A 144,179-nucleotide genomic window follows, 5' to 3' on the forward strand; every position below is an offset into this window, starting at 1 on the left:
ACGATTTCCTCACAACAAGTTGAGTTCGACGGGGAACAAACCCTTGTTGGTCGCTTTTGAATATAATCACGATCGGTCGTTGCGTTAAGCCATATTAGCTTGGTTGGTTAATTCGCTATACAGCGTTTGCAAGAGCCATAATGTAGGCAATTATGTATGATGTGTATAAGGTGAAACCAAACGATTGAATCGAGAAAGGCATCGTCACCGCTAGGAGGATTAATCTGGGGTTTTCATAACTATTCATGGGGCCCTCCTTAGCCGTGCGGTAAGACGCGCGGCTACAAACCAAGACCATGCTGAGGGTGGCTGGGTTCGATTCTTGGAACCTAGACGATTTTCGGATTGGAAATTGTCCCGACTTCCCTGGGCATAAAAGTATCATCGTGTTAGCCTCATGATATACGAATGCAAAAATGGTAACCTAGCTTAGAAACCTCGCAGTTAATAACTGTGGATGTGCTTAATGAATATAAGCTGCGAGGCGGCTCTGCCCCAGTGTGGGGATGTAATGCCAAAAAGAAGAAGAAGAAGAAGATAACTATTCATCCTTGCATTCCCCCATGGGAGCTATGTGTATTTTCCCTTTAAAAATATATGGAACTAATCAATTGTTCGTTAGCAGCATGAGTCAAAATTCTACTTTATAATCGTTATTGTCATTCTGTCGATGGAAATTCATTTCTTTATCTATTCAAAAATCAGTTGACTGTTCAACTTTCAGTTCAACTAGTCGAACTTTCAATTTTTCAAAGGTTTGATTGGTGCGAGTAGTGGTGCCCCAACTCTATCATTGCTAGTATAAATACATTGTAACCCACCTAGTAAGAAAAAGTTTCTTTTTTAAACAGTAACTGCTCACACCCATCGTCACCTGCCTCTACATTTTGCTCCCACTATTATCCACAGCTGACGATGCTCTCCCAGTATCTCAGTGGTAGGTAGGTGGTATCTGCTGCTGGATGACGTTTACTGCATACATCTTGCCGAACCAAAAACTGGCAGACCGTGGAAGTTCATCCTCCCGTGGCCAACCTTTGGCTTCCGTCTGCCTTAAATAGCTAATAAAAGTCTGAGAAACAGCAATAAAGCCAAAGTGAGAAAATTAAACTGTGTTACCAGTCTATTAATTTGTGCCCAGCTGCGACACCTCAGCAGACACTCGTGGGCTGGAGGAGGACCAACGCCGCTGAACTGGGTTAAGTGGGGTGACATTTGCCACTTAAGGTGTTGCATTATTTATCGACCACGCAGCAGATTGCAGAACGTTAGCTGGTAAAGTTTGTAGCTCCGAGAACATGGTACACTGCATATATATGCAGATGTGCTTTTTTTTGTACATCTTCGAAGTACATTTCAGGCAGCATCAGTTTGGATATGAAATGAAAACTTAGGCCGGAGTTGTGAATCATGTATCGTTCTCACGTACTATTTGATGTTACAATTTTGTCGTCTAGACAGGCCTACACAAATGAAATGTACAGCTTAATGCTTCTAGACTGTGTGGGTTGGGTGATCGCAACTTTGCAATTTGTTGCCTGTAAAATTTTGTTTTACACTTATAGAGCTGCCTTATAGCTAAATAACTTTCAGTCTTGTCTTCAATCATCTTATTTGAATTCATAAAAGTGTAACATAATATGTACAGTTTTGCTCACATTTACATCACACAGACCCTATTCGATTTTAGCAACATACGATTTTGATATCAAAACCATTCAATTTTGGAATCAAGTCATTCGATTTTGGCAACGAAACGTTTCTGTTTTGGCACCAAATGTGTCTTTTTTTAAAAATTATTATAAACTAGCGAAAAATACCCAGCTTTGCCTGGGTGTTTTTCTTCTTCTTCATTGGCATTAAATCCCCCACTGGGACATTGCCGCCTCGCAGCTTTGTGTTCATTAGGCAACTTCCACAGTTATTAACTGTGAGGTTTCTAAGCCAAGTTAGGGGCGATTCAAATATGACGTCCACTACTTTTTGGAATTTCTAGACCCCCCCTCTGTCGCGCTTTTTTGTATACCTAGTACATCTACTGTCACAAAATCTTAGAACCCTCCCCCCTAAAACCTGTGACATCATTTTTGAACGACCCCTTTACATTTCTGCAATCGTATATCATGATGAGGCTAACACGATGATACTTGTATGCCCAGGGAAGTTTCAATTTCCAATTCGAAAAGTCTAGACCGGCACCGGGAATCGAACCCAGCCACCCGTGTTTGTGTTGCAAATGTCATATACTGAACTATTTGCAGCACCGCGCTTTAGAGCAATTTCCGTGTTATTGTTTTGTTTCCTTCAATCACTGACCTAAAGTTGTATTCTACTGTTTTTTTACCTTTCCCCGTTAAATTAACCAACTTTTTGTACATACAAACCTTATGGATCCCAAGACGAATCGATTGGGGTAAAAATTTGCAAATCGGTTAACCCGTTCGTGAGTTAAATCGTCAAGAAGGCAACCTAAACTAATTTTTATTTTTATAGATAGATGCGTAAATCTTATAATCCGCTTAAAAACCTTTTTGTTAAGAAAATATTTTCAGCTTTTATGCCTTGACAGATACGTATTTCGACCTTAACAGTAAGGTCGTCTTCAGTGTCTCGTACTTGACTCGACTCAGTCGTAAGATACACTGAAAACGACCATACTGTTAAGGTCGAAATACGTATCTGTCAACGTACAATCAAGTGGGGGAATTAAATGGGATAGTACAAACTCGTCTTATGACAAGTTGAAAACCTATTTTCTAGACCGGATCGGGAATCGAACCCAGCCATTATCAGCATGGTTTGCTTTGTAGGCGCGCATCTTACCAATCTGTATACCTGCTGCTGCTGAGCTGATTCGGGAGGCTGCAACCCATGATGATTTTTTTTTCAATTAGTCCCAAGTGCGGGGGGAACCGGTTCTAATGATGGATTTTAACTTGTTTTATACAGCTGTGCGAACAAAATTTGGTCCAAATATGAAATGAGCAAGAACAAAGCGTTTTATCAAACCCCATCGGTGGGGGCCGCCTATCCGAATCAATTTTTTTCCAACTTGTATACAAGTGCGATAGTTTTGTTCCCATGACTTGTTATTATTCGAAGAGGTTTTTGCCTTTCTTTTATCATTGTTCGTTATCTATTGAGAGCGATTTCTGCAAACCCTGCCAGGTTCGATTCCACCGCGTGCAGCCAGCGTGCTCTCGGCCTTCCACGAAGTCGCCGGCCCCTATCTGGTTCTCTGTTGAATAATGTTTTCGCTATTCTTTCTTCCGAAATTTGCACTAAGTGACCAGCTCACTGAAGTCTGCCGTATTTTATACGATTCACATTATTTTCTTTTGTCATAAGACGAGTTTGTTAATTCCACCACTTGATTGTACCTTGACAGATACGTTTTTCGACCTCAACAGAAAGGCCGTACAGTGACTCGTACTTGACTCGCATCTGAGTCTGAGTCTGAATCTGAGCCTATCCTCACCGTCTCCCTCTTCAGTGGGACAAAAGCTACTACAGTAATATCCCGATTTTATCACCCCCCTGGTGAATTTTGGGGTGATAAAACAGGGTATGTGACAAAATTGGAAAAAAAATATTTTCATTTTTTTTAATTCATTCTACGAATATGAATAATTTTATGCCTTGGAAAGGCCAAATGCGTGAACGGCACCCATTATTTCTTGTCGAAATTGCTTACAGAATATTTCCCAGGTACTCAGAAGTCGTTCGTAATAAACTACAGGCGGTGAAAGTTATTTCATGAAAATCAATGTTGTTTTTGGTATTATTTACGAAAATAAAAAGAATGACAATTTTTTTTAGGGTGACAAAATCGGGTCGAAAACGTGACAAAATCGGGACGTGATAAAATCGGGTCAAAAACGTGATAAAATCGGGGGTAGACAAAATCGGGGGTAGACAAAATCGGGGAGTGACAAAATCGGGTCAACACTGTACTTCTCTGCGATCGAGTCCAAAAAGCCCAGGAGCATATACGACCGTGTGATGATAGTGCCGTTCATCTGCACGCCAGATCTCCTAATAGCGCCCTCGAGTGCCATGTTGAACAATAAATTCGAAAATGCATCACCCTGCACTATCTGTCTAAGGGCACAAACGAGGTCGACCCTTCGTCTGCAATGCGAATACTTGATTTCGAGCCATCCAGTGTTGCACGTATCAGTCTAATCAGTTTCGCACGAAAACCATATTCAGACATTACCCAGCAAACACAAGATCGAATATCATAGCGAATAAGTGTACAAAGTGGAGGCCATATACGTGCACTTTGCATGCAGTCAAATGGAGAAATGCGCCTATATCGCCTCCACCTTGTACACTTATTCGCTAGCATATGCGACTTTGTGTTGGCTGGGTATCTGAAACAGCTCATTTCTTTTCACTGAATCGTACGCTGCTTTGAAACCACTGAACAGATGGTGAGTCTGCAAGTTGTACTCCCGGTATTTATCAAGGATCATCCGCAGGCTAAACAGCTGAACCGTAGTTGATCGACCCTCACAAAAACCCGCCTGATATTCGCCGACGAAGGTCTCATCAAGCGGTCTCAGTCTGTTAAACAGGAAGCGCGACAGGATTTTGTACGTCGAGTTCAGAAGGGTGATCCCTCTGTAATTGGCACACTCTAGTATGTGCCCTTTCTTATAGTGGCGGTATGAAATTCATCAGCAACCAAACATCATCAACGAAAGATCATCGATTCAAATTAAATTCAATCGCCCAAGGTCCAACCCCAGGTTGGCAACCCAATTGCTCAGGGTGAGCGGTGTAAAGCTCGCCAACAACCCTATCCAAGTTATCAGCATCGACAAAGAAAAACCAGTCAAGCATTCAAGACATCGATTCAACCCAATTGCTCATCGTAGCGGCGTGAAGCTCATCAGCACCCGATGTTACATGGGAAACCATCATAAAACCAACAGAACTGCAGTCTTACGTCATCATCAAGATCAAGATCGGATCAACCCGTTCCACATCGAAGTTCATCATAAATTGCTTGGAAGGCTGACGCATCTTTTACCTATACTATTTATCTTTCAAAAGAAATTTCAGGCAAATTTCCTGAAATTCAACTTTGATTTTTCGTACGGGAGATTCTTTATTTTTCATGAGATATTATTCTGAAATTCCGTGACAAATTTTTCAAACATATTCTTGAATACGAGATACTCTGCTAAGTTTCTGAAGGAATGTATGCTAAATTTCCGCTATATACTCTCCTAAATTTCCACCAATATTTCTGTTAAAATGTAGACAGATAACTGAAGAGAATTTGTGGAACAGAGGCAATAAAGATTTTGAACAGCGGCGCGCCGATGGTAAAACTGTCGACTGAGGCGTGATGCGTATCTCGACAGATTCGCGTGTTTTTGTGTGGCAGCGAAATAGCACTTGTTGATTACTATATGCAGCGAATATCCAATAACTCGTAAACCATCTAAGTAGGTTTAATGCGAACCAGAACTGACAGCCACATCATTAGCAATCAAAGCAATCGGGAAATGTATCGTTAGTCACGCGTAGTGAACCATCAGTGGCATAAGGTATTTCAGAGGCTCCCGCTTGCCTACATCTAGAATAAACTCCACATTTGGCGATTCTGCTGGATTAAAAAAAAACTACCCTTAGAATCTGCCTTTTTGTTGTCTATCTAATGTGGAAGTGACGTGTTCGCAAAAAAAATGGTGTCAATGGTGAGTACATATTCAAGACTGTGCGTTGAATTTTGAACCGGACCGCATCGGCATATCTGGAATCGCCGGAAAATTCCATAGCCGTTAAAACTGTGAGTCGATGAAAGAGTGAGAAGTTTACATTTTTTTTTTCAATTTAACCTGTTTGTATTGCGAACAAATCCTTGCGATGTACCCCACTGCTTGGTTTGATTTATTTCTACATCTCAATCACGTTGTTATGCTTTAGGTGTTAAGATGCGTTGAAAAGGGCCACTAATAATAATTGGGTTGTTTGTTACAGTTTCAATATTTGTCCACTAGATAAGCTTAGATTTGAACGGCGTTTTGAATCCATATCATGCAACGAAATCGACAGAATTAATGCTTCGACTAACCCTCAAAATTGCTTTTCCAGATGAACGTTTCAGCCTGAACGTTTTTCGGTACCTGTTACGATAATGAACTGATTCGGGGGCTACAACCCAAGATAAATTTCTTTTATTAAGCCCCAATTGCGGGGGGCACCTGTTCTGATTATTCTTTTCAACTTGTTTTACACAGCTGTGCGAAAAAAAATATGGTCCCCAACATGAAATGGGCGAGAACAACGCGTTTTATCAAACCCCATCGGTGGGGGCCGCCCATCCGGATCAGTTTTTTATTTTCAACTTGTATACAAGTGCGATAGTTTTGTTTTCATGGTTTGTTATGATTCGAAGAGGTTTTAACCTCTTTCATCGTTGTTCGTTATCTATTGAGAGCGATTTCTGCAATCCTTGGTCGCGGATCAGCACAACCCCTCTTAATTCTTCCTGGTAATGGTATCAATTTTGATACCAGTATTAACAAAATGCAAAATCTTTAATGTGTAGGTTCAATTAAAGTGCTCAGTGCGACTTAGTGTTGCTGATGTTCGTAAAGAGCGCGAGTGGTGCTCGCATAAAAAAAAAGCTCAGTACGTCTTAGTATGGTTTATTTTTTTTAATGAGCGCGAGTGGTGCTCGCATAAAGTGCTTAGTGCGACTTAGTGTCGCTGATGATCGTAAAGAGCGCGAGTGGTGCTCGCATAAAAAAGCTCAGTACGACTTAGTATGGTTTATTTTTTGAATGAGCGCGAGTGGTGCTCGCATAAAGTGCTCAGTGCGACTTAGTGTTGCTGATGTTCGTAAAGAGCGCGAGTGGTGCTCGCATAAAAAAAAAGCTCAGTACGACTTAGTATGGTTTATTTTTTGAATGAGCGCGAGTGGTGCTCGCATAAAGTGCTCAGTGCGACTTAGTGTTGCTGATGTTCGTAAAGAGCGCGACTTAGTATGGTTTATTTTTTTTTAATGAGCGCGAGTGGTGCTCGCATAAAGTGCTTAGTGCGACTTAGTGTCGCTGATGATCGTAAAGAGCGCGAGTGGTGCTCGCATAAAAAAAAAGCTCAGTACGTCTTAGTATGGTTTATTTTTTGAATGAGCGCGAGTGGTGCTCGCATAAAGTGCTTAGTGCGACTTAGTGTCGCTGATGATCGTAAAGAGCGCGAGTGGTGCTCGCATAAAAAAGCTCAGTACGACTTAGTATGGTTTATTTTTTGAATGAGCGCGAGTGGTGCTCGCATAAAGTGTTCAGTGCGACTTAGTGTTGCTGATGTTCGTAAAGAGCGCGAGTGGTGCTCGCATAAAAAAAAAGCTCAGTACGACTTAGTATGGTATATTTTTTTTAATGAGCGCGAGTGGTGCTCGCATAAAGTGCTTAGTGCGACTTAGTGTCGCTGATGATCGTAAAGAGCGCGAGTGGTGCTCGCATAAAAAAGCTCAGTACGACATAGTATGGTTTATTTTTTGAATGAGCGCGAGTGGTGCTCGCATAAAGTGCTCAGTGCGACTTAGTGTTGCTGATGTTCGTAAAGAGCGCGAGTGGTGCTCGCATAAAAAAAAAGCTCAGTACGTCTTAGTATGGTTAGTATGCATAATTTTTTGAATGAGCGCGAGTGGTGCTCGCATAAAGTGCTCAGTGCGACTTAGTGTTGCTGATGTTCGTAAAGAGCGCGACTTAGTATGGTTTATTTTTTTGAATGAGCGCGAGTGGTGCTCGCATAAAGTGCTCAGTGCAACTTAGTGTTGCTGATGATCGTAAACAGCGCGAGTGGTGCTCGCATAAAAAAAGCTCAGTACGACTTAGTATGGTTTATTTTTTGAATGAGCGCGAAAAGAGGTCAGTGCGACTTAGTATTGTTAATAATTTTTGTATGAGCGCGAGTGGTGCTCGTATAATGTGCTTAGTGCGAATGAGTGTTGTGTGTATTTATATAAGGGCGAGTGGTGTTCGCATAAAGTGTTCAGTGCAATTATGAAGTAAGTATAGAATTACATTTAGTGCAGTAAGACACGGTCAGTTGTATTGTAGCAAAAATGGCGCTTGAGATACTTACAACACAGTAGTTGTGAAATGTGATCCTTCCAGGATTTCGAATCGCTAGCGAACCTAGCGGTGGAAGTCAAGCTGCACTACACATCGCGCATAAGACAGAGCAGCATCGCATGCTTTGTTGTCTCTTTCTTTCGCCTTGGATATACAGGAGTGCCGTTTGTTGAGGGTTGATAAACAAAGAGCCTACTTTGAAATTTGCAGTTCGTTCTATGATACCTATCTGTTTTGTGCTTTAATTGCATTATGTACAGTGGCAGATTACTGCTGATGTAGCTAATCGTTTCAATCAACATAATTTTGCATATATAATGGTGTGTTTGAACAACTAATCCATGTACCTATTCCAAACTTTAGCAAGAGAACAGTCTTAAAGAAAATTTAAATGAACAGGTCGAGTTGAGAATGGAGATGTAAACGATATTGCTGTTTGGCCTATATTTCACATATTTACGGTATCTAGTCAGTTGAAGCATCGTACTTGGATATCTCAGAATTCAGATTCGGAAACTAACAGAAAAGACATTAGAATATAATAATTTATTTCAATAAGACCTAACTGGTCAGTTGGAAGTACACAATACAAATAAATAAAATAAATTTAAAAAAAACACAGTCGAAAAGTCACCAGATTCCCAAGTCACATTTTGATTGATATGTGCGTGTCATGATATTTTGACAAGTTTAATTCTACTTCGTCTCATTGTAGTTATGATATGGTGTCAAATATAGTTAGGAACACAAACTTTTTACTTTCGAAGTATTTGTGTTTTTTTTATCAAAAATACCTGAAAAGGGGGGAAATGTGTGGCAGCGAAATAGCACTTGTTGATTACTATATGCAGCGAATATCCAATAACTCGTAAACCATCTAAGTAGGTTTAATGCGAACCAGAACTGACAGCCACATCATTAGCAATCAAAGCAATCGGAAAATGTATCGTTAGTCACGCGTAGTGACCCATCAGTGGCATAAGGTATTTCAGAGGCTCCCGCTTGCCTACATCTAGAATAAACTCCACAGTTTTGGTCACTGTAAGGCCACCTTTGGTGCCTCGTATTTGATTCTAATTTTCATGCAATTAATCTTCAAAAGTTTTGAAAAGAATGTATCAATTGAGTCTATCGGATGTATCTCGTAGACGTGTAATATTATTAGCGACGATGCAATGTTTATGAGGTGTTAAATCAACCGGATATTTCCTAATAAAGTTGGAGTTATTCACAAGATATACTGATATAGATAACTGAATGTTTAAAGAATTGTTACGGCCAAATTTGAAATGTCCGGTTTTCGAATCAAAAGTTTCCGGAGTTTGAAGCATCCGGTACCCTGCGTCCGGATCTCGAACCAGCAATATCTGTCATCGATTTAAAATAATTTATCAATGTAAAATGTAATTTTAAATACACTACAGCATATTTCATGAATTTATCTTGATAGAGAGTGAAATTAGTTTGTGCCAACATGCAAAATTCTGTCTGATCTCAAATTTTAGCAGGGCTTACGTGTCCAGACTTCGAGTCAAAACGGTATAACCATTGTTGTCCGTAAAAACTAATTAATCATAATGCGTCAAAAAATTACATTTCCAACAGTTAGTTTTTAAAATTTGAAAAATGCATGGATCTCCATACTGGAGCTGATCTTGAAACATTGTTTTTTTTTCTTGTTTTTATTTATCATATTGTAAAAAATACAAAAGACAATGTTTTTTTTAATATGAATGTTGAAACTTCAGCTTAATTTTTTTTTTTGGTGCTCTTTTTACAGACTCTTCTATAACCCTACAACCTTGTCATACAAGATTTTTCTTTATCTGGAATGGTTTTGAAGTTCTGATTATTATAATAAATTGTTCGAAAAAAACATTTAACCTTACTTGCCCCGCATCGGCCTGAGTGAAGGAAAAAAATCAAATCGCTGCCATTTCGTCATTTCTTGTCGTATTGGCCTGGTCACTGTTCTACTAGTACGGATCCCAGAATTCAGAAGACATATTGAGACTTGTGATGTGGTCCTCCTATCCGGAGTTATTCCAGCGGGTCACTGGGTCAGATGCAGTAAATTTGACCACAACTTCCTTTTTTGGCTCTACCAAATAAGTCCAACAAAATGTTTTTATTTTCGTCTCTATTCATATCATTTTGGTAGATTTGTATATATATAATTCATATACAAATACATAAACAAAAATCATGGTGACACCTGTTCCAGAAATGGCCAATAACAGGGTTTTATCGAACTGACCCTTTGGGAACCGGCCGAAAAATTGTCAGCTCAATATGTTTACACCATGCTAGCAATATGGGTATCAAACTTCAAAATTTTGCAAGACTAGTAAAAATGACATTCAGACATTGACCACACTGGGTCAGTTCCGAAGCCCTTGGGGAAGCCTCCGGGGGCACCAAAATCGGCCATTTTCAAAATATCACAAACTACGGCAATATGGGTATCAATCTTCTGCATTTTGCAAGACGACTGGAATTATGACATCCAGATATGATATTGGGTACCCTGGTGTGATTCCCATATTTCCCTAGTTTCTGATTTTTTTTGGAAATGGCCGATTTTGATGGCTCAGAATCTAGATGTCAACGTTTTTCTTCTACATATTGCAAAATGCAGATCTTTATGAATCCACCCATATTGTTATATTTCTCGATATTGGTGCTTCCGGAGGCTTCCCCAAGAGCCTCGTAACTTACCCCAGGACGGCTAATATCTCCAGAATCATATCCAGATACCATAATTTTTCTTATCTTTCAAAATTCTGAAGCTGGATACCAAAATTGCCATAGTTTGTGATATTCGATTTTGGTGTCCCCGGAGGCTTCCCCAAGGGCCTTGAAACTGGCTCCAGAGTGGTCAATATCATATCTGAATGTCATAATTCCACTTGTCTTGCAAAATCTGAAGATTGATACCCATATTGTCATAGTTTGTGATATGGGCCGATTTAGTGCTTCTGGCGGCTACCCCAAGGGCTCGGAACATGCCCCAGGGTGGCCAATATCTCCAGAATCATATCTAGAAGTCATAATTCCACTCGTCTTGCAAAGTGCTGAAGATTGTTACCCATATTGTCATAGTTTGTGAATTAAAAAAAAGGCCTCTTTTGGTGCCCCGGAGGATTCCCCAAGGGTCTCGAAACTGGTTTCAGGGAGGCCAATATCATATCTGAATGTCATAATTCCACTTGTCTTGCAAACTGCTGAAGAGGACGCTTCCCCAAGGGCCTCGAGACTGGTCCAATGTGGTCAATATCTACAGAATAATAACTGGATGTCATAATTTTACTAGTCTTGCCAAATATTTGACACTTCAATTCTTTTTTACTATCAGATGCAGAAAACAAAACCAGTGACAACCTTAGACAACCAGACACAGCATTTGATGAAAAAATCACAGACAACAGACGTTGAAAATTTTGATTTTTTTTAATGCATGAATTAATGAACCGTTTATATAAAAAAAAAAAACATTTGCCACGGACGCTACTGCGTCCACAAATAAACAAATCCCGTCCATGTCAATACCAAAGTGTTCGGTTGGCTAGAAAGGGTTTTTGAACGGACCCTCGTCCTTACAGGAGAGTATTAATTATTATTGTGGAGCTTTTGTTTCCCGGAGCCTAGTTCCTCCAGCTTGGGACTTAGGAACGGCTTTTTCTGGGATAGAGCAAGGATTGTCAAGCTCAACAGCTCACAATATTAAATCTTTCATGGGCATTTTTTGTTTCCCTTTGGTATTTGTAGATTTTTGATCTAAAATGCAGATTTATTATCATATATGATTAAAAATGATCATTTACCGTGAACTGCAGGAACAAAAAAATCATGAATTGATCGTAAAGTAAACATTAAATTCATGGCTACTAGATTAGATCTATAAAAATGTACATATCATCTCTCATAGTTGAATCACCCCTTCCCTGATTTATGGCTAGCGTAAAAACCTGGTACCTAAAACTAATCTGAACAGTTTTGAAATTCTTCAGTTTGTGGTCATACAATTATTCACATTCTTTAAATTGTGATTCTCAATGGCATTCAAGGGAAAAAAATCTCCTCTAATCAATTAAGCATCTTGTGTTCTGTCAGTAATCTATTGCTAAATGTTCAGAAGAACTTTGCTTGTTAAAATTCTGTGGATAATCGCTGAAAATGCCAGCACAATAATACTCAACATTTCAAGACAAAATTTTCAAAACGACTTATCTGCTTTTGTAAACAAAAATTCAAACGACGATTTGACGAATCTGATAGCTCTCCCACGCAAACCAACGCCATCAACAGGTAGCGGAATCCTTCCCCTACCTATTGATGGTGTTGGTTTGCGTGGGTGAGCTATCAGATTCGTCCAATCGTCGTTTGAATTTTTGTTTACAAAAGCAGATAAGTCGTTTTGAAAATTTTGTCTTGATTTGTTCACTGCTGATTTTATAATTAGTTGAAGCTAAAATCTTCCCATTATAAAGATGGTGTTAATAATAAATAAATAGAAGATCTATATAGATTCTATAATGAGACTCGAAAATGTTCCATCTGGAGTTAATAAAGTAATCTGTCTTGTTAACAAAGTGAAAGAACATGTCGTATTTGCCTCGACTCACAAATATTTCTTCTAATAGACTTTAGTGTGCAAAATTCTAACATATATAATATTCTTAAAAACAAAAATTTGATCGATGTCCTCCTTTTTTAACTAAATATCCTTCTTTTTCGCTACGATTCGGGTGAATTGTCCTCCTTTAGAACAAAAATTATATGGGCACCCTACTTTTGAAAGGTACTGACCTTAAGGACAATCCCCGCGGAATCCAAAGCTAAAAGCAAAAGCGTTCTCATGGGCTCCCCATTCATAACGGAAGCCACTCACAAATGTCAACATTGCGACGCAGCAAAGTTGAAATAATAAAAATTACAGTTGTGCGTTTCTTCCGTATTAAATGTTATGCCCTTGAAAATGCGAGTACATTTAGTTTTGAGGATGAGGATTGTCCTGAAACCAGCGGGTTTTTTCTGGTCAACTGAAAACATGTGTCATGTTTTATTCAAATCAATGATACTCGAGTTTGACGCAGGAACTATTTGGCGTGGAAACGGGTAATTTGCAAAACAGACACAGCAAATAATTTTGAAAACTCAACGATCTGTAAAATTGCAGCTGATCCCATCAAACGAATTAACATTCAATATGCAATTAAATTTGACTGAACACAGTTGAAATTTATTTGGATTTTGAAGAACAGCTAGATTGATTGAATTTTACGTTTATTTGCATGCTCCAATATGTGCATTAAAATACATTTAAAATCACAACATATTTTTATCTGTGCAACTGTCGATCAAGCCTATTTTCAAATTTCAATAGAGAAAAATTTATACGTTTTCTATTGCGAACAATTCCAACACATGTTTCTTTGAATTGTGTACACAACACATACATACAGTGGTCAATTTGTAGAGCAGAGTCGATAAGCCTAAATATAACACTGTGGGTTTTTGGACCTTCTTTAAAAAGTTCGATCTTGTAGTGTGTGTACGAGAGAGGAAACCCGTAATTCGGTATAGCCTAATAACACGGTGGCTGCGTTCGATTCCCGGTCCGCTCTAGGAAAATTTCGGGTTGGAAATTTTCTCGACTTCCCTGGGCACATAAATATCATCATGATATACGAATGCAAAAATGGTAACTTGGCTTAGAAATCTTGCGGTTAATAACTGTAGAAGTGCTGAATGAACAGTGGGGTGGCGATATCTCAGTGTGGGGATTCAAGGTTTCAATGCCAATAATAAGAACAAATAAAAAATAAAAGTGCTTTTGGGTCAAGTGTTCAACATTGAAAGGCTTTCCGATTGTGTTGTGTAAAATGAATGTGATATTTATTTAAAGAAAAACACGTCACTTACTGCTTAAAACTCTTCGTCATATTTTCACTCGCTTTTCCACCAACCATATTTGATGTTCGACGTTTATTGCATCAATTTATACTTCAAAGTTGGGTAGTTTATTACAATAAATTTAGTTATCGGTGTGTTGTGTTATCTGCGTAATACATATTTTGATAGTCCACTCCACTGTTAGAATATTTTGTTTGAGCTAAAGTAACATACCCTGCTTCATTCTGCCAACTTACTTTCTTCTCCTGTTTGCCACTCAAGTTTCCACTGTTCCCAGTTTGGACAAGTAACTAAAAATCTGAGCTAGGAAGGAAGGACCTAGTTTGATATGCGGTTTCTATGACTTTCCTTTCTTTAGGATGCAAGGTTTGATTACTATTCGATCTGGCTAGGCTCTTGTCGTAACAATTCGCTGCAATTTACCAAATATAATCTACTCATTCCGTTACTTGGAGATGAATAATCAAGAGCTTGCATTGGTAAGTATAACAAGTGAACTAAGTAGCGTTTACTGTAGGCCTTCCTATGAAGTTTAGCCTTCCTACAAAATGTCCTACAAGTGAGCATTGCACCTAGTCACAGCGATCGTCAGTTCAACGCAGATTAGAACCGACTTCTACTGCCACCTGGCTATAAGCTTGGAGTAGTTTAGTAAATATTCAATTTAACTGCTATTCGTAACAAATTAAGGATTGTGCTGTCACAATATTCATCTGTTTTATTCGTTCTGTTTTACTCAATGTATAAGTAACCGATGAGAATTATGAGTTAAGTGTTTTGAAAACATTTTCGATTTTGCGAGTTTCTTTGATGCTTAAAACTGTATCTAATAATATAATCGTATAAAATATCCCTTCCCAATTCACCGAAAAAATATTCAACTTACATCTGTCGATTCGATATCACTCTGATTAACGAGCTTGCGAATGTGCTCCTACTACTGTTGCTGTTGTTGTTAGTACTTGCGTCTATTTTGATACTACCTACGGTGTTGCCAGCCTTGGAGGATGCTGCCAACGATGCTGGTCTATCAGGAATTCGGATTTTGAGCTGCTTCTTACGCGTCGGTGGAGGTTTCGTTGGTGCGTGTGGGATGTCTGGAAGGTTGCAGGTTTCCTTAAGATAGTTGTAAACGGTACCAACCCTATCCAGTAGCCGTTTGGTGTAACGATGAGCCGTACGGTCCACTACTGAAGGCGACTTGATACAATCATCGCCGCCAAACTCGCAGACCTTAAATTTGATAACACCAGTAATGATAATAAAAGCAATTCGGTTATTCGCAAACCAAACGACATACCCTATAATGGTGCAGTATGGCTGCATCTGCTGGCACGTTGAGCGATCCCCGACCGGGGCAAAACTCCCAAACAAAGTGATTTCCAGCTTCGATGACGGCTTCCGGTTTGCAGATGTACTTCGAGCGTTGCTTCTGCGGATGCAGCTTCGACCGCCGTCTGGTCTTTCGCTGCGTCGTTAGGGCTGCTCGCAGGTCTGCCTCGGATGCACCGTCATCGAACGTGGAAGGATCGTCCGCAAATTGGAGATAGAAAAATGCATTTTGGAAAGAGTAAGCTCCCGTGTTTCTGTTGTTTATTCGCTTTGAAAGCCAACTGAAAGTAAAGACAAAGAGATTATTGAGAGTAAGCCTAAGTATATGAAGCGACTAAAAAATACTTACTTTATGAGATCAATCAATGTGTCGTTATGATGTGGTATGATAAATTCGTCTAAGTCAATGAGTGCAACATGTGAGTATCTAAAATAATTACATGTTGAGCTTCCAAATTACAGCCAACCCATTCACCCAAGTACCTGTACATGCTCCGATAAAGGCAATCGTTCAACGATGCAAATAACCCTTCGGTGCGAATCTCCTTCTGGGAACGCATTCTCAAATTCCACGGCAAAATATTTACAGTGATTTTCGGTTTCTGGTACGAAGTATTGTCGTTCAGCTTCGTAGGATCCATCTCTTGGGGTACGTCGTTGCTTTCGGATGGGCCGACGATCGTCGGACCTTTACTTGGAGCAAATGGGGTTATCAATGGTGGAAGGTTCCCATTTACATAATGCTGCAAAATGCAGCTTGCCTTGGGTCCAATGGTATGGTTGTAGAAGGTGAAGTGAGTTACCCCTAAAAGGCTGTTTAATTCCAGGAACTCCAGCATGTAGAGAGCCTGTTAATAAAAAGGTTTTAATCACAATTTGTTTAGTCAGAAGAAATCACATAACGGTACCAACATTAATTTTTACCGCCACTAAAGGAACAGTGTACCCATTAGTGGTGCAAACAATATTTGGTAGTTGTTGATGTTAAATGACACAAGGCCAAACCAAACAAAACCAAATCGACCACGTTCTAATCGACCGTAGTTCTAAACTTACCGTAGTGCGAATATTGAATCCGACCACTACCTCGTATACCTACCAGTATACCTGCGCTCAAAACTATCGACGGTGTACAATACGTGTAGAAGTCGGACGCCGCGGCTTAACATTGGGCGGCTACAAGACGGTAGACTAGCCCAAGGATACGCACAGCAGCTGGAAGTGGCACTCCCAACGGAAGAGCAGCTAGGCGAAGCGTCTCTTGAAAATGGCTGGAAAGATATTCGATCCGCCAATGGTAGCACCGCAACCGCTGCACTTGGCACGGTGCCCCGGATCAGAGAAACGACTGGTATGACGGCGAATGTGAGCAGTTAGTGGAAGAGAATCAGCATGGGCGAGATTGCTGCAACACCGCACGAGGGCGAACGAGGCACGATATAAACGGGTGCGGAACAGACATAACTCGATTTTCCAGAGGAAAAAGTGTCAGCAGAAAGAACACGACCGAACGTGAGGTTGTCCAAAGGTGGCTGCAGCACTACGAAGAACACCTGAATAGCGATGTGGCAGACGAAGATGGCGGTGTGGTGCTAGACCTGGGAGAACGCGCGCAAGACATAATTTTACCGGCTCCGGATCTCCAGGAAATCCAGGAGGAAATTGGCCGGCTGAAGAACAACAAAGCCCCTGGGGTTGACCAACTACCAGGAGAGCTGTTTAAACACGATGGAGAGTACTGGCTAGAGCGCTGCGAGACACTGCATTTAGGAGGAGGAAGCTTTGCCGCAGGAGTGGATGGAAGGTGTCGTGTGTCGCATCTACAAAAAGCGCGATAGGCTGGATTGTAGCTACTACCGGGCAATCACATTGCTGAACGCCGCCTACAAGGTACTCTCCCAAATTTTATGCCGTCGACTAGCACCAATTGCAAGGGAGTTCGTTGGGCAGTACCAGGCGGGTTTTATGGGCGAACGCTCCACAATACAATCGATCGAACGCGAACACGGATTTAAGGATAAACTGACACGGCTGATCAAAGCGACGAGGGATCGGGTGATGTGCGTAGTTCAAGTTTCAGGGGCATTCTCGAGCCCCTTAGAAACGCGCAGAGGGTTACGGCAAGGTGATGGTCTTTCGTGTCTAATACGAAGAGCAGGGATTCACACGAGTAGTAAAATTTTCAATAAGTCCGTCCAGCTATTTGGCCGACGTCCAGCCGACGACATTGATATTATGGCACGTAACATTGAGAAGATGGAGGAAGCCTACATCACACTTAAGAGGGAAGCTAAGCGGATCGGACTAGTAACCAACACGTCGAAGACGAAGTACATGATAGGAAGGGGTTCAAGAGAAGACAATGTGAGCCACCCACCTCGAGTTTGCATCGGTGGTGACGAAATCGAGGTGCTAGAAGAATTTGTGTACTTGAGCTCACTGGTGATTGCTGAAAATGATACCAGCAGAGAAATTTGGAGACGCATCGTGGCTGGAAATTATTAAACCGGTAGTCCTCTACGGACACGAGACCTGGACGATGCTCGTGGTGGACCAACGCGCATTTGGAGTTTTCGAAAGGAAAGTGCTGCGTACCATCTATGGTGGGGTGCAGATGGCGGACGGTACGTGGAGGAGGCGAATGAGCCACGAGTTGCATCAGCTGTTGGGAGAACCATCCATCGTTCACACCGCGAAAATCGGACGACTACGGTGGGCCAGGCACATAGCCAGAATGTCGGACAGTAGCCCGGTGAAAATGGATCTCGACAACGATCCGACGGGAACAAGAAGGCGAGGTGCGCAGCGGGCAAGGTGGATCGATCAGGTGGAAGATGACATGCGGACCCTCCGTAGACTGCGTGGTTGGCGACGTGTAGCCATGGACCGAGCCGAATGGAGAAGACTCTTATATACCGCACAGGCCACTTCGGCCTTACTTTAAATGACATCAAACTCTTTCTTAGCAAATTTATTAGTTTATCTATTGGCCAAGATTTTTAAATTTTTAAAAAATAGTTTCTTTCGTGGATCTATCAATACCTCCACTATTGGTACCGTTACCCTAGTCGTGAGAAACTTGACTACCAATTTACAAGGCAGACAAAATAACATCCGATTACCGAAAACATTGCATGAATTCGAAAGAGTTCAGTCCGAGATGAACGCAGGATTACTCAATACGGTTTGACTAAGACATATTGTTGGCGTAGCACCAACTTAGAATTCGGAAGTCGGGACTTCCGAATCGAACTTTGTTCCGAAGTTTTATCTATAAAATTGATTGATGCGTTGTTTAGCGCATCTTTAGGCGCATCCAGCGCACTACTTCCGTAGTTGGGTAAGTTGCCTGTAACTGCCTTAAAATTCATCTTCGGTATAAAAAGCGTACTAACTTAGTTCCGGATAGACAATAATATAACAAAATATGTCCAAAAATCAACAGCTTTGCTTTGATTTACGTTGATGTTTATGTACTATTTTTGACGTAAACTACGTCTAAGGGGATGGCTTGGATACAGGGTGTAAAATGAAAAATTCAAATTTGAGGACCGTCATGAAATCATGTAAGATTTTGAATGTTAAGGTGATTATAGAATGAAGCCCGTGGTGAATTTCAAATTCACCACACGTTTATTTACATACATTTCCAAAAGCCCAAATCTGGCGTAATAATTTTCGTACAGTGCCGAAACTCAATTTGTGATTGTTCAGCATAACTAAGCAAACGATCTACCATTATTTCAGCCCCATACACGTTACGTATCATTCATCTCGTGCTCTTGAAAAAAATATTGGAAAAGCACGTGGTTTACAAAATGGCCGATTTCTGGGTTCATTCTATAATCACCTTAATAACTCATTCATCTTTCGATGGATTTATGAGATTTTTTATATCAATCGGCTTGGAAACTCTCCACCAATTTACCAGTAGTATTATTGAAACTTTTGATTATCAACGTTAAACTAGGGTATCGAACCATTTTGTCAGCACCTTTTATTCCCGTGCGCAACGTCTCATTTCGGCCATCGTCGGATGCGGTTGGCTTTTGGGCTCTGATTTTTGTGCTTTGTTTCGCACCAGTTTGGCACAAAAAGTATAACAATAGAGCCGGAGCAGTGACCGCGGTCAAAACAAATGCATAATGTGTAAGGGGCCCCATACACGCTCCGACATGTTGTGCAACTTTGACTCCGCTTCCAGTAAATTTGGTTCGGTCGGAGTAAAGTTGGACCGTCTGTGGAAAAGTTGTAAGACCGTTGGACAGTGCAACTTGCCTACAGACGGTCCGAATTTACGCCACCCGCTTGCTCGTTGTTGAAGCGGAGATTTTGCCAAGGGTCCTAGGCTCGTATTCCTCCACCAGTGATGGCTCGCTGCTCTGACTACCAGTGGACAAAGGCACCCGCACGCCCGTAGCCAGAGCAGAGCTTCTTCTCGAGGTCCAGGGCCGATTCGTATTAACCCACACCTGTCGAAAAATCGCCAAATTTTGGTACTCAGCAGTATGCACTCCGAGCAACACACATATTGCACATCGATCGCAGTAGCTTATACCTATTATATATACCTATTATACCTATTAATATGACCGGATTCAGTCACAATATGGTTACTGCAACTAGATTTGCTCAACTTGTGCTGCTTGGGACTTCATGGCCATGTAACGCTACTGATGCATAGATGATTCATCAGTCGTTAGGACGAAAGACATTGGGGGCAGCAAGGACTGTGTCCATAGGGCTTGACGATCCCTCCCCAGGCCATCACTGAGTTGTGGTGCCTGAGCGGGCTCAATAAGCCGCCTATCAAAACAACCATTACAAACGACATAGAATATAATACGACTCGATACAATTGGTAACGACCTAGGCGACGAATAAAGGATCACGATAAGAAGCTTGGAACATTAAGGTCACTCCTGACGGAATCCAAGTTAAAAGTGCTCGCGTTTTCGGGGGCACACCACTCGATTCAGAGGCGGCGCACAACTGTCATTTTTGTTGATTTAGCTTTGCTGCGTCGCAGCATGCGTGAAATAATAAGAATGACAGTTGTGCGTTGCTTCCGTATCGAGTGGTGTGCCCCCGAAAACGCGAGCAGTTTTAAACTTTGATTCCGTCAGGAGTGACCTTAAACTGCAAGTCGCTAGTCTGCATACCGTATCAAACGATAACGGCCAACGATGCATAAACTTTGCAGCCTCCCGTGGAATGGTAGGCCGAAGAACTTTCTTCCTCCGCAAGAGTATTCACAAGGCTACACAGAAATCACCTAATCAAGAAACGGAAAACCAAATCGACCACGTTCTAATCGTCGGTAAATTCTTCTCCGACATCCGTCCGCACTTAACGCAGTGCGAATATCGAATCCAACCACTACCTCGTTGCAGTATGTCTGCGCTCAAAACTCTCGACGGTGTACAACAAGCGTCGGAGTCGTCCGCGCGGCTACAAGACGGTAGACTAACCCAAGACTACGCGCAGCAGCTGGAAGTAGCACTCCAACGGAATAGCAACTAGGCGCAGATGACTGGAGAGATATTGGGGTTGACCAACTTCCAGGAGAGCTATTTAAACACGGTGGAGACGCACTGGCTAGAGTGATGCACTGGGTCATTACCAAGATTTGGGAAGGGGAAGTTTTGCCGCAGGAGTGGATGGAAGGTGTCGGGTAATAAGCTGGATTGTAGCAACAACCGCGCAATCACATTGCTGAACGCCGCCTACAAGTGTTACATTCATAATTCAAGAGTTAATACATTAGCAACGGGTGAATTTAATAAGCATATTCAGTAGGGTAAAACGACCTATTATGGAGGGGTTAAGCACCGTATCAAAACAAAATTGATTACAAAAATTCTTCAAAAATTACCTGTTGGTCGATTTCCACATTGTAGTAGTTGAATAGGATGCTCGTTAACTATAGTTTCGTAAATATTACTTGATTGTGCTGAACTTATGTTGTTTTGTTTTTATCACAATAAAAACAAACTACCGCAATAATAGGACGCAGTTGCCTATCGTTGCGATATTTTTTGAAGGTCAGTCCTATTGTTGCGGTATTGCATGTAATTCTTATGGAGAGCGATACCGCAACAATAGGACCTTAGCACTACCGCAATAATAGGCTCAAGGGATTCAAATTTTTAACGAAAAATGTTGATTTTTCATCATTTTGAACGGAATTTTGTCAAACAAAAGCTGTTCTAGTCGTTAACTCGAAGAGTTTTACCGTACCCGCAATTGTTTTCAATGGTATTATATCCAGAATGGATCACTTTAACACTACCGCAACATTAGGGCATACCACAACGATAGGACGTTTCACCCTATTAGTGCGTTATACTAAAAGCGGCTCTTGCCAATGAACAACAAGCAAGAATTTTCCTGCAATATGTACGATCGTTTCCGCTGAACGGCTATCTACATCAAATCTGAACATCGATAGGAGCTCAAACAGAACCGTAGTGATCGTCATTGCATGTAGACGTGTTGATGTCTGCCGTGCTCGTAGTGTCGTGAATCCAGCGGAGCACATTTCGGCAAAAAGCAGTGATCTGTTAAAATACAGGTAATTCAATCGTGCGCACTTAAATAGTGCTAAAATAGTGAATGCTGAACTAAAAACGAACATTTTCTCAGACGGTCTTGCAAGGTCGAACTACTGCAAGTCGGGTTGCATGTTAATGATAACTGCATCAGGGTGTTTAGACTGATACACGAATCGAAGCACCGCAGACATTGCCAATCCAGCGGGATACACGAGTGAATGTCAAAGGTATGACCTAGGAATGGGCGATACCGATACGATATATCGGGAATCGATATTTTCGCTCCGATTAATCGATATTTTGAATCGATTTTTTTATGTTCGATATTTGACCGTATCGATTTTTTATTGCTGATATCGGATTTTGATTTTTTCAAAGTAAAAATATAGCACATTAGGCACAATCTGTTAAAAACAGCGAAACCTTGATGTGTGATTCGATGATCTGAAATGGGAAATCTAAGTTCCATTTTTTTTTTGCTTGTGCCTTTAATTTTTCGTGCGTATCGATATATCGGAATATCGATGTTTCAACGCCGATATTTTTCGGCATCGATATTTCGATAATAAAAACATCGATTCGGCAGTATCGATATTTTTCCGAAAAACGCCCATCCTTCTATGATAATAGAAGTGCGTAAGCACCAATCCTGAACACTGCTGACGAAATGCTAATCATGTTGTGCTTTCAAGGCCTTTTTGTTTCACCCAATTTCGTCTCATATCAACAGCTGTTGATCGGAGCCGACCGAGAACGCGAAGCCTCCTGCGGCTGCTATACGAGCCACACGAGCAAGATCGCAACAGGAGGTGTCGTGTGTGCGTAATTCGACGGGCAAGCGCAGCGACTCCATCAGAGCCGTACAAAGGGCCTATTGTGAGTACGCTTGAAGGTGCCAGATTTAAGAACTATTAAAAGAATAGACTAGCGATAGGGAAGGCTAGGGCACTCTAGGCAAAATGCTAAATAAATACCTGTTGTTGATGTATTTGAACGCGATTTTTTTTTTTGGAAAATCTGGTATTGTTAGTTTATGCTAGCCGGATAAGCCGAAAGCAAGGTACTCTCCCAAATTATATGCCGCTGAATAGTAATATTTCAGTAACATGATTTCTACTGCTGTGCATGTACATGCTGTCATACTGCACGGTGTAAAAAAAATGGATTATTATCGAAGTTTCATGTACCTCTGATTTTTTTTTCACAGAAAGTTAGGCAAGGTCATTAGAAATGATGTACGGGGTATTTTAAAATATTTCATCGGCGATTTTTTGAAAAAAGTGATTTTTATTATTTTTTTCTCTAATATACCGTACAAAAAGTTAATTGATAACCCAATAAAGGATCAATCGTTGTAATTAATCCTCAAAATTGAAAATGTACACGTTTGTAGACTTTTTTGAGTAGAAAATCTATCTTGAAATAGATCTAAATATTTGAAAAATATCAATTTCTGTAATTCAAGCCTTCCTAAACTATGTTTTTATTATTTTTTTTATTTTTGCGTTATTTTCATTTTTTTAGCAATTATCATCTTTTTCCAGCCCAAATATGGTTCTCTATTGAATGTTGTTACCACATATCTTTCATCCGACATTCGTACTATGAGACCAGCCTATTGTCAGTCTGCCATAATTTAAAGGGTTCATATTTTCCTCTAGATGCAGTGTCTCATCATTTGTGGGGTACATACCATGTACAATAACCTTACCCAATATTGTTCGCAGCACATTTTGCTTGAAAGCCCTAAAATCTTACTGGCCTGCTTCTTATAATTACCACGCTTCATGTCCGAAATAGGCTATTGGATGGAGTTATACAGAGCAAACTCCATTTCCGGTTGCATGTTACGGAAGCTATATTGTTGCTACAAGCACAACTGTCTCACATTTGATTGATTCCATATTTGTGTGGGTCATTCATACTTTTATGAGCAGTAATCTGATACGTTTAAACCTTTCTTGCACCCAAGTAATAATTATGATTGTATAATGAAGATAGCGATTTACTCTTTATGTGTGCTATGAAACCGTTATACTTAAGTAGCTACAACAATGTTACTAGGGATCATTATCCTATTTCACAAGCATTCCAATGTGAACTATTTCTTCAACGCTTCCAATCATCTCCTGTACATCCTCTTATTTTTATTTCTTTCCGTAACAATGTACTTCATACTGGTAGTGTGAGTGGATATGTCCTTTCTCACCATCTCTATCTTCAGTGAGACAAAAATCTCCACCACTACTCTGCGATCGTTTCATAAGGAGCTTAATTTCATCTGCAAAACCTAGGAGCATATGCATAAGCTCTACCAAGATTAAGTACATTGTTTATGCTAAGAAAGTAAGGGGATATGTTTGAAGATGTATAAACAAAATTAACCTTTGAAATGCTGACAAACACTAACAATGTTGTAAACACTGGCAATGACGTTTCCTATGATGAATGTCTGCTTTAAATAGGGTTACCTCCGGCGTACATAACCAGTTTTAAGACTAAGTTAGGTCTCGTACAATACAGGTGAAGAAAAATAATCCAGATGGAAACGAAATTCGCTTTTTATGATTTCTCAATTCTCCGGGTGAGCAATTACGGATAAGAAACGTTTAAAGCAGCCTTTCAGATTTTTCTAGCGAACGATGCAGCGTGCAATACTCGGTGAGAGGCCAAAAAAAGATATGTGGCTCATACGCATGAATTACAAGGAAAATCCATCATCAAAGGAGAAAACATTCTGAATATCATAAAATACGGCGCACTCCAATGTCAGAAGATAGAATTACATAACCAATATTCATCAGAGAACAATATAGATGCCAGAGATAGATTATTGTTTCAGCAAAGATTTCAAAAGATAAAAAATAAAACTAAAAAACTTGAGGAACGCTTAAACCTTAAAAATGTTTTTCAATATTTTATACCCGTGTCAAGATAGGTTAACTATAGGGATACGAGAAAGGCGAAAAGGCTTCAAATGTGTACATAATCAATTTTGAGGGGTAAATTACAATGACTGATCCAATATTGGGTTATCAATTGACTTTTTGTACGGTATATTAGAGAAGAAAACAATAAAAATTACTTTTTTTTTTAATCGCCGATGAAATATTTTAAAACACCCCGTACCTCATTTCTAATGACCTTGCCTAACTTTCTGTGAAAAAAAAATCAGAGGTACATGAAACTTCGATAATAATCCATTTTTTTACACCGTGTATACTGAAATGTTGTTCCAAGAGTAGCACTGGAAGGCCAGAGAAGGAAATGCAAAATCTAATCAACTCGTACAACTTACAGAAAGTAGCTATCCACCTGAATTAGTTTCCATGCTGTAGTATTATTTGGGCTACGAAATGGTTAGTTGACATCCGGGAAGGAGCACCTAACATAGCTCTGGTCCTTTCAAGTTCCAATACTCACGCTTTCACGGGTCTTCCGATGACAATTGACTGCCAGCTAAGGGTTGCGTACTTAGCTAATAGTGTAGCCTGGGCACTGTTGTCCTTTTGATATCAGACAGAGTGAGAGGGTGCGTCCTGTGGGGTCTGCCTAGAATGTGGTAGGGTTCGACAGAGGGCTCTGTTGAACTTCTATAAAAAGCTGCATGTGTCCCCAAGCAGGCCATATCAAAGCGACCGTGTGCCGGTCAAAGCGCACTAGCCTAGTCCTGGTGTTGGGTGGGACTTTAAACAAAATTGACCCGACTGATCAAGCGTCTGTTCACCAAGGAGGTGCGGCTCCAACAGCGTCTGTTCTGGCATCCAGCGACTGAGTCTGAAATGCTATTCCCCGGAAGCTATACCTAAGATAGCAGCCCCATCCCGGTGGATAGGGAACCATGGGCCAACAACCTACTGTTCCCGAAACATCAATATGTTCGAGAATCCGATAATGAAAGAATGCGGACTGATTTCACGGCGACGACTCTTAGCGCGAAACAACGGACACGAACATGGAACGTTTTAACCCTAGCCCAGCGGGGTAAATTGGCACAACTTGCCAATGAGGCACGCCGCAAGAAGCTTGAGATCCTGGGACTGAGTGAAGTCCGTTGGCCAAACTTTGGAGAACACACAAACGCCGTTGGGACAAGTTCTGCTATACTCTGGTTTACGAGGTGAACACGCTCCCCGGCATCGCGGAGTTGGCTTCTTACTGAGCGCTCAGGCACACTCTGTGCTTATGAAGTGGGCACCTTTAAGTGATAGGATAATCGTTGCCAGATTTAGAACACGGGTCCGAAACCTTACTATAATCCAATGTTATGCGCCAACCGATGCTGCCGACCTACAAAACAAAGAGAACTTCTACAGTCAATGCCGTCGTAGATACAAATTCCGAAGGGTGATATCAAGATCTGTTTGGGCGACTTCAATGCGAAGATTGGATCCGACAACTCGAACCATGAGCGCATTATGGGACGCCATGGTCTCGGAGAAATGAGCGAAAACGGAGAGCTGTTCGCAGAATTCTGTGGTAATAACGACATGGTGATCGGGGGTCATCGACCGGTTCACAAGGTCACGTGGGTCTCCCGTGACGGCTTTACAGAAAATCAAATCGACCACATCTGCATCAGCCGAAAATGGAAACGGAGCCTTCTTGATGTACGGAATAAACGTAGTGCCAATATCGCGTCTGATAATCACCTCCTCATCGGCGAAATACGCCTGCGCATTGCGCGGATTCGTCGGCAGAAGGAGAGAGTTGGACGACGGTTCAACACACACCGAATGGACAATGCCACGGTGAAACGGTCCTTTGCTCCGGGAGGTGGCAGCGTGGAAGACCAATGGACCGCCACCAAGAATGCCTTCATCGCCACCAACTCGAGCAATCTGGGCGAACTGCGCACCCAGAGAAAACAATGGATCATCGATGAGACCTGGAGGAAGATAGAGGAGCGAAGAGAAGCCAAAGCCGCGATAGAGCGATCAAAAACCAGAGGAGCCAAAGTCTTAGCCCGTCAACGATACTCGGCTCTTGAGAAGGAAGTAAAACTCTCATGTCGATGGGACAAGCGAGCGTGGGCAGACGCTCTGGCCGACGAAGGAGAGAGAGCCGCCGCAACCAGGGAACATTCGCCTCCTCTACGATATCTCACGACGCTTACGCGGGGCGAAGATGAATGCAACGATGCCTGTGAAAAACGCGAATGATCAGTTATTACCGACCCAACTGACCAGCTGAAACGCTGGTTCGAGCACTTCGAACAGCTTTTTCAAGTGCCAGCCAGGCCACCACCACCTCGGCATGATCTGCTTAGGATCCGACGTACAACACGCGTCAATACCGAAGCTCCATCACTGCAAGAGATTCAAATAGCCATCCAAAGCATGAAATCGAATAAAGCCCCAGGGGTCGATCGCATATCAGCCGAGATGCTCAAAGCTGACCCCATGACATCCGCTCAACTACTGCATCGTTTATTTCGTAATATCTGGGACACCGCAACTTTCCCGGTCGACTGGATGCAAGATATCTTTGTGAAGGTATTCAAAAAGGATGACCTGACTGTATGTGATAATTAATTATATTTTGCAATGTTCTTTTAAAATGGGAGGATAACAAAAATTAGCTTTGGGTGAAATTGTGACTAAAATACGATGCAAAACGCCTTTTTACTAAATTTGAAAACGAAGGACACAAAAAAGGTTCCAACATTTTAACAGCTAGCAGATTCCATAAGCAAAAGAATGCTTTAAACTACGGTCAAACAATTTCGGTTAGACTTAAATGTTTAAGATAATGAGAAGAATACGATCTATGATCGCTTTGGTCTTATGGGCTTTAACGCCTTGGTTCTACTGGCTCACCTGGTCATAGTTAAAATGCAACGGCTTCACGCATACTCCAATACTATTGGGGATGTTACTAAATGTGCGGTTATTAAAATCTGGATCCTAAAATTAAAAAAAAGAACATAATTACATTCCAAATTATAAAAATGAACCGTTACTCATAAATTACATTATCATTGTTTCTCAGCAGTAGCACGTTACCGGGTGGAGATTTGATTTTGCTAACTACACTGACCGAGTACGGCACCTCTGAGAAAGGACCTCGTATTGGACAAAGTATAAAGCAAGCACTGTACTTCAAATTCCAATTCTCTCGAATAATCTGTAAAAGATATTTGACCATTGATCTCTAAAAAGTAGCTGTAGATCATTGCATATTCTTACCTTCACCCTCGCCATCACGGAAGCAGATCGATATCGGGTAGTGTTCGAACCGGTCTGATACCAAAAGCGGCACCACACCTTCTCCGGTCCGCGCGTTTTTGTGGCTCCAATAATTCGCACCAATTTTCCGTCCCTCCGGTCGTAGTACGCCGAAAAGACGAAAAACTTGTACCGGGTCCCGTTGACGATCTCCCAGGAGCCATCGGTTGGACGCATGTCGGCCGGATATTGAGGAAGACTTTGCTCCGTTTTCGAAGGGAGCATCTGTCCCCACGGTATCACCGGGGGATTGCGCTGCTCGGCTGGATCTAATTGTACGTTCATGCCAATAGACAGTTTTGAGTCTATGATATTGGTTTCAATGAGGGTGGGTGCAATTTCAAAGGAAAGTACTAATTAGGAACTATAGCTAGCAAACCTACGGAGGAGAGGATACTCTCACATGCAGCAAATATGGAGGGAAATATATACACACTTAGATATGGATTATCGTTTGCTACATAACCAATTGAAATCAATTTCAATGATATCAAATGTGAATTGCATGCCTATGATTAATAGTTTGATCGTACCTTTTTGACTTTTCATTATGTTTTTAATAGCGGCGCTACCATACTTTGTTTCGCGAACGAATATACCGGTATCATCAAGATAATCGTCCTATAAATAGTTGAAACAAATGAAATTTTAATAAACAATTGTGAAATCGACCCTAATTTTATGCAACAAACCTTCACATCATCGTAATCGGGAACGGATTCCCCAAAACGTCCTCCACTACTGCCATGTCGAACGATGACTCCCCCGCCTCGACCTCGATCATCAATCATCAGCACCTAAAAAAAATGTTTCAAATTAGTCGGTTGCAGCATGAGCATTGGTGCGCAAATGGAAAATATGCTTATGACAGTACAGCATTCGAGGTCCATGTATGAATGTGCACAATTTGCGATAACATGTTTTTGCAACGCCGGCAAATTTTCATTTCCACAGACATATCGATGCACTCGTTCAGTCAAATCAACCGGGAACTGGAAGGTTACCACACACGAATGCGAGGGTAACAACATTAATCAACTCTGCACTACACATTCCAGATGAGCATGGCGGTATTCGGAATTTGAGAATTGAAAAAAGTGTGGCAGAGGAGGTGGAGTAAACCGCTTATGTAAACGAAGAACTTTTTAAACTTAATTGAAAAATTCGTTTTGAATATTGAACGCAGGTACATTCCGACAAGTTTTTAGCGTGATTTTTTTTTCAATCTCTCCCAAAAACGGGAGGGTTATGTTTTACGATTGTTCCATAGTCATATAAATTCATGTAAGTTTATTGTGTTGAATAACAAGATAAAATCTAAAATTTAGTGAAATTTGTGGGAGATTCCGAAATTTAATATCAAAGTAAAGTTTGTCATGTACAGTATTTCTGTGAGGTGAACTCGACTGATGTTGCAACTTGAACCCTTCCATTAAAAAAGTATTTCCAGCTGTTTTAACGAGAACCGAAAACCATAATCGACTGTTATTGGGTAAGATATGAGACAGTAATCAGTATCTATCAATTAATTTCCTAATAACCCTCCTTAATTCGGCGTACAAAATTATGTCCCGTATTCTGTTCAACAGATTGAGACCGCTTGAAGAGTCCTTCGTCGGCGAATACCAAGCAGGTTTTCGTGAGGGCCGATCAACGACGGATCAAATGTTTACCCTGAGACAAATCCTTGATAAATTCCGGGAGTACAACTTGCAGACACATCATCTGTTTATTGATTTCAAGGCGGCGTACGATTCAGTGAAACGGAATGAATTATAGCAAATTATGCTTGAACATGGTTTTCCGGCGAAACTGATACGGCTGATTCGTATAACGTTGGACCGATCGAAATCAAGTGTAAGGGTTGCGGATGAAATATCGACGTCATTTGTTACCTTAGATGGATTAAAGCAGGGTGATGCACTCTCGAACCTACTGTTCAATATAGCGCTCGAGGGAGCGATTAGGAGAGCTGGTGTGCAAAGAAGCGGTACCATTATCACAAAATCGCATATGTTCCTGGGATTTGCGGACGATATCGATATTATCGGAATTGATCGCCGTGCCGTGGAAGAGGCTTTTGCGCCTTTTAAGAGGGAGACAGCGAGGATTGGACTCACGATCAATACCAGCAAAACGAAGTACATGGTCGCTGGCAATCACCCACGTTGATTAGTGGTGGTGGTAGCGAAATAGTGCTGGATGGTGAAAAATTTGAAGTGGTAGAAGAATTTGTGTATCTTGGAACATTAGTGACGTGCGATAATGATGTTACCCGCGAGGTGAAAAGGCGTATTGCAGCTGCAAATAGGGCTTATTACGGACTTCGTAACCAGCTTAAGTCCCGTAGTCTGCAAACGAAAACAAAACTCGCGCTGTATACTACTCTGATTCTTCCGGTGGCTTTATACGGCCATGAGACATGGACGTTAAAGGAGGCTGATCGGAGAGCTCTCGGAGTGTTTGAGCGTAAGGTGCTGCGGACAATACTCGGCGGTAAACAAGAGAACGGTATCTGGCGGCGTCGCATGAATCACGAATTGTACCAGGTGTATAAAGGGCTGGATATTATTAAGCTTATACAACACGGCAGACTACGGTGGGCTGGTCACGTTGTTCGTATGCCGAAAGAACGACAAGCGAAGATAATATTTAGTAGAGAACCCGGAAGAGGCCGCAGGCTTCGTGGAAGGCCGCGTACACGATGGCTTTTTGCAGTTGAAGAGGACCTGAGGGCGCTCAATGTTCAGGGCGACTGGAAGCGATTGGCCCAGGATCGAGTCCAGTGGAGAAGGATACTCCATTCGGCGTAGGTTCATCGAAGAGCTGTAGCCCATCAAGTATCAAGTAAGTAAGTATCAATTAATTTCACATTCAATCGGTGTTGTTCATTGCTGATGCAAAACCAATCAATTAATTTGATATCATGTGAAAACTGAATTATGTGTTATCAAGACTATTCTAGGACTTAAATTCATTTGATTAAAACTACAAATAACACATTTATAAAGCAATCAGATGCCATATTTTCTCATACTTGAGTCGACTTAAGTTGAATCGAGACACTGAAGACGACCTTACAGTTGAGGTCGAAATAGGTATCTGTAAAGATTACAATGTGGTGAAATTAATTGTAATATTAGTTAACTCGTCTTATGATAGGTGAAATTTCGACTTATTCTTTGATTATGCATTTTGTACCCCATGCTTCTATTTACCCCGGTTTATTATTTCCCATATGAATTTATACACAAAATGGACAATATGAAAACAATACAGATGGACGTTAGAGAAAAAAAGAAAAACAAGGTATTTCCCAATCAAAATATTTCACCACAGCAGCAACACATCAAATAAATCAAGCTTTCAACATGGTTACATGGTCAACGCAATTCCTTTGGGGCTATCCTGAAACCATGTGATTTTTTGGAAGGAGCGAAGGTTTGCTGTATAACAAGATAATGGATCGACATGTACCCCTGAGGCTCTGTCAATGCTGAACCCAACATAAACTCCAATATCGCATCATTATGACGTTAAAATACAACATTTACAGATACTCAAAAGGGAAGTTAGTTAGAAAAGAGATGGAAGCCACGGTGCCCCGGTGGACCGTTATTATAAAATAAAAATGTCCATCAAAACCTAGTACAGGGCTCTATTCCTATGGTAATTCTGCACCTCAGGATCAATTTTTAAAAAAATTCCTAGGAGGAATCTCGAGAAATCTTGATTTGAAGTTTTTAGTTAAGAAATTTCAAAAGAATCCGTATAAGAATCCAAAAATATCACCAAAAACCCTGATTAATCCACCTAGATAGATGTCCTTCAATTCTTCTTGAACCTGCCGGTCGGAAGTAACCACCAGCTTTACAGGGTTGCTGTCCGGCATTCTTGAAATATGCCCTGCCCATCGTACCCTTCCAGCTTTAGCTACCTTCTGGGTACTGGGTTCGCCGTAGAGCTGGGCGAGCTCTTGTTTCATCCTTCGCCGCCACACTCCATTCTCTTGCACAACGCCAAAGATGGCCCTAAGTACGCGTTGCCGTTATTAGAACTATAAATATTTACAACTGACTTATCTTACCAAACTGACTTAAGTATGTTTTTGTATGGCTAACTTGCTCGAGTTTAGTATAAGTGTTGCTTTCAATGTTTAATAGAATGAAAGGTAAAAATTAATTTTAATTTAGTGTTTATGTTCATAATGGAGAGAAGTAAGACCAGAGTTCGTGTAGAATAATAGTAGTTAGAAGCTTTTATACTCGATCGCAGCACTTATTAACCGATCTTTGCTGCCAAATCTCGTCAAAGTTCTAATCAACAGACTAGAAAAAGCATGTTTGATATGTAAGCCAAAACCTGTTCCGGTACCTCTACAGAACTCTGAAACATGATAATTCAAGATATGATACTTTGACGTGAATGGAAGCTGCGGCTTTTTCCAGCTGCTAGCAAAGCCATCAATTGCTTCCTCAAAACCATGCTCGAGTTTCAAAGAGCTGTATCTTGCGTACATTTTTTTGAAATCATTCAGAACCTGCTGATTGAAATATTAATTAGAAAATTGTTAATATAGTAATGACGTAATCCGAAAGATCGGGATTCTAGTGAACTCTATGCAATTTGTTGATGCCTCATCTGTACTTGGTTCACCCATAAATTTACTCAACATGGCGCTTCTCGAGCAACTTTGAATTGGATTAACAATTCCGAACTAGATGTGTAGTGACAGAGATAAGCAAAGGTTCATTTTGTTTCTTTATTAAAGTGTTTTTAAAAGTTCAAAAATTGAATATTTCTTCGTCGTAACCGAAACCCCAAAAGAATATGCACAAAGCTTATAATTTTTTTTCTTTCTCTTGTGCATTTTACCTGATGTTTTCCTTGGTTCTCGAGATCTCATTCTATATGCCGAGCTCACTCTTGAAAATGGTAGCTTTTCCTTACCGCCATCTTTGGAGTCATTACCAGTCCGATGATCCTTTGGCGGGGAAATATCAGAATATGATAAAGCTCCGTCAATTCAATTGTTACAGCATCTGACGAAGATCTAACCTGTTATATAATGCTAAACAACTACACTACTTTAAACAAAGCTATTGGTTTTTTTTATCATTTTTTTCCATACTCTAATCTTTACTTCTGATGCTCGAATACATTTGTGAATACAATAGAGAAAATACATACTTTAATCTGAATGGCATTCAACAAAGAATCTGCAGCCTGCACGTGAATTAATGAATGGTTCTGAACGAGAGGTAGCATTCTTGAAGATAAACGGCTTCAAGCCATACAAAAAGTCAGTTTGGTGAGCTTAATCAGTTGTAAAAATTTATAATTGTAATAAAGGCAACAAATGCAAACTGGTTGAAAACAACTTGGACCACTTTTTGGACGGCTTTGAAGGTATTTTGGGGATATTATTGAATTAAAATATAGATTCTTTTGAAATTTCTTAATTAAAAACTTCAAATCAAGATTTCTCAAGATTCCTTCTAGGGAATTTTTAAAAAATTGGTCCATAGGTGCAGAACTACCACACGAATCGAGCCCCTTGGTTTTGATGGACATTTTTATTTTATAATAACAGTCTACCGGGGCACCGTGGGAAGACAAAAAAACGAAAAAAATGAAGTATGTTGCGGAAAAAAGAAGAATGAAGTAAAAATAACAGCGAAAGACGAACGAAAGAAACAGGAAAGAGAAAAGGAAATCAAGAAGAGGAGAGGAGTGAGGAGGAGGGATTCAGAAGGTACAAGAAAGAAGGAAACAGATAAAAGGAAAAAGGAAGAAGAAAGAAAATAAAAAGGAATTAGGAAACAGGAAGAAAGGAGAAAAAAGAGAAAAAAGTTAGAAAAAGGAAGAGGAAAGAAAGAAGAGAAAAATCGAGAAATAAAAGAGGAAAGAAGTGAAAGTTTTTTTAATGCTCAGCACTGTCTTTTATGAACATATTTGCTTGTAGATAAGGCAAAACTTTCCATACACTGGCCAAATATGTACATGATCTGAATGAAGGAACCATATCCTCATTTGTCTTATCATAAAAAACGTATGCTTTAAAAGAGAAAATTAGGGCAAGAGAGGATGCTTTACAACGGAACGGGTTAATACTTCAAAAGTAGGGATTATATTCGGCCCTAGGGGGCACCTCGTACAAAAATGCGTAATGGCGGACGTATTACAATTCCAATCAAAACTCATTGATACAGTTTTGATACAAAAATTTATATTGCACATATTATGCAATGGGATCAATAAATCCCAATTGAATTCTGCCATCCACAACCAACACAATGTACGAAAGGCTGCGGAACAAAAGATCGAACGTGCAAAACATCGAATAAATAAAACAATTTTTTTTCACTAATGCTCGGTTGCTTCGTTGCAAGAGGATTAGAAGCATCCTTCTACGCATCTCGGAAGCCTTCTTCCAAGCAGTTTGGAGGCCTCCCTAGCAGCACACATATTCCATACAGGTTACTGCAACTCATATGTGACCAGATTTAGTCGCAATCAAGTTGCTGCAACCAGATTTGCCTGACTTGTGCTGCTCGGGCTCCTTTCAAGAGGCTTGGAAGCCTCCTCCTTTCAAGTGAATAGGTTGCCTCCTTTCAAGTGAATAGGTTGCCTCCTTTCAAGAGGCTCGGAAGCCTCCTTTCAAGAGGCACGGAAGCCTCCTTTCAAGAGGCTCGGAAGCCTCCTTTCAAGAGGCTCAGGAAGCCTCCTTTCAAGAGGCTCAGGAAGCCTCCTTTCAAGAGGCTCAGAAGCCTCCTTTCAAGAGGCTCTGGAAGCCTCCTTTCAAGAGGCTCGGAAGCCTCCTTTCAAGAGGCTGGAAGCCTCCTTTCAAGAGGCAGGAAGCCTCCTTTCAAGAGGCTCAGAGCCTCCTTTCAAGAGGCCTGGAAGCCTCCTTTCAAGAGGCCTGGAAGCCTCCTTTCAAGAGGCCTGGAAGCCTCCTTTCAAGAGGCTCGGAAGCCTCCTTTCAAGAGGCTCGGAAGCCTCCTTTCAAGAGGCCTGGAAGCCTCCTTTCAAGAGGCCTGGAAGCCTCCTTTCAAGAGGCCTGGAAGCCTCCTTTCAAGAGGCTCGGAAGCCTCCTTTCAAGAGGCCTGGAAGCCTCCTTTCAAGAGGCTCGGAAGCCTCCTTTCAAGAGGCTCGGAAGCCTCCTTTCAAGAGGCTCGGAAGCCTCCTTTCAAGAGGCTCTGAAGCCTCCTTTCAAGAGGCTCTGAAGCCTCCTTTCAAGAAACTCAGAAGCTTCCTTCCAAGAGGCTCAGAAGCCTCCTTCCAAGGGTATCAAAAGCCTCCTTTCAAGAGGCTCAGAAGCCTCCTTTCAAGAGGCTCAGAAGCCTCCTTTCAAGAGGCTCAGAAGCCTCCTCTCAAGAGGCTCAGAAGCCTCCTTTCAAGAGGCTCAGAAGTCCCCTTTCAAGAGGCTCAGAAGCCTCCTTTCAAGAGGCTCAGAAGCCTCCTTTCAAGAGGCTCAGAAGCCTCCTTTCAAGAGGCTCAGAAACCTCCTTTCAAGAGGCTTAGAAGCCTCCTTTCAAGAGGCTCAGAAGCCTCCTTTCAAGAGGCTCAGAAGCCTCCTTTCAAGAGACTCAGAAGCCTCCTTTCAAGAGGCTCAGAAGCCTCCTTTCAAGAGGCTCAGAAGCCTCCTTTCAAGAGGCTCAGAAGCCTCCTTTCAAGAGACTCAGAAGCCTCCTTTCAAGAGGTTCAGAAGCCTCCTTTGAAGAGACTCAGAAGCTTCCTTCCAAGAGGCTCAGAAGCCTCCTTTCAAGAGGCTTAGAAGCCTCCTTCCAAGGGTCTCAAAAGCCTCTTTTCAAGAGGCTCAGAAGCCTCCTTTCAAGAGACTCAGAAGCCTCCTTTCAAGAGGCTCAGAAGCCTCCTTTCAAGAGGCTCAGAAGCCTCCTTTCAAGGGACTCAGAAGCCTCCTTTCAAGGGACTCAGAAGCCTCCTTTCAAGGGACTCAGAAGCTTCCTTCCAAGAGGCTCAGAAGCCTCCTCCCAAGAGGCTCAGAAGCCTCCTTTCCAGAGGCTCAGAAGCCTTCTTTCAAGAGGCTCAGAAGCCTCTTTTCAAGAGGCTCAGAAGCCTCCTTTCAAGAGGCTCAGAAACCTCCTTTCAAGAGGCTCAGAAGCCGCCTTTCAAGAGGCTAAGAAGCCTCCTTTCATGAGGCTCAGAAGCCTCCTTTCAAGGGACTCAGAAGCTTCCTTTCAAGAGGCTCAGAAGCCTCCTTTCTAGAGGCTCAGCAGCCTCCTCCCAAGAGGCTCAGAAGCCGCCTTTCAAGAGGCTCAGAAGCCGCCTTTCAAGAGGCTCAGAAGCCTCCTTTCAAGAGGCTCAGAAGCCTCCTTTCATGAGGCTCAGAAGCCTCCTTTCTGAGGCTCAGAAGCCTCCTTTCAAGAGGCTCAGAAGCCTCCTTTCAAGAGGTTCAGAAGCCTCCTTCCAAGAGGATCAGAAGCCTCCTTCCAAGAGGATCAGAAGCCTCCTTCCAAGAGGATCAGAAGCATTCTTTCAAGAGGCTCAAAGGTCTTCTTTCAAGAGGCTCAGAAGCCTCCTTTCAAGAGACTCAGAAGCCTCCTTTCAAGAGGCTCAGAAGCCTCCTTTTAAAGAGGCTCAGAAGCCTCCTGTCAAGAGGCTCAGAAGCTTCCTTCCAAGAGGCTCAGAAGCCTCCTTTCAAGAGGCTCAGAAGCCTCCTTTCAAGAGGCTCAGAAGCCTCCCTTCAAGGGACTCAGAAGCCTCCTTTCAAGGGACTCAGAAGCTTCCTTCCAAGAGGCTCAGAAGCCTCCTCCCAAGAGGCTCAGAAGCCTCCTTTCCAGAGGCTCAGAAGCCTTCTTTCAAGAGGCTCAGAAGCCTCTTTTCAAGAGGCTCAGAAGCCTCCTTTCAAGAGGCTCAGAAACCTCCTTTCAAGAGGCTCAGAAGCCGCCTTTCAAGAGGCTAAGAAGCCTCCTTTCATGAGGCTAAGAAGCCTCCTTTCATGAGGCTCAGAAGCCTTTTTTCAAGGGACTCAGAAGCTTCCTTTCAAGAGGCTCAGAAGCCTCCTTTCTAGAGGCTCAGCAGCCTCCTCCCAAGAGGCTCAGAAGCCTCCTGTCCAGAGGCTCAGAAGCCTCCTTTCAAGAGGCTCAGAAGCCTCCTTTCAAGAGGCTCAGAAGCCTCCTTTCAAGAGGCTCAAAAGCCTCCTTCCAAGAGGCTCAGAAGCCTCCTTTCAAGAGGCTCAGAAGCCTCCTTTCAAGAGGCTCAGAAGCCTCCTTCCAAGAGGCTCAGAAGCCTCCTTTCAAGAGGCTCAGAAGCCTCCTTTCAAGAGGCTCAGAAGCCGCCTTTCAAGAGGCTCAGAAGCCGCCTTTCAAGAGGCTCAGAAGCCTCCTTTCAAGAGGCTCAGAAGCCTCCTTTCATGAGGCTCAAAAGCCTCCTTTCAAGAGGCTCAGAAGCCTCCTTTCAAGAGGCTCAGAAGCCTCCTTTCAAGAGGTTCAGAAGCCTCCTTCCAAGAGGATCAGAAGCCTCCTTCCAAGAGGATCAGAAGCCTCCTTCCAAGAGGATCAGAAGCCTCCTTTCAAGAGGCTCAAAAGTCTTCTTTCAAGAGGCTCAGAAGCATCCTTTAAAGAGGCTCAGAAGCCTCCTTTCAAGAGGCTCAGAAGCCTCTTTTCTAGAGGCTCAGAAGCCTCCGTTCAAGTGGCTCAGAAGCCTCCTATCAAGAGGCTCAGCAGCTTCCTCTCAAGAGGCTCAGAAGCCTCCTTTCAAGAGACTCAGAAGCCTCCTTTCTAGAGGCACAGAAGCTTCCTTTTAAGAGGCTCAGAAGCCTCCTTTCAAGAGGCTCAAAAGCCTCCTTCTAAGAGGCTCAGAAGCCTCCTTTCAAGAGGCTCAGAAGCCTCCTTTCAAGAGGCTCAGAAGCCTCCTTCCAAGAGGCTCAGAAGCCTCCTTTCAAGAGGCTCAGAAGCCTCCTTTCAAGAGGCTCAGAAGCCTCCTTTCAAGAGGCTCAGAAGCCGCCTTTCAAGAGGCTCAGAAGCCTCCTTTCAAGAGGCTCAGAAGCCTCCTTCCAAGAGGCTCGGAAAGCTCCTTTCAAGAGGCTCGGAAGCCTCCTTTCAAGAGACACAAAAGCATCCTTTCAAGAGACACAAAAGCATCTTTTCAAGAGGCTCAAAAGCCTCCTTTCGGGAAGCTCAAAAGCCTTCTTTTCTATAGGCTCAAAAGCCTCCATTTCTAGAGGCTCAAAAGCCTCCTTTCAAGAGGCTCGGAAGCCTTCTTTCAAAATCCTTTCATGAGGCTCGGAAGCCTTTTTTCAATAGGCTCGGAAGCCCCCTTGCAAGAGGCTCAGAAGCCTCCTTTCAAGAGGCTCGGAAGAGCAAGCCTCTTTTCAAGAGGTTCGGAAGCCTCCTTTCAAGTGGATAGGTTGCCTTCTTTCAAGAGGTTCGGAATTCGTCTGTCAAGAGGCTTGGAAGCGTCCTTTTAAGATGCAAAGGAAGACTCCTTTTAAGAGGGTCGAAAACCGCCTTCAAGAGGCTCGGAAGCCTCTCTACAAGAGGCTCAAAAGCCTCTAATCGAGAGGCGCGGAAGCCTACTTTAAAGGGATTCAAATGCTTAAAGGAGCTTCTTTTCAAAGGGCTCGGAATTATTCTTTCAAGAGGATTGGAAGCCTAATTTCGAGAGGGGGTACCTCAATTAATGCAAAAGTTCTAAGGGGTACCTCTCAAGAAAAAGGTTGAGAACCGCTGTCCTAGTTGAAGGCGAGATAATGTGTCATATGCGTCTCGTAATAATTTACAATTTTTCAAGGGATCTGGATTTAAAAATCTCCGTAAACCGATACGTCTATCGCTTAATAGTGTATCTTTCTTAGCAGCAGGAACTATGTCCAAGGTCTTGACGATCTCTCCTCAGGTCATTGTGATTTGTGTGGTTTGCCAATGTAGAGGACAAACCACACAAAAAGAAAGAGACAGAAGGTTTGTGCAAGCCTAATAAACCGCCTATAAAACCTATCTGCGATGAATTACATCCCCGCAAAGCTAGAGCACCACCAACGAGCTGGAAACCGGTTTCATAGTGCTAGGCGTTTCTTCAGCTATAGCGTAATCAGCATGCACTGCCATCACCAAGGACGACTCGACGACGAGGAAGAAGCGTTCTGTACCCAACTGGAGCAGACAATGGATGCCCATTGCGGCACGTCAAAATCGTCATCGGCGTTATACCATTCGGGTAGGAAAGGAGGAAATGTACAGACCGGTGATCGAATCGGACAGTCTGCATACTGTATCGAATGACAACGACCAACGCTGCATAAACTTGGCAGCCTCCCGCGGAAGCACTTTCTTCTTCCACAAGAATATCCACAAAAACACATGGAGATCACCTAACCAAGACACGGAAAACCAAATCGACCACGTTCTAACCGACGGTAAATTTTTCTCAGACATCACGAACGTTCACACTTACCGCAGTGCGAGTATTGAATCCTACCAATACCTCGTTGCAGTATGCCTGTGCTCAAAACTCTCAAAGGTGTTCGAAGTCGAAGTTTAGTTCGAAGGCAACTACAAAACGGTAGACTAGTCCATGGCTACGACCAGCAGCTGAAAATGGCACCAGGCATTGAAAGCATGAGTGAAGCGGACGAGTATTGATCTAATTCAATCATAGCATTCTACGCCAGTGAGTGAACAGCCTTGCTCAGATGGATGCAAAACAACGGTTATGAGCGACCATTGCTGCGTAAACAACGAGCAACAGAGTTCGCTAATCCAAACTTGGTATGGTATCCATGGAAGCTACGACTTGAGCATTCGTTTTACGCTTACTCTACTAGAATAAAACGATTGTACGACAATTCCCCGAAAACCAATTCCCCGAATGCAATTTTCCCGAATGAAATTTCCCCGAATAACATTTCCCCGAACGTAACATTTCCCCGAATGTAACAATTCCCCGAATACAACACTTCCCCGAATGCAACATTTCCCCGAATTGTTTTCATAGTGCAGATAAAATTAAAACTGAAAAAGAAATAGGGTAATTCGCCAAATGTTGAACGGCTAATTTCTTCGCCTATTGTTGAACGCACGTGCATTTCTTATGGGCGTTCAACAATAGGCAAGAATTTTAGCCGTTCAACATTTGGCGGTTTCCCCTATGCGTCGTTTTACATAAAGTCGCATCATTGGCTTTTGACATAATTTTGAGCTGCAACAAAAGTGAGGATCGCGGGACAATTTGCTTAAAAATTGTAAAAAAAAATTAAGATTGTTGGTCATTGGGCCGAAGACCAAAGTGAGAAGTGAGAAATAAATAGTGAGTAGTGAAGAGTGAGAAGTGAGAAGAACGTAATGAAAAGTGAGAAATGACAGATGAGTATGAGAAGTGAGAAATTAGAAGTGACATATGGGATGTGAAAAGTAAGATGTGAGAAGTGAAAGTAAGATGAAGAAGTGAGTAGTGGGAAGTGAGAAGTGAGGCATGAGAAGTGAGAAGCGAAAAGTAAGAAATGAGAAGGAAGTACACAGTAAGAAGTGAAAAGTTTGGAGTAAGAAGTGAGAAGTGAAAAATATGATGCGAGAAGTGTGAGTGAGGAGCGAGAGAGGGCGAAATACGAAGTGAGATGTAGGAAGAGAGAATGGAAAAATGAGGAAGGAGGATAGAGATAAAGGAAGAAAATTAATCCGTTTTCCGGTATAAGGCGAAGGAAAGGGATAATGCTTTTTTTATTGATAATCGCTTCGCCCGGTTTTAGGGGAAGACGAGTTGTAATGCCTTTTTAAAATGAACACGTTTGCCCGATATAAGACAATGAGGGTAGATGGACCCTTCTTCAATTGAACACGTTTGCCTGGAGATATTAATTACCATGTGATTTTTCTTTGAATTATTTAGGATTTTTTAAAACATGTTGCATAAACTTTGGTGGCAAATTGAAGTCACACGATCAAAATTACAAGCGAAAAAACGTGTAAACACAGAATCCTGCGTAAAAGCAAGATTTTTCGAAATGTCCATGGGAAATGCTTCGTTAATTTCACGGCAATTTCTTCGAAAGTTGTAATATTTGTAATATTTAACAAATGGTTGACTTGGATTGACAGACATACATTATTCATACAGTCTATCGAACCAAACAAAAAATGTAGCTAAATAAGCGATCAATAAAATGCCCTTACGGCTATCACCAGCACTTTAAAAATTCCTCATCGTCAACGAATGAAATATCAGTATGCAAATTCAGTAGATATGCAAAACATTGCGAGCCAACACCCGGATAACAATCCGATTGTGGAGGCGGTGCTGAAGTGGCATCGGCATAATGAAATGTAAATCAACGGTGTTGTTCGATGGAAAACGGTTTTTTACCAACCCAATGAAAAATGGACATTTTCCATAGAAAATTGAAAATTCAAAAAAGGGCTACACATGAATTGGAATGAAAGCTGTATATCAAAGTTATCACAGTAGACAATCGCTAATTAGGGTTTATTTCGTTTGAGTGCTTTTTTATTGCTTATTAAAAAGCTGCAATTTATCAAAATGATATGTCAAAAGCGCTTGAACGTTACAATTTCTCGTTTAGTGCGTCCAATAAATTTTGTCGCGTAAAGTATTCATTTGTTCAATGCATAAAATTAACAACATTAACGCTTGCAATACTTTTATTTCACTTCAAAGATTAACATGAAATTCACCTGAATCTCAACAGCAGAACTGCTCGGTCATCATTCCTCAGATTGTCCGTGTTTTATCATTGTTCAACTGACAAAATTAAAAAAATATCATCAATGATGCTGACTTTCAACGAAAAATTGACAAATTTTATAATAGATATCCAAATCATCTGTTTGATATAATGTAAAAAATGTAACATCACATCATTTACTCGGGAGTACATCATATTTTGTACAAAATATTATCTGCAAGCTGGGTCAGGAACGATTTAGTAATAATCAATTACTCTTACACGATGAAAACACTTTACGTGACGTATGTGTATGATGACCCAATCAAGAAGTCGACTCGAATTCGAATTATTACAAAAACAGTTTCTAATTTTTACTCTGAGAAAGATAGGTTGGTCAACTTTACCATTCCCCTCATGTAAATCTCGGTGCAGACTAGCTGATGTTGAAACACTTGAGAAAAGAAAAGTCAAAGGCTGTGGAAATGACACTGGTCAGCAGTAAATAAAGTATGCGGGATGTTCATATGCTGCATTTGTAGTTCACGGCCTTAGAAATCGACTGGTGACTGCCACAAGATGATTGATTCGGAAAATTCCAAAATTATTTGGCCGCAAAATAGGTGTGGTTTCGTCGATCGTGAATTGTCCTAAGCGTTTACATTGAAGCCATTTATGTAATTTTTATCCATACATCCCTGCAAGGTTCAAATACAAGAAATGTAAGCTTTTTGTACAGATACTGTACAAAAATAATACAAAACTGTAAGATTTCTATACAATGGTTGCATTAAAATCTCTCTCTCTGAAAAAAGTTTTATACAATTTCTGTGAGGTGTTTATGCAGAATTGTATTAAAATCAGCCATCCGTTTATTTTGTGTATAAGTTAGTACTAAGTTGTTTGGACAACCTGATATTTGTATACCTACAAAAGTGTTTTCCAGAGGAACATGAGCTTTTCATAGGGCTTGGTAAGTGGGGATATTAATCCAAAACAACTTAGCGTTCTATATGTAAAGCACACAACTTTTGTGAACTCTTTGAGAGTTTTGCCTTAACTATTATATTATTCATTATTCGGGGCCCTCCTTAGCCGTGCGGTAAGACGCGCGGCTACAAAGCAAGGTCATGCTGAGGGTGGCTGGGTTCGATTCCCGGTGCCGGTCTAGGCAATTTTCGGATTGGAAATTGTCTCGACTTCCCTGGGCATAAAAGTATCATCGTGTTAGCCTCATGATATACGAATGCAAAAATGGTAGCTTGGCTTAGAAACCTCGCAGTTAATAACTGTGGAAGTGCTTAATGAACACTAAGCTGCGAGGCGGCTCTGTCCCAATGTGGGGATGTAATGCCAATAAGAAGAAGAAGAAGAAGAAGATTATATTATTCATGGTTTGAAGATGTTCAAATAGAGACGAATGGCGCATTTTTGGTTCAAAAACTCCTTGTGATTAAATAATTGATAAGTATGGCCTCATTACTAGCCTCATTACGATAGCCAACTAGTACAAAACTTTTGATCAGGTCTAGGAAAGTACATAATTATTGTACAAACATGTCAACATTTGTATAACAACTTGTATTAAACCTGAAGCTAATTGCATGTTGGGAAGTACGTGTTGGTACGTCGCGAATATACAAATATAAACCATTTATAAAACACATGAAGTTTCTGCTTTCTTTTTCTGTATCATATCACTAATTCTTATTTTTTCATGGAATATTTGTTCTATTCATTTACATAATATAAATATTTCTTGAAAGAAAACAGAAAATATATTTTTCATGGGCAATTTATTTTGCTGTCTACCGAAGCGGCGAAAACATCGCCGCTCTTTTCACGCTATTCAGTGAACTTTTCCTTCTATTTGCTGGACATTCGCAGTTCTTCTTTATTTGTTTGCAAAACATTTCAGTCGATTTGTCGGCAACCATGGTCGATGATTTTATTTGATCAACAGGTGTTTTTTCCTTCAAGGCAGTAATCGTTCAGAATAAATCAATTTTTTCATTACTTTTTAGAAGGTTATTATTGACATTTATCAACATATCTTTGCATTACAATTCAATAATGTAATTGCAGTCCGAATCTATTAATTTCGAATATAAATGATTAAACTCAATGAAATACTTGAGGTTAAAATTGTGCGGCTTCAATACTTGACATTTTATAAAGCCTTTACGCAATTACTAATTGAAAGCTTTCTAAGATCCACGTGATACATTCAATGGAAGCACTCCACCCGATAATTCAACCCCAATTGATCGCCCATATACGCACAAACCTTGAAGCACCGTCCTCAAGGTAAACCCCATAACGCACTCACCTCGGTTAGGATAATCAGTCCAAAAATAGCAAAAAATGCTATCACAATCAGGAAGCTCATGCCGGCCCGTTCCCGGGCGCCCCAGGAGGTCTTTTTAGCGCGTTTGCTTCGAGATGACATGGAGCCCCCCGTTAGTTTCGATGGGGGGCTCCCACCGCCGTACATAATATGATTCTATCGGCTGGGAGTGGAAACGTGTTGGTACCGCACTTGACGCAAGACGGCACACCGCCGCCGCCACAGTTGAGCCCCACCGGGGGCTTGACTTGCTGTGTTGGGACGTGACCTGGAGCGGAAAGGGGTTGGGGGTACTTTTCTGGTGCGTGTGGGCAAGCTTGATGGCTTTCTCGGAAACTTTTGGGAGGGTCTATTGCGAAACGGAGGTGTATGTGCTGGATATGTCTCCTCGTGGATCCTCTTATCGTTGAAGAGTGTCGATGCTAATGGTTTCCCATGACCGTATCAGAAACGACGACGGCAGCTGTTGCGCTATCATTTCGTTGTGCTGTTGCCTTGTTGCCTGTTGTAGTGAAGAGAACGGATATAAAAGGATTAATCATTTGCATAAAATATTGGCGAAACTAATAAAGCTTGGTATAGTAATATGGTACCACTGATGGAAAAATCGATTATTTAATTATTCTGGCGAATTTTCCTAAAGCGTATTTTAATAATAAAGCACAAGAACTTGTAAAGTATTTTATCAAAACCACACAAATGGATTGCAAAATCGAAGAAGAACTTTAATTTCAATAAAAGCTAATAATTTGCCGGAATTTCGTTTCAGTTCTGAAATATATTTCGTAAGCTTCAACATCCAATGCACATCTTTCACGTTTGTTTGTTTTGTAATTTACAAGGATGTTGTCTATATGGCAAACATGAAACGGTGTCTGAACAATACCCACTTCAAACAAGAGCCAACCTAAGTCGGGCTGAAAATGAACGAACGGCAAGGCATCAGAAGACAGGCGATGAACAAAAATGCGACCAGCAGACTTTACTCAAAGATAGAAGCATAACTGAAACATTACTGCTAATGAAAGTCTTGCCTATTTTGGACTGCAAACTCTTGTTAACATGTTCTAATGATATACGGAAGTACTCAATACAAGAGAGATTAGATTCAGTACATATGGACGTTACTCCCCAGCAAAGACAAATTCTCATATGATAGCGAATAGATGTATAAAATATGAGATATGTGGATCTATGTTTGCCCAATCAGTTAAGACACAGTATTACTAAGATGAAGGTGGCGGATTCGATCCACGATCGACTTATCTGAACATACTGATTGGCAATAAAAGCTGTCAGTAAATAACTTTAAAAGTCCATCGTGATCACAAACTTGAGAGTCAGGTTAGAAAATAAAAGAAAATTCCTTTGAGCATCAAATATGATAATAGCTTACACTGAAATAAATGCTGAAATTATTTTAACTATGAAATAGTTCTTAAAATAACTATTTCAGTATTTTGTTGAAATAATTTCAGGGGTTGGGCAGATTGATCGGGACAGGCTAAATTTTATCGTAATTCAAATGACCATAACTCTGTGAAAAATCAACCAATTTCTTTGGTTCTTACAGTGTTCAACTGGAAAATTAATCATGTTTTGGGAAACTGTTCCAAATCCATGTTCAGACCGCTGGACACCGGAGAAAATCCGGATTATTTGAGGGCATGTCAAAAATGCTATATTTTGAGCGCTTGTATTTTTTGCTTTGTTGTTTATATTTTTTACATAAACTAGAGGTCTTCCTGAGTTGATTGATATATTGATGTCACAGATCGGACAACAAAAACCTGAGATATATCCGTTTCCGTAAAATCCGTGAAACCGGTTCCACCCATTGTCGCATGCACGATATTGTTCTAGTAGGCAGCGTTCTTGCACCAAGTGATATCCTGTAGTTCTGAGCAAATATTTTTATCACAATTCTCGCTTAATTTTTCAACAGGACCTAAGTAACATTTTTTCATGAATTAATTTGAATACTGCAATCAATAGCTTTCATGGTGTTTTGTTGATTGCGCTATTCAAATTAATTTATGTACACACTTAAAATAAATCGCAGATTTCTGTGAAATTTCACCGAAATCTCAACAGCAGAACTGTTCGGTAAAAATTTTACAGATTTTTTGGAAGTTTTGACAGTTGAACAAAGGAAAATACCGCAGAAAATCGGTGAAATAATTACCGAACAAATCTGCTGTTGAGATTTCGGTGAATTTAAGAAAAATTCACCGAAATCTGTGAAATGATTTAAGTGTGTAAAAAATGTTACTAAGATCCTTTTTAAAAGTTAAGCAGTAGAGAGTCAAAAGTGGCAGTAGAGGTGTGTGCCGGTCCGAAAATCGTCGGTGACGACGACGCACAATGGTCGGATTTGTCAAATTTTACGAAATAATTCGATAACTCAAAAACCATCATTGCTACAGTTTTTTTACAAGAAAATTATCTACAAGAAAATATCTATTTTTGGTGTAAGTTGTTTTTTTTTTGAAGGACTACGTCGTCTACTTTTCGTTGTTTCTGACAAATATCGACAATGCTACTACCGAGCTGGATAATGAAAGGATGGTTTATCCATGCCTTGGTGCACCTATCGGTGATTGTATAAGCGTTGTAAAATTAGTTGCGAAGCAAACGGACTGCAAATTCCTGGATTTTAACTCATTCAAAGTTGTCTTGAGAAGTAGATGGAAAGATTTGGCCATGCGCGCTTCAACATGGCCGGATGAACTCAATTTCCGTGAATTTATTCTACGAATAAAAAATATCTGGAAGCCTTGAATTAACGGAACACCGTGGCGACTACTCCAATGAATATGTTTCAAAGTGATGTTTTTTTTTTATTATTTGTTATGATGTTTTTTCTCCTTTTAGATTGTCCAATTTGATGTGTAATTTGTTAATTTTAACGCTTAATGTTTCCATAATAAGTTTGTGATCATTTCATTAGATTTAAGATACAGCAGTCTGTGCTACAAATGTTGAAAACGTAGACAAGAATAAATAAATAAATTTATTAATTTTAAAACGAGTATCGGACAAATGAAATAAATCGAAGCATTTCGATCCAATCGATTCTGCAAGTCTAATAGCTCGATGACGCGTTTCATCCCAGCAAAAAAATCATCTTTTTTCATCAAGGTATAAGTTTTTTGTTTTTTGATTAAATCACTTGTGGTTTTCAGGAGCCTCTTCGTAATAAGGTAAAGATTTTACGTGTTACTAATGAGTCACATAGAATGACGGATCTAGATGAAATTGCTACAGTAGCTTCTAGGAGCAAAAACTCCAAGGTGCAGCCCAATCGGGTTGTACGCAAAGGTGACGTAGGACTACGTAGCTATTCGAAATTGATAGTACCATGGAATCAATGTTCTGCCTAAGATTGTGTGAGCTGACAAAGTGACGACCTATTTCAGCGACCTTCTCTGCAGGAGTTATCAAGCGATCCATAGAGCCATTATTGTCTAGTGGGATCAAAGGTGGAATGGGCTGAGGCTTGGATTTTAGTAGTTTGGTCCTTTTCCAGAACGGCTTGGCATAATCCTGGAGAGTGCGGATCTTATTTGAGATATCGTTATTTTTGAGGTCCACCATTCTGGCCTGGATATTTTTTGTGATTCGATTGCAACGTGCCTCAAGTTCAGGCAGTCCAGTACGCTGGAACTGCCTGCGAGTGAAATTCCGCAATCGAATTAAATCTTTGGTGAGTGTATCGATGTTTAAGGAGTTGCTTACCTGCCGAGCCGTCGGTACGTGTTGTTCCTGGGCCGCCTTGATCGCCTCCTCGATAGCGCAAAGCTGGCGGTCGATACTTTCCGGCGTCTCCGGACGCACCTCGTAATCGACGATGTTATCAATGCACTGCTGAAACCGCTGCCAGTTCACTCGGTGGTAGTTTCACCGTAACTGCTGGTGCCGATTGACCGAGGAGCCCAGTTCCCCCACCACCAGATAGACGAGACGTGGTCACTCAGGTTTGTTATGTAGAGGTCGAGGGTTGCGTGGACACCGGACCGACTCAGCCGAGTGGGGGAATCCGGGCTCAAGATCGTGTAGTGGCCTTCCTCCATGTCGTTGCTCCAGATGGTGCCGTTTCGATTGCCGCGACTGTTGCCCCAGGCTTGATGTTTGGCATTGAGGTCGCCGGCAATGATAAACTGACCTTGCCTCCGCGTAAGCTTGACGATGATCCATCGCCGGCTTTGGCTTGCGTTGGACAGTATGCCGCGATGAGCGCGATTGTGCCGACCGAAGTGGTGATTTCGACACCGATCGCCTCGATGACACTGAGCTGGAAGCTTGGAAGCAGACGACAGTTGATGTTGTAGCGAAAAGCGATGGCCACACCGCCTCCCCTGGTCAGCCGGTCGAGTCGCACGATGCGGAAGTCCGGGATGTTGACGTTTACCTCCGGTTTTAGGTGCGTTTCGGTGATGAACGCCACGTCTATTTCCTTCTCCTCAAGGAAATCCTTCGGCTCAATTATTTTGCTCTTTAGCGAGCAAGCGTTCCAGTTGACAAGGTCCACCCTAGCAGCTATTTTCAATGATGAACATGCCAAGAGTGAAGACCTGGTAGAAGCAGTTTTTGCAGCCGCGCGCGCCGGACAGCAGCTTTCTTGAATTCAATAAGTTAAGCCCGTTAGCCCCGCCCCTGTGTGATCTAAAATGAGTAAAAATATAATGTGCATTCATAACGATTACTGAAGAGGCGGGGCGCGCGCGAGCTTTTGTGATCGAGATTCCGCAAACAACGGACCGTTCGGAGAATGACAAATTCTAAAAATCCTATGAAATTTTCTCGCAAGCTTCTGAATTTTGTTATGAGATGTTGGTTATCTAAGATACGTATTTTTGCGAAGAATAACAACAGAAATTAGACTCAAGACGAAGTTTCTTCATATTACCAAACATTATCTCTTGGTATCTGTCTGTCCGAGCGACGTTCACCGATGGGTGGCTGCTGTAGATAGTTTCCACTCAGGTGGCGTCTTCATTGATTTTATGCAAAAGCCACCATTTTATACGAAAGAAGGTTGATCCGGCTATCCAAAATATTTTTTTTCTTCAAAGTGCAAAACTCAATCGTCGCGTCGGAGGGAGATGATGCAGTAAATTTGAATGGATGGAATCACTAACAGAAACCAAGCTTCCACGCCAAACGCCGATGCCACCAAAACAGTCCATTTTCGCAATTGAACCTTTCTTTCAGAAAATTCTGGCCCTGTGAAGAACCGATTTTCTTTCCCCAATGTGCCTTTCCAACTAACTGACACCATAATTTGTAATAAATTTTCAGCATCGCCACTTTGCGGTGCGGAATCGCAACAGTAGTATAACAGACAAACAGACATAACACATTGAACATTCGTTCATCAAATTCATCGTCGTACGAACACTAACGACATTTGTTGTTTTATCTAAGTTGGGCAAATCATGAACCAGGTGGCGGTAGTGAGCAAACGTCAAACCCGATCAAAGACGATGCGCGCCCCACAAGTGACGATTGGCCAACTAATGATTATTCAAATTGACCAGTATATCTGTGAACGATGATAATTTCACAAATGTTATGTCTGTTTGTCTGTGGTACTATTTTTATAGTCAACCTTTTCTTCATATGAAATGGTGGTTCTTTGAGGTTGAATGATCTGCAGCAACACACTGAGCGCCAAAACCAATGCGATGGATTTGTTACCAGCGCCTCCGTGATGCTGTGTCCGCCTTTGATGCGTCCGCTCTGCGTGAAATTTTATTCAAACTGAGGATTAGATCCAAACCCGCAAGTGATGCCTGTGCTAGTGATTGGTTAGTTTACCTATTTCTAAACTTTTTATCAATTATCGATAATAAATAGTTGAAAATCAGAATACAAAGAAGCGTTGACTCATCCTTGATCGAATGGTCCAAAAAAATTGAAAATCCATCGAGAAACGGCTGAGATATTAAAGTTTGAAGACTATCATATTTGCGTGACGGTCCCCGATTTTCGCAAATGTACCCCAATATAGAAAAGACAGACGTAGTCCTACGTCAAAATTGAGAAAGCTTTATAGCTGATCGCAGACAACAACATGTGTGTCATTCCTGCTGATAGACTCGGTACCCGCAATTTAATACATCCATCGCTTGCAACAATATCTAAACATGGTTTTTCGACGAAACTGATCAAACTAATACTTATAATAATAGCTAATACTTAATACGTTGAATTTGAGAATTCGGACGGCAGACGATGTGTAAACCTCGTTTGTAACTTAAGATGGATTCAAGCAAGGGTATGCACTTTCCAACGTACGTTTAATTTTGCAATCTGGGGTGTGATCAGGAGATCCAGTATGCGGAAAAACGGCGCTATCATCACACGTTTGCATATGCAGATGACATCTACCTCATTGGAATCCATTGCAGAGCGTAGTGAATGTATTTGTCGTACTGAATAGACTGTCAGACGCGCACTCGATCCCCTGTGATCGCCTCTTAGGAACCATATTGTTCTCAAATTGGTATTGCGTCCGCTTTCGTGTCACTCAAATAGTTCGCTATTTCAAAAGCATTAATAAAATCCAAAGATTTTAGAACATTTGATTTGTTTCTATTGAATCGAGAAGTTAGCATCATACTGGGTAGAATTCTCTTTTGAAACGAATTGATATGAATTTTATAGAATATGTAAGTATAAAAATGCTTTCAAAATGTGTATCGTAATAAGGTGTCTCAACTAAGAAGTAACGGACGGCAATTGTGTCAACTGCAAAATAAAATATGAAAATATTGACTTATGGACTTTCCTTCAACGCAGAATGAACTAAGCTCAATCATTATTGAAACGATAACCGTGTGAATCCTGGAAAGTGTGCCTCTAATTTATCATTGTTTCTCGACATTGTTATACAATCACAAATTGAATTCAGCAATTAGTAACGAAAATATGAATCAAAACCATACAAATGTCACACAAATTGCCACATGTTCCTCCGTGGACAGAATTTGTAATCAATGCTGACAAAACCTACAATCAGGCCACAATTTTCGTACAGATTAAACCCGAAAACAAAAGCATAGCATAGCCACCCACCTCATACCAACGCCATCGTTTGCTTTCCTGGTGCAAATTTTCAGTCCGACTGATTGCACAACCAGGAAACCACAAAGCCGACTGCACAGCTGCTGTGGTGTAGATGAGGTGCAATAGGACACGACATCACCCACAATTCTTTTCCAAATTGGCGTCGCTTGTTTCTCCGGTCCGGTTGGAGCTTTGTCTTGCAAATGATAGACCTACAACATCGCATTCATTATTCCATTTGTTCCCTCGTTGTTGGGCTGTATGGCACTGGAAGTCATCTAGAAAACACGTAGAGGCTTGCGCTAGAGAATCAGGAATAAATGGTACTATTATTTAGTCATAACATTTCACTTGAAGAAATTTTATATGCCAAATGTTCAAAAAATGATGTAGGCTGATAGTGCAAATTTTATCAATAATAACTGCCACTGCCACCAAATGCCACTAACTCTTTAATAACTTGCTGCTCGAGCACCTAATGTTCACATACAAGTTTTAACACTGGTTTGGTACCGCCAGCCAGCCGCCCCCTCCATGTGGTTAATGTACATTCGCATTCTATGCTGGTCGAAAAAAATATAGGTCATGTCTCAGTTGCACTTTTCCCTGTGGATGTGAATCCAGACTAGCCGTGCCTTCAACAACAACAGCCTGTGGTAGAAATACAAGACAGCGATGTAAAAAGTTCGCCTACACCAAGAAGAGGGGGTCAATGGAAACATTACCTAGTGTGGTTTAAATATACATGAGCAAAGACATTTATCATCGATGACAGAACATTCACATCTGAACCCTAACGTAATACAATTGAACTTTAAAATTTCACAACTATCGAAAATCCAACTGCAGAGATATCGCAAAGCTTCCGCCGAATCTTACTGGTAAACTTTACTGAGTCATCGGTAGGTAATCAAAGTTGCGTGCTCCTACCTACGCAATGAGGTCGGGTCTGAGCTTGACGACCGATTGACAAATAGCACACACAACCTCACTTGATCAGTAAAATTGCTGATGAAGAATATGTGTAGCTGCAAGACATTCTAAATACTCACGCTCCTCTAAACGTGTGCTATACACAGTGTGTTGGCTTGACAAATGGATTGTGTGTGATTCGACTATGCGCCCAATTTGGAAAGCCTGCGGCCTCTTCCGGGCTCTCTACTAAATATTATCTCCGCTTGACGTTCTTCCGGCATACGAACAACGTGTACAGCCCACCGTAGTCTGCCGTGTTGTATAAGCTTAACAATATCCAGCCCATTATACTACTGGAACAACTCGTGATTCATGCGACGCCGCCAGATACCGTTCTCCTGTTTACAGCCGAGTATTGTCCGCAGCACCTTACGCTCAAACAGTCCGAAAGCTCTCCGATCAGCCTCCTCCAACGTTCATGTTTCATGGCTGTATAAATCCACCGGAAGAATCAGAGTAGTATACAGCGCGCATTTTGTCTTCGTTTGCAGACAACGGGACTTAAGCTGGTTACGAAGTCCGTAATAAGCCCTTACACTTGACTTCGATCCGTCCAACGTTCTACGAATCAGTCGTATCAGTTTCGCCAGAAAACCATGATCAAGCATAATTTGCCACAATCCATTCCATTTCACTGAATCGTACGCCGCCTTGAAATCAATAAACAGATGATGTGTCTGCAAGTTGTACTCCCGTAGTTTATCAAGGATTTGTCTCAGGGTAAACATTTGATCGGTCGTTGATCGGCCCTCAGGAAAACCTGCTTGGTATTCGCCGACGAGGACTCTTCAAGCGGTTTCAATCTGTTGACGGGACATAATTTTGTACGCCGAATTAAGGAGAGATATTCCTCGGTAAATGGGCCCTCCTTAGCCGTGCGGTAAGACGCGCGGCTACAAAGCAAGACCATGCTGTGGGTGGCTGGGTTCGATTCCCGGTGCCGGTCTAGGCCATTTTCGGATTGGAAATTGTCTCGACTTTCCTGGGTATAAAAGTATCATCGTGTTTAGCTTCATGATATACGGATGCAAAAATGGTAACTTGGCTTAGAAACCTCGTAGTTAATATCTGTGTAAGTGCTTAATGAACACTAAGCTGCGAGGCGGCTCTGTCCCAGTGTGGGGATGTAATGCCAATAAGAAGAAGAAGAAGATTCCTCGGTAATTGGCGCACTCCAGTATGTGCCCTTTGTTAAAGAGAGGGCAAATGAGGCCGTCCAACCAGATATCAGGCAATTCCTCGTCTCCCATATTGCTACATAATATGGTGCAAAACTTCATAAGGATCGTATAAAATGTCACTTAAGATGTTAAATTTTAGCCCATTATGTACTTCCCCATACAATATGTACTGTACGTATATCGCCTCCAATATCAAGATCTGTTTGGGCGACTTCAATGCGAAGATCGGATCCGACAACTCGAACCATGAGCGCATTATGGGACGCCATGGTCTCGGAGAAATGAGCGAAAACGGAGAGCTGTTCGCAGAATGTTGTGGTAATAACGACATGGTGATCGGGGGATCGCTCTTCCCTCATCGACCGGTTCACAAGGTCCCGTGGATCTCCCGTGACAGCTTTACAGAAAATCAAATCGACCACATCTGCATCAGCCGAAAATGGAAACGGAGCCTTCTTGATGTACGGAATAAACGTAGTGCCGATATCGCGTCTGACCACCACCTCCTCATCGGCGAAATACGCCTACGCATTTCGAGGATTTGTCGGCAGGAGGACGACGATTCAACACACGCCGACTGGAAGATGAAACGGTCTTCGTTGAAAAACTGGAGACGCGTGCTGCAGATATTCCGGAAGGTGGCAGCGTGGAAGACCAATGGACTGCCATCAAGAATGCCTTCATCGCCACCAGCGAGAACAATCTGGGCGAACTACGCACCCAGAGAAAACAATGGATCACCGATAAGACCTGGAGGAAGATAGAGGAGCGAAGAGAAGCCAAAGCCACGATAGAGCGATCGAAAACCAGAGGAGCCAAAGTCTTAGCCCGTCAACGATACGCGGCTCTTGAGAAGGAAGTAAAACGCTCATGTCGACGGGACAAGCGAGCGTGGGCAGATTCTTTGGCCGACGGAGGAGAGAGAGCCGCCGCAACCGGGGACATTCACCTCCTCTACGATATCTCACGACGCTTAAGCGGGGCGAAGATGAATGCAACGATGCCTGTGAAAGACGCGAATGATCAGTTATTGACCGACCCAACTGACCAGCTGAAACGCTGGTTCGAGCACTTCGAACAAATTTTTCAAGTGCCCGCCAGGCCATCACCACCTTGGCATGATCTGCCTAGGATCTGACGTATAACACGCGTCAATACCGAAGCTCCATCACTGCAAGAGATTCAAACAGCCATCCAAAGCATAAAATCGAATAAAGCCCCAGGTGGTCGACCGCATATCAGCCGAGATGCTCAAAGCTGACCCCATGACATGCGCTCGACTACTGCATCGTTTATTTCGTACTATCTGGGACACTGCAACTTTCTCGGTCGACTGGATGCAAGGTATCTTAGTGAAGGTGCCCAAAAAGGGTGACCTGACTGTATGCGATAACTGGCGAGGCATTATGTTGCTGTGTACCGTTCTCAAAGTTCTGTGCAAAATTATCCTAGCCCGGACTCAGGAGAAGATCGATGCGACTCTCCGGCGGCAGCAAGCCGGATTCCGTGCCGAAAGATCCTGAGTGGACCATATCGTCACGCTCCGTATCATCCTGGAGCAAGTCAACGAATTCCAAGAGTCCCTCTATCTGGTGTTCGCTAACTACGAAAAGCTTTCGATCATCTCAATCACGAGAATATGTGGGGCGCCCCTAGACGCAAGGGGGTTCCTGAGAAAATCATCGGCCTCATCGAAGCACAGTACGAGGCCTTTTCGTGTAAAGTGCTGCACAATAGGCTCCTGTCCGACCCTATCCGGGTCGTAGCTGGTGTGAGGCAAGGATGTATTCTATCACCGTTACTGTTCCTCATCGTAATCGATGAGATTCTGGTAGATGCGATTGACCGTGAACCAAACCGCGGGCTGTTATGGCAGCCTATAACCATGGAGCACCTAAACGACTTCGAATTGGCTGATGACGTTGCACTCCTCGCGCAACGGCGCTCTGATATGCAAAGTAAGCTCAACGACCTTGCCGAGCGCTCCTCCTCGGCAGGTTTAGTCATCAACGTCAACAAAACCAAATCGTTGGATGTAAACACGGTGACTCCTTCCAGTTTCACAGTAGCCGGGCAACCAGCGGAGAATGTTGAAAGCTTCCAATATATTGGTAGCCAAATGTCGTCAGACGGCGGTACCAAGATCGACATAGGCGCACGGATCAAGAAAGCAAGGGCTGCCTTTGCGAGTTTAATAAATATCTGGAAAAACAGGCAGACAAGTGAACGCACCAAAATACGAATTTTCAACTCTAACGTGAAATCTGTGCTGTTATACGCTAGCGAAACATGGTGTGTATCAGTGGAGAACACTCAACGGCTGCAGGTGTTCATCAACAGATGCCTGCGGTATATAATTCGGGCCTGGTGGCCTCACAACTGGATCTCAAACAACGAGCTCCATCGTCGTTGTCACCAGAGGCCAATAGCAACAGAAATTCGGCATCGGAAGTGGGGCTGGGTCGGCCACACTCTACGTAGGGGCGGAAACGAAATCTGTAAACAAGCATTAGACTGGAACCCAGCGGGACATCGCAGCAGAGGCAGACCCAGAGGCTCATGGCGGCGAAGCCTCAATAAAGAAATAAAAGAAGTCGACCGAAATCTAACCTGGCAACAGGTTAAAGCGATAGCCGGGCAACGCTCAGCATGGAGATCTTTCAAGTCGGCCCTTTGCACCACCGGAGGTGTACAGGATCCATAAGTAGGTAAGTAAGTACCTTGTAGGCGGCGTTCAGCAATGTGATTGCGCGGTAGTTGCTACAATCCAGCTTATTGCCCTGTTTGTAGATGAGACACGACACCTTCCACCCACTCCTGCGGCAGAACCTCATCCTCCCAAACCTTGTTAATTACCCAGTGCAACGCTCTAGCCAGTGCCTCACTACCGTGTTTAAACAGCTCTCCTGGTAGTTAGTCAACTCCAGGGCTTTGTTGTTTTTCTGTCGGCCGATCTTCTCTTGGATTTCCTGAAGATTCGGAGCCGGAAGTCGCATGTCCTGCGCGCGTGCTCCTAGGTTCATTACCATACCGCCACAGCTGTCTGCCACATCGCCATTCAGGTTCTCTTCGTAGTGCTGTCGCCACCTTTGGATCACCTCACGCTCGTTTGTAAGAAGGTTCTCGTTTATGTCCTTACACATTTCGAGCTGTAGCACGTGGTCTTTACGTGAACGGTTAGACTTCTCATAGAACTTTCGTGCGTTGTTAGCGCGGCGGTACAGTTGCTCCGTCTCTTCACGGCCTCGATCTTCGTGCTGGCGCTTTTTTCTCCGAAAAATCGAGTTTTGTCTGTTCCGCGCCCGTTTGTATCGTGCGTCGAAGGGTGTCAGTATTGCCGTCATCCATTACTACACGCGCCGGCAGCGGCGAGAACTGGAAATGTTTCGTTCTCTGAGGCAACGGAGAGTCACACGTATCATCGCTGCAACCAATCCGTACTTTTCCGCATCATTCCAGTAACTATACGGGGACCATCGAAATCCATTCACACCTTCGCCTTTTTGGACGAGGGCTCGTCTGCCACTTTAGCGGAAAAAGATCTAGCGAAGCAGTTAGATCTAAAAGGCCCGGTAATACCACTGTGCTTAAAATGGACTGCCGATTTTACACGCTCCGAAGACAGTTCGCGAATCGTTACACTTGAAATCTCCGAGTTGGGTTGCCGGAAAATATACAGATTGAACAATGCAAGGACCAAGGAGTGCCTGAATTTTTCCTACTACATGGCATAATAATTATGCATGATGTAAGGCGAAGCGGGGTGAGGTGGGACGAGTGCGTGGATAACCGAGTTGTATATCGGTGGCGGAAATGGATCGAGCTTTTTGACGGAGATGTAGATACCTCGATGCTACTCCAAGGATGCCAGCGCGGAATTGTATGGCACATTGCAAGCACGTGCATTCGTCGACGTCAGCGAGATGGCGTATTCGGCTGTCGTATACTTCAGGATCGTTGATACGGAAGGCAATCCACAATGCTCTCTCGTGACTGCTAAAACTAAGGTTGCGCCGATCAAATACGCCTCCATTCCACGTTTGGAACTGATGGCAGCCGTTTTGTGAGCACGATTACTATCATTCGTAGGCGAGAATCACACCGTCCGAATACACCAACGCTACACCAACGTTGGTCAGATTACAAAACCGTTTTGGCCTGGCTTTGCTCCGATCTCCGCAGATACTCGCAGTTTATTGCTTGTCGGGTTAGCGAAGTTCTCTCGTTGGCAAAGGAAACTGAATGGAGATGGGTTCCAAGTAGACACAATATTGCCGATGAAGCCACAAAATGGGGCAAGGGGCCTTGTTTCGATGAGGAAAGCCGCTGGATCCAAGGACCGGAATGTCTAGGTTTGGCGAAAGAACATTGGCCGAAACCAAAACAGACGAAGAACTACGTCCATGCCAAATGTTTCACGAAATAAGTTCGCCTCTTATAAATTTCGAACGGTTTTCCAATTGGAATAGACTACTTCGTGCTGTGGCTTACACACTAACTTTTTCTTTTTGGATCGGTAAAATCGGGCACCGCTGTAGCTCAGCAAATTTTAGAACTGAACTTCGGCAGAAAATTTTGTTTATTACACCATCCACAACGCCACCATACGCTACCATCCACAACACCCAAAAAAAACCCTAGCGTTGAGAAAGGACCAACTCACGATAAACTGAAGGCAGCAGAGACTTTAATCTGGAGGATGGTACAATGGACAGTTTATCCGGACGAGCTGTCTATCATGGAGAGCAACAAACATTTCCCGGAAGATCAGCGGCGTACACTTGATAAAACCAGCTCGCTATACAAGCTTACACCAATGCTAGACGAGTTCAGGGTTTTGCGAATCGACAGCCGAACTGAAGCTGCGCGCGTGGATCAATATGACCTCAAGTATCCAGTTATACTCCCATGGAATCGCCATGTGACGAACTTGATCGTCAACTTTTACCACAGGAAGTACCTTCACGATAATACGGAGACGATCGTCAACGAACTTCGGCAAAGATACTACATTCCACTGATTCGTGTGGTTGAAAAGACAGTATCAAGGAATTGTCAATGGTGCAAAGCTTATAAGGCACAACCAACTGTCCCTAAAATGGGACCATTGCCAGAAGCGTAGCTGTCACCAGGGGTGCGACTTTTCAGCTATATTGGAGTCGACTTGATTGACCCTCTTCTCGTCAAGGTAGGTCGATCAAACGCAAAACGGTGGGTCTGCCTTATCACTTGCTTGACGACTCGTGCTGTGCATGTTGAGGTGGCTGATGACCTGTCCACTCCATCCTGATGCGTAGCCTGCATCCGCAGATTCGTTTGTCGCCGAGGAGCACCATTGAAAATATACTCCGACAACGGACGTAAGTTTTGAGAGACGAATGAGAAGCGAATCGATGAAGCGGCAGCAGCATCGTTCACCAATACGAAAACGAGGTGGTACTTCATACCCCCTCCTGCCCCACACATGGGGGGTTCATGGAAAATTGGATCATTTTTGGATACGGGAATACCTTCCTACGCTTACAAGGCGTACTAAATGGTTTGGAGATGTCAAGGCATTTGAGGTTGGAGACTTAGTGGTTAAAGCTATGTCCATTTAGAATCCGGAATAATAAAATCATCTGTATCTCGGTAACGGATTGACGTACAAATAAGGTTAATACATCAAAACAAAGGTAATTTACTGTACTTTAAGTAAACAATTATGATACAAATCATTTCTTTTTGTTTCTAATGAAAATTCGCACCTTCTTCTTTATTCCTCTCATCAAAAGTTGCACACCTTCGAGGTCAACTTCCTTGGCGCATTTGTTCCACATTTTAGTCATCTGAGTCGCGTCCAGAGCTGTTTTTTCACTTTTCTTACGCTTCCGTTTCATTACTGCCCAAAATGTCTCGATGGGCCGGAGCAGTGGGCAGTTTCGTGGATTTATTTGTGGGCAGTTGCGTGGATATATTTTATCGATGAAATCTTCATTATTATAGTGGTACCACTGGATGACTTCCCGGCTGTAGTGGCAACTCGCCAAATCTGGCCAAAACTTCACGGGACCTTTATAGGCTTTATGGAAGGTAGACCGCGGTTTTTAAGACATTCCTCTTTGTACAGCTTCGAGTCCATCGTCTTATTCGCCACAAACACTTAGCTCTTTGCTCCACAGCTGCATATCCCTTGCCAAAATCATCTGTTTATTTGTTTGCAAGTTTGTCCAAAAAGCAAACTTAAACTTCGCAGGAACTACTCCTTGTTCCGTCGCCATGTAGAATTTTTGGCCAGGAAGCTGTCCGAAATCTTTTTTGACGTAGGTTCCATCGTCGATGAGCAGGATTATCAACGTGGGTGTGCAGATTTTTTCCTCTCCTTTCGGTTTCCATCTGGAATAATTTTTGACTCGCAGCACGAAACATCGTGAAATTTATACCACAGCAAGTGGGCGCCTCGGTAGACAAACCGCTGTGAAAGAATTCTTGCAGCGGTCACTTTCCGTGCCGCTGCAATACAATAAATGATTCCGGATTCTAAATGGACATCAGAACGTCGGCTCAGGAGGCACGTTCCCCTCAATTTGGGAGATTTGTGCCATCGCCTTCACTGGCCTTTCTCATCATTTACCTGACGGAAAAGGAAGTGAAAAGGGGAAAGGAAGAGGAAGCGAAGTTGGAAAGGAGAATGGAACCATTTATAGGAAAGCCAATTATGTAGACGCATTCAGCAAGGGACTAAAGAGAGGTGTCACAAAAACACAGAGGACGTAACAATGGACGAACGTCAAAGACGAAACACAGAGTGCACTGTGAAAAACGCATAATGCGAATCCATATAGGTGACAATCACAAATTACATTGTAAAAATCGCATAATGCGAATCCATATAGGTGGCAATTTGTTGAAAACTAAGTAAAACACATATTCATAACCCCATTCTTATTGAACCTCACGTTGAGATTGAACAAGAGTAGCCGAACCCGAACGTCAAGAACGAAACACAGAGTACACTGTGAAAAACGCATAATGCGAATCCATATAGGTGACAATTTGTTGAAAACTAAGTAAAACACATATCCATAACCCCACTCTTATTTAACCTCACGTTGAGATTGAACAAGAGTAGCCAAAGATGAACGTCAAGGACGAGACGCACAGTACTGTGAAAAACGCATAATGCAATTCCAGAAAGGTAACATACACAAAGTACATTGTAAAAAAAATGCATAATGCGAATCCATATAGGTGACAATTTGTTGAAAAAAACTAAGTAAAAAAAAACATTTTCATAACCCCACCCTTATTCAACCTCAAGGTGAGATTAAACAAGAGTAGCTGAAGCCAAACATCAAAGACGAAACACAGATTACACTTTGAAAAACGTATAATACGAATCCATATAGGTGACAAACACAAAGTACATTGTAAAAAAACGCATAATGCGAATCCATATAGGTGAAAATTTGTTGAAAAACTATGTAAAAAACATTCATGATCCCACCCTTATTCAAACTCAAGTTGAGATTAAACAAGAGTAGCTGAAGCCGAACGTCGAAGACGAAACACAGAGTACACTGTGAAAAAACGCATAATGCGAATCCATATAGGTAACATACACAAAGCACATTGTAAAAAACGCATAATGCGAATCCATATAGGTAACATACATAATGCACATTGTAAAAAACGCATAATGCGAATCCATATAGGTGACAATTTGTTGAAAACTAATTAAAACACATATTCATAACCCTTCTCTTATTTAACCTCACGATAAGGTTGAATAAGAGTAGCCGATTATCTCGGAGAAGTAAAGAGTCAACTACGCCATATCTCCGGTTAGCGCAGCGAGGGCTAAAATACTGTGAGGGGGCCCTGGTGCTTCACAGGCTCCGTTTGCGGTTAGGTTCTTATTAGACCCCCCTAACCATTCATTCGTAGGCACGGTAAGCATAAAGCCGCATCACACCGAGAATTAGGGGTCACCTGTATGGTGGACTTTTACCACTGGAACAGGCAATCCGTAATGTTATTCTTAGCCAGATAACCAGCTGCCGACACCACACGGCTATCTAGGCTGTTCGTGGAGAGAAGTTGACATTGACTTTACGTTAACTCTCAATGTGGCCGAACAGCCGAACAGTGTGGTTGTAAAGACATTATCAAGGAATTGCCAATGGTGCAAAGTTTATAAGGCTCAACCGACCCTAAAATGGGACCATTGCCAGAAGCTCGACTGTCACCAGAGGTGCGACCTTCCAGTCATATTGGAGTCGACTACTTTGGCCCTCTTCTCGTCAAGGTAGGTCGATCAAACGCGAAACGGTGGGTCTGCATTATCACTTGCTTGACGACTCGTGCTGTGCATGCTGAGGCGGCTTATGACCTGTCCTCTCCATCCTGCATAACCTGCATCCGCAAATTCGTTTGTCACCGAGGAGCACCATTGGAAATATACTCCGACAACGGACGTAAGTTTTGAGAGACCAAAAAAAAAATATCACCAAATTTGAATTTGACTCTTGGAAACACTGAAGACGTTTTATAGAAGAAAACTGCATACGTATTTGTCGACTAAGAATGGGGTTATGTAGTAAGCGTTAACAGAAAAATTTGTATAACCTAAAATCACAAACAAACAGACATAACACATTGAACATTTTCTCATCAAATTCAAAGTCGTTCAAAAACCAACGACATCTGTTGATTTCAGTTAGTTGGGCGAACCAGATGGCGGTAGTGAGCAAATGTCAAACTAGAGCAAATCCGATGCGCACGCCACGCGTGATCGATTGGCCAACTAATGATTATTTAAATTGATTAGTAAATCAGTGAACGATAAAAATTTGACAAGTGTTATGTCTGTTTGTCTGTACTAAAATTTCAAAATCAACTTTACGATTTTGTTCAGCGGCGCAGCCAAAATGTTTGATAATATAAAGTCTGGTTTAAGTTTAAATTTGTTTCGAAATTCCGCGGAATTCCGTTAAATTTCTTTAAAAGCTAGTTTTTTTCTAGCAAATTTTTTACAATTTTACGAATCGAAACGAAATCAAAAAAACAGATTTCGCCATGCTCAAATTCCGCGAAATTCCGCGCAATTTCGTTTCGAACCAGCTGAAACGAAATTTTTCGAAATACCGCATATGCTTATTTGGAGATGTCAAGGTAATTGAGGTTGGAGACTTAGTGGTTATAGTCGAAGATGAGAGACGCAACGGGTGGACTCGAGGACGAATCTTGGAAGTGGTGCGAGGTCGTGATGGCAAAGTTCGTCAAGGGATTGTGCAGACATCGAGCAGAGTTTTTAGAAGGCCGGTTACCAAACTGGCAGTGGGAAACGATGGCGGAGCCCAAGGGAGTTTAGTTGGTATTACCGGTACGGTCGAGTCCGACACTCCAGTACACTTCCGTGTGGTAGTTTGGCAACTACAATGCACGTGTGCTGGGTTAGTGTGTAAATGAATTCTCCCTTGTAAAAAATAAAATAAAAACGTTGTAATAACCAGTAAAGCTGAGACCAACACTTAGGCTTACGAGGAGGGGGATATTGACGACACCGCTTCAAATTTGGCAACCTTGTCAGCAGGAGACAACTGCTCCGAAGCCGAGCCAACGAATGATACACCCATCGCTACGAAGCAACAATAAATTGTAGATCCTGTTAGAAGTGATATGCAGGCTACGGATTTATAAAATATATATTGAATATAAAATTATAGTTACACAAGTCGATAACTTGAGTGCCGAAAATGCGTAGTTAAAAATGATTGCGGTTTAGTGACAGTGGTTTAGCTAAGATCGTCGTATACATACGTGTATGCTGAACTAGCATTATAGGTTAGTTAACTATTTGTCTTATTTAATACAGAACGCTGAAGATTTAACTATGCCCCCATAGTGATCCTAGGTGCCAGTGCTTGCCCTTGCCATAAATCAACAGATTCGCGAATAATTGACGCGAAACAAGTGAGAATCGATATCTTTTTAAATTAAATAAAACTTAAATTATTCCCCACTAAATTCATTATAGCGCCAAGAACCAGGCATAGAAATTGTTTTTTCGAGGAAATTTGAATATTAGGGTGATCCGAATATGTAAGATGGAATTGTGTTTCTTAAAATGAATTCTAATTAACTAAAATAAATATTTACAGCTTTAAGCGTTATGCTAAAAAGAGTCGGCCGTTTTTCCTTCCCGAACACTCATAATGACTTTTAAAGCGGTGATGGTATCCACCGAATGTCACCTGAAGATTTTTTTTTAACATTCAAATTCACACCTCTGCCTATTTTCTTTCGTTACAAAATCGCACCTGAAGACACTAGGACACTATGTTTCAAAAAGATTAGTAAACTTTCCATCGATTTTAGGTAACACAAATTAAATTACTTTTTTAGGATTTTAGGTAATAAAAATTAAAAATCGGTTTCACCGTAACATTCACTAACTGAAGGCGAGGGGTGCCAAAAATATGCATCTCCTTTTCTCCACCTGTGCAGTGATAGCAGGATGATTGTTATGAAAACCCAAGCTATGTGAAGTACGTACTCTCTCGATGCCTCAGCATGTTGCTACTTATGCTGCAGAGGGAAGAGCAAGGGGACAATGGGAGGATCCCATTTGGGTAAGGTCTTCTTCATACACTTCCGGAATGTATATTGCCACGGGGAGATATGTTATGAATAGTTTACATAATCTGCCAACTTTTCATCCGCTGGTTAGCCGAAGGAAATTATGACAATCCATCTGGGGTCGTGCTCGGAGATGGTTTTCCGTGCTTATGAATATTGAATTGAACAGAACACATTTCATGCACGGTTTGCTCCAGGATGTGTGGTCGCTCGTGATTTTCGCCGAAGCCGGTTATGAAACCATATATAAATAATTGAGCATTTGTATCCAATTATTGCACACAGAAAAGCAAAAGAACTGATTGCATGAATCTGGTTATGATACTGAAGAATTTAAATACGAAATATTCTCACGGTTCTGATGCCCATTTTTATCGATTAATCACATTGTGTAGCAAGCAACCAAAAATAGCATTATTAAAATATATTCAAGTGGAGGTTTCATTCCACATAAAAACAATCTCACCTGCAAAGAACTATAGTTGCAAAAATGGGCGTAGAGCTAGCCCCCTCCGATATCCACTTCACTAATGAATCCCAATTCCCAAAACACACTCGCCTGCACTGCACTTCACCAATTGTTCATAATGCTCCTGGAACCTAACAGCAAACTCATCACTTTCACTAATTATCCGCGAAAATCCTGATTCGAACTCTACCAACCGCACGGATTCCGACGGCCATATTTATGAAAAGTTGAGCTGTGTTTTGACGTGACCAGCCCGCACGAAGGGAATGATATAACTCGCCACAGAGTTGCTTTCGGGGCAAGGATACGATTGTGGCCTACGCCAGCAAGGACGAAGACGACCTGGTGTTTGGCATGGCTATACTCAACACGGAAACGGGACGGCAGGAAAATGTTTACGTCGTAGAGCGCAGGCTCGACGGTTGGTCATAGTGGGGTTCGCAGTGATGTGCAATGTTTTGGGATGTCCGTCGCTTGAAGTTTTCCGAACAAGCTGGGGGGAAATCGTTAAATCGGAAATGTTTATTGTTTCTGATCAAACGAAAGCCGGTTCATGGTGTAACACTATATTGAATGGCGATACAAATGAGGTGAGAAATTGGATTCAGATTTTGTCTTGCAGTGGTGGACAGTGTACAGTTGTTCGACACATTATTGTATGCACAAAAATAGTTCAAATAGGGGTTCTATTCGTGAATTGCAAACGGTTTTGGGCCCGGTGAAGGTTCTTAAGATGTTTCGATACCCCTCCCCCTTTGTAAAGGGGGTCTTTCAAACAAATGAAACAGAAATGTCTGCATAATTCGAGAACTAAGCAGAGAATAAATTAATTTTAGGCGAAACGAAGTTCGTCGGGTCGGCTAGTAATGAATAACTGAATGATCAAACCCATTGCGGATGCACTAGCTATCCATAACTGTTACAGTAAACAAGAACGCTCTTTTCGTGCTAACTGCTCGAGAAATAGAAGACCGAGAAGGGCCAGCTCTGCAACGTAAGCCATATATCTGGGACACCAACAACATCTGCGGCAGTGGCAGAACAATTGAAACATTCTAACCAAATTCAATCGTCAAAATTTTTTCATGATTATTTGAACGAAATGGTATGCCAAGCTCCCACGAACAATCTGCATGCTAAACTTGAAACACGGTTAAATACGCACTACCTAATAAACTTGCATTTTGACTACACAAAACAGAACAATCACATCCGGAGCTCGCAAACAATCTCTTTACTGTCAACCTTCCATATGGTAAAACAACCAGATGCCCTTTTCAATATAACATCTTCCACGTATCATAACAATTTTTCAACAAAATGTTTATTTCACGGAGTTAGAAAGTGGCACAGTAACTAGATATAAAAAAACAGCGTAATCCACCTTGCGGTGATGGTGCCTTTCTCGTGAGGGGGTTAGAAGCAGAGGGATGTAAGTGACATTTTAGTCAAAATTGAGTTGACTATAGCAAAAAATGCTTTGGATCTTAAGCTTTGCGGCAATATGTTGATATAGTTTGTATGTTGTTAAAAAAATGTAAAAATTCACAGAAAATTAGTATTTTTTTGAACATCCATACAATTTGTATGGAGCAAAAAAATACTGAAAAACTTTGCACCCGTTTTTCTCAAAACTAACTTTTTGTCACTTACACCCCTTTGCGTTTGAGTGAAATTAAAAAAATACATGAGATGCCAAAATAGCACTTTAGATAGATAGATTCAATTATTTCAATCAAATAACATTTACACAGGATTTTGTTTTTACACGATTTTTTTTCGCTCGTGTTTTTGATCGTGTGACTTCAACTTACCACCAAAATCTTCGCAACAAGTTTCAAAAAATCCAGAATAAATCAAAGAAAAATCACATGATAATTAATATGCTTTAAACATTCAGGATGAGTACCAAATTGAACAAATGTAAATCGTGTAAAAACAGAATCCAGTGTATTTGTGTTTATTTGAAAGTATTGCAAAAGTTTTTGAAAAAAAAATCAATCGTGATTTTTTTTCCCAAAACATTGCTTTTTTATAATTCCAGAACGCAATGGCCGACAAGCGCAAGCGAAATGAATAATGTTTAGTGCCAAAATGTGTATCACAATTGTTTTGGTCTTCGTGGCGCGCAACCCACGCGTCTAAATGCAATTACGTGCCGTGACGTTTGGGTTCGCTTCCCACTCTAGTAAGGAGAAAACTTTTCACACACGTAAAAATGTTCAGATTTTCAAGAAGAAATTTAAAGAAAATTTTAAGGAATTTCCTTGTTCTACGGGAAAATCTTCGTATTATCCATAAAAAAATCCTCAGGAATGCCAAAGGAAATGCTGCTGGTAATATGGCCAAAAATGTCAACCCATTCGGCCAAATGACATTTTGACCAATTGAGTCTTTTTGCCAAACGAGTAATTTGTCCAAATAACCTATTGAGCCAAACGACTTTTCGGCCAAAGGCTCAGTTCGGCCGTACGACATTTTGGGCCATATGTGCATTTCGACCAAATTACATTTAGCCAAATGGCTATTTCTACCAAACCAAATTTCTACCAATTTTCGGTCAGATGTGTTTTGACCTGTCTTATTTGGGCAAATGACATATTCCGTCAAACAACTTTCGGCCTTGTGGTCAATCGGATGTCATTTAGCCTAAAGTTATTCGGGGAGCAAAAAAGTCACAATTAGAATCACTTGTTCATAGTTGAAAATGTAAGAGCTCAATATCCTGCCAATAATTCCTGTCAGTTTCCTATGTGAGACTTAATGATATGATATTATAGCCTTTCCGCACAAATTTATTTTAGTTATACTGGAAAAGTTGGAGGGGGACTTCCTTAGCCGGGCGGTACGATGCACGACTACAAAGCAAGACCATGCTGATTCACGATCCGGTCTAGGAATTTTCTCGACTTCCCCGGGCATAAACTATCATCGTGTTAACCTCACGATATACATATGCAAAAATAGTAACATAGCTTAGGAACCTCGCAGTTAATAAATGTAGAATTCCTAAGAGATCCCTGAGCTTCGAGGTGGCAATGTCCCAGTGGGGGATGTAATTCCAATAACAAGAAGAATACTGGAAGTGACTTCATTTATCTATAGTTGCTTCTTCGTGATCAACAGCATGGTTGACTGACGTTAGTCGAACATACTCGTTGATCCAATAACTTAAACAACAAAATAAGCAACAATGGTGTGGACGTAGATAGCATCGGTTACTTAAATAAGCAATGTGATCTGTGTGCTAAGTTATAGCGCAAAAGACACACAGACCTAATACTTCTAATACAACATAATAGCAACATTGTTTATACGGATCGAGATCTTGATAAGAAACCCAGAATAACCCACGTAGCGGTGATGGTGCCTTTCTCGTGTATTCTAAAAAGTAACGAGAAAAACACATAAGGGAGGAGATAAATTCAATTATTTCCATCATTTCACATTTAGTTGCGTTCATTTGAATGTATTGCAGCAGTTTTTGAAACAATAAAATTTCCGAAATTGATTTTTTTTCCAAGGCCGATTGGGACAATTTTCAATAGCGAAAAATTAGGCAGGATTGCACGTTGAATGCATCTTTTACAAATCGGATAAAGCTAAGTAGAAAAAAGTGCGTCTCACATTTTTTTGTACACACATACACACACACATATATATACACATACATATCGCCCTCTGTGTGCTGGCGAATAGGCCCTATCGCAGAGAGGTCAATTTGGGGTGCACGCGGCATCATCATTCTTGATACTAGTCGTGGAGAGGGAAGCAGGCGCCAAGTCGACCCTTCCCACCTTCCGAGGACATACGGCGTGGTAAGGCCACCTGGAAAGCCACCACGCTGGCACGATACCATGGTGTTCTTCTAAAAAAGCGAGTCACGATGTTCGATGCTGCAAGGACACGCAGCTAACCTCGAGGGTGCGTTGTGCACTGGCCCCCCTTTGAAGCATTACTTCCTGGTTGTACCGCAGGGACTATGGGCTTGGCGGCAATGGAAACGGTTTAGCGGGTCGGGGATGTAGTCCTCGTTTGCTGTTGGAGGTAGTCCCTAACCGCGCACTTTCTGGACAACCCAGGATGTCTGTTGAGCAGATTCCCCCTCCATTGCTTGGGAAGAAAAAAAAAACACATACATACATACACACATACAGACATCAAATTAATTCGTCGAGTTGAGTCGATTGTTATATAACACTGTGGATCGTTTACTAGTTGGTGAAACTTTTTCTCATTTCCGATGTATCACAGCCAAAAACAATTTGAGCCGAAACAGATAGCAAGGTTTTCACACATATTTTAAAATTTTCGGGCGGAATTAATCCCTTTCTGTGAACTTGGTTTGATAAAAGTAAAAATGTATTCTCTGATTTTTTAAATATTTTTATCCACTCAATATTTTTTTGAAATCTACAAAAAAATAGACACTTGAGAAAAAAATTGTATCTATTTAAAAAAAAAATGAATGGGTGGCTAATGAGGGAACAAATGTCCCCAATTTAAAATCTAAATATGTATCCTAAATAGACCTATGCGTCGGTCACAACATCGGCAGCGGCAGCGTGGCATTCACTACTGCCACAACGGCGGCGCACCGTTGCCTTTTATGACTTATAAATTTACAAAGGAATTTTTAAAGGAATCCTAAAAACTTCCCCAAGGAATTCCTAAAGAAATTTTTAAAGAAATTTTGGAAAGATTTTTTTAAGGAATTTACGAAGAAACTCTCTAATGAATTTTTGGAAGAATTCCTTAAGGAAATGTGTACGGTTTTTCTAGAAAAATTACTAAAAAAATCCTGAGGAAAATTCCGGAGGGATTTTTAGAATAACTTATTTGAATTTCGGATGGAATATCTGCTAGAATTCCCAAAGCAATATCTGGAAGTAACTTGCGAAGGATTCCCTGAATAATTTTTGCAAGGAATATCGAAAGCAATTTATGAAGAAATTTGTGAATGTTTAAAATTGGAATTCGGTTGAATATTCCTAATGAAATACCAAGGATTTCGTGCTAGAATTTTTGGAAGGAAATTCCTGGAGGATCATCTGAAAGTATTCCTAAAGAAGAATATGTGTATAAGGTGTTTACTCCTTACAACCCTTCCATAATTATTGCGCTGTTCACACTGAATCTAAAAACACAGTTTGAAAGTGTGACAGTTTCAAATAGTAATCGAAAGTGAGACGGTGTCGATTTCAAAGCATTTTGACATCGATAAATGTGGGACAAAGCAAATGGTGTGAGAACAACTTGCTTTTGTTTTGAAAATTGTCTTCTAACAATTTCGCATTATGCAACTCCTCAAATTCTCCTTCTAAATTATGGCCAAGGTTGCCAGTTGTGCAGTTTATACATTTGTTTCCTCCAGGAAAAAAATATTATTTAGTGGAATTCGCGAAAAAGAAATTAACGACCAGTGCACACGCAATAAAAAGTGTGATTATCAAAGTGCATCGATGTTTCAATGCATGTTTCAAGATCGAGTAATAATTCGTTCAAGTGTTTGGTGAAAAGATATTTTAGTTACTAGATAAAGATTGTCGCTTCCGTTCCCTTTGTTCTGCTGTCCGGAACATGTTGGGTACCAAGCTGTTAAATCGTATGGATTTTCCTTCTTTGACATTTAGCTCCCCTATCCTCGCCGGCAAAACATGTTCCGGACAGCGACGTCAGTGACAATCTTTATCTGGTAACTAAAATATCTTTTGTTTGGTGCGACCGTCGTTCAGCTATAGAATGGATGCACGGAAGACTCATAGGAGTCTTCATATTGGTAGATGTCTTCACTACAGGGATCATGTTTGAGCACTCTTCTTTACAATTTCTATGATAAAGACATTGACGAATGTCTCATGGAAAATTGCACGCTCAGACAATTTGCAGATGATTATGTTGTATCTGTAACAGAAGTGATTTCGGGTGTTTGAGGAAGTCTATTGTCCCGCCCTAAGAAAGAGCCTCAGCTGGATTCTTAAACAAGCCTCAGCAGCCTCTCCCTGTCGAGAGTGGCGCTTAAGCTGCTGGTGGTGGAAACTCAAACCATTCGTTATAACACTCGCAACAAATCCAAATTTTTCATAACTGGTGACTTCAAAGCCAATGGTGACCATTCATGGAATAATGCTCAAAGCAATTCCAATGGAAAAATTTCATTTGAAGATTGTTCTGCTCGATATTATACTATTCAATATCCCAATGGATCAACTTGTTTTTCTGTCAGTCGAAATCCTTCTACATTTGATTTAGTTTAAACGGATTCAAGTCAGCTGTGTGGCTAATTGGTAACGCATGCTGACTTTGACTCAGATCACCTTCCTGTGACGTTTGAAATCTCACAAAAAGTTATCAACAATCCAATCAGCCCTATTTTTAATTATCATAGAGCTAATTGGGATTTATATAAAACATATATCGATAGAAATTTTGATGCTGATATTCCTCTCGATACCAGAAGTGATATTGATAATGCTCTCGTATCTTTGACAAATTAAATTGTCGAAGCCAGAGGCATTGCAATTCCTAAATGTGAAATTAAATTCAACTCCATTATTATTGACGACGATCTTCAGCTACTGATCCGTCTTAAAAATGTGCTCGCGATCCCGCGTTGAAAGTTATTTGGTGAGATTTGCAAAATAAAATTAAAAAACGTTTCGCTATTCTGAGAAATACAAACTTTGAGAATGATGTCTCGAAGTTGGATCCCAGTTTGAAACTTTTTGGAAATTAACGAAAATTCTTTTTAAAAAACTCAGAAGCCAATTCCAGGGCTTAAAGGGGGAAGTAAAATTTTATTAACAAATGGCGAAAAGGCTCAAAAACTTGTTCAGCAGTTTGAAAGTGCCCATAGTTTTAGTCTAGGTCTCACAAGTCCAATTGAGGATCAGGTTACACGGAGCTTCGGAGACATTCTCAATCAAAAGAATGTTTTTGACCCTTCGTTGGGAACTAATTTGGATGAATTGAGATCTATTACTAGAAAATTTAAAAATATGAAAGCCCCGGGTGATGATGGTATTTCCTACATACTTATCAAAAAACCTTCCTGAGAGCTCTTTATCCTTTGGTTAATTTATTTAACAAATGTTTTCAATTGGCATAGGGGAAATGTTCCAATCTCCATCACACTGTACATATATCCATATAACTCATCGCTAAACAAAGAAATACGGCACCAAATTCGTCGCTTCTTTTTGCCAACATGCGTGCTCACTGCTGAAAAAAATCACAAAAATAATAAACAAACCAAATTCCTTTCCATTGCTTTGTTTTTGATGGGATGGAAATAGAAGCTATGAGATGAAGTGGCGAACCGTTCCCCTACTTCCCAGATAAACGGAAAAACGCCAAAGTTGTTCAAATTTTGAAGCCGGACAAAAACCAACTGAGGCTTCTAGTTATCGCCCAATCAGTTTGCTTTCTTTAATAAGCAAACTGTTTGCAAAGATTATTTTGAATAGAATGATGGTTCATATTAATGACAATTCTATTTTTGCTGATGAGCAATTTGGTTTTCGCCATAGGCATTCAACCACCCATCAGTTATTAAGAGTTACGAATTTAATTCGGCTCAACAAATCTGAAGGATATTCGACTGGAGTTGCTCTTCTTTATATAGAGAAAGCATTTCACAGTGTTTGGCATGAAGCTTTGATTGTAAAATTGATGAATTTTAATTTCCCTCTGAACATTATTAAACTGATTCAAAATTATTTATCAGATCGCTCACTGCAGGTAAACTATCAGAATTCTAAATCTGATAGACTACCTGTAAGAGCTGGTGTTCCCCAAGGCAGTATACTGGGGCCAATATTATGCTTCTCGAGATTTTATAGCATTTTGCTATTTTACCTCTGTCTCTCTCGATTGTGCGCCGCTAAGGTATTTGCCATATTGTGGTACCTTGATTATGGAAATGCAAAATATTTCATCACATATTACACACGATTACCTAATGGGAATTATTACTACAGTATACTGATCCAAATGCAGTAGCAACAAATGTAAAAAAATAAAAAAGATCCCGTTTATTCCACCAAACACTAACTATCCATCGAGGGACAATAATATGTTGCATACCTTAAAAGCGAATGTGAAAAACCGCGCCAAAAGATCACATCTGTTTGACATGGCTTTATTTACTTTTTGCATGGCGCACAACTCGGCGCACGGGAGCCGGCGCATAACTGGCGCGCCAGTTTGCGGATTTAAGAAAAGAATCGCAATATTGTATAACATTTTTACTTCTGACTTACCTGATTTACCACCAGGGTGTCAAAAAACCTAGGAACACCTAGTTTATGACATGAATGCATGTATTAAATAATTGGCAAATAAAATTTAGTAAAAATAAACTCAAAAAATGTTTTTTTTGTGGAAACTTAAAGAGTTTTTAGTAAGAAATTCAAATAATTTCTTGTGGAAATTTTCAAACATTTTTTTTTAGAAATTCTGTAGAGTATATGAGACTTATCTTTTTCTCTGTCTGTCGCAATTCTAGTCAAAATGTCTTCTTCTCGTTGTCTCCCGCCTTTCTGTGTTACAAAAGGATTACAAAAACTGTAAAGGGAATTGTAAAAAAGCGAAAGTATCCGGCTCCGTAACGCCAAACGGCAAATGATCCTTACAAATAAACGCAAGATTAAAAAAAAGTAATTCATTTTTAATTTTTTTCCTATCAATCGATTAGAATTTCTCGTAAGAATCATTTTTTTATATATCGCTGATTTGGTAGGCTCATTTGCCATGAAGCGTTGCGGAGTCGAAGACATGTTTTTCAATACAATTGGTCATGATTCTTAATACAATAATGTTAGTTTTGGGACCCCAAAAGCCGGTTTGGTCGAGGTTGTAATAATTAAATGCTTACATTTATTTGAATCAGGTTCGTCCACAAATTTTATATTACCTTCATCGGGGGTGACAATGGGTCTGAGGGGTAAGAATGTGGTAAATCGTTCAAAAATTTCTCTATTAATTTAGTTTTCTTGCGCTTGCCTCTTGCCTTCTTGAATGTATCCAATCTATTCTACAAGCATTCTTAGTTTTTGAAGCAGTGACCCATTCTCACACCTATTTGACCCATTGTCACCACCGATGACGGTAGCTTCGTATTCTACTTCTACAGTTCGTACAGTCAATCATAGGGCTGTTCATAGTTACTATGTCTGAAGCTCGATGTATGCATATGCACAACATGTGATAGATTTAGTTAGGAAAAGGTATTGGAGAGTATCCAGTTCCTTCGGTGGGGTTTGATCCCACGAAACCACTACACTAGACAGGTGCTTTCCTTACTAAGCTACGAAGGACCTCCGTCGTCCTCTCTCTCTCTGTCGATCTCTCTTCGCTTATATGGTCGGGTTGGGATCTGACGACCACCTGGCACAACCTCACACAACCCTACTTCATCGAGCGCAGTTGCTGATGAAGCCAGACAATACTAAATACTCCGGCGGCTGTCCAAAGGTAGGGTGCTGACAATAGTACTTGAACTGCGCAAGGAGCTAGCGATTTTTCTGCAAAGAAAAGAGAACTTCTCAATGTAACTGCGTGATGAGAAGTTCTCTCTAAAACTAGCATATCTTACCGACATCTTTAAAAATTTAACTACTTTAACTCCAATAGACAATTTTGATGTTCATGACAGAATCAGAGGATTCATGAGAAAACTCGATTCGGGGTCTCGAAATGTTAAAAATGGGAACTATGAATGCTTCAAATTGTTGGAAACACCCGTTGACGAAAGAAAGATTGAACCTTCTCTTCTCCTGAAATCATCAATGGAATTACGAGCCACCCGAGTTCTTAAAAAGTGAAATTTAGGGAATATTTTGAAACAGGAATATAGAAAACGGATAAGTGTCTTTGGATTATTGATCCTTCCAATCAGAAAGAAGTAAATACCATTATATCGACAGAAACTGATGAAGGGCTGGTCGATTTATCTGAGAACAGTATTCTGAAGCACAACTACTATCACAGGAAGGTATTGCTATTTTGGATGAGCGTGGGACATACTTATCCACAATTATTTGATGTGAAACTGGATTCTCAGAAGTGATTGTCATCAAAACCAAATGCAGGAATAAACTGCGATTGTATTCCTTCTTGCGAATGAAGTTAGCCAAAATGGATATCAATATAAGCCAAGTAATTGCGAGAAATAGGAAGCAAAGTCAACCGTCGCACTAAATGTAAAACACAAACCAATATAATTTAATGAACATTGCATTTCGAAAACATAACAATTAATTCTTTATTTTATACCGAATGTTTCGTTAAAAAAATGTTACCATTTTCATTCGTTTTTTTAGGAACCTGGTTACTTATTTAAGGGAGTCGCCAGAAATCAGTGAATTTGTTTGGGGGTCGCGCATCAAAACGTTTGGGAGGCCCTGCTTTAGCGATTAATACCTTTAGCGTCAATGAAACAATGAGTTAACCCCACGAAAAAAATGCAAATATTGAAGAAAATTCAGATGGTGTTTGAAAATAGTTCAAGGTTAACTAAGAAATTGATTAATGCCCACCAGCTGGTTGCGAGGTCTTGACAAGCACTTTGACTATTTTTTCATGACTTAGAAAAACTTACTAAACAAATCAAAGTGGGACGAACAACCCTAGCAGCGAACTTTTGCAGCGAACAATATCTTGAACGCAATATCTTGCAAACAAGTCTGACTATGAGATTTTGGCGCTACTCTCCGTCAGATGGCACTCCATGTTTATCTTATCACAGCTGTATATCAAAGATAAGCTTGGAAGAACGATTAAAAGTAGAAACACAACTGAATCGAGAAATCCCAATCAGTATAAATTTCAACCCGAATGATTTAAAAATGGAACGATACGAGGAGGATATCTATCGGCTGAATCTAAGAATCAAACAGCTGATATCCAGAAACGACTTGTGTGAGTAGTATTGCAGCTAATTATTGGAGAAATATCTTTCTAAACGAACGCATTTGCTTACAGTAGAAACTCAAAACGAAAAACTGACGGAAGAGAACGATGCATTGCTGGCGGAAAACCGGCAGCTAAGGAGTGAAAATAGCAGTTTATTGCAACATAATGTACAATGCAAGATACAACTTGAAAAGGAAACAGCTCATCGGGAAGAGTTGTTTGAGGCCAATCAAAAACACAAAGACCGCTACCGGGTTCTGGTGGATCGTTTAAGCGAGCAAACCGAAAGAGTGAAAATGCTTGAACACAATCTGCGATCGGCGGCGTCTACCAGGAGGATCAATCACGTGCCGGTGGAAATTATTGGTATGAATTTTAATATGGCAGGGTAGTCATTTTCAATCAATTTGACTGTGATAAACAATTCAGGCTTCAAATAGATGTGTGACACGAGACGAGCCAGCCTCGGGCTGAAAGTCTCAATAATAAAGACAAAAAAAAAGATGTGTGACATTTGACATTCAGATAACAAGTGATACAGCTTATAGTTTGAATAGACTATAAATAACATTTGATTTCCCAAGAAAATTATTTAGCTCTTTTTTAGTGGAATGTTTTCACTGTCATAAGACGAATTCAGTACAATTCCATTTAATTCCACCACCTTCAAACTAAAGACGACCTTACAGTTGAGGTCGAAATACGTATATGTAAAAGTAATACGAGGTGGTGGAATCAAATGGAATTGTACTAAATTCGTCTTATGACAGTGATTTGATTTCTGTGTTACTACATATTTGTCTTTTTGAACGAAATTTTATCTTTTCTCTTGAAACAAATTTGAAATAACAACTGAGAAACAAGTTTCACATACCATTCAATTAAGTTCATTGACTTTAGATGGTTATTTTTTTTTATTTGTAGTTGCATTGCAATCCTATGCTGTTTTCAGGCATTTAATTTAAATCGCATTGCATTCGATTTCATTCGATTAAGCAAATATGTGAACAAACTTTTGTCAGAATTGGTTGATGCATTTGAAAGTTATAACGAAAATGATATATTGTAAAAGTGATGTACATTTCTTTACTAAAACTGTGCACTGCGACTTTGACAGGATTTAAAATTTGTCAATTCAATTCTTCAACTTTTCGTAAATATGAACAACGTTCGTTTTCTGCAATCCCACAATCATCTGTTGCAAACTATTATGAATAAGAGTTAATTAGCTACCCTTATATTCGAAAAGGATCGCAATTACTGTAACTAAGCGTGCATGTGATACAAAAATTTCGCCCAACTGATGAATGGAAATACATGATGACGAATGTTTATCTTCCTCGGTTTACCAAGCAGCATTTCTGTCACTTACGTGGTCAGTCTATAAAAGAGTAGGCACGAGTACTTACGCCTCAAGACCGCCATAGGAAAAAAATAAGAAGAAAGTTCAGTGTGCAAAAAAAAACTGATCTCCTTTTTTCACCATTCGATGCAGAAATCGAACCGCTCAAATCAGGTCAAAAGAGAACGCACCAGCAAACATCCAGACAGCATGACATCAACCTCTGGTGCTGCTGTGGCTCGCCGGCCGGTCAAGTTGGTCGAAATGTTCCCCCACGAAGGTCTCGAAATCTGTCTCGCCTGTAGATTGAATCGCAATCATTATATGTATCTGTCTAAACTGACTGCGGACGGTGCTCTTTAATTACGCAAATTTTTGAATTATGAACGCCTTCGTCTCATTTTCAGGTAAGGTCTCTGACATCGGGAAAAATAAAGAATACGAAGCACGATGTCAAGAGCTCCAGAGCAAGTGTGACAAGCTGACAAAAGACCTGAACGGAGCCTACGCTATCATTGATGATCTGGAGTTCGAGCTGGAAAGTGTATGATTTAAAGTCAAAGCTGGGCTGGAGTGTCGGTATGTGTCTTGAGATCGTTATTTACTTTCAACAGATCGATTACTTGGAGAATGAAAACGACCGGCTGCAACAGGAAGTGAAACGTTTAAGGTCTAAATTGCTTGATCAATCTCCGTTGCACCCCGAGGGTACAGCAGAAGCTGGTGAACAATCCGCATCGAATAGGTTTGATCTCACGAATGCTGTTGGGAATGAAATTTTAAATATCAAGCATATAGCTGAATGGTTCTCTTGCTTTGCAGATCACAATCACCAATAGAGCAAGGTGACTGCAATGCCTTGGCTAGACTGAAGGTAAGGTTCGTGTTTGAACTGTATTGTTCAAATGTCTTTTGCATTCTTTATGAGATCGTTATGTTCTGAAATATGTCGTACGCATAATTTTTACTGTTTTGAGATAAACACGTGAGCTGTAAGGTTGAGTTGTGCGCCGATTGTACTCAGTTTTTGATACATTGTTAGCATTTGTTGATTTTTCCAAAAATCAAGTCATATGATTGGAACGTGGTCGAGTTATAATCGTTGCGGACGGGAATATAAGTGATGGCCAAATAGTCCTTCTCATTTTAAAAACTGTTTGCTAAGAGCAGGGTCGGATTTAGCCGGAAAGGGGCCCCGGGGCCGACAGCTTGTGCGAGCTTCAAAATGTACGAAAATGGTTGGTTTTGGTACATAGGATTTGTGGGGCCCGTTTTGGTACAAAAGATTAGGAGGAAAAAAATGTTCACTTTGAAGATGATATTTTAGAAACAAAGTGTCTTCAGCAAAGTCAAAGCTTATTATTTAAGCTTTATTTTGAAGTTTGTTTCAATAGGGTGGTCCCACTACGTTTTGAGATATAATTTTGAACTTCTATATTTCTAATTTTAGCATTGTACGATGCTCTAGAAATTTGTTCCTTATTTAATTTTGAATCACTTTGCCGAAGAATCCATTGTTGTATGTCGTTTGTATCATTAGTTATGATAATTTCAAATAATTATGTTAGGGTGACCCTAAAAAAAACAATATTTTGATTGTAACTTTTTAGTTTGAATTTTTATCGAAGTGACGTATTCTACAAAATTTTAGAGCATAAAAAATACATGTTTTGGTTACATAACCAAGTGAATACATTGGTGGGTTTCATAGATATAACCAGGGTTCTTATATCAGGGTTCACTCACTTCGACAGTAGATGGGAGAGATTAGCGCGGGGGTGAAAAATTCATTTTCAGTGCAAAACATAAACAAACTCGGTGGCTCTCCCATACAAAAATCCAAGATGGCTGAATCATGTAACTGGCATACTGCAACACCTGTTTGTATTCATCTTGGATATAACTAGATGTGTTGTAAAACCAATAAATCCGCCCAATTCTTTAAAAAAGAAAAGTTTATAGTACACTGATCCCACATATATTGTAACAATCACCCTTATTCTTGTTTACGGACGCACGATACTTTCGAACGAATGCGATTCGTTCGAACCGTTCCTCCATTTGATTTTGCTGGCGTAAACGAGAATACACTTGAATTTTCGTTCTAAAGCGCGTTCGTACGTAAACAAGAATATGGGTGAATAATTAGTCACTCCGTTTGAATGTTGATCAAATGGAAATGACCCATATTAGTGTGTGGCCCATGATTGTGGGGTCAGTGTAATAAGGAGGCGCACACTTTACTAATTCAGGAATAGGGGTGTGTATCGCTGCCGTATTTCAAAATATAGTGCGACCACCATATTGCAACAAACTTCAAAATAAAGCTTGAATGATAAGCTTTGACTTTGCTGGAGACACTTTGTTCCTAGAATATTATCTTCAAGGTGAAACTAATTTTTCCTCCTAATTTCCCGGCGTGGCCCATCGTGCAATCTGAGCCAACCGCCGCGAGCTTGCATTGGTGGTGACGAAATCGAGGTGGTAGAAGAATTTGTATACTTTGGCTCACTGGAAACTGCCAAAAATGATACCAGCAAATAAATTCAGAGATGCATAGTGGCTGAAAATCGTACTACAGTCGCCTCTCCACATCTCGATATTGGAGGGACCATCGAGATAGGGAGAGATCGAGGAATTGAAGGATAATTGAAATGGTTACTAGATTTAAAAAAGCTCGTTGCTATGAAAAACGACAACAAAAGAAATGTCACATATTGTTGTTCATGTGTTTGTTATTGTCCAAAAGTCGTCTAGTAGCCTAGAAATATGAATATATCGACATAGGGAGAAAGAATCCTGAGCAAATTATGACCAGAACACATCGAGATAGAGAGATATTGAGATAGGGAGGTTATCTATCGAGATGTGGAATTCCCAAATGTATGGAAATCGAAGGGACCGAGAAAACCATCGACATAGGGAGAGATATCGAGATATAGAACATCGAGATGTGGAGAGTCGACTGTAGTTTGGACTCCGCAAGAAAATTTGAAACCCTAAACAATCAAGTTTGTTTTTTATTCGAGAACGCATATGTTCAGTTATGTAGTTGCATATTTAACCTGTTACAATTTTTAAATAAAAAATAATCAATGAAGATGGAGAATAACGTGTATCACAAAACATATATTATTCTAACAAACATAAATCGACAAGTTTACTAACATCTCCATGAGCGCATCATCGAACAGCTCCCGACATCTTAATATGGATTCCTGTTGTAACGAACCTGCGTGAGTTCAGCTCCATGGTTACAGACTATCTGAAGGCTATCAAGTTGACTGTGTCTATACGGATATGAGCAAGGCATTCGATGTTGTTGGGGTAGATAGCATAATGCGCGCAGTAAGAGACTTCTCAAGTAACCAAAAGTTCTTTTAAGAGTACGCTTTTCGCTTAAGAAGCTCTCTGAAGCTGATTAAGCGAAAAACGTACTCTTAAAGGAACTTTTAATTACTTGGGTTTGATATCAGCAGGTAAAAGCAGGTTGCGATACAGTCTTAATTTTCAGAACAAATTTTGGAATGAAAAAATGAAAAAAAAATTAATCCTTCGCGCCGACACTTTTGCATCAGCGCACTGCTGCTACAATTTTGAAAAAAAAAAATCATGTTTTTAAAATAATCCAAGAAAAAACTTCAAAAGAATTTATTGTGGATATTCAGGAAGAATCCCGTTATGAAATTTCGTGCTAAAACTTTGACATTACTCCATATAATCCTGATAAAGTGCTGGAATTCCGAATGATTTTCATATTGTTCACATTTACTTATTTTTATTTGACATTCTATTAAATTTCATTAACACATTCTTCTGAATCTTCACGAGAAATTCTTCTTCATTTACAAGAGAAATTTTCCGCCTCCAGTTTTCTTATTTTTATTCGACACTAGCAGACACGACGAACTTTGTTTCACCTAAAATTGATTTATCATCTGATTAGTTCTCGAGTTTTGCAGAAATTTATGTATCATTTGCATGGAAGCTCCCCTTTCCAGAAGGGGGCGCACCACCACAGAAACATATCTTCCTTTCCGAAACCTCTACATGCCATATTTGGTTCCATTTTCTTGATTAATTCTCGAGTAATGAAGAATTTTTTTTTTTCATTGGGAGCCCCCTTTCCAAACCGGGGAGGGGTACCGAACCGTCTTAAAAACCTTCTTCGGCTCCAAAAACCTCTGCATACAAATTTTCACGCCGATCCACAGTGGTTGAAATCCCGAAAAACGTGATCGTCAGCTTTTTCGGTATGAAATCGTGTTTTAAATGTCATAGTATGTTCAGCAAGTATGTTGCATACATCAAGGGGTATCATTTGAGAATATTTTATTTTTGATTAATTCACCTAAAAGTGAGATAAGAATTTTATTTTTTTTCAAAAATTGTTGAAACAAAATGGCGTCTTTGGGAAAGTTGTCAGAAATAATGTACAGACAAACTTTGCCAAAGAGACTATGGGTCTATCCATTGAAACTAACAAAATATGACTCAATTTTAGATCGCTACGTAGTTGTTTTTTTAATTATAAATATTTATCTTATACCAAAGAATGACTCGAACATGTTAAAAAATAGTTATTTTTCAATAACAAATATCTGACGAGGATACAATGAGATACAAATGAAACCACTTGTAATAGAAAGCTTTGAAGCTTACCTTTCGAATGTGCATTGATTTGGCTGCTATTTTTTGCTACCTTGCGAGATATTTTTATTTGAAAAATTTGCAATTTTGTTTGTAAATCTCGAATTTCCTTCTAACAATTGAAAATATTGTTATGATTTAGTAGTCGAATGCTGTATTTTTATGTGCTGAATAAGTTTCTAGAACATTGTTAACCTCAAAAATTCAACCATGCAAAGTTATTCATTGTATACCAGGTTTTATAGGGTTAAGGTGAAGGTGGGTTGAGTACCAAAACAAAGCTTTGATAGTATTGGTACAATTAAAACTGTAATATACTGTAGTAGTATTGGTATCGTATTTTTAAAAAAACAAAGAATAGTAGTAGGGTGGTTCAAAAAACGACCCAGCTCCACCACGCTCACTAGATTCCGTCCCATGCTCCGAGTGTCCTCCAAAAACCGATTTGAACAAAAACTGGTTGAACACTAGCCGGTTCAAGTTTGTATGAAAACTAGTATGAGAAACTAAACTTTTCATTACACTGGCTACAGCGCCTTCCCTCCAAACGCTGGCGAAAAGAGAATCCACATAGCTTAAAGCAACATTCCGGAGACTTCACTGAACGAAAACCGCACCGCAGGAAAGATCCATTGATTATGTAACGCAAAAAATAAGCCTAATTATCATGCTAAACATTCGCAACTTCGATTAAAATCGACTCCCAACCATTGAAATCACCATTTAATGTCCACTGTCTATGGAATTAAAGCTCTTGAATATTTCATCCAGTCATATGGTCTCCCCCCTCGCCAGCGCCCAATGACGGAGTGCCACAATAAAAATAATGTAAAATTCAACCTCGCCATATCAACTGTCATACAAACCTGAAACGACCTGTGCACGGTAAGCCTCTATTCAAACCAACCCAAACCATCGGATGACACCCAAATTATGAATCATAATCGACTGAGCGCGGCGGAGCAAAATCATTTTTTGAACCACCCTATGCATTAGTTTGCTGCTGCCGCTGCCGGTGTTTACATTCGCTCCGCGGTCAGTTTTTAATCGTTTTTTCGGGCAAAAATAGCAGTTTATATTAGGTTTTCGGTTCATACTGGTGACTTTTATCAAAAAGTGATGTTTAATTTGCATTCTATCAACATTTCGGGCTGCTCATGTGCGGAGAAGTGAGTAAAAACTTAATTTTTCTATGCCCTTTGAGAAGAAGTGAAGTGCAGTGATAAGCCCACCGAATCGCGAACGACCATTAAATTGGCACGAAACTGCTGATTTACGATAAAATTCGAGCCGAAATTCAAAGGACTCTTTGAAGAAACATGTTAATTATCACGGGAAGTGAATAAATATGCTGTGGACAGGTTAGTAATTTGAATATTATACTTTTGTTCGATGCTGTTCGATGCATTCGAATGTTGGAGGGAGAGGAGTGCGGGAGGTGCGGGGTTGACCCGTGGAAGGTCCGGTGCCATATTGACTGCCATCGTGGAACTCCTCCAACTATGTCCTTAAATGACCTATTATCTAAAATTGAGTCATATTTTGTTAGTTTCAATGGATAGACCCATAGTGTCTTTGGCAAAGTTTTTCTGTACATTATTTCTGACAACTTTCCCAAAGACGCCATTTTGTTTCAACAAATTTTCAAAAAAATAAAATTCTTATCTCACTTTTAGGTGAATTAATCAAAAATAAAATTTTCTCAAATACCCCTTGTTCCGATCAACACCACTGGGCTGACCACAACATCCCTGCAGAAGTGTTTGACGTTGGTTCGGGAGACTGCTAAATTGATAATTCCAAACAATGAAGAGGCAAGATATATTTGCAGACACAAAGCAAAACAAAGCATAGATAGGCATTCAAGGAACGTGGAAGTGTGTCGCAAAATTAAATTACGTCGAAAAGTTATATAATATCCGATATTTAATACTACTTTATTAAGAATTTATTATATTCGTTACTATACAAGTAAGTTGCATTGAATTTGATGAAGATTTCTACTTAAAACTAACTAAATTGTGAAAAAATAGGTACGACTCGAAATTCAGGTTAGGCTATATGTTTGTGCTATACGCAAAGTACACAGCATTGGTCTGAGGATTGCTATAGTGAATACATAGTAAGTTACTCTTAAAATATCCTTATTCATACGCCCATATACAATAAGTGGAAACTATTTATAATTTCAATAACTTATTACCTATGATCTATGAACAATTAATTTCGAATGATGTAAAATAGGTATTTGCACATTGCCAGTATCGACCTAGCGAGACCCGTCCGCAAGAGGATAACGGATAGGAAACTAAATTGTGAGTAGCAAATCTTCAATTGACATTTGAACTATTGGTAATAAATACTCATTTTAGCTTTGATCAGCTGTAAACGTAGACGGTGATTCCGAAGACAATTTCCTAAAATTATTCCGAACACCCCTTGATGTATGCAACATACTGGCTGAACATACTATGACAATTAAAAAACAATTTCATACCGAAAAAGCTGACGATCACGTTTTTCGGGATTTCAACCACTGTGCGATCGGTAGTAGTTTAGTTTCCGTGTCAATAAGGTTCAGACAGACAGAAATTCATTTTTATGTATATAGATTCTAATGAATTTCTTCGCCAAGTTCTTCTGAATCTTCACGTCAAATTCTTCTCCATTTCCAAGAGATGTTTTTCGAAAATTTCAAGGAGAACACATCTAAATTTTCAGCCTCCAGTTACCCTTGCGAGCAAAGACGTAGGATTACCAATCCGGAGATGGCGAGTTCGATTCTCGTCTTGGATGTTTTCGGGTGGGAAACATTCTCGACACCCTAGGTATAGTGTATCCATTGTACTGGCTACACAAGATAAATACTCATGCAATGGCTGGAATAGAAAAGCTTTCAATTAATAACTAATTTTCAAGAAAAATTCTTCTGTATTTGCAAAAGATATTAAACGGCAATGCCACATGAAACACTTTGGAATCTCTGTTGATTTTAGTTTTTGAAACTCCAACCAGAAATGCATAGGAATTTTTAATTGAAATTTTTTCGGAATTCCTGTTTTCCGTTCTTTGGGAATTCTGCCACTAATTTTTCGAATTTTCCAAGGATTTTTTTCTTCGGGGCATTATTCAGAATTTCCACGGAAGAGTATTAGAAAAAATCTTCGGAATTTCGAAGAATAAATCTTTAGAATTCACATAGTTTGAGTTTTTTAAATTTTCATCACAAATTCTTCCTAAATTTCATCTTCGGGAAGTCATTTTGATTTCTTCGTAGGTTCAGCTAAACATTGCTTGAAATATTTACCATGCCCCAGATTCAGAAATTTTAAAGGAATTTCCACAGAAAATTAACAATTTTTCATCAGCAATTCTTTCTAATTTTCATTTAATTTTTAGGGAATTCCTACTGGAAATGCTTTAAAAGTACAAGCGCAAATTCTTTCGTTGTGTTAACTTGGAAGTTCATCAAAAATTCCTTGGGAAATTATTTATTGGAGTTTCAGATGGACTTTTTTCAAATTTCTACTGGAAGTTTTTAGGAATTTCCATCGGAATTATTTTGGCATATTCCGAATAATTTTCTTTGGAAATTGAAAAAAAAACTGCTGAAAATTCATAAGAATTTCTTTTGAAAAATGGAAAAATTTCCATTGGAGGTTTAAAGGAATATACTTTGAAGATTCATAAAAATTTCCCTAGAATATTGTAGAAAAATCAGCTGTAAATTCTTCCTAATTTATACTGGATTTTTCTAGGAATTTGATGTTTTTCGAAATTTCTACCGAACATATTTCGGAACTTTCACAGAATTTCCGAAAAAAATGCGGAATTTCTAAAGATTTTTCCGTGGAAACTCCGAAGAATTTCTTGTGAATCTTCCGAAAGGTTTCCCTTGCAACCCCCTTCCCTTGAAAATTGAAAGAATATTAATTCTTGTAAATGTGATCGTAAAGCTCAACAATGCACCTAAATGTTCTAAGCATAAAATTCTGATAGTGCGTATAAAAAAGTTATGACATAAAGAAGCTCACATTTAAAAAATCAACATGAAATTCTTAATAATGCTTTTTAAAATCATAAAAGGGCCTTGGAACTAAGGACAGGATATTCCTGCGATATGAAGAAATGTTGCAGTGTTCCAGAATAAACACTCAAATTGTTAAAGCAATCTAGGTTAAAAAATAGTGTAATAATAACGATTGAAATTGAATTCCAAAACAAATCTCAACCCTTTCAGAACGGATGGGTCATATATGCCCAGTAGGGTGGTTCAAAAAATCGATTTTGCTCCACAGTGCTCATCAGATTCTTTATCATGTTCTGAGTGTCCTCTGAAAATTTGAGCTCATTTGGATTAAAACTGATTTAGCACAAGCCGTTGCAAGTTTGCATGCAAATTAGTATGGGGAAATTTATTTTTTTCATTATACTGTTAATGACGTTTCCCCATTAAGCGCAGGTTAAAAGAAAACCTACATAGCTAAAAGGGATACTCAACAGCTTTCACCCAACGAAAACCGCATGTTGATTAATCGTCTCAATAATTAGTAATCGATTTTAAGACAGGTTGCGAATCTTTAGTCATGATCGTTAAACTTCTTTGAGGGCATCACTGAAATGTGCAGTGCAACATAGTAGCCTGAATTTGTGTGTGCTATCTTTCGCGCCACGAGCAGCAATGTTGCCTGTTGATGAGTTATGCAATTAGCTCCAGAAAACCACGGTGTAGATTAAATTCGATTACTAATTATTGGAACGATTAATTAGGACGCGGTTTTCACTGAGTGAAAGCTGTTGAGTATTCCTTTTAGCTATGTAGGTTTTCTTTTAACATGCGTTTGATGGGGAAGCGTCATTAACAGTATAATGAAAAAATAAATTTCCCCATACTAATTTGCATGCAAACTTGCAACGGCTTGTGCTAAATCAGTTTTAATCCAAATGAGCTCAAATTTTCAGAGGACACTCAGAACATGGTAAAGAATCAGATGAGCACTGTGGAGCAAAATCGATTTTTTGAACCAACCTATTGCCCAGCGTTTTGAATTATCTGTAAAATCATAAAAGAAATCTAGGCCATCATTTTCTTCAGCAAAATTGTTCATCATCATACATCATACATGTTGGCTTTACAGAAAAATATTGGAGCTCAAGTTTGACTATACCTTGAAACCTCATATATGCGAAACCTTGGGAAGATTTCGATCCTAAGAGCATGTAAATGAAGTTGAAATGTTTGAATCGTAAACCACATTGTTACATAATTCTGAATACTCAGACAAGATGAATTATCCTGAATGTTAAGCCTGTGATCAATATTCAGATGCTCAAGGTACTCCAAAACGTTCTCAAGTTCAGCCTACGATATCTACCAAATCAATCAAGGCATTTGCAATGTCCTCGTCATCGGTATACACCCAATCTGGTTCAATAAGCACGCATCATGCAAACCTAATTTTCGTGAATACGATATTATTATTATTATCGTCTTTATTTAAGAGGTTTTCAGCCCTTGGCTGGCTCACCTCTGGTATCAGAAAAAATATATAAAGGGTATTACATATCATTTTTACAAATTTGTTATTCTAGTTGTTTTTAATAAAAAAGGAGATCTTCACTGTTCCATCATGGATGGTGCGTATTCCGGAGGGTGTCCATTGTCGTTACGGGGTCTATTGGGGTTCCAGGGTTAATTCGATTTGTGTTCCATTTTTTTTTTTTTGAGAGAGTAGTCCAATTTCGTTGCCGGGTCGGTTTATTTTCGAGGGGTTCAGGTCGTGTTCCGTGGTTTCTTGAGAATAGTCCAGTTTCGATGCGGGGGTCTTCATTCGTTGGGTTGTCGTGGTGTGATGCCAGGTTTTCTATTATATTCTAGTGTAGAGGTAGGCGTGTTTGAGGAAGTTGATTGTGTTCCTCTCGTCCAGCGGGTTGTTTTGCAGGGCCGAGTAGGCATTGGAGATGTTGTTGTTGGTGCGGGCTGTGTGGTAGATCGGGCATGTGCCGAAGATGTGGTTGATGTTCAGAGTGCAATCACACTTCTCGCATCTGTTATGTAAGCTGCTGCCACCCAAGTTATGGGTGACGTTGGTGTGGTCCGTTCTCAGCCTGGAGAGCACCACTTGCTCGCGACGGTTGTCGCTGTCGTTGCCTGGTAGGGTCGAGTTCTTCAGCATGCGACAGAAGTTTCTCTGCCGTCGCCAGTCGTTTGCCCATGCTGTGGCGATTTCTGTTTTTACCCACAGTTTGGCGTCCGCTGCCGGGACTTCTCTGCTCATAAAGCCGTCGGTTCTTCCGAGATTGGCCAGTGCGTCTGCATATTCGTTGCCGGGTATTCCTGCGTGGCCGGGTACCCAGAGGAGCGTGGTGTTGCGGTTGGCTACTGATTCGATCGCTTGGATCCATGGATGCTTGCTGGCTGGTGACGCCAGGGCTGTTAGGACACTAGCCGAGTACGAAACGATGAGGATCGGCAGTGTGCTGGGTATGGCCATGGCCCTGAAGATTGCGGCTGCTTCAGCTGAGTAGACCGAGCAACGGTCCGACAGTCGGTACGATTCATCGAGGGTGGAGGAGTAAATTCCGATGCCGACTCTGCCGGCAGCCTTGGACCCGTCCGTGAATCGGATGTCGTGTTTCTGGTACCTTTCCCGGATGCGGTTTTTGAAGGTTTCTTGTGCTACAGCTGGGTTTGGGTTTCTTGATGAATACGATATCTTCAAAACGTTCTTGAGTTCAGTTCATACTCTACCAGTTTAATCAAGTTCCCAAAAAGATTTTGAGTCAACATCAAGATGCACAATGATAACTTTTTTTTTTGAAGCACTGGGATAACGGACTTGATTGATCAAGTATTCAAAACATTACGACTTACAGGACGTTTTGTATAACCTAAAAATCTGTAGTAGCTTGTATAAATAATATTTGTTGTCATATTAACTCAATGGACCTACTGGGATATTATTTCATGGTGTCAGGCCATTAGGCCGAATGGTCATTAGGCCAAACGGTCATTAGGCCGAATGGCCATTAGGCCGAATTAACAAAAAGAAACAAAAAGTGAAAAATGAGAAGTTCTTTCTTCACCTTACCCATTCTTCTTTCTCCCTTCTTCTATCTGTCTTCTTTCTCTTCCTACTTCTTTCTTCCTCCTTTCTCCTTCCTTTTTCCTTAATTCTTCTTTCTCTTCCTACTTCTTTCTTCCTCCTTCCTCCTTCCTTTTTCCTTAATTCTTCTTTCTTCTTCCTTCTTCTTTATTCTTTCTTCCTTCTCCCTTCTTCCTTTTTCCTTCTTCCTTCTTCTTTTTTCTTTCTTTCTTCTTCCCTCTTCTTTCTTTCTCCCGTCTTCCTTCTTCCTTCTTGCTTTTCCCTTCTTCCTTCTTCCCCTTCCTTCTTTCTTTTTCCTTCTTCCTTCTTCCTTCTTCCTTCTTCCTTCTTCCTTCCTCCTTCCTCCTTCCTCCTTCTTCCTTCTTCCTTCTTCCTACTTCCTTCTTCCTTCTTCCTTCTTCCTTCTGCCTTCTTCCTTCTTCCTTTTTCCTTCTTCCTTCTTCCTTATTCCTTCATCTTTCTTCCTTCTTCCTTCTTCTTTCTTCCTTCTTCCTTCTTCCTTCTGCCTTCTTCCTTCTTCCTTCTTCCTTCTTCCTTCTTCCTTCTTCCTTCTTCCTTCTTCCTTCTTCCTTCTTCCTGCTTCCTTCTTCCTTCTTCCATCTTCCTCCTTCCTTCTTCCTTCTTCCTTTTCCCTTTCTTCTTCTTCCTTCTTCCTTTTTCCTCCTTCCTTTTTCCTTATTCCTCCTTCCTTCTTCCTTCTTTCTTCTTCCTTATTCCTTCATCTTTCTTCCTTCTTCCTTCTTCTTTCTTCCTTCTTCCTTCTCCCTTTTTCCTTCTGCCTTCTTCCTTCTTCCTTCTTTCTTCTTCCTTCTTCCTTCTTCTTTCTTCCTTCCTCCTTCCTCCTTCTTCCTTCTTCCTTCTTCCTACTTCCTTCTTCCTTCTTCCTTCTTCCTTCTGCCTTCTTCCTTCTTCCTTTTTCCTTCTTCCTTCTTCCTTCTTCCTTCATCTTTCTTCCTTCTTCCTTCTTCCTTCTTCCTTCTTCCTTCTTCCTTCTGCCTTCTTCCTTCTTTCTTCTTCCTTCTTCCTTCTTCCTTCTTCCTTCTTCCTTCTTCCTTCTTCCTCCTTCCTTCTTCCTTCTTCCTTCTTCTTTCTTCCTTCTTCCTTCTTCCTTCTTCCTTCTTCCTCCTCCTTCTTCCTTCTTCCTTCTTCCTTCTTCCTTCTTCCTTCTTCCTTCTTCCTTCTTCCTTTTTCCTTCTTCCTTTTTCCTTCTTCCTTCTTTCTTCTTCCTTCTTACTTCTTCCTTCTTACTTCTTCCTTCTTCCTTCTTCTTTCTTCCTTCTTCTTTCTTCCTTCTTCTTTCTTCCTTCTTCTTTCTTCCCTCGTCCTTTTTCCTTCTTCCTTCTTTCTTCTTCCTTCTTCCTTCTTTCTTCTTCTTTCTTCTTCCTTCTTTCTTCTTTCTCCTTTCTTCCAATTTCTTACTTCTTTCTCGCGTCTTGCTTCTTTCTTCTTTTTTCTTCCTTCTTCTTTATTCCTTCTTCCTTTAACCTTCTTCCGTCTTTCTTTTTACTTTTTCCTCTTTTTTCCTTATTCTTCTTCCGTTCTACTTCATCCTCACTTCGCACTACTCACTTCTCACTCCCCAGTTCTGATTCGGCCTAATGGCCATTCGGCCTAATGACCGTTCGGATCATTCGGCCTAATGACCCAGCATTTTATTTCATACATCATTCATTAGTTGGTTCATTGGATAAATCGAATGAACCGAACTCCAAAAAGGGTCTATAATACATTCATATCTCTATTAGGGTGAATCAAGAAATCGATTTTGCTCCACAGTGCTCATCTGATTCTTTACCATTTTCTGAGATCCAAATTTGAGCTCATTTGGATTAAAACTGATTTAGCACAAGCCGTTTCAAGTTTGCATGCAAATTAGTATGGGGAAATTTATTTTTTCATTATACTGTTAATGACGCTTCCCCATCAAGCGCAGCTAAAAAGAAAACCTACATAGCTAAAAGGAATACTCAACAGCTTTCACTCAGTGAAAACCGCATCTCAATTAATCGTTCCAATAATTAGTAATCGAATTTAATTTATACCGTGGTTTTCTGGAGCTAATTGCATAACTCATCAACAGGCAACATTGCTGCTCGTGGCGCGAAAGATAGCACACACAAATTCAGGCTACTATGTTGAACTGCACATTTCAGTGATGCCCTCAAAGAAGTTTAACGATCATGACTAAAGATTCGCAACCTGTCTTAAAATCGATTACTAATTATTGGAGCGGTTAATCAACACGCGATTTTCGTTGGGTGAAAGCTGTTGAGTATCCCTTTTAGCTATGTAGGTTTTCTTTTAACCTGCGCTTAATGGGGAAACGTCATTAACAGTATAATGAAAAATTAATTTCCCATACTAATTTGCATGCAAACTTGAAATGGCTTGTGCTAAATCAGTTTTAATCCAAATGAGCTCAAATTTTCAGAGGACACTCAGAACATGGTAAAGAATCAGATGAGCACTGTGGAGCAAAATCGAATTTTTGAACCACCCTAATCTCTATGATTCACTAATTGACCGGAGCACATTCGAGATGTGGAATAGAAGTTCTTTGGAAAATTGTTCGAAAGAATCACCTGAGTAACCGAGAAAATAAAATTTTCATGAAGAATTAGAAATTTTCCATGATAAAAGGAAATTTGCAATAAAGAAATCAGGGTATGAGCTAGCATTTTAAGCAAAAAATGTATATTTCAGGAAAGGAATATATTTTATTATACATTGTGTTACGATTCCGATTAAAATCATAGAGTCTTGGCATTGTAAAGACAGTTTTGACATTATGAATAAAGCTTGTATGCCCTTGGAAAAACCTTTAAACATTGGAAGGTAAACTAATTTGATGATTCTGAAAACAAAACTGAAATTTCTACAAAACTGGAATGCTACTCAAAAGAAATAACAGCAGGAGTTTCTTATCTTATTCAGATTCCTGACAGTAAGCTTTTAAGGCATAGAAATGGAAAGAAATCTTCGAAATTAAAACAACAAAAATCAAATACAAAACGCCACTCACCAAACGCGAAGTTTTTGACGCCATTTTGTTTTCGGATAGAGCATATCTAGGCCAACATTTGAAAAGGGCGTAACAGCCAAAATTTATTCCTGTGGATTCCTTATCTACATACATAGCTATATACATAGACAAAATATTGGAGAGATCAAATTTTGGCTGTTACGCCCTTTTCAAATGTTGGTCTAGATATATAGAGTCCCCGGTGGACGGATTTCGAGTCAGGAGTAGTTGGTTTTATTCATCATTTTATCATGTTTTTCGTAGTTTTTAATGAGTAAATGTGAAACACTTCAAAAGTAGAAGCCTTTGTGGGCTTCGTGGCCGTGCGGTTAGCGACGTCCATCGTCTAAACGCATGTGCTAGGAAGTGTGGGTTCGATTCCCGGCCCGGCAAGGAGGAAACTTTTCGTGATCGAAAATTTCTCCACTGGTACACTGGGTGTTATGTGTCCTGTCCGTTGTCTCATGCTAGGTGTTGGCGAGCGATAGACGAATCCTTGATTCAGTAAATTTTATTCCGGCAGAATGGACGTAAAATTACAAAATTCCTATGAATATGTGAAATCGAATTAGGCACATATATATATAGTCAACTTAATATCGCGACCTACTTTTGGTGATTCGTTATCGCCTCAAAGCGTTGAGCTTCGGCTCTGATTAACCCCTTCTTGGTGGAGTTTTGTACCTGAATTTAATTAGGCAATACACTAATGAAGGCTCTAGTTTTAAGATAGATTTCTTTGCATGATCTCACCTTAGGTATTAAATTAGTAATAATAATATTTTTATGCGATAGTTCACAAATTCTAGGATAATAAACTTTAGCTGTAAGCAATAAAAATTGAGCGCATTGTAGGGCAAAAAATTCATGTTAAACTACGTTAGATGTTTAAGTTTCTCAATAATACCTATTTGCCTTATTCGCACAGTATTTTACGGATTGGATTATACGGATTCTACGCACAATTGTGTATAACTCATAGGATTTAGAAATACGTTTTAGATATGCCACTTGTTGTGTTCAGCTCAAGCATCTACTCTTTTGTCTGTTCTCAACATCTATTTGGTGATTGACATTCACTCAATCGACGATCCTTCTGTAGGTGCAAGGGTGCGGTCGCACTCATTTATCAGCGTTGGCAGTAACGCAGAAGTTGGAGCTAAGTGGACATCTTGACGTGGCGGGATTAACACTCCCCTCCGAATACACCGATGGTCCTCCTGAGGCGTATCCGTTTTAACGCCGACGTCAAGCACTGCAATTTTAACAGCTGGGCGCTCATAGATTCCATTGATAGTCTGCACTGTGGCCCACCTCACTTGGCCGTCTGCTCCTTGTTTCGTAGCTATTATACGTCCCTTCGGCCAACAGCTGCGTGGGAAGTTCGGGTCTACGATGATTACGATGTCTCCAACTTGGATAGGTTTTGCTGGGCTGAACCATTTTGTTCGGCGAGTAATCGACGGCAGGTAATCACGAGCCCATTGGATCCAGAATTGATTGGCCAAACTCTGGGAAAGCTTCCAGCAATTTCTCAGAGCTGCCGGACTATCGTCGAGGGATACCCATGACTTTAAACCGTTGGACGACCTGAGTAAAAAGTGATTTGGGGTGAGCACCGGGGATTCGTCGTCTTCTATGGGGATACTAGTTAGTGGTCTGGAGTTGACCACGTTCTCCACCTCAATCAGCAAATTTTCCAGGACTTCGTATGATAGCGTACGGTTCGGCAACAGCTTGTTTAGATTCTGCTTGACTGTGCGGATGAGGCGCTCCCACGCTCCGCCCATGTGCGGGGATGCTGGTGGGTTAAAACTCCATGTGGTATGCGATGTAGTGAACTCGATCATCATCCGATCCTTATCAATATTTCGCATGGCGGCTTTCAGTTCCTTGCTAGCACCCCGGAAGTTGGTACCTTGGTCACTGTAGATAACCGCCGGTGTGCCTCTTCTTGCAATGACGTTTCGAAGGGCCATGATGCAGGAATCGGTACTGAGTGTGTGTGCAATTTGCAAGTGGATGGCGCGGATGGTCAGACAGGTTGCTATTAGGACCCAGCGTTTCTCGGTTTTTCGATTAGCAGTTACCAAAATCGGACCGAAGTAATCCACCCCCATATGCGTGAACGGGCGAGAATAGGCAGCAAGCCGAGATGGCGGCAGATCGCTCATAGCTGGTGGTTGTGGAGCTGCCCTCGCGTTCATACATCTTTGACACTGCCTGCGGACTGTATTGTATACTGATTTGAGACGTGGAATCCTGTAACGTTGGCGAATTTCGTTGAGAACGGTGTTGTGGTTTTGGTGATGATATTTATCATGGTAGTGCAGCACTATTAGTCGTGTGACATGATGGTTACGAGGAAGAATTACTGGATTTACTGCGTCGTAATTAATCAACCAGCATTCACCGGTTCGGCCACGGACTCTCAGCACGTCAGATTCATCAAGAAATGGACAGTAATAGGCAATAGAGCTGTTTTTGGGAATAGGCTTCTTATCTTCTCTACACAGACGATTACCGAAAAGGATAGCTATCTCCTCGGCGTATTCGTTACTTTGAGCGTGTCGATACAGGAAATTTTCAGCCCTTGTCAATTCCAGCTGCGTCAGCGATCCACCGGTTCGTTGCTTCGTTGTTATCATTTGCTTTGAATTACAGATAAACCGGAATATGTACGCCGTTGTACGCAGTATCGTAATCCACCTCGAGAAGTTCTGTGGATTAATGATGGATTCATTTTCAGGGGCATGAACTAACAGATGCGCTCTTAACTCGGTGTCTGTCGCTCCGTACCGGTGGATAACAGGCCACTCTGCTTTAGATTTGCGAAGGAATTCTGGCCCTTGAAACCAGCGGCTGGAGGCACTGAGATCAGGTTGACGCGTCCATTTGGTTCCTTCGTCGGCCACGTTCAGTTTTGTTGGAACCCATCGCCACTCCTTTATATCGGTGGTCTCCAAAATCTCGCTTACCCGGAATGCCACAAATTGACTGTACCGTCGATGGTCAGAGTTCAACCAGCAGAGGACATCTCTTGAGTCAGTCCAGAAGTAGCGCTCCCGAACTCTATTAGATAGTGATTGAGCGACGCTGTTTGCTAGTCTAACACCCAGAACGCTCGCTTGGAGTTCTGAACGAGGGATGGAAAGGAATTTTAGCGGAGCGACTCTGGTTTTTGCAGTAATAAATGCAATCTCTATAAGGTCTCCCTCCTCGAAGCGAAGATACACAACGGCTGCGAATCCGTTTTCACTCGCGTCTACAAATGTGTGCATGTTGCAACTACTTTGCAATGTGGCGAATACTCTATAGCACCGTGGAATCTGCACGTCGGTAACCTTCGGTAGAACCTTTAACCAAACTAGCCACTTTTGGAACTGTGGTTCCTCGATGGGAGTATCCCAGTCAATTGATGACCTCCAGATCTCCTGCATTAATACTTTCAGGTACATCAGAAAGTGCGAGATAAAGCCTAGCGGATCGAACATCATCATAAGCGTACGCAGTACCTCGCGTTTGGTAGGTTTACGACGACCAGATAGCAGGTTCTGATCATACCGTGGAGACACTTTGAACGTGAAGCAGTCGGTAGTCGTGTTCCACCAAAGCCCTAACACCTTTTCGGTAGTATTCTCTTCTCCAGCTCCTAGGCATTTCTCTGTAGCCGCTTCTTCCTGCAGGGATGTCAAGACTATTGGCGAATTGGACAGCCAGTTGCGCATTTCAAATCCCCCTGCAGCGTGGATGCGTTTAACATCTTGTGCAAGCTTAAGGGCTTCTTCGTCTGTTTCGACGCTAGCAAGCATGTCGTCTACGTAATGCTTTTTCACAATGGCATCAAAGGCTTGTGGGCACTCGTTTTCAAATCGTTTTGCGTTTATGTTCTTCACATATTGGGCTGTTGTAGGTGAACAACAGGTTCCGAATGCCATCACTACCATAACATACACGCTCGGAGAGCTATCCTGAGCATCTGCCTTCCAATAGAATCGCAGGGAATGTTGATCCTCCGCTCTCATCAGCACTTGGTGAAACATGTCCCGAATGTCTCCGCATACCGCAACTCTAAACTCCCGAAACTGAATCAAGACAGTCAACAGGGACGTGAGCTGGTCGGGTCCTTTCAATAAGACCGAGTTCAAAGAGATTCCTTGTGTTGTAGCTGCTGCGTCCCAAACCAGCCGTAGTTTTCCTGGCTTATTGGGATTATATACTGGAAACACCGGTAAATACCAAACACGTGGTTGCTGGATCTTCAGCTCATCGTTGGTCAATTTACGGACATATCCTTTCTGAATATAGTCGACCATCTTTGCTTGTAGCGCTTTTGCCAGTACTTCGTCTTTCTTCATCCGGCGCTCCAGACATTCCCATCTCCTGAGCGCCATCGCCTTACTGTCGGGAAGCCGTACAGCATCATACTTCCAGAGAAGGCCAGATTCATAGCGACCATTCGTACGTTTCGTTACTGCTTCTAGGATATTAACTGCACGCTGGTCATCCGCGGAGAGTAGTACCTTTTCAGGCTTGGTGATACCCATGCTGTCAAGATTGAAATAGTTTTTCATCGCCACATGAAGGCTTTCATTGGAAATATTGCAATCACACACTTGCACAGCATGGTAGTTAACGTGGGTCGCTACGTAGTGAATGGATGAGCAGCTCCATATTCAATCCACCCTAGTCGTGTTTTAACGGCGATCGGTTCGAATGGCTTGAGTTCCCGACTCTTAAATGCGTGTCCAAGCTGCGCGTTGTCGAGACCGATCAAGATACGTGGATTTGCATCAACGTAAGTATCAAAGAGTATTCCAGAGAGATGACTAAAGCGCTTCTGCATTTCGGCAGCTACCAAAGTTTGTGGTCTGAGTTTGAGTTGCTGTATAGTTCGAACATCCGCTAGCTTATATTTTTGGGACGATTTCCCCGCTGATGAAATGTCCACCTCAACTTTTTGAGAATTGTTCTCTATCCTTTTGGCGTCACCTGTCCATCTCAAACAGAGAGCGGCTTGAGATCCTTGCAATCCAAGCTCCTGCGCTAGAGAATGTTCCATAAGCGTGAGCTCCGAACCATCATCTATGAAAGCGTAAGTCTGAACCATCTTCGCTGGGCCATAAAGCACGACAGGAACAATGCGGAAAAGGACATCGTTTGTCTGGGTTTGATGAACGTAGCAATTGGAATCCCTAGCTGCCTCTGCTCCTGAACTAAGTTTGGAACCTTCATAATTCTCGTTGTGCAGCAAGGGGTGATGGAGGTAGGTACACCCGTTGATTCCGCATTTGTTTTGTTGTCTACATGTGCCGTTGTGTTTACGAAGGCACTTGCGACACACCTTAGCTTCGCGTATTACTGACCACTTAGACTCGTAACTCAGTTCGCCAAATCGTTTACACTTTGCAATCGACGAACAAGAACCTTTGCACACAAAACACGCTCTTGACGGTTCTAGTGCCTGGGCTAGCGTTTCTTTCTCTGGAACCATAGATGTTTTGCATCTAATAGTACTTGAATCCGAGTGGACGTTGACGAATGCGTCTTTCTTAGAATTACGGTTTCGATGAGCAACTGAGGACGTCTGCATGACCGCACTAGCGTCCTCCGCCATAGCGTACAGCCATGTACTCAGATCTAGAAGATTAGGAGCTGGGTTTCCTCGGATGTACCTTGCCCAGTCCAGCCTCAACGTTGGTGGTAATCTTTCCACGAGTTCTAACTTCAGCGAAGCATTATACACGAAGTCTCTCACTCCGCACACTTCTATTGTAGCCACTAGATTTTCGACAGTAAGCGCAAAGTTTACCAGACTCTCTAGTCGATCCACTTCTGGTGATGGGAGTGAACGTATTTTTCTTATAGCCGCTTGGACGATTGCTTCTGGTCTGCCGTAGAGCATCTTCAGTGTTGAAAGAACCCCAAAGACATTGGAGGGATGGAGCAAACGGCACTTCACAGCTTCAAGTGCCTTTCCCTTCAGACATTTTACGTAGGCGCAGCATATTTTCCTCATTGGAGAAGCCACACATCTGTGTTGACGAAGAGTACATGGAGAAGAACAGAGGCCAATCCTCAGGATTTCCGGAGAACTCCGGTAGCTCCTTAGAAACCGCTTGCCTAGCGGCCAGTTGACTCCTGTTGAGGACACAAATAGTCTCTTCTGCTGGAATTGGTACATGTTCCGTTGCTGGACCATTCAACGCTTGCCGCATTCCAGAATATGGCCTAGATCCTAGATTCATCGGAGGCATCATGGGCCGCATTTGCGGTGTAGAGCGTTGTTCGGGAGCGAAATTTGGAAATGTGTTTCGTCGTCCACCTAACGAATGATGTTGCTGGCTTGCATGTCGTATTGGCTGTTCAATAGGTCTAGATAAAGCTCTATATTCGGCTGGTTGCTCTTCCTCTACCACGCCGGAATCCTGGACAACCTCTTCACGCCCCGTATCTCTCATCCAGCGCGAAACTATGGACATCTTCTCAAGATCCTCATCATCCAATCCCGTCTCGCTGTCATCTTCTTGCTCCTCTAAGATTCGGTATTTCTCCTCCAAAAACCTTTGCTCTAACTTCTTCTGCTCCTCCAGTTTCTGCAACCGTAACTCTGTTTTACGTTGTTCGCTTTTTCTACTGCTCTTCTTCCCGTTTGATCTTGTATCGCCACAGTTCCTTGGGGGTGGATTTTTTGCTGGTATCGCTGCTCCTGCATCTTTAGGAGGGATTTTCTGTTGGACCTTGCTTGGTACGGATGTACACACCGGGCAGACCCAACTGATTTCAGCTACTCCCTCGGTAACTTCCACGCAGGAAAAGTGGAACCATCTGTCGCAACCATCACACTGCACCATTCTACTATTGTCACTATCTACACACAACTCACAACTGTACCGATATGCACGCGCGCGACGATCCGGATTACGTCTGACAACGAGTTTTCCGTGTAAATTTGACAGGGATGATCTATGTTTCAGCTCTACAGTTGAAGCTACTTGCTTCGGCACTGCTCCATTGGCATTTAATTTATTGGCTACGTCAGCATTTACCTGATTGGTACGAAGAGGGTTTGCTGGTTTTACCGGATCCGTTGGATTATTGATGACCGATGCAGTGCGCAATGCGCCGACTCCCGGGTCCATCATGCCCACCGTTTCGCTCGTCGCGACCGCTGCTGTGCTTGCAGCTGCAGTGGGGATGTTGGCAGAAGATCCCGTTGCTGCGCATGTTGCGCCAGGTCCACCTTCATTGGTGAACATATCATCGGAGTCGTTCCTGCCAGATCCAGTATTCGATCCCTTGCCAGACATCGCACTTTTAGCCACAAAAGAATTTTGTAAAATGTTGGCGAGCGATAGACGAATCCTTGATTCAGTAAATTTTATTCCGGCAGAATGGACGTAAAATTACAAAATTCCTATGAATATGTGAAATCGAATTAGGCACATATATATATAGTCAACTTAATATCGCGACCTACTTTTGGTGATTCGTTATCGCCTCAAAGCGTTGAGCTTCGGCTCTGATTAACCCCTTCTTGGTGGAGTTTTGTACCTGAATTTAATTAGGCAATACACTAATGAAGGCTCTAGTTTTAAGATAGATTTCTTTGCATGATCTCACCTTAGGTATTAAATTAGTAATAATATATATTTTTATGCGATAGTTCACAAATTCTAGGATAATAAACTTTAGCTGTAAGCAATAAAAAATTGAGCACATTGTAGGGCAAAAAATTCATGTTAAACTACGTTAGATGTTTAAGTTTCTCAATAATACCTATTTGCCTTATTCGCACAGTATTTTACGGATTGGATTATACGGATTCTACGCACAATTGTGTATAACTCATAGGATTTAGAAATACGTTTTAGATATGCCACTTGTTGTGTTCAGCTCAAGCATCTACTCTTTTGTCTGTTCTCAACATCTATTTGGTGATTGACATTCACTCAATCGACGATCCTTCTGTAGGTGCAAGGGTGCGGTCGCACTCATTTATCAGCGTTGGCAGTAACGCAGAAGTTGGAGCTAAGTGGACATCTTGACGTGGCGGGATTAACACTAGGTGTTAAGTGTTCAGTCTGTACGACCTCCGGTCGAAGACGGTGTTCCTATCTTTTTTTCATGCTCCTGCGTCAATGACAAACGTTTTATTTACATTCGATTCCTATTTTCTAATGACTTTTTCATATACTAAGGTGCTTAAGTGTACGGATTTCGATGCCCCACGGTATCAACTTTGTGATTCCATTACTGGACTCTGACAAACTTTTTGTTGTCAGAGTCCAACTCAGATGCTTCACTTAAGATACTATATTTTAAAAATTTCCAGTACTTCCTGAACTACGGAAGGTCCAACCCAGACAACCAGAATGCATGCATAATAGAAATGTGTTTCAGTTATGCGATGCCTATGCGCACAAATTTCATCGCATAAGAGTCTTGCAAACTCTTTTTACGTACAAAAGTGTAGGCGATATACAGTCACTCTCAAAATTGAGCGTACACCATGGATTAGATGAATATATTCGAAAATTCCAAAGGAAAATTAATTGTTGGCTCGGATGTTTTTAATGCATTTCAATATTCATCCCTTCCTTCAATGTATGCGTACATAAAATGGTTGAAATTTTTTCTCTAAAGTTCATTTATTGGAAAATGATCTCAAAATACGCCTATTCGATGTTACAAAATTGAGCGTACAGCGATTTTTTTTCTATAAAATTTCTTATTATAAACACGATTAATGTATTTTAATATTGTTTTTTCATGATTATATTTATAATAATAAACATCCGCTACTTAAACATTCAATGTTTAGAAATAAAACCATGTTTTAATCAAAATGGCGAACAAGTAAGATGTATTAACAATGCTATTTAACAATTCAATGCTGCTGGGCCAAATAGATGCTTTAAGATATGGATTTCTCCGGCATCGTGTCTTATATATGATAGATTATTAAAATCGAACGAGACATACGATAAATTTGGGAAAATTCAGTCGGTAAATGATGAAAACAGATGTAAACATACAGCGAAAACGACAAATGTTGGGAATGGCATATTTCAAATTAAGTATAACTTTATTTAAAAGTCAATGTATATGTAGCTTATAAGCTCAGGACACTCATTAATAATAATATTAATAAAAGAGCAGAACACGGATACATTATAAGACGTCATTTTTATTTGAAGACTCAGTCACCGTAGGAACAAATTTGGTTGAATCATTTAAATTCATCAAGGTATCATTAAATAAGCTGTCGAACTTTTAAAAAGTTTATTTTTCTCTCCACATGGAAATCATCCAATTGTATCCCTTATGGTAACAGATCGTGGAGTTTAATCCAAATTTAATTATGAAATTACGATTTAAAGCTATCTTTTCAATATTCAATCAGAATTGCTCTACGGGGTTGAAAAGCTGTTTTTATGTTCGGTACCTTAACATGTACCTTGTACTTTTAGAATTTGACTGTTAATGATTGGATTCAATAATATTACTCTTAATGAAAAACCTGAGACAAAAATCAAGCTTTAAAACAAATTTCAGTTAAAGACATACTAAATTTGAATTATGTCATTCCTAACATTTGTCGTTTTCTCTGTATGTTTACATCTGTTTTCATCATTTACCGACTGAATTTTCCCAAATTTATCGTATGTCTCGCTAGATTTCGCTTATCTATCATATATAAGATACGATGCCGGTGAAATCCATATCTTAAAGCATCTATTTTCCCTAGCAGCATTGAATTGTTAAATAGCAATGTTCTTACCTCTCACTTGTTCGCCATTTTTACAAAAACATGGTTTAATTTCAAAACCTTGCCTGTTTAAGTAGCGGATGTTTATTATTATAAATATAATCATGAAAAACAATATTAAAAGACATTAATCATGTTTATAATAAGAAATTTTATAAAAAATTCGCTGTACGCTCAATTTTGTAACATCTAATAGGCGTATTTTGAGATGATTTTCAAATAACTGAACTTTAGAGAAAAATTTCAACCATTTTATGTACGCATACATTGAAGGAAGGGATGAATATTGAAATGCATTAAAAACAACCGAGCCAACAATTAAATCTTCTTTGGAATTTTCGAATATATTCATCTAATCCATGATGTACGCTCAATTTTGAGAGTGACTGTATGTGTATTTTTAATCCAACGTTGCACGGTAGTTTTTGCGATGTGCACGATTTTTAAGTGAGTTTGTTCGTAATACATTGCGATGGAGTTTGTGATAACAAACTCTGTTTGACAGATAATCCTAATTCATTTGAGTTTGTTTGCAGTAATATGCGATGTCAACAAATGAAACTGGGATAAACTCGTAAAACAGCCTACTGCGCGGGAAAATTTATGAATAATCTGATGAGCTTCGCGCCACAATGCGATTTCGATGAAACTTGGATCGGTAAACGATTTTAAGGTCACTCCTGACGGAATCCAAGATTAAAAGTGCTCGCGTTTTCGGGGGCACACCACTCGATACGGAAGCAACGCACAACTGTCATTTTTATTATTTCACGCATGCTGCGACGCAGCAAAGCTAAATAAACAAAAATGACAGTTGTGTGCCGCCTCTGAATCGAGTGGTGTGCCCCCGAAAACGCGAGCACTTTTAATTTTGGATTCCGTCAGGAGTGACCTTAATCGTGCATTCTTATGCGATGTGTGGTTGTCTGGGAAACCAAATACTCTTAGGAATCTATAGGGATATTTCTAAACAAAAACAATTTTTTCTAGAAAAATATTTTAAGCTCTTTTAGTGGAATGTATTCAACCGTCTAAGAGTCAAGTACGAGACAATGAAGACGACCACACAGTTGTGGTCGAAATACGTATCTGCAAAGATATCGAAAATAATTGGTGGAATTAAATGGAGAGGACTTAACTCGTCTTAGACGGTTGAATTTTTTCTAGAAATTCTTATAAAATATTCGCAAGACGAAATGTTTTGTATCCTGATACATCGAATGGGTGTGCGAGTTCTAGATATCCTGATACACAGTACAACATGGTTACATCAGCAAAATAAAATGTTCAAGATGTTCAAATTCATGAAAATGTATAATTTTAATGGTGCATTTGGTTTGATTTTGAATCAGTTGATAGACCTGATTTTCTATATTTCCAAAATTAAGCGGGTTAACCATATGTTTTAGTTATATAACTTTTTTTTTAACTTTTTGCACTTGAAAAAAAAACCCCACGTGGTCATAGGGGGGAGGAGGAGTCCACCAAATGGGGGGGGGGTCAAAAATCTTCAAAAATATGACCACGTGGTTTCTGAATGGCCCCAAATGTTTTCAGAAATTTATCCAGAAAATCTTTTTTTTTTTTTTTTTTTTAGCTTTATTAAGGAGACTTGCAGCCCCAGGCTAGCTCGCCTCCGGTCCAGAAAATCCTTTTGGAAGTTTAGAAGTCTCCTCAAAGATTTTTGTAGAAAAACCAAACATTCCTGAAGAAATTTCCGAAAGATTTCTCGAAAGAATTTACGAAGAAACTTCTAATTTTTTTTTATAAATTCCAAGGAACTATGAAAATGGCATTGTATAGATCGCAACAAAGCTTCATAAATGTTCAAATTGTGGACCATAATGCATTCTTTCATTGATTATTTTCATGTTTCGAGAGGGCTTCACTAATAATGTATGATAATTGTTCCAAGCGAAGGGTGCCTTTAAAAAATCATTCAAAACTTCTTTCGGAAGTTTTTAAGAATTTCTTTCGGAAAATCAATTTTTCTTAGGGCAAGATTAAAATAAAATCATGCACTCTTTATGTGTAAATATGCACAGCACATGTTTGTAATGGAGAAATAGATATTGAAATTCAGAAAAATAATTGACGCTTCTTGGTAGGGCTCAAACCCAAAAACATACGCACAGACATCACCTTAGTTCAACGAGCTTAGTTGATTGGTGTAAAGCACGTTTTTAGGGTGATTGCATAGCGTTTACGTACACTTAATTTAAATCAGGTAATAAATAATCTAGAAAAAGTGGTCACGTTAACGCAAACAATAATGTAAATCGATGAAAATAATAGAATTCATCTCGCCAAAGCGCTTTTCGACCTTTCTTATATGGTTTTCTCAGTGATTCAATCAAAGTTTATCTTCGATGTTCCCACTGCAACGGGTTTGCCTTTCAACTTTATTCAAGGCTTTTTATGCCTAATCCATACCCAGGAAACACATATTAGACCAGATCATTCACCACAGAGAGCAACAAGGCACAAATTTAAGACACCTTTTGTTTTCGAACTATGTAATGCCACGCGTTACACTGATTATAAATTCAGCAAAGGATTGAATTTTTGAATTTTATCTCATGCTGCGAAACCTAACAGCTTTTTCATACATAATAATCGGATGTTTCCGCTTCGTTTTTATATAATCAATCAAATTTATTGCCTTTTATTTTAAGCCTCGAAATAAATTACTTTTATTAAAAAAATGTCACTACCATCATGTGTCATTGGGCAGTGAGTATCTTTCAGCCTATAAGGGCGATGCTATGACAAGGAAAAAATGACTAATCTAAACTCGGTCAATCGTCAAGCCCCCCGATGATCAAGTCAGCCACGGTTGGCAGCAACGTTCGATCGTATTTAAACGTGATTTAATTCCAGACGTAGTTTTTTTAGCAGATCCGTTGAACCGTTTTCCACTCTGCGGTGGGCACCAAATTTGCAAGGCAGTGGGATTTCGTCTCGAGTGGAACCGTTTACAATGGGCTGCGGTCACCATTGAATCGGCAGACAAGCCACAAACGCGAAAAAACAAACCCTCGTTTCGCACCGAAAGCAACCATCAACACCGGGGAATGGCTGGTAGGACATGCTCGAGAATGGTCCCCTCAGGCGTGCTCGCCTTGCCGCTTTATTTTTGGCGCTTAATTCATTTTCGCACGGGCTGTTAGCATGACTGGACGTAGGTCCAAAAAGCCGCCAATAAATGGGTTCAACCTTGAACGAATGACCGAGGGTCACACCTTCCTCTATGCGCTGCTGGTGGGTCATTAGGTCGACCACAGCAACGCCAAGTGACAATATGTTTAATGGGTATAGTTTGTGGTGGCGATCTGAAAATGACCATATGGACTTCAATTCTACTATTTTCTGTTTTGTTATTGCAGCTTATTCGTATTACTGAACATGCTTTCGTATCCCTCTTCATTATGCATTCCCACCAATGTTATGATGAGCAATGAATGAATGCTAAGACGAACCCTTGCGGTTTTCAGTTCAAAAATAAACCAAACTACATTTTGTATCGATGCGTTTCGATCCAGCCGATTTTTTTTTTTAATTTGCTCATCTGAGAAGTCGATAGTGGAATTTTTAAATTTATGTGTCAAACGAAACTATATATAAAACTAATAGTTAGAAGGTGATAAAAAAAATTAGTTAAGAGCTAAAACATAAAATTGGATGATTATCTTATTGATTTCCTATGTTTGCCCACGATTTATGGAAAAACAAATATGGAGATTTTATTATTAACCTTAAATTTCACTATATTTTTCTTGTACAATAATTGAGCATGAGCATGAGCATGATTGACCGCCCACGTTTGCTACTCCGTTATTGCCAGGTCAGCTGTAATTACACAGAGAATCAACATATGAAGTTTGGGACTAACATCATCTTCAATGTGTAAGAACTGGTGACCCAAAAATAAGCAATACCAGCGCCGGCCGTGTCCGAATGCAGGTCAATTGAGGAATAGGTAGGAAATTGTTGACGTGATACTCGCTTTGATAGAAGCCGACGAGTCATCTGCACTTCCACGAGAAATCACTGGGATGTTGGATATATGGGGTAGGTATTGTGACAGGGTTCGTTTTGGTAAACGGTATGCCGTGTATAGCGTGTAGTTTGATCAATTCAAAACATAATCGAACGAACATTAATTATTTTAATTACCGACCGCACTAAGCAGAACAAAATTGTCGATGACCAGCCGATCTCTCTGCTACCCGCACAAAGCAGAACAACATTTTCGATGACCAGCCGATCGTTCTGCTTACTGACGCGAACTGAATCTTCACTTTCTAATTAATGCACTCACCCGCACAAAGCAGAACAACATTTCGATGATCGGTCGATCGTTCTGCTAACCGCACAAAGCAGAACAAATTTTGTGATGACCGGCCGATCGTTCTGCCCACTAAATAAATCACGACTGTATGCAACCTATGAATGCTGAACATTTGTCATTCAAGCAACAAACAAACATGATCTATTTTTCACTCAATTCCGACAGAAAATTTGATACTCCTAAATACTTAAACGTCTCTGAGGCATGTTTTCAAGTACAGCATTGTTATTAATAAAATCTATTCACATATCGACCGCACAAGCAGATCAAAAGCTTCTGATTCTCGCGAACAATCTGCATTTATGATCTATTTTTTACCAACCTAATAGGTACTAACATTTCAACCACTCTTCAAAGAATTAGCTATGTCTAAAATGAATTTTCTACTAACAAAATGGAAAGCGAGGAAGATAGTTGACAAAAGTGATAGTCAAAATAGAAGCAAAGGCCAGAATACATATATATTGTGATCTAGGGCTGAATCTGTTATAACTGTTACTGTGAGCACTCGAAACTAGAAGGAGATACCCCTGTGCCGATAATAAAAGCCATCAAATAACTGTTTCAAATATAGGGGGAAAATGAGCTTAGAGCAAAGAATGGAGTGCTTCTGCTAGTGGAAATAGTGTTCAACGCGATTCATAACTCTATCAATCAATACCCAGTAAACCACATATCGTATAACAAACAGCAAATAAAGTCGCATTTGATTCCATTAAAAATCTAAATCGCACTGCATATCAAACTTTATCAGATTATTGTCGACAAATGTTGTATTGAATGTATCATATACGATAATTTTTACCATAGTGAAAATCAATCGTAATTGTGTGAATAAAAACTCATAATGACTTATATTCCTTGCAATATCCTATATCAGTGCGAATGAATGTCTATGTGAATCGTAATACACTTCAGTCCAAATGGCTTGCAGAGTTTTCAAGCAGTTGTGAAGATATAAATTGTGTGGTTTATGTTGGACAAAAATCTGACACACTTCAAGATGTACAGTATGGTGCAGTGGTGGAGTATCCGCCTGCAGATCCAAAGATCGCATGTTCGAGACTTGGTGATGGTAAGGTTTTTTTTTATATTTTAATGTTTAATCGTAATACTGTTCGTATGATGTCGGGAAAAATCGTGAAATAAAACTCGTATGTACCTATATCGCCTCCACTTTTGTACGTATATAGCATATCTGTGCATTATATACGATTTAGTTGGTTCTTATATAATAACCTATATCAAGGGTTATGGGTACCAAAATGTTGACTGGGTAATGTCAAGAACGAAGACACTATTTATGATGGTATATTAGTGAATGTAAATTTGGAAACTATTAGCTCTCGAAGGTTGGACACATAATTGTTAATATCGTTTTAAATTTACAGTTAATATCGACCGATTATTGTGCCCGTGCTAATTTTTGTTGAAGTTATGATTCTCGCGAGAGTTAGAGAGAGATACACAAACGACATCAAATATGGGTAATTTCAAGTGAACAAATAGTAATTTGTTGAATGAACTCAATATTAAACACATTTTGAACAACTTAATTTAATTTTGTGCTGATTAGGGTAAAATGACCAATAGTATTTGGACCCTACACTACTAAAGATCCACACATATTTGATGGCGAAGATCCATAGATTTTACTTACACGCACTAAATTATTCTCCGCGCAAATTACTTATAAAATCTATATCTAAATAAATTTTAGGTGTGGACCCGAATGAGCAATTATTTTTATTTATGTGTGGGTCCATGCCGATTATTTTAGGGTGGAGCTATTGCAAAAATTTATAAAGGCGACAGATATACTATATATATAGAACTTTTTCGCAGTGAACACTCATATTTGCATTATTACAGCATAATATAAACATTTTTGTATGAAATTTCTAAGGGAGAACATGCCAAAGGGGAAGTGCAAAATTCCACCACTAGGGGGTCCACTACTGGTTATTTTACCTTTAGGTGAAGGTTTTTTTTTAATTAACGCGCTGTTGTAGTAGAGAAACGGGAGGCACTTATGTCAATGACATAGTTTTGTACAAGCAAACATGGAACGGACTCACCATATTTGAAACTATCCAATCCTCCAGATTCCATCGTTTGTATCTGACTTTTGATCCAACAACGATTCTCCAAAATCATCTTGAAAACTGACGAAACTCAAATATATTACGTGGATAACTGTCCGGAAATCTTTAATCGTTTCTTGAATTTAGTTTTCTGTAGAAATATACATAAAGTGCGACATATAAGTAAGTATTGAAACTCTATTTTGATAAACCTAAGTTTCATTCAATTTACTTTTTGTTCAAATATTTTAATGACCACACGAAAGCTTTGCGTGCTTCCCTATATGTTTATACAGCGATCTATTAGACGGAACTAAAGAAGAATCTGTATCCTTGTCCAAGAATGAACATTACTTAAGCTTTAATAGTTTGATATAACCCATTATCTCTTTTCATAACGGTTATTGATCACATATTATATATTTAAGGATTCACGGACGCATGTTTGATTATTGTTCATAATTAGAGTTAAATTAAAATGTAAAGTTCATCAGAGTAAAAATTGATGAAAAATAAAAAAATAAAAAAATGATTTCAAATTCAAATAAAAATATTATTTTATGTAGTAGTAGTTATGTATGAGTATAGTATGAGTTTTAATTAATTTAAATTTAAAATTAAAGCACGCTTATTACAATTTTGCTACACAGTAAAAGTAACTTAATAAAACATTTCTAGCTATGATAAACAAGATTATGGTTTTCCCAAATTGCATTTGGCCGAAAAATGAAATCATAAACGGCTCTACAAAACTTATTTGATTCTGATCGCTGAATCAAGAATTAGGCACTTTATCATAGCTTATCGGTAACAGTTGCATCACAGATTCCTTTACTGCCGCGTCCATATACAGATGTGCTCGATTTGCGGTTAGCGGCAGTTTATAGAATGTTGGCCATAAAACAACGACTGTGAATGGACCATGCCTTTCCACATTTCTCTATGGTAAATTCAAAAATAATGGGTCGTATGAATAAAAAGTAGTAAGTTCAACTTTACTACATTTTCAGTAGTAAACGTCACTTGTGGAACATGTTCGTATGAATAAAAGAGACTTTACTACACTACACATTTCGAACATACTACAAACAACTGATTCGGTATGAATAAAACAAGAGTTTACTACTGATTTCTTGTAGTCTGCTCAAGACGTTGCTACTCATGTTTCAAATGCAGATTATTCATCAGAATCGAAGCGAATCGGCTTTGTCTTTGAAAATAGAAGTCCAATTTAGGGATAACAAACAAAACAGACATGTTTTTTGTTGATTAGCTGCAAAAAAATGATGAAATCATCATCGTCATCATGGGGTCTATTTTGTTTTGACGTTTCTCCGTGTAGTAAATGGTAGTAAACTGTAGTAAAGGCTAAGTTCGAATGTAGCATATGCCATAAGTTCGAAAATATTTTTATTCATATCAAACATGTAGTTTTCTCTGTGGAGTTTATTTTTGAGTAGATACTACAAGCGCTGAGTTTTGCTACTTTTTATTCATACGACCCAATAATAATTCAAAGAGCACAAATTAAAGAGATAAATTAACTGAATGAGGGAAATAATTTAAAGAAATCAAACGATTTTGAGCACTACAACAAAAAAAAATAGCAGAAAAAATTGCAAAAATTGCAAAAATAGCAAATTAAAATAAAACAAAAAAACTTCTCTGTTAGCTTCCACAAAAATCAGGACAGAAACTCTTGATCTCTTCGTCAGCATTGGATTGTTGTTCTTCAAGTTGTAACTTCCGTATCCTTTTTTACTTGGATAACCAAAAATCTAGAGGTGAAAAAAAAATGACACAAGGAAAACCAAACTCATCTTGATTCGACCACAGCACACTACGTTTTTTCTATATTTTTCTTGTACAATAATTGTGCATAAAGGCTCAAAGATCGAACAAAGAATGAACTTTTGGTAGAGGACTCGGAGCCCCAAATCAGGAATGCAATGTAATACAATTAATGCAAATAAATGTGACTGGATTAAAAACTTGAACATAGATACCTCCTTAAATTGCTATTTTAACATTTCTCATGTATTTTTCTCATTACATTTAATAATACTCGAGAGAGACATTACCACAGTTTGGTGGACTATTCTTGAATGATTTCTATTTTTTAATTATATGGACCAACACAATTCTTTAATTTAAATAATATGTTCAAATAGAATATATTATCAAACTAATTTATATAAATTTTTACAGATTTCTCCAAAAGATGATGATACAGATCAGATTGACGATAGCAGAAAATCTCGCCGAGTTGTCCTGCACAGGAAGTTGGAGACTCTGCACGAGATGCAATGCGAACATTCCACGAGACTGTAGGTCATGGCCATCCGAACATAAGTTGTTTGCTGCATAATTAATTGTTCCATATTTGCACCCAGAGTGACACGCAATGGTTTCAACTGATGAGGTTTCGAATAAACCTTGTATTATCCAATCCCAATAAATGTCCTGCTTCATTATAGATTTTTCTTCATCCGAACGAAACACCATTACCTTCTCGTATCGATTTCACCTACCCAGGAGAACACCTCGTAGCAATGATCACCATCAATCACCATTATTCGCCAGTGCACACCTATTTTCGCCTATAATAAGCAAGACTGCATAGAAAACCACTCTTGTTGCTATTATTATGTCGTCGTCATTATTATATTCCGCACGATCATGGTCCCGACAAGCGCAGACCAATACCTTGTCAATAAATTAGTTGAACAGTCAGTGGCTTTTTCGTGTCAGACCGAATTCGCTACCTTTTTCGATTCGAACGCACAAGCCCCCTATCACAATGGGATAGAAATGATTTGTCACCTCTGGGCATCCTGAGCAAATGGCCAGTTGAATTTGCATAAGGTCACGTAATCCCCGCATCTGTCAGTTTAAAAATGTGCCGCCTGAAAGTGATCCCATTAGGGTGAGCAGAGAGAAAACTCCTTCTTTAGTGTTCCATATAAGTGCCGCATAATCTTGAAACGATCAATATGCGTCGTCGAACGATATTGGCCCCACGAGGTCAACACCATTCGGAAAGCATTGTTGAAAGAAATGGCAGGTAATTGATTTTTGCAGTGCGGTGGTGAACCGTGCCCGTAAGAGAAGGATTCAACGAATCGGCTGGGAACATATGACAAAATGATTCTTCAGCCATGACAAAGGGTAACGAAGTATCCTCGCCATATTTTTCTCTCTTTAATGTTGTGAATTTTAAAGTTTGTACCTCAGTTCTTTTCTGGTGAAAAAAAAAAGGATCCAAACACATCTCTAGGCGCAAGTGAAATTTTTTTAAGTATACATTGTATATTTATATCCTACGTATCTGGGCTCCTAAAGTTGCTGGTATTCCTACTACGCAGATGCAATGAAAAGAAATAGTACCAGTCTGATGCACTTTAAACAACGTTCATGCCGCAAATTCAGTTGCGGTCAATGGTTGACAGGACTTTATTGAGTACTAGCTGAATGTACCCGACCTTGCTTGGAGTTGCCAGTTTCATTCGCAGGCTTTTTACAATCGAAAAATGATAAAACTAATTGTATTTTGTTATTGATACTTCATCATTTTTCAAATTTCACTTTTGAAAACATTGACTGATTTTCAAAAAAGGGATCAAACCCACCATTGCCTTATTCCGGGCAAATGGCTATATTGAAGGGATCAAACTACCGTTGCCTTATTCCGGGTAAACGCCTTCTTTAAAAGAAGTAACCACATCCACCAATGCCTTATTCCGGGAAAACGAAGAGATCAATCGCCTGCTAAAGTTATAGAATAAGTGTCCCAATATTTGTTGAAATCGCTCAAGGGGTTCAGAAATTATACCGAACTATACGTATTCTGAACAATACTCATCCCAATAACCACCCGTATTTCAAATAACCCTTTCCACCTCTCTATAATTGTTTCTTTTGGGTAGAGAATACATGTTCCAAATTTAGTTGAAATCGACCAATGCCATAAAAAGCTATACAAAACTTTTCATTTCATAAATATGCCCTGTCTCTCACTCCTCTGTAAGTCTGTAACTCCCAACCAGTCTAATATCGTTTTTCTTAGACAAAGAATATTTGTTCCAAATTTGGTTAAATTCGTTTAAGGGGTTTATCGGTTGATTTTATTGTTACCCTCATCTGACTTATAGTCCTTATGAAGTTTCGTGAAGGAAAATCCAGCTCGAGTTGATCATAAAACGCTTCCCTCAAACTGGCATAAAACCCATGTTTTTAAATTGATTTGAGTTGATCAAAATTTAAACAATAGCTCTCCGTACATACCCTCCGCCTCTTCCAATGACCTTTTAACCACAGACAAACAGACGTAACACTAGAGAAAATACCATCGACCATGACTTCAACGATCAATTGTAATTTAATTGATTACGCAATTCACAACTAGAGGCGCTAGTGTCGTAATCATTCGGGTTTGACATTTCACTCCAGCGCCTTCTGGTGACGATGTCATACGAAACATCGTTTCGTGTAACATGCTCGCAAGATGGTGGTAGAGGAGTTGAGCGATGGATTTTTCAGAAAAATTTTCAAGCTGTTACGTCTGTTTGTCTGTGTTTTAACCATCGCTATAATTGTCTCCTTAGGACAGTGAATATGTGTTCCAAGTTTGATTGGAATTGGTAAAAGGGCTCAGGAGTTGAGTTACACTGAGGCGATCGATAACTAAACAATAAGCCTCCCCCACTCCCTCATCCTTTTCCAAAGATCATCCCAACCCAACCCCTATCGTCGTCTCAAATGTATGATCCAAGTTTGGTTGAAAGTGGTCAATGACAGCCCAGGACAGGACAGCCCCAAATAAAGGAGCGGCCAAAACTACCAAAATGGTGATGTTTAATATTTACGTGTGAAATATGATGAATGCACAGCCTATAACCTTTATGTTAATAATTGGAGTGGCTTTAATTATTTTATTTTTTAGGGAGGGTTAGAGGTTGGCGTGGCACGGCAAATGCTGGGTAAAGCGTACCATTGGCACTTCGCGTACCTGAAGGAATAAAATAGACTCCATCTCGCGGTCCTTAGCATCTTACCCTGCAACTCCTATCCCTACCTCCTCGTGGCGCTGGCCGGGATACGAGCAACCTTATGGAAGATCGGGTAACGAACCCCGGTTGGAACTATGGTCGTATGCTGACATAGTTCTTGACAGGTCCAAATCTTACTGAGCGTCTGTTCTCCATGGCCGGATCGGCTCACAACAGCATCTGTTCTCCACGTTAGGGGTGGCTGATCATCGTCCGAGTGCCAGCGAGGGACTCTAACTGAAACTGTGCATCATGATCAACATCGGCACTGACCACTATCTGGTGATAGTTAAACTGCGCCTAAAACTATCCGTCATCAACAATGTTTGGTACCGACGACCGCCGCGGTACGACCTAGAGCGACTGAAGCAACCTGATGTCGCCACTGCATACACGCAGCATCTCAAGGCATCGTTGCCGGAAGAGGGTGGGCTCGATGGGGCCCCTCTTGAGGACTGCTGGAATATAGTCAAAATAGCCATTAACGACGCAGTAGAGAACAGCGTCAGGTATGTGGGACGAAGTCGAGGGAACAATTGGTTCGACGAAGAATGCAAACAGATTCTGGAAGAGAAGGATGCAGTGCGGGCGGTCGCGCTGTAGCAAGGTACCCGGCAGAACGTGAAACGTTAAAGACGGAAGCGGAGATAGCAGACCCGCATTTTTCAGGAGAAGAAACGCCGCCTGGAAAAAGCGGAGTGCGAGGAGATGGAACAGCTGTGCCGTTCTCAAGAAACACACAAGTTCTATCAGAAGCTCGACGCATCTCGCAAAGGCTTCGTGCCGCGAGCCGAAATGTGCAGAGATAAGGATGGCAGTATCTTGACGGACGATAAGTGTGGTGATCGAAAGGTGGAAGCAGCACTACGAGGAATATTTAAATGGCGCTGAGAGTACAGGCAGTGAAAGTCAAGACAGGGTATCAGGTATCAGGTATCAGAACGTCGGCTCAGGAGGCACGTTCCCCTCAATTTGGGAGATTTGTGCCATCGCCTTCACTGGCCTTTCTCATCATTTACCTGACGGAAAAGGAAGTGAAAAGGGGAAAGGTATAAGAAGTGAAGTTGGAAAGGAGAATGGAACCATTTATAGGAAAGCCAATTGTAGACTCACACGCATTCAGCTAGGGACTAAAGAGAGGTGTCACAAAAACATAGAGGACGTAACAATGGACGAACGTCAAAGACGAAACACAGAGTGCACTGTGAAAAACGCATAATGCGAATCCATATAAGTGACAATCACAAAGTACATTGTAAAAATCGCATAATGCGAATCCATATAGGTGGCAATTTGTTGAAAACTAAGTAAAACACATATTCATAACCCCATTCTTATTGAACCTAATGTTGAGATTGAACAAGAGTAGCCGAAGCCGAACGTCAAGAACGAGACACAAAGTACATTTAAAAAAAAACCCAGATTAATTAACCTAGCGGTGATGGCGCCTTTCTCGCGTAAAAAGGTAATAAATGTAGCCTTTACGCTTACACCTCGATGATGTACAAGAAAGGAAAAACAGTTACACCGTCTAATGTTATGATAGAAAATTTAGATAGAAACTAGTAGACGACAGATGGCGCTGCCAAAAGTTTCTCGAATTTCCTATGTTCGAATTTTGACTTTCGGACAATTTCATGGTACTATGAAACTGAACGAAGAGCATACTTACGCCTAAATGCGTGCAACACGAGCATCTTTATAGTACGATGAAACGCTTAATGGGAGCAAGCCACGGATAAACTGTAAAAATATTCATAGATGCAAGGCATTTTTCATAACACATTATTGTTCTATGTGACTATGTCTCATCACTATTTTAATATTATCTATTTTTTGCAATTTGCAATTATTATGAAATTCAATAGTGATCAACAGCGTTTTAGTATCTGTCGGATGCAACTTGTTGCAAGAAAATCGGTTAAGAGTTTCTATGTGAAAATTTGGCTAATGTTTTTTATGGCATTTTGTGCACACACACACGCACACACATACAAGGTGAATACAAACAGGTGTAGCAGTATGCCAATTTCATGATTCAGCCATCTTGGATTTTAATATGGGGCAGCCACCGAGTTTGTTTATGTTTTGCACTGAAAATGAATTTTTCACCCCCGCGCTAGTCTCTCCCATCTACTGTCGAAGTGAGTGAACCCTGATATAAGAACCCTGCACACATACACACACACACACGCACACACGGACAGACAGACATTTGTTCAGCTCATCGAGCTGAGTCGAATGGTATATAACACTATGGATCTCCGGGACTTCTATCAAAAGTTCGAATTTGGAGTGAAATGATAGCCTTTCGGTACAACTTTGTTGTACGAGAAAGGCAAAACGCATAATGCGAATCCATATAGGTGACAATATGTTGAAAAAAAAACATTTTCATAACCCCACCCTTATTCAACCTCAAGTTGAGATTAAACAAGAGTAGCTGAAGCCAAACACCAAAGACGAAACACAGAGTACACTGTGAAAAGCGCATAATGCGAATCCATATAGGTGACAAACACAAAGTACATTGTAAAAAAAAAAATGCATAATGCGAATTCATATAGGTGGAAGTTTTTTGAAAAACTAAGTAAAACACATATTCATAACCCCACACTCACGTTGAGATTGAACAAGAGTAGCTAAAACCGAACGTCAAAGACGAGACACAGAGTACACTGTTAAAAACGTATAATGCGAATCCATATTGGTGACAATTTGTTGAAAACTAAGTAAAACACATATTCATAACCCCACTCTTATTTAACCTCACGTTGAGATTGAACAAGAGTAGCCGAAGCCAAACGTCAAGGAAGGACGAGACACAGAGTACACTGTAAAAAACGCATAATGCGAATCCATATACTGCCGTGAATCGCATATTTGTCCCATATGAATAGGAAAACCAGCAAAGATGGGACAGATATGCGATTCACGGCAGTATAGGTAACATACACAAAGCACATTGTAAAAAAACGCGTAATGCGAATCCATATAGGTGACAATTTGTTGGCCCGGCCCGGAAAAAAATGGCCACTTGCCTGCACAAACTGATAGTCAGAATCTGGAAAACTGAACAGCTACCGGAGGAGTGGAAGGGAGGGTTTATATGCCCAATCTACAAGAAAGTTCGTTGGAAGTTATCAAGCCGGCTTCGTTGACGGCCGCTCGACAACGGATCAGATCTTTACTGTACGGCAAATCCTTCAAAAATGCCGTGAATATAAGGTCCCAACGCACCATCTATTCATTAATTTCAAGGCGGCATACGACAGTATAGACCGCGTAGAGCTATGGAAAATTGTAGACGAGAACAGCTACGAGAACAGCAGGCCGAACATTTGCAAAGGTGGCAGAGCTGTACACCCGCCTGAAACGCGAAACAACAAAAGTTGGACTGATGGTGAATGCGGCAAAGACAAAGCACATGCTTGTGGGTGGAACCGAGCGCAACAGGGCCCGCCTGGGAAGCAGTGTTACGATAAACGGGGATACATTCGAGGTGGTCGAGGAAGTCATCTACCTTGGATCCTTGCTAATGGCTGATAACAATGTTACTCGTAAAATACGAAGGCGCATCATCTGTGGAATTCGGGCCTACTACAGGCTCCAGAAGAAACTGCGATCAAAAAAGATTCGCCACCGCACCGAATGTGTCATGTACAAGACGCTGATAAGACTGGTAGTCCTTTACGGGCATGAAACATGGACAATGCTTGAGAAGGACTTGCAAGTACTCGGAGTATTCGAGAGACGGGTGCATAGGACCATTTTTGGCGGTGTGCAAGAAGACGGTGTGTGCCAGCGAAGAATGAACCACTAGCTCGCCCAGCTCTACGGCGAACCCAGTATCCAGAAGGTAGCTAGGGCCGGAAGGGTACGATGGGCAGGGCATGTTGCAAGAATGCCGGACAGCAACCCTGCAAAGATGGTGTTTGCTTCCGATCCGGCAGGTACGAGACGGCGTGGAACGCAGCGAGCGAGCGGGCGGACTAGGTGCAGAACGACTTGGCGAGCGTGGGACGCATTCGAGGATGGAAAGATGCGGCCTCGAACCGTGTATTGTGGCGTAAAATTGTTGATTCAGTGCTATTTGTTTAGGGGTCGTACACTTATTACGTAAGCAATTTTTCTGGGTTCTTCGACGCTCCTTCCCCTGTAAGACTTTGTTCATACAAATGATTTTTTATTTATTTGGAGCGTAAGATATTGATCGACCCCCTCCCCATACAAGTGCTTACGTAATATGTATACGGCCCCTTTAATGTAAACTCAATAATTGAAGAATAAGAATTACAATTTTGGGTTTTTTGATAAAATGGGCAGATGTTTTCGTCTCAAAAATATAATTGATAGATAATTAGCTCAAACCAGATAATTATATATCGTTACAAAGCTCTTAAACAGATCTACACAATAGGCGTTGTAATGTGATAATAGCAACATCCAGATTTTAGTTTTTAGTACTTTTGTGAATGCATTTTTTACGTAACATTTGACGAACAAAACAGTTTGGTACCCCGCAGTAAAACATAATGCATAATGTTGTTGAATTCAACAACATTGAGGACCATGAATAAAATTCTGCCCAAACTCACCATTTTGTGAGAAACATTAATTTGTCAATTTTTGCCATTTTCGTATATGTACTAAGTATACGTAGAGAGGCTATATGTTCGCTCCAAAAACAAACTTTGTAAAGCAGATCCGACCGGGGAAGGGTCGTTTTGTCGAAACCCATTCGGCCGAAAGCTATTTGACCGAATACCAGTAGGCCGATACTCATCTGGCTGAAAGTCACGCATGCTATTGGCAAACGAATTTTCCATCTTCCTCCCGTATACGCAGGTTGACAAGTCTTTCAACTACTTTGAAGGGGCAGGAGTTTGAGAAGTTGGGTCTGGAGCTAGGGCGTCCCCAGCTTGGAGCTAGATTTTTGCGGTGGGTATTCAGGGATGGTCTGATTTTTCCATATTTTGTTAATTGTGTTGAGATAGTGATGAACTTTGTGTGAACTTAAAAATCACGTTAATAAAGAATAAAAAAATATTTTGAGAAATGCTGTTCTCCCAATGAGGATAAGACGTTCCATCATGGGAAATGCCATCTCGTCAGGCCTTTTTTTACAGAGTGAGGAGCAAATCTGCATGAGTGAGCAAATCTGCATACAGACACCTGAAATTATCACTCAGGGAGTGGGGTTCGCGGAAGGCAGAAGGCCAGCCAGACGGACCCACTAAACCCACCCAAGCAACAGAAGGTTACTTGAGTTACCCTCTCTACTAATACCCTGGTTCCCCCAGGAACTGCCTCCCAGCATTACTTCTGGGGGATAGGCAGTACTTAATGTACTCGCTCATTCACGATCACACAGGTACTCATCCCATATGAGTCTTACTTGGGTGCTCTCTCTAACACGCCTTATGACACACCCTGACACACCCTTTACGCACCATGTGAGACTAACTTGGTTGCTCATCCTACCACCTTCTTCACGCTCCATCACACAAATCTGAGACTTATTTGGGTGCTCACTCTAGCACACCCTTCCACTCCTCCTGACACACCATGTGGGACTTACTTAGGTTCTCACCTCTAACATGCTACACGAGACTGACTTAGATGCTCACTCTACTCACTTCTGCCATGCCTCGAGGTGTCGATAGCGATAGGTACCAACAGTTCTACGCTACGACCCTTCTACATCGGCATATGCAGTCCATACTAACACCTATGTGGTCACTCTTCTGCCATGCCTCGTTGTGGCGACTGCGGTTGCCACCCGCTGCGACATTCTTACCTCGACATGTGCAAACCCCTCATTCACTTCCCCGTGCTCAGCCTGTTTTCGCTCTAACTAACCAATCACAAGTTAGTCATGCTTGTCGACTGCTGCTCGGCGCGCCAGATTCTCTGCAAGCTGCAGGCAATCTGAGTGGTTGCAGTCGAAACCGCGTTCCACTTCTCCACCGCTTGACACATCCTCTGGTAAGGGTATCCGGGGTTGTGTCCCGACCGCAAACGTCTAGCATAGCAGCAGCCATGGCCTGACAAGAATTGTGTCAGATGGAAGTGAACTTCCCTATGGGGTCTCTCCACCCAGTTCGATATGTTAGGTATCAGCCGGTGGGTCCACCTACCTTTAGAAGAGTTATCCCACTCGCACTGCCATCTGGCAACCGAAGTCACCCTGATCCGTTGGCGGGCTCCTCTGGTGCCACGTAGTTCGAAACACTCTTCGTCTTCCCGGATGACCAGCCCGACTGGCATCATGCTCGCAATCACGCATAAGCTGCATCGTGTGATATCGTGCGGTAGGCAGATATCACTCTGAGACACATTATGCGGTACGTGCTCTCCAGCTTCCGCAGGTTACCCCCAGAGCTCTCGCCCTGGCTGGGCCGCCATACCTAAGAATAGATGCAGCAACGCCTACCAGTAGTCTACGTCTACTGGAACACACCTTGGAACTGTCGGACATCATCCTTGATAATGCTGCAACAGCAGTCGAAGCCCTCTTGCACGCCTAGTCGACATGGCTGGCGAAGGTCAGCTTGTCGTCTATTACGACTCCAAGGAGCTTCAAACTCCGCTTTGATGCGATCGCGACTTCACCCACGTGAATCACTGAATGTTGAACCGACTTGCGGTTGTTGACGATAACCACCTCCGTCTTATGTTGAGCGAACTGCAGGCCTCTAGCACTCATCCAATCCTCCACCGTGCTGATCGCGTGCACTGCGGTCAGTTCCACCTCGAGAATCGACTCCCCGTAGACCTCCAAGGTTACATCATTTGCGAAACCGACGATCTTAACACCAGGAGGGAAGTTTAGCTTCAGAACCCCGTCATACATAAGGTTCCATAGTACCGGGCCCAGTATTGAACCTTGCGGAACTCCTGCGGTAATAGATGTGTCAGGTCATTTTGCCGAAGGTCATTAGGCCGAATTAGCAAAAAGAAGCCAGAAGTGAAAAATGAGAAGTTCTTTTTTCACCTCACCCCTTCTTCCTTCTCCTTTCTTGAATCTTCCTTCTTCTTTTTTTCCTTCTTCCTTCTCCCTTCTTGAATCTTCCTTCTTCTTTCTTCCTTCTTCTTTTTTCCTTCTTCCTTCTTCCTTTTTCCTTCTTCCTTCTTCTTTTTTCCTTCTTTCTTTTTCCTTCGTTCCTCTTCCCTCTTCTTTCTATCTTAATTTTTCCTCCTTCTTTTTTATTCTTTTTTCTTTCTTCTTCCTTCTTTCTTCCTCCTTCTTTTTTATTCTTTCTTCTTCCTTCCGTTTTCTTCCTTCTACCTTCTTTCTTCCCTCTTCCTTCTCCTTTCTTCTTTCCGTTTTCTTCCTTCTTCTTTCTTCCTTCCTTCTTCCTTCTTCCTTCTTTCTTCTTCCTCCTTCCATCTTCCTCCTGCCTTCTTTCTTCTTCTTTTCTCCCCCTTTCTTCTTCCCTCTTCTTTCTTTCTTCTTCCCTCTTCATTCTTCCTTCTTCTTTCTTCCTTATTCCTTCTGCCTTCTTTCTCCTTCCTTCTTCCTTCTTCCTTCTTTCTTCTTTCTACTTTCTTCTCTCTTCTTCCTTCTTTCTTCTTTCTTTTGCCTTCTTCCTTCTTCCTTCTTCCTTCTTCCTTATTCCTTCTTCCTTTTTCTTTCTTCTTTCTTCCTTCTTCTTTCTTCCTTCTTCCTTCTTCCGTCTTCCTTCTTCCTTCTTCCATCTTCCTTCTTCCTTCTTCGTTCTTCCTTCTTCTTTCTTCCTTCTTCCTTCTTCCTTCTTTCTTCTTCCTTCTTCCTTCTTCCTTCTTCCTTAATCCTTCTTCCTTCTTCCTGCTTCCTTCTTCCTTCTTCCTTCTTCATTCTTCCTTCTTTCTTCTCTCTTCTTCCTTTTTTCTTCTTCCTTCTTCCTTCTTTTTCTTTCCTTCTTCCTTCTTCCTTCTTGCTTCTTCCTTCTTCCGTATTCCTTCTTCTTTCTTCCTTCTTCCTTATTCCTTCTTACTTCTTCCTCCTTTTCCTTCTTCCTTTCTACTTCATCCTCATTGCGCACTACTCACTTCTCACTCCCCAGTTCTCATTCGGCCTAATGACCGTTCGGCCTAATGAACATTCGGTCTAATGGCCTTCGGCATGATGACCTTCGGCCTAATGACCCAGCATCGGTAATAGGTACGCTTATCTGACCGGCATCGGTCTCGTATAATAGTACACGGTTCTGGAAATAGCTTTCCAAAATCCGGTACAGGCCCACCAGCAGGCTAAGCCGGTGTAACGAGAGCGCGATGGCATCCCAGATTGGTCTATGCGCCGATGGGTCGCCCGGCGGCTTCCCGGCCTTTGGCAACAACACCAGTTTCTGTCTTTTCCATCTTTCGGGGAATCTACACTCATCTAGGCATCTTCGCATAGCTAGCCTGAACATGCTCGGGTTCGCTATGATTGCTGCCTTGAGAGCGCTGTTCGGAACTGCATCAGGCCCTGGAGCATTGTTCGTTACCAGGGATTTGGCCACCGCGAGTAACTCTTCGTTCGTCACCGGAGTCACCATTTCGGCCGCACCCTTATTGCCTTGTGGTGCAGGAGGGAGGACTTGTGGCTCGAGATGGAAATAGTACCTCGATAATCCTCAGGGGGTGAAGAGCTCCCTTTGGTCTTGGCCATCACTATCCTATAGGCGTCACCCCAAGGATTCGCGTTGGCTCCTTCGCATAGGTTGTCGAAACACGCTCTCTTACTGCTCCTGATGGCCTTGTTAAAGGCCAGTTTCGCAGCTCGAAACACTTCACGGCGGTCCGCTCTTTCATCCTCGGTGCGGGCACGTTGCATCCTTCGTCTAGCCTTGAGGCAGGTTGATCGAAGGGCCTAAATCTCGGGACTCCACCAGTATACCGACCGTCTGCGTCTCGTCAGGTCCTAAGAATATCCCACTGCTCTGGAGAGCAAAAGTTAGCTCTGCAAACGAAAAATGCTGGGTAATAACCATTGTAGAAGAAATCGATGGGGAGAACTAACGTTGAAAAATATTCCACAAGTGCATTGTCTACTTCGGGTGGATTGGAAACGGTGGACTTTCTTTTCGTACTAAGTGCATCCGAGGCTGTTTGCTGGGGATACACTTTATCGAGGAATTCTTCGCGCTACCTCTTTTCGGTGTCTCTTATGATCGTTTGACACTGCCACATTAAAATAAACTTATCGAGTTTCTTATTGGTATTTTACCTCTTAGGGGCCGTCCAGAAACCACGTGGTCATATATCCCAAGCAACACGGATTGTTTGACATCAGTTTTAGCAATTCAGTTATGACTTCTCCACGCGCCTCAATCCCGTTACCAGACTCTTATATACGACTTGTTTACAACCAAAAAAGCGCAAGAGGTGGAGTTAATATATAACATGTCTTAGGTTTCATTTGAACGATTTTTGAATCTCAAATATAACTCAACTATAACACATACAAAAACCAAGCTGTCACATTATTCCGATCTGACGTTTTTCTTAACTTGTTTTAAAAATATATGATTAGAGTGAGCATGATGTGCCTAAATAATAGAAATAATTTCCAACATTTATATTTTTTTGTTTTCGTATCACAAATGTATATGGCATTTCTACATGCGGTTCAAAATTTATGGTAAAACATACTTATGTAGCTTCATTTTTTCTATGCGCCAGTAGAAACCGATAATATAATCGATCAAATTGTGGAAAAAATATTGCATATGTATCGCACGCCTGACGCGCGAACAGAAGGCTTGTCTGATTTTCATATTTCAGAACTCCATTTTAATCGTACACTGACGGTTGTACTTTTTGTACCTTAAAAAAAAACTTCTATCGGGAGAAATGGTCGATGCTAGATAAATACATCATAAGTTATTTCGATTCTATGGCTATTCGTATTGCATAATATGATCATACCATGACCAATGGATAGAAAAGTCGGATCACATATGTGTTAACTTAAATAATATGTTTGTATCAGGGTCTACAAAAATCACTTTTTGATTACTTCGAATCATCAAACTGGAAAATTAACAAACACAAATAAATTTCAATTTTGAAATATATAATATAATAAAATCAATATAGATATTAACGAACGTGGCTAAAAAGAACCTTTTTAAATTTATTTGATGGGTCGCCTTCTTATTCCATTCTATTATATGACCTGATGCTAGGGATAAAATTTCAGTTAAATCGGTCATCGGACATTCAGAGAAATGCTAATAACTTCACCGGATGAATTCTTATCTCCTCGATAAGATAAGATAGTTTTCAGCATAATATCCTGCATTTAATTCTGCAAGAACTGAATGAGTATCATACTTCTTCGTCGTAAATGGTGCTACCAAGCTTAAAACTACTGTTTAGCACCACCCAAACGTTGACTGATTTGTTTTACATCTTGGGCATCAAATAGAACGGAATAAGCGGTTTCGGTTAATTCGACACACCTTAATAGGTATTTATTTAAGGATCGATGTATTTGAGCCTGCATGACTAGTTTATAGTGAATTAGTGACAATGAACCTATATATGAGATGTAAAGCTATACTGACAAATTGTATTTATTAAAAATGTTTTTACTTTCAACATCATATTGATGGTAATTGGAAAACGATATCCTTTTTTTTGTCCGGCACTGTATTTAGATCTGTCAAAAATATTGCATCAAACAGGGAAGGTGAATGTGTTTCAAAAACTCATTTAAAACACAAATGTAACCATATGAAACCATAAACATAAATCCGAAAATTGTTATTTGTTGTAACACAGTCATAAATAGGTCTTCATATTAACGTAAAGTTATAAACAACACTTCCAAGTTGCAATTCAAAACAATAATTAGTTTAGAACCAATTTGTTTCTTTGTGTTTTGTTTAGCTTTGCTGTATGGATGGCTTTCGCTTTATATGTGATATCAATGGAAATCTGAATATTAAAGGTAAGAGAAAAATAATTTCAGTCACTATTCATGCTTATATATATCTAAACATGAATCGGTGATTTGGAGGCCTATTTTCGAACACCACACAAAATGTTAGAAAGAGGTTTCATTAGAGCGGAATTATAACAAACATTTTTTCTACTGTTTTATGTAAGTCATACATAAGTTGCAATTAAAAATGTTCAAGAAATATTACTTTCCGAAATCCGAAACTTAAAGAACTTATGTATAACTGAAACTGAACCTAATGTCACAGTTGAAACAAGTTTATAATTCATATACAACATTTCTATTTATTTTTTCATTTAGAGTAAGTTGCAGGTGCTACTTGGGATGGGGGGAGGGGGGGTTTGGAAAATGACCACGATAAGCCACATGGGGGGAGGGGGGTGTTGCTCTCGAACCACGTGGTTTTTTTTACACGAAAAACTTTTGGTGAATAACAATAGCGGTGTAAAAAATACAAATCATTAAAATTTAATGATTAAATCATTAAACGCAAAGTGCATCTAAGGGCCGATGCCCACGTAGCGTCTTTTCAACTCAGCGTTAAAAAGACGTGTGTGTGCATCGAGAAAAATCGATAACGCAGCGTCGGTCGCAACGCCGATGCATATCTGCATTATTTGACCATCTTAGTCTAAGATCCTATATCCATACATAAATAAACGAAAAAACAAATTGCGATTCAGTCTCAATTTCCACAAAAAAAATTGGATAGGAAAAATAGAAAAATATTTTTAAAAAATCCGCCGCAGATGGTTTTGGCATCACGCCGCCGACTCTTTTTCATCAGTGGACTGCAGCTACAATTTTGAAAAATGTTCATGTTTTTACAATAATCCAAGAAAAAATCTCAAGAAGAAAAATTCAAAAGAATTTCTTGTGGATATTCAGGAAAAATCAAGTAAAGAAATTTCCTGTAAAAACTTTGACATTACAAACTTTGATACAATCCTGATAAAGTGCTAGCATTCAGAATTTTTTTGTACAATTCTCACTGAAAAATTTTGCTACAAATTGATAATTAAAAAAAAAAACAAAGCATCTCCCGTGTTAATTCCGAAAAATTTTCCTTAAAACTGCGAAAAAAAATCCATGTGAATTCTGTCTGAAAATTAAAAACAGTCCCGTGGGAAATACATATAATTTTCGGTGGAAAAACATTCTAATGAATTTCTTCGACAAGTTCTTAGGAATCTTCACCAGAAATTCTTCTTCATTTACAAAAGAAGTTTTTCGAACATTTTAAGGAGTGCACTTCAAAATGTTCAGTCTCCAGTTAGCCTTGCGAGCAAAGGCGTAGGATTGCCAATCCGAAGATAACGAGTTCGATTCTCGTTCCTGTCTAGGATGTTTTCGGGTGGGAAACATTCTCGACACCCTAGGTATAGTGTATCCATCGTACTTGCTACACAAGATATATAATCGTGCAATGGCTGGCATATAAAAGCTTTCAATTTATAACTGAGGAAATGCTAATAGAATATACTAAGTTGAAAAGCAGACCAACTTCCAGTTGGAATATGGAGCCAATGCCACATGAAACACTTTGATATTTCCGTTGATTTTTTTTTTCAATTTTGGAATTTTGAAATGAAAAATTTTCGGAATACTTTTTTACGCTCTTTGTGAGTTCTATCACATTTTTTTTAAATTTTCCAAGTATTTTTTTATTCGAGGCATTATTTAGAATTTCCACGGAAGAGTCTATGGATTATCTTCAAAAAGTTCTTTGGATTTTCAAAGAATAAATCTTTAGAATTCTCAAGGTTCATGTTTTTTGAATTTGAACCAGAAATCATTTCAAAATTTCATCGGGAATTCATTCTTCTTCGGGATGTCATTTTGATTCCTTTGTAGGTTCAGCTAAACATTGCTTTAAATCTTTACCATGATGATGATGATGATGGTCCCGCCACATACCCCTACAAGGGTTTGAGCTAGACGAGTTATCTTTAAGATAATTAATTGATATGCATTTAATCGGATTTCCAAAAAGAAAAACGATCCGATTTCTTATCACAGATATAAATTTGAATATTTTACATCACTATACAGCAAAAAATATAAATTTAAAAAACTGATCTTTCCAAAACTGCAATCTTGCTAAAACATCAGTAGTGATACATACAGCTCTATGAAAATGCAAAACTTGTGATACCTCTCGCACAGATTTCAAAAGTTTCACCAGGAATCGCGTATCAAGTCAATTATCGCTCAACAACTTATATGTATCTATAGTATTCATGATTCTCGACAATACAGGCACCAACACTTGTGATACCGCTCCGTCGATATCAAAAGTTTCAGTTTAACCGCGAAACAATCTACTGGATAGCTATATCGAACATTCAAAACTCTTTCAGCAGTAACCATACAAAAGTCATTCACTCCTAATCATTCAAACAGATCAAAATGTGGCACATGAAAATTAAATTTGAAATAATTTATACCTGTATTTCGCGCGCGAGGCTCAAACTCTTGTAGACTACACAAAGAAAAGTTAAATTAATAATTACGTCAAGAAAGTAAAAAATCCATCATCATCATCGAGGCGATCGTTGTAGTCGTTAATGCCCCAAAAACAATAAATAAAATTAAAATAAAACACACAAAAGTATCCGTTGGGTAAAACTTCGTCAAAACTTAAATTAGTTAATGCTAAAAATTTATCGAATAGCTGTTTAAAATGCAGCTTTGACGTGTGAAATACATTGTCTCTTTACATGTGCTAGTGTTGCTGCACGTTTGATGGTGTAGGCATCGAATTGAATACGTGTACACCCTTGTACAATGAATTTTATGAAGCACCATGCAAAAAGAAAGGTGTTTTTACATCAACCGCGTTTCTTGTATTATATCTATGTATGTCACTTCCTCTTTCAATTCGATCACACAAATATTGAGGCAGCAAACCATCAATTACTTTAAAAAATAACACCATAGTCAAATAAACAATCCATTGCTTTACTGATAGCCACTGCAAGGCGTCTAACAAAAATGTTGAGGAAGTGAACCTATTGCATCTCAAAATCAAGCGCATTATTTTATTTTGCAAACGCTGTAATCTCGATATTTGTGTACCGTTAGCCAAGAATAGGATGGACGGGCAGAAATCCAGATGAGGAGAGATGATTGATTTATACAACAATATTTTACTAGCAATGGTTAAATCGTGTTTTAATCGGCAAAGAATTCCATACTTCTTGGCAATTTTCTTGATAACATTGTCAATATGTTTGTCAAATATTAGCTTGTCATCAATAATCACGCCAAGATATTTAATCTCCCGTACGCGATCAATTGCCTCATCATCCATCATAACAGAGACATTTTCACTTATTCGGTTCCGCGAAATTATCATGAACTTAGTTTTACTTATGTTCAATTTTAACTGTTTATATTTCAACCATCTACTTAGAGAATGCAAATCTTCGTTTAAGTGTGCAACGGCCTCTTCTAGGTTTTTAGCTGCAATGAACAGCACGGTGTCATCAGCAAAAGATTTATATCACAAAATCGTAAGACTCGTCGCATGTCATTTATGTACATAATGAATAAAATAGGCCCTAATACACTTCCTTGTGGCACGCCGAGCGTGTTCTCCACGGGACTTGATACACAATCGTTAAAGCAGTCCGTTGAGTTCTGTCACTCAAATAGCTTTCAAACCATTTGTAAGCAGAACCTGAAATTCAAAGCGCTGAATTGTTTTCAACAATAAGGGCCGAGAAATTGTTTCAAAAGCGCGTTTTAGATCCAAGAACACCGCAACAATCGTATCTTTTTGCTCTACTTTTTCTTTCCATTTAGCCAATACCAAGTTCAATGCGGTTTCACAAGAATGACCTTCTCGATATCCCGATTGTTCCGGTATGAGCAAGTTATTATTATTTAAATACTCTAGCAGCTGGCCTTTTATAACAAGTTAAACACAGTGCACAGGAAATGATTTAGAAGGCTTAAGGAATTTTCACATCAGAAAGCCTTTAAAATTCTGATTTAATTTTTTAAGGAATTCCTACTGGAAATGCTTCAAAAGTACAACCTTTACAAGTACTACAAAAGTACATTTTTTTTCGTTATTTCCATTTGTAAAAACATCGGAATTTCCTCGGGAAATTCATTATTGGTGATTCAGATGAACATTTTTCGATTTTCTACTGGAAAATCGTAGGAATTTCAATCGAAAATATTTTGGCAGATTCCGAATAATTTCTTTTGAAAATTAAAAAAAAACTGCTGAAAATTTCTAAGAATTTCTTTTGGAAAACGAAAAAAAATTCCATTGGAAATTTTCTTCACCCAACCAGCGGATGGCAGATTTTAATACAGTTCTGCATAAGAACCTTGCAGAAACTATATAATAATTGGGCATATACAAAATCTGTATTATTTCAATACAATTATTGTATTGAAATAATACAGATTTGTATTATTTTAATACAATATTTGTATAAAAAGCTTACAGAATTGTATATGCCCAGATTTTATACAATAATTGTCAGATTTGTTTTTTGGGTGTTTGAAGATTCATTAAAGTTGCCCAGGATTTTAAAAAAATCTTTGGAGATTCTGGAAAAAGGTAGCTGGTTTTTTTTTCTATTTTATACTGGAAATTCTTCGGAATTTGGTGTTTATTGGAATTTTCATCGTAAATATGCATTTCGTATCCTTCTACGGATTCTTCTAGTTCATCAAAATTTCTATCGAACATTTTTCGGAACTCTTCCACAGAATTTCGGAAAAAAATGTCGTTGAAATTCTAAAGATTTTCCGGGGAGACTCCGAAGAATGTCTTATCAATATTCCGAAGGGTTTCCCTTGCAACTCCAGAATAATTGTTCTTGAAAATTAAGAAGATCTTGGAATTAATCCAAGCAATAAATGTAGGCAATAATTTAGGCTTAAGAAGCCTAGTTTTATGATATTGAATAATTATCATAATTGATCGAAAAAATTAATAATGCACCTAAATGTTCTGATTGCACAAAATTCTAGTAGTGCGCATGAAAAAGGTTATGATATAGAGAAGCTTGCATTTAGAAAATCAACATGAAATTCTAAATAAAATGCTTTTTAAATTCATAAAAGGGTCTTAGAACTAAGGAGATTCCTGCGATATGGAAAAAAGTGACAGTGTTCCAGAAAAAAACTCTCCAATTCCTAAAACAATCTAGGTTAAAAAATAGTGTTATAATAACGATTGAAATTGAATTCCAAAACAAATCTGAACCCTTTCAGGAATGATGGGTCATATATGTCCAGCGTTTTAGATTGTCTATAAAATCACAAAAGAGAGCTAGGCCAAAATTTTCTTCAGTAAAATTGTTCATCTAGATATTGGCCTTACAGAAGAAATATGGGAGCTCAAATTTGACTGACCATGAAAACTTAGATATCCGAAACCTTGGGAAGATTTCGATTCTAAGAGCGTGTAAATAAAGTTTAAATGTTTGAATCATTCTAAACAGTTGGGTGCCCAGATTGAAAATCTCTTTAGTAGAGAAAAAATAGAAATTTTCCATAATAAAATAGGAAATTGCCAATAAAGAACAATAATACACACAACAATAATAAATTAGCACTTGTAAAAGCAAAAATTGCAATTATGAAATAAGAATTTTCCATAAACAAATCAAAATGTTCAACGAAAAGATACAAAATTTTCATCAATATTAGCAATGAACAATTTTGATAAGATATTCGCGAGTCCACATTTGTTTGTATCCTTCTGATGCATTGAAGATGTGCGAGTTGTAGATATCCTAACACCTGATACACATTACAACATGATAACACAATCCCAATTTTCGACTTCATGAAAATTTATAATTTCCATGCTGGGTTTAGTTTAATTTTGAATCAATTGAAATTGTCCTTCTTCAAAATTGATCGGATTAACCATATGTTTTAGTTACATAAGGTTTTTTTTTTAAATTTTTGAACTTGAAAAAAACCACGTGGTTATACCCCACGTGGTTATACACGTGGGGAGGGGGGGTCTGCCAAATGACCACGATAAGTCACATGGGGGGAGGGGGGGTTGAAAATCTTCAAAAATATGACCACGTGGTTTCTGGATGGCCCCTTATGCAATTCACAGAATTAGGTGTTATTGAGCCAATTTCCCTTGATCGGGTTCAAACCATCATCTGAGAGCTCTGCGTTCGGGGTGATAGTCGGTTTGCGGGATGGTAACGCATGCTGGAAGACACGGGTGAACTCGTGAAAATAGGATATATTAAAATGGGATAATGGTTGCTCCCGAAAATGTCCGTGCCTCCCACTTCAAGGTTGGGTGTAGCGACTGTTAAACAAGGAAGCTGAGCCTTCGATTATTCCTTCCAGAAGAAAATCGGTGAATTACTGATCTCACCTGGTTTTCGATTCCTGGGATGGCACCTCTTAGGAAGCGACGAAAAGAAGACACTCAGTTGACTTCATGCAAAGCGATAACCCAGAGGGAGCTGATATGGGTAAGTAGCTCCAGGTTGGCTAAGTCTTAGAAACCATTGATGTTTTATTGGAGACAGAGCCTGATCTCCGACTAGAGCATTGGGAGGCCATGTCAATAGCATAGGCGTAGCTACTAATAAAAAATCAGATCATATCAAGTGTTCAATTACTATGAGCTGAGACATCGTTATCTTGATAATGAGAGACGATAATATCGATTACAGTGAAGCACAAAGATTTATGATTTTTTTTTACTATGAGTAAAATATACAACTTACTTCCGAAACAGCCCTTTAGCACGGTTTCCTGTCAGAACTCCGCTTTTGTATAGATATTTTATTTTAACTATTATTCATAATCAGAGGTCAGTGTACAAGTATAGCATGTAAATGATACTTTAATTAATCCTATAATCAGCAACAATTATTTTTAGGAATCAAGCTGTTAAGCTTCAATGCTAAAATGTGTTACTGATATGTTTTGACATTTTTCTAGTGATCAATTTTAATCAACGAAATAAATCCGACAGCATTCAGACAACATTTAAATACAAGGTTTGTCTTACATCGAATTGTATGTACGTCGATAGGCGCTCTATGTGCTTTACTTTTCGAATAATACCGGTTTTTGACTAAGATGGTCAACCGGCAGACCATCGCCAGCTGGGAGAAGCACCGCAGGGCAAGTAAATGCCTATCGTGCCGGGCTGTCCGGTATGGGTTCAAGGGGTGGGTCGAAAATTTTGAAGCGTGAGATACTTCTGTCAAAGGTCTTCGCTTGACCCCGAAATTTGTTCAAATCGATCGGAAACTGTGCGAAATGATCGATGGATGGTTCCATAGATGTAACACCAAGTTCGAGTTCAATGTAATACCATGTCCAGCAAGCTTTATGGATTGTCGAGATCGGATCTGTACAAGGTTTATTGAATTATCATTTACATTTCATCCCCGCGATTCTAAAGCAGCTCTGAATCTGCATGCTAATGAAGCAATCAATCATTTTTATCGATGTCGATCACGTATTTTATCCATTTACATCGCGCGCTGCGTTCTGCCTTAAGCACCAATTAATCGATTGCTGGTAACTGCTGATTGACATGATTTCCCACTTAATGTATGCCTCGCAACTTATGAATATTCACCCATAATTGCACAACAGTCGGCTTCTACTAAAGATACTAGAAATCAAAACAATCGTTCCATATTTTGAATTGTTCTCAACCGTGAGAGAATTATGAAAATATTTTCAACAGCATTTTCGAAAATAAAATCAACTTGCATCATGGCTCAAGGTACAAAAACAGTTTACTGCAAGCATACTGGCAGCGCTATTTTTGCGATGCATATTGTTTCAATCATCGTCGAAGACAAAACAAAATTGGGGCTGTTCTCGACTTCGATCAATAAGATAATTAGTATGACATGCGGGTCAACTCTTTAAAATCTGTGACCCTTGTCAAGGACCATATTGTTACCAGACCATATGGATCGATTCTTGCTTCACATACAGTCAACAGCTATGTAGGTAAATAATGACCTTGCATCGCAATACCGCATTATTGGCAGTATCCACGCCACACCAATGATCGCTGTCGTCTGATTGTTAATAAAGTAATTTTAGTTATGATGCTGTCTGACGGATTTGACTATGTGGCAAGTTGCAATTATGAAATGTTTGACGCTATTTTGCCCATTAGTGAACTATATCATTATGTCACATAATGACGAGGTGGATGTCGGAAATGATATACACGCAGATCTAAAATTGGAGACTGTGGCAATATAACGTTGAAGCAACCGAAGCAACCAGCCATTTTTTCTAGACCAACTTATGAGAAGGGCGTAGTAGCCAAAATTCAAAATGCAATCGTTACAGTCCTTCGTTTACATGCAAAGGTATATAATAAAAGAAAAACTGAAATGTTCACGTTTTGGCTGTATTGATTCATTTCAAATGTTGGTCTACGTTTATTACTTGAACAATCATTATTCTTTTCAAAAGCTTGAATGAGCATACTAACAGCTAAGCACTGGTAGTGGCTGTTTTGAGGAATGGGACGGATTTATCTATAGAATTTCTTTTTCTCTGGTAGTAGAACATATATTGTCAAGATCGTCAGCCAGGACTTAGACAGCCAATCAATGAAGGATGAACACTTCCATACAGCTGCGAAAAACTAATGGACTATATGTTGACTATATGTTGTACCTCACGATAAATTTCTTTTTAAAAGCTCAAAAAGCAATGGTTCTAATTATGCATTTCAACTTAATCTACACAGCTGCATATCCGATTATGTATTTTCGCACTTGTATACAAGTTTGATACATTTGTTATCATGGCTTGTTATTATTCGGCACAGTTTTTGCCTTTCTTTTATTGTTGTTCGTTATCTAGGGGAAGAGGCCCCAAACCCCCCCCCCCCCCCCGAAAAAAGTTTCAAAATAGTGTAGGGGAAGATCGGAAAAACCGAAAATTTCCACATTTTGAAGAAACATCTAACATTTTGGCGAGGCAAAACGCCCTAGTGGCAATAACCTACAAAGTACTTGCGTCTCCACGGATTATCCATACTAGAATCCTGATTCGCCGACGCGTGGTACTTTGTTCCCTAGGAGCCGCCAGCTGAAAGGCGTTTTGCCTCATGAGTTTTCCGGCAACAAAATATCACCACTTTTTTGAAATGTGAATATTATCAATATGATTGAGATTTTTGACAATTTTTGAATGGCATCAACTAGCTATCTCGTTCAACTGATGCATAATGTAAAAATAACCATGAATATCGTTACAAATAAGACAATAGAGCAGTGTTTGCTTAGCTAGGGCATATTGCCCCCCCTTCCCCTATTGAGAGCGATTTCTGTAAACCCTGCCAGTAAATAATTTCGATAACTCGCATCGGGTGTATAAGCTTCATTTTTAACTTCGGATTAGGATCATACGGGAAAAAGGAAGACCATCTATTGAACAGCACATAATCGAAGCGTGAATCTTCTTGCCTAACGCCCTGGTTGTGGACGGCTTGGTTAGTGGTATGGAAACCTGTTTTACGACGGTCCTAATCATACAATTATATCGTGTTCTGTACTGCACATTAATCAATTTTACAGTTATTGACTTGGAAATTAACACGCACTACATGACTATAATTCATTTTATTTCCGTTAAATTTTGACCATTAGCTTTGATTATAATTTTTGACGTAAACTACGTCTAAAGGGAAGACTCAGATACAGGGTGTAAAACCGAAATTTCCAAATTCGAGACCGTCACGAAATTAGGATAGATTTCAAACACTAATAGCGTCTTTATCTTTCGATGGATTTTCGACATTTGTTTATCAATCGATTCAGAAACTCTCCAGCAATTTGCCAATTCTATTGATACTATTGATTATCAACGTTAAACTATTGAAAATGTTGTTTCTTTCCAAACCGGGTGAAAAATTCAATTCCGTTCATAAATCCCCAACACGGACATCAGATTGCAGTAAGGTACGGGCCTTTTGATTCACTGCTTCGTTTTCCCTGTGTATAAAAAGCCTCGTGTTTCGCGTGCGCGCGTCATTTTCATTCTGGATGTCACGGCTAGCGGACCAGAGCGTCCAGAAGCGGTCCCAGTGAGAACGGCTGTCTCAGCGGTGGTGGTGCGGCTGAAATTTTTTCGGTCGGTGGTGGTGGCGGTCGTGGAAGCAGCAGCACATCATTTTCATCCGTGTCCCATCTTCGGCAGATCTGGCAATCGACGGCGTTCGTTGAGCCGAATCATCGGATGGCGGTCGCGCAGCCCAGTGGCTGCTGTCAATAAGGCACATAAGTGGCAATTAATCGGTTCTTTTCAGGACCATCATTATATTTGGGAGGACGGTTAAGTTGAAATATTTTCCTAAAGTGCAACCGTTAGGAACTGGAAAATACTTCGGTGAAATTTTCTAGCGTAATTCGGAGTTATATGATTTTAGTGATTGAGAATGTTGATATAAGACGGCATCGGTAGCGGAATCATAGCATTAGTGCCGGTCCGACACTGGCTGTCATCGGAAGATTGCTACAGCAATTTATTCACTAATGTGGCGTTTGCAGCGATTTGGATGTTGTCGGCACAACATGAAATTTCCCCGCGAGACTCTAATTTTTTATTTTTGCTGTTGATGATTGAAAAAGAAACCGGTTCCGAGATGAACTTTATTCAAAGCGCAACGCTTACGTTGGTAGTTGAATCCCAAGCAAGTATCGGAAGGAGACCATGCAAACAATTGATTCGCATTATGACTGAAGAAAATTGTATGGCGTCAGTATTGATGTTTGCTACAGATTTTTTGACGTAAACTTCGTCTAAGGGGAAGACTCAGATACAGGGTTTAAAACGGAAATTTCCAAATTCGAGACTGTCACAAAAATTAGGATAGATTTCAAACGCTAATAGCGTCTTTATCTTTCGATGGATTTTCGACATTTGCTTATCAATCGATTCGGAAACCCTTCAGAAATTTGCCAATTCTATTGATACTATTGATTATCATTAATGCTAATTTTTTTCTACAACAAATATGATTTTGAAAAAGTATCACCGGCGCGTGCTTACTCGCAATCTACATGCTGATACATTTACAGTCACATCAAACAACTGAAAACCGAAATACGCCACTCCAAAATTACGAGGTGACAATGTTAGAAAGAGACAAAAGATAGGAAAAATAACACGGTGTGTAGTGCCTCCCCGAGTCACCTTGGGAAGATCCTTTAATTACGTAACGCAAAAATTGGGCAGTTTCGAGACCCCCTCCCCCCTGTCACACTTTTTGTATGAAGCATCTAAAAATTATGTATGGGTCGTCACACTTCGCCCAACCCCCCTCCCCCTCTAAGAGTTACGTAATTTGTGGACGCTCCCAAGAGCCACTTTCATTGATGGTAGCCGATCGTTAGTACTTCATATCAAATATCATAGCATATCAAAGAATATTGTGGCCAAATTTCATAAAATTTGGTCAACAAAAACCCCCCTGACAATAATAGAACAAAACCTGCCAAAGCCGTCATTCCCACTATTTCAGGCAAGAAAATTTAATCTGAGCGCTGCTAATGTTGTAATCATGTAAGAATTCATGTAAGATTTCAAACGGTAATAGCGTCTTTATCTTTCGATGGATTTTCGACATTTGCTTATCAATCGATTGGGAAACACTCCATCAATTTGCAAATTCTATTGATACTATTGATTATCAACGTTAAACGTGGTTAAACTATTGAAAATGTTATTTCTTTTCAAACCGGGTGAAAAATGCAATCCTGTTCATAAATCCCCAACACGGTCATCAGATTGCAGTAACGTACGGGCCTTTTGATCCACTGTTTTTGTCGCTAGGAACGTCATTCCAGTTCGAGACAGCAACACGTACGGACGTGTTTTTTTGCTCGCGCATTTTTTCGAAGTGTTTTTTCTCGTTCTTTCGCTGTTTACGTTTTCGCTTGTCGCGTTGGCGTTGGTGGCCGATTCGGTCGCTGGAAAAGTGCCTAAGCGCACTGCTCTTGGAGGCGCGGGTAACCCCTCCAAGCAGCTTTTGCAGAGCAACGTGTTCTCGCCGTTGCCACTTGATGACGCCGGCAATCCGCCGAAAAAGAGGAAGAAGCAGCAATCGCAGCTGCCGCAGGTGCAACCGGAGCGGAAGGAGAAGTGCCCGCCCGTGTTTGTGAAGGGCGATCCGCCGGATTTACGCCCAAAAATTCGCCAGCTGATCGCTAAGGGGCTGAAATGTACCTTTCGGCTCTGCAGCGAGGGCGTGAAAGTGATGCCGGCCAACAGGGACCATCATCAATCTGTCGTGGAGTTCCTCGAGGTCCACAAGTACGAGTACTACACTCATGACCACCCCGGCACGAAGCCGCTCAAGGCTTTGCTGCGAGGACTTCACGACATGAAGGAGGACGAGCTCCAAGCAGAGCTTGAAAGTTGCGGACTGAAGCCAGTAGCCGTCCACAAGATCGCTCGTCACGACAAGGCGAGGAAATATCGCGACCAGCTTTACCTGATCCATCTGGAGCACGGCTCCACTACCTGGAAGGACCTGAAGCTGGTTGGCGTTATAAATTACACCGTCGTTGACTGGGAGCGATATCGGCCAGTGCACCGCGATGTCACGCAATGCACCAACTGCTTCAATTTCGGGCACGGCACCAGGAACTGCCGCATGAAGCCGCGCTGCAACAAGTGTGGCGAACCCCATCCGACTGACGAGTGCGACAAAATGGAGGTGGCCGATCCCAAGTGCGCCAACTATAGCGACAAACATCGGGCCACCACAAAGGGCTGCCCAAAGCGAGCCGAGTTCCTGGAAATCCGGAAGAAGGCTTCCACCAGGACCATTCCGAAGAAGAACCGTGTTCCTGTAATCAACGAGGTGAACTTTCCAGCCATCCCGGCTCCCCGTCGTGTGATTCCAATACTCCCACCGCTACAACCGCACAAGCGACTGGCAGCGGCAGCTGCATCGGTCCAAGCTCCTGCATCGTCGGCACCATCCACCAGCGAATGGCCCCCGCTTCCTCCTCCTGGGTTCCGTCGGCAGTCGGAGAACGAAGCCGTTCCACCGGAAGAATCTGCCCCGCTGTACACTCCGGAGCAACTGATGCCGATCTTCGCGCAGCTCGCCACTCGACTGCGCGGCTGCAAAACCCGATTCGACCAGGTCTTCACACTTGGCACGTTCATCATTGAAAATGTCTGCTAAGGTGGGCCTGGTCAACTGGATCGCTTGCTCGCTCAAGAGCAAAATAATCGAGCTGAAGGATTTCCTTGAGGAGAAGGAAATAGACGTGGCGTTCATCACCGAAACGCACCTAAAACCGGAGGTGAACATCAACATCCCGGACTTCCGCATCGTGCGACTCGACCGGCCGACCAGGGGAGGTGGTGTGGCCATCGCTCTTCGCTACAACATCAACTGTCGTCTGCTTCCAAGCTTCCACCTCAGTGTCATCGAGGCCATCGGTGTCGAAATCATTACTTCGGTCGGCACAATCGCGCTCATCGCGGCGTACTGTCCAACGCAAGCCAAAGCCGGCGATGGATCATCGGCTGCCCTTCGGAGGAACATCGTCAAGCTGACGCGGAGGCAAGGCCAGTATATCATTGCCGGCGACTTGAATGCCAAACATCAAGCCTGGGGCAACAGTCGCGGCAATCTAAACGGCACCATCTGGAGCAACGACATGGAGGAAGGCCACTACACGATCCTGGGCCCGGATTCCCCCACTCGGCTGAGTCGGTCCGGTGCCCACGCAACGCTCGACCTCTACATAACAAACCTGAGTGACCACGTCTCGCAGCCGGTTGTATACCAGGAGCTCAGTTCGGATCACTACCCGGTGGTGGCGGAACTGGGCTCCTCGGTCAATCGGCACCAGCAGTTACGGCGGAACTACCACCGAGTGAACTGGCAGCGTTTCCAGCAGTGCGTCGATAACACCGTCGACTACGAGGTGCGTCCGGAGACGCCGGAAAGTATCGACCGCCAGCTGTGCGCTATCGAGGAGGCGATCACGGCGGCCCGAGAGCAACACGTACCGACGGCTCGGCAGGTAAGCAACTCCTTAAACATCGATACACTCACCAAAGATTTGATTTGATTGCGGAATGTCACTCGCAGGCAGTTTCAGCGTACTGGACTGCCTGAGCTTAAGACACGCTGCAATCGAATCACAAAATTATCAAGGCCAGAATGGTGGACCTCAAAATAACGACTACTCGAATAAGATCCGCACTCTCCCAGATTATGCTAAGCCGTTCTGGAAAATGACCAAAATATTAAAATCCAAGCCTCGGCCCATTCCACCTTTGATCCCACTAGACAATAATGGCTCTAAGGATCGCTTGATAACTCCTGCAGAGAAGGTCGCTGAAATAGGTCGTCACTTCGTCAGCTCACACAATCTTGGGCAGAACATCGTCAGTCCACACGAAGCAGCCGTCAACGAGCATGCTAACAACATCCATTTGATTCCCAACGACTTCTCGGAGGAGTTGGAGATCTCAGCTGGCGAATTGACGGCCTATATCAAATCGTCGAAGAACATGAAGGCCCCAGGCTTCGACAGCATCCTGAATCTCGAGCTCAAACACATGAGTGCTCCGTTCTTTGTGCACCTCTCGCTGATCTTTAATCAGTGTCTCCGGCTCAGCTACTTTCCATCGTCCTGGAAGTCAGCGAAAGTCATCCCCATCCGGAAGCCTGGGAAGGATCCTTCCTCTTCCAAAAGCTATCGTCCCATCAGCCTTCTCTCAGGATTATCCAAGCTATTCGAAAAAGCTATTCATCATCGGTTACTTGAGTCTGCCGAAAATCTCAACATCTTGCTCGAGGAACAGTTTGGTTTCCGACGCGGTCGGTCAACTGTACACCAACTGACCCGAGTTACCAACGTCCTCAGACGGAACAAGTTTGTCTCGCAAACATCCGCCATGGCCTTACTCGATGTCGAGAAGGCATTTGACAATGTATGGCATGATGGCCTGGTGTACAAACTACAACGCTACAATCTTCCCAGCTACCTGGTGAAAATCATCAACAATTACTTGTCGGCAAGGACATTCCGAATCTCAATCAGCGGAGCGAGTTCCAATGCGCACAACATCGTCGTAGGCGTCCCCCAGGGCAGTATCCTCGGGCCCCTGCTTTTCAATCTGTTCACCTCCGACATGCCAGAACCTCCAGAAGGCGGCATTCTGTCTCTGTTCGCAGATGACACATCCATCGTCTACAACGGTAGAGTGATCAGAGCGCTAGTGGCAAAACTCCAACGAGGCCTGGATGCCCTGACAGAGTACCTCACCAGCTGGAAGATCTGTATCAACGCGGTGAAGACCCAGGTCATCATTTTCCCCCACTCCAAATCCCCTAAACAAGTTCCGCCTGGGGACTGTAAAATCATCCTCAATGGCACGAATGTGGAATGGGCCAATGAGGCCGGCTACCTTGGCTTGACCCTCGACAGCAAGCTTATTTTCAGGCAACAGGTTGACAAAACGGTGACAAAGTGTAACGTCTTGTTGAAACTACTGTACCCTTTGATCAACCGCCGGTCGTCATTGTCCCTGAAAAATAAGCTTGCTGTCTACAAGCAAATCATCCTCCCTGTGATCGAATATGGCATGCCGGTCTGGGAGAGCTGCGCTAAAACCCACCACTTCAAACTTCAACGGGTCCAAAACAAATTCCTGAGGATGATCCTCAACACCCCTCCCAGGACAAGATCATCCGAGGTCCACCGTCTGGCCGGAATAAAAACCTTACATGAACGCTTTGATGAGTGTAAAGAAAAGTTTAGGGTCCGTTGCTTACACTCGGACCAACAAGCGCTTAGGGCGCTTGTTCCAATCTAGGTTATCAAATTTTTATTGTAAATATTGGTGTACATAGTAGTTAGGTTATCAAATTTTAAAAAACACTAGCGCCTCATCAAGGCCGTCATGATACATTATATTTTAAAAATGAAGTCAAACATTATAATCATAATAATAACAATAATTAAAATTGAAGTTGAAGGGCCAACCGGCCGATCACTGTACATGTTAAAATTAATTGTAGAACAAAAAATGTTTTAAATAAAAAAAAAGGAAAATAAAAGATCCACTGTTTCGTTTTCCCTGTGTATAAAAAGCCCCGTGTTTCGCGTGCGCGCGTCATTTTCATTCTGCATGTCACGGAGAACGGACGATTTCGTTCGCACGGGAGGGCTCGTTGATTAAGATTTATGAGTCATGATGCGGATGAAATTTTTCGTCAGGTGGTGGTGGCGGTCGTGGCAACAGCAGTACATCTTTTCATCCGTGTTCCCAACAGTATCGTTGAATCTGGCAATCAACGTCGTGCTGTTGATGAGGCACATAGGTGGAAATTAATCGGTTATTTTCAGGACCACCATTATGTTTGGGAGGAAGGTTAAGTTGAAATAATTTTTTGACGTAAACTACGTCTAAGGGGAAGACTCAGATACAGAGTGTAAAACGGAAATTTCCAAATTCGAGACCATCGCGAAATTAGGATAGATTTTAAACACTAATAGCGTCTTTATCTTTCGATGGATTTTTAATCACTTACTCTGCAGAAGTCGAATGATGTATTGAATCTTATGAATTTTTGCGTTACTGCTGCCGATTTATTGCAACAATCTCATGAATTTACTCTCAGTCAAACCAAATTCCTCCAATGAAAAATGTAATGCCCTGAAAAGGACAGATTTCAGATCATGCGGATTTCTAATCACCAACAAAACAGCAACCATTCGATAGTCAGAATATCAAAAGAGTATTTCACTCAAATGCAGATGCTGGCTCTATGGCTCTACCGCTACACTGCAACAGATTGAATTTTGATCAAAATTCGTCTCGCCTCAAATTATGACTTAAGAGCTGCTTTCACTGATGACACTTCAGACGCAACCGTTGCAGAAATAAACACCACCATATCCGCCATCGTAGAGACCCGCAAGAAAATTCCTTCCGAGTGCTGTTGCTGCTGACGACGACGACCGCACGACCCACACCATCGCCGGGAATAAAATTTCCGGTAGGAGCTCCGCCGATGCCGAAGGTGGTACCACGGTCTGCTCTCCGCGACATCTCGAACGAAATGGCTCGCGCGCGCGGCAGAGCTGCTTTCTTGTAATCAATAAAGTTGAATCTGTAGCCACGCCCCTTTGGTGAGTGTTTGACGGTTACACAATATTTGCAGCCAAACCGGACAACAAAGAGGCGGGACTAATGAGCCACCTTTATTGATGATAGAGAAACTGCTCTCCCCCGCGCGCGTGGCATTTCATTAGAAATGTCGGGCGGCGGTCTCAGCATCGGCGGAGTTGCTAAACGAATCAATCGGTTCTTCTCAGGCCACCATCCTATGCAAAGGAAGAGGTGAGGCGAATATTGTTCAAAGAGCAAATTAACCACTTGGCGACGTCATAATGTTGCCGTCCGTAGCAGAATCACGAGTGCGCCCCGGGAGCAGTTGCTACAAATATGAATTCGTATGGATAGCATCAGTGGCAGCCAGGTGAAATTTTTTCAAGATCTTATATGATTTTGTTGCAGCTTGTGATTGGGAAGGCGGATCATTAACAATCAATCGAAAGATGGAGATGGAGACAGTTCAATCGAAATGATGCCGTCAGTAGCGAAATCACGAGTGCGCTTTGGCGCGTGGTCTTTGCATAAACATGTGTGCGTCTTCAGTGATTTGACGGTAGTTATCCTCATTTCTAAAGTTTTAATGGAAATACCCATACAGTAATGGAATGGAATGTAGTAAAATATACAGTAAAAAGTGCAATTAAACCTGATAAATTGAAATTTAGAAATACCCAAGTTTAGTTAAGCTCATTTAGAATATTTTTCGAAAAATTCGAAAAAGAACAATGAATTGAATTTAAACAAACAAAACTAAACTACTCATATTATACAAAACTCGAGAATTTAATAAATTTGTTTTAATTACATAAATATATTAGTTCCTTTTAAAATGTACATTTCATAAGAAATCCAAAGAGTAATTTTGTAATACTCATGGATAATGGCACTAGATTCTTCATTTCACCAAACTGTTTCACGTAGTTTACGTCGGGCGGTCGTGTTTTGTACACAACCCTTATGATTTTTTAAAGTTCGTTTTTCAACAAGAAGGGGTTGGTTTGTTTTGTTCGGAAAGAAATTTTATAACCGAACTACTAATGAACACTAATAACGAATACAAACATGAACTATATATTTTTTTAATCATACAAATTATTTTGTAATTGTCATTGGTGACTTTGCTAATCGAGAATGCAATTGAACCGTATTGGTGGTACTTCCTATACCATGGAAGCAGAAACAGATACCTTCCAATTGAATGAGTCAAACATGTCATGTGGCCATGGAAACACCAATCCCAGATCAGAAGAATCGTATCAATCGTATTCAAACGCAATGCAAATCAATCAAAATCAATAATCAACATAATTGGGTGTCAAAATTATGTCCGGGCGTAAAGCATTGAATTCCGGCCAAGCAGCACCGAAAGCAAACAGTCCAACCCCATCGAGCGAGTCTCACCCTATCCTATCTCGACGGGATCTGGCGTCTACGCCATTACAAACAAATGGATCGCGTGTAATATGGGGAGACTGATTGTGAAATGAATAGTTTACTAAATTTCAAGTAATCCACAGTTCAAGTGTAATTCAATCGAGCACAAATTTCCAACATAAAAGTGGGTACATGAAAAGGGCGGAACAGTTAGTGCTATTAATAACCAGCATTTTAATCTTCCGTAGGAAAGTACTTTATGTACTCTCGGGAATTTCCAACGAAGTCCCATGAGAGACTCCTGAAAAAATAATGAAGGAATTTTTGTTTTATTTTTAATTATTTCCTAATTTCAAAACAGGTCTTTAATAAACTCATAAATAAACTCATCATGTTAACAATTAGACCGAGTGTTACTAAGCAAGCAATTATAATGTATTGAACAAAATGCTAGATTTAATACATTATCATAGCAACACTCGCTCGAAAACAAGACAGTGATTAATTTAGGCCATTTTGAACAATTTTTTGCAGTTAACTGGATAACGATGAATCATTGGTAACTTTAGTACGAATCACAATCGAAAACTTATCATCGTTATCAAAGTTGAATTAAAAGCAACCTATATGCACGCAACAATGTCTGTAAACTCCATCTCCATGCATACAACGCCTGTTCAAGTCTGTCTTCGAAGATGATGGTCTTGGACAGAGTGAAACCGCAAAACCTTTTAAGGTTGACCAAAATGGATAAAATTTTACGACCAACTCCTGCCTGGAGAATGGTTAATGGCTCTGCCCGAGGGCGTCAATCAAACTGTTTTGTGAACTTGAAGAAAACTGCATCAGATTATTGTAAAGCTCCCGACAACAATACTGGCTTGTGGTTGACCGGATAACATACCATATAATTATGACACTGCCTGTATGGTCAACAGAAGGAAGGGAAGGAAGCTTATAATTGAATTATCGCATTGAATTGACTAGGCCCCTAAGCTTTCGATGTAATCGTAACATCGAAAGCTTAGGGTGGGCTATGATTCACCTTGAGGGTCTACACAATCAAGTTGGGTGAAAACTATTGATATTTTGGTGGCCATAAATCTATGTTGAATAAATTGTGAGACTTGTTACTGTATACATACTATGTAGGAGCACGGTAATTTGAAACAACACAGTTAATGAATCGGCTCTACCCGATTTTTTTTTATCTTAGCGATTGTCAAAATCTGGGTATGTCAACAAAACGGATCTGAGTCAGACGAACCCGGAATCTGGGTAACTGGGACTTTAACAATTAGCGTCGCGAAAATAAGGTAATATTGCTAGAACATGAAACATATATAGAAAAAATCAAAGTAGGAGTATGGAATAGAACCCAAGATCGCCAACGTATGAGGCGAGGCAGAAGCGGTAGACATATGACCACCAAGTCCATCAAAGTATGATCTTACTCAAAAACGTTTAATAACTCCAATCAGTGAGCATTTCGCATCACACTAGACAACGGACCAGCATGTCTCTGCCAACACTTTTAATGTGTACACTACCAAAAATCCACACATTTTTATAGGCAAAAATCCAAACATTTATATTATGATGTGTATAAGCGCACAAATAACCATTTTTCACGAAAACCACTTATAAAATATATATAGAAATAAATTTATGTGTGGTCACGAATTGGCAATAATTTGATTTATGTGCGGATCCATATCGATTATATTAGGGTGGCGCTATTGTACAAATTTATAATCGCGACACATTTACTAAATATAGTTATTTTTAGCAGTTGAGTCGACTTTTATAAAACTAAAAATTGAAATCTTAAAATTTCAAAAACATAAAAAACATCAAAAATTTTTATATTTTAATATTTGTGATTTAAAAATTTAAAAATTTAAGAATTTTAAAATTTAAAAATTAAAAAATTTAAAAATTTAAAAATTTAAAAATTTAAAAATTTAAAATTTCAAAAACATAAAAAAAATCAAAAATTTTTATA

At 40.6% G+C, this 144,179-nt stretch overlaps 2 protein-coding genes across 3 annotated transcripts; one reads left to right on the top strand and one right to left on the bottom strand.

The window, feature by feature from the left end:
• Positions 1–14,024: 14,024 nt before the first annotated feature.
• On the bottom strand, positions 14,025–64,765 carry LOC134212338 (uncharacterized). Of its 2 annotated transcripts, none has more exons than XM_062690099.1 (11): positions 64,428–64,765; positions 44,097–44,616; positions 28,818–28,922; positions 28,659–28,746; positions 28,087–28,430; positions 27,872–28,024; positions 27,718–27,804; positions 15,828–16,192; positions 15,694–15,771; positions 15,313–15,625; positions 14,025–15,245 (listed from the first exon to the last, which is right to left on the bottom strand). In XM_062690099.1, exons 2-11 carry the CDS (start codon positions 44,259–44,261, stop codon positions 14,895–14,897), a joined length of 2,049 nt encoding a protein of 682 aa, XP_062546083.1. In that variant the 5' UTR covers positions 44,262–44,616; positions 64,428–64,765; the 3' UTR covers positions 14,025–14,894. The 2 variants fall into 2 exon arrangements, with proteins under 2 accessions (XP_062546083.1, XP_062546084.1); XM_062690100.1 differs by having other exon boundaries at positions 28,087–28,394; positions 64,428–64,764.
• Positions 64,766–75,227: 10,462 nt separating this feature from the next.
• LOC134216470 (uncharacterized) lies at positions 75,228–110,121 on the top strand. Its single transcript, XM_062695343.1, has 6 exons — positions 75,228–75,350; positions 75,414–75,710; positions 77,094–77,230; positions 77,301–77,431; positions 77,509–77,560; positions 109,880–110,121. Exons 1-6 carry the CDS (start codon positions 75,278–75,280, stop codon positions 110,000–110,002), a joined length of 813 nt encoding a protein of 270 aa, XP_062551327.1. The 5' UTR covers positions 75,228–75,277; the 3' UTR covers positions 110,003–110,121.
• The last annotated feature ends 34,058 nt before the right edge of the window (positions 110,122–144,179 follow it).

This window comes from Armigeres subalbatus, chromosome 2 (genome assembly GCF_024139115.2).
Source record: "Armigeres subalbatus isolate Guangzhou_Male chromosome 2, GZ_Asu_2, whole genome shotgun sequence".
In the NCBI taxonomy this organism is placed as follows: domain Eukaryota; kingdom Metazoa; phylum Arthropoda; class Insecta; order Diptera; family Culicidae; genus Armigeres; species Armigeres subalbatus.

Coding starts and splice junctions, on each gene's coding strand:
- LOC134212338 (XM_062690099.1), bottom strand. CDS start 44,261: ATGTACGGCGGTGGGAGCCCCCCATCGAAACTAACGGGGGGCTCCATG. Junction 16,193..27,717: donor TGCATTTTAACTATGACCAG/GTGAGCCAGTAG, acceptor TTTTATTAACAG/GCTCTCTACATGCTGGAGTT. Junction 15,246..15,312: donor CCATACTGCACCATTATAGG/GTATGTCGTTTG, acceptor ATCAAATTTAAG/GTCTGCGAGTTTGGCGGCGA.
- LOC134216470 (XM_062695343.1), top strand. CDS start 75,278: ATGGAACGATACGAGGAGGATATCTATCGGCTGAATCTAAGAATCAAA. Junction 75,351..75,413: donor GATATCCAGAAACGACTTGT/GTGAGTAGTATT, acceptor ATTTGCTTACAG/TAGAAACTCAAAACGAAAAA. Junction 77,432..77,508: donor GAACAATCCGCATCGAATAG/GTTTGATCTCAC, acceptor CTTGCTTTGCAG/ATCACAATCACCAATAGAGC.